General features: G+C 46.5%; 1 protein-coding gene across 1 annotated transcript; it reads left to right on the top strand.

Moving 5' to 3' along the window:
* The first annotated feature begins 46,712 nt into the window (after positions 1-46,712).
* SMARCD3 (SWI/SNF related, matrix associated, actin dependent regulator of chromatin, subfamily d, member 3) lies at positions 46,713-115,497 on the top strand. Its single transcript, XM_059818551.1, has 13 exons — positions 46,713-46,790; positions 58,605-58,822; positions 61,972-62,014; positions 79,439-79,561; positions 91,902-92,024; positions 93,853-93,948; positions 94,439-94,540; positions 96,545-96,706; positions 100,215-100,312; positions 106,515-106,650; positions 108,839-108,961; positions 112,263-112,364; positions 112,443-115,497. Exons 1-13 carry the CDS (start codon positions 46,713-46,715, stop codon positions 112,494-112,496), a joined length of 1,458 nt encoding a protein of 485 aa, XP_059674534.1. The 3' UTR covers positions 112,497-115,497.
* Positions 115,498-143,305: the final 27,808 nt, after the last annotated feature.

Raw genomic sequence — 143,305 nt, 5'->3', positions numbered from 1 at the left:
ATAGGATAACAATGGAGAAGAGTGTGTAGCAGAGTAAGGCTATTCAAATAGGTTTTGTCTTAAAGCAGCCAAGCGCAAACTTACGTGCTTGGGGAAAATGAAGGCGTGTCACTCCTCCAAAGAGGACTGTATTAAAAAAAAAAAGGTAAGTCTGGAAAGAAATTGACTGTATTAATGAGCAAGCAGCTTAATTTGACCAGGACCCACTATTTTAGACACTAAAATACAGAGCTATCCCAGCCCTGTAAAATTTACAATTTAAGATTAAGACATGATACAACAGACCTATACAGGTAGAGAGAAAAAAAAAAAGCATGTACAAGAAGTTCACAAAATTTATCTGAAGATTGGAAGAAATATTTCACAATGAGAGATGCAGGACTCCTGTGGCGGTAAGACAAGGGGTAATGGCTTTAAACTGGTTTTAATGGTTTGAAACTAAAAGAGGGTAGATACAGACTGGATATAAGGGAGAAGTTTTTTACGCTGAGGGTGGTGAAACACTGGCCCAGGTTGCCCAGAGAGGTGGTAGATGCCCCATCCCTGGACACATTCAAGGTCAGGTAGGACGGGGCTCTGAGCAACCTGATCTAGTGGAAGATGTCCCTGCTCATTGGACTAGATGACCTTGAAAGGTCCCTTCCAACCCAAACCATTCCGTGATTCTATAATTCTGTGAACTCTAATTGCTTATCAGGTTGTGAGGTGATCTGATTAGAGTGTACAAGCACATTTACTGAGTAAAAATGCTGGAGAGTGTTTTAATTGTCCAGGGGTAAGGCACAACAACAGCAGCACCAAAACTAACAGCTTTAAACTGCAACAGATAATTCCAACTGAAAATAAGCATATGCTTTTAGTGGTGAAAGTGATTAGCTAGCAAAATTACAGAGTGGTAGCTTTTTCCAGTGTGTTACAATTTACTTGGTTTGTATAACAGAGATGATTGGAGGCCCATGTGAAATTACTTGTCATATGTAAGTGGGCAGAGTTATTGGTCCTTCGTGGCCTTAAGTTTCATGACTGTGAATGTATAGTGGATGAAAGTTGCAAAAGAGAAATCCATCAAAGGCTATTAAACACAAAGCCAACACCTCTGTCACAGCAGGTCTCTGAATCACAAATCACTATGAGCTAGGAGAGCATTCAGGCAGGTATCACTGTATGTCTACCCTATTTTTATGATCTTTTGTCATAAAATCATAGAATCATAGAATGGTCTGGGTTGGAAGAAACCTTAAAGATCATCTAGTTCCAACCCCCCCGCCACAGGCAGGGACACCTTCCGCCAGACCAGGCTGCTCAAAGCCCCGTCCAACCTGGCCTTGAACACTGCCAGGGATGGGGCATCCGCAGCTTCTCTGGGCACCCTGTTCCAGTGTCTCACCACCCTCATAGTGAAGAATTTCTTCCTTGTATCTGATCTAAATCTAGCCTCTTTCAGTTTAAAGCCATTACCCCTTGTCCTATCACTACGTGCCCTTGTAAAAAGTCCCTCTCCAGCTTTCTTGTAGGCCCCTTCAGGTGCTGCAAGGCTGCTAGAAGGTCTCCCCGGAGCCTTCACTTCTCCAGGCTGAACAACCCCAACTCTCTCAGCGTGTCTTCGCAGGAGAGGCGCCCCAGCCCACTGATCATCTTCGCGGCCCTCCTCTGGACTTGCGCGAACAGGTCCATGTCCTTCTTACGTTGGGAGCCCCAGAGCTGAACACAGCACTCCAGGTGGGGTCTCATGAGAGCAGAATAGAGGGGGAGAATCACCTCCCTCAACCTGGTGGTCACGCTTCTTTGGATGCAGCCCAGGATACAGTTGGCTTTCTGGGCTGCAGGCACACATTGCTGGCTCATGTTGAGCTTCTCATCAACCAACACCCCCAAGTCCTTCTCCTCAGGGCTGCTCTCAGTCCATTCTCCGCCCAGCCTGTATTTGTGCTTGGCATTGCCCCGACCCGTGTGCAGGACCTTGCACATGGCCTTGTTGAACTTCATGAGGTTCGCATGGGCCCACCTCTCAAGCCTGTTCAAGGTCCCTCTGGATGGCATCCCGTCCCTCCAGCATGTCGACTGCACCACACAGCTTGGTGTCATCGGCAAACTTGCTGAGAGTGCGCTCAATGGCGCAATCATGGTGTCCATCAATCTTTTCCAAGACTGGAATATAAATGCAACTCTCCCATGCGAGGAGGATGTGCAGCCCACGTCATCTGGGCAACCTGCATGGGGTGGTTTCCCCCTCTCCTCCCTTGGCAGTGCTAAGCAGTTCTGCTGTGTCTGTGCAGTCCCTAGGATGGCTGCACTTCTCTCAGTCACAGCTGAGAGGATGCTGAATTTTCTCACTCCGAAGTGGTTCACAGCCAATTGCTAACACTCTGGAGAGTGCAAGCCATTCACTTGCAGATGATCTAGGTTGTTCCACAGAGAAGTTTTGGAGTTGCTGCTGGTCAGATCGGATGGCCAGATTCAGAGGACGATATAATCTCATCAACAGGTGCACATTTCCCCAGCAAAACCAAGGTATTCTTGCTCAGCAGACTCCTCCATTCTTAACTCCAGCATGAAGAGTTCTTTTCTGAGGAACTTGTTCTCTGCTGTTTGGCCTTGTCACACATCCATCATGAAACAAACTTTACAGTACGGCAAAAGGTGTGCAGGCTGCTAGCTTAGTCTCCTGCCGCGAGTCCGAGCCTGAAGCACTTTTTGAAGTGCTCTCTTGCAACCCTATCTCAGGGCTTGCCCCTCATGAATCACGTACCTCTCTTGCATTCCTCTTTCAGATCGCCTTTCCTGTATGTACCTAGCACCTGCATTATCTCCTCAACATGCTCGCTAAACCATTTCTTCCAGGATGCTGAAAAGGTGGCAGTTTCCAGATTACAGGTAACACAAAACCTCATTTTCCATTTACAATGGTGTTTTTCTAGGGCAAATAGCTGTAGCGAAAAGCTTGAAAATGTGACACGCATGAAAAACGCAGACTGAAAAAGCTGATGGCACATAAATATATAGCCCCCATTTAAAAATACCCAGTGAGACATAAATCCACCTCATAATCTTCACAAGATTTTATTTCAGCTTTTAGACTTAGACCCTTTGTGAACATTTGGAGTTGGCAGAATTGCTCGGCTTCTGCTCATCTGATACTCCTTTCAATCGGAGTTGTTTCCTTTCGCCCCTTTCTCACAGCTCCTGGGAGCATCACTCAAAATCCCTCCCAGCGCTCATCCTGCACACTCTCCCCTCCTCATCCCGCACTGCGTGCAGTGCTTCTGCAGCTCGAGTCAGACTCTCTTCAGCGCTGCTTCAAGTTATTCTTCGAAAGCGTACTTCATAAATACCTGCCACCGGGTATTCACCAAACAGTTCTTTCCCTCTCCGGTTACGGCCGGCACAGTGCAACAGACGCACGGTCCACCGAGCCCCGTGTCCTCATCCTCCCGGGCGTGACGAGCTCCTCAAGAGAAGGGTGTACCAAAAAGTAAGCAGGTGCAGGGTAGTAACTCGTGGTGCGGGCCCGTGCCGGATCTGGAACGCCACACACGCTGCAGAGCTTCCCCCGTTCCCCCCTTCGCGCGGGCTGCTGCCCACCTCACCGCCCAAACTCCCGCCGCGCCCCGGTAAGTCCGTGCCCCCGCGGCGCTCCGCGGCAGCGTGTGCCACCCTCGCTCGGCGCCGGGCTAAGCCGCTCTCCCCATAGGCCCTGGAGCTCCGCCGCCGCCGCCAGCCCCGCCGCCGGTGGGTGCGCGGGGCGGCGGGGCGGGGCGGGCCGCTACCGGCACCGCCGCCAGATGGGCCGGGGCCGCGGCCGCGGGCGGTCGCTGCGGCCCAAGGGCGGCCTGGGCGCGGGCTCTGCGGCGGAGCCCGGCCCGCCTGACGGCCAGGGCTGGGCAGAGCGGGGCCGGCGCCGGGGCCGGCCCTCAGCTGCCGGGGCGGCGGGCGGAGGCGCTGTGGCGCGCGGGGGGCTGTGGGGCGGGTGCGGGGCGCTGTGGCGACAGGGGGCGGTGGTGAGTGCGGGGCGCTGTGGCGGGTGAGGGCCGCGGCGGCGGCGGGGGGCGGGCTTCGGCGGGCGAGGGGCACGCTGGAGGCGGGGGGCTGTGGTAGTGAGGGGTGCTCTGGCGCCGGGTGAGGGGCGCTCGGGTGGCGCGGGGGGCTCTGGCGGTGAGTCGGGGCTCTGCGGCGGCGGTGAGTGAGGGGGCTGTGGCGGTGAGGGGGCTGTGGCGAGTGAGGGGGGCTGTGGCGGTGAGGGGGCTGTGGCGGTGAATGAGGGGGCTGTGGCGGTGAGGGGGCTGTGGCGAGTGAGGGGGGCTGTGGCGGTGAGGGGGCTGTGGCGGTGAATGAGGGGGCTGTGGCGAGTGAGGGGGGCCGTGACAGTGAGGGGGGGCTGTGGCGAGTGAGGGGGCTGTGGCGGTGAGGGGGCTGTGGCGGCGAGTGAGGCGCTCTGGCGGGTGAGGGACGCGGTGGCCCCGGGACTCGGTGGGGGCAGGGAGCCGTGGCGGCGGGAACGGACTGCGGCGGCGACGCTGTGGCGGCGGACCCGCAGCCCGTCCGACCCTCTGCCGAGGCTACCGTGGACGCCGCGGGCGGGCGAGAGAGCGCTGCCCAGAGGGGGCCGGGCCGGAGGCGCTGGCAAGGTGCGGGCGCTGCCCCGGCCCGTCCACGGGAGGAGCTCCGCGCCGCGCCGCCCCCGCAGGGCCGGGAAGCGGGCGCAGGGACCGCGGCTCCTCCTTCCTCCTGTCGCCGAAGCGGCGCTGGAAGGCGGGGGGCCGGAGCGCGACTGGGCCGGAGAAGCGGGCACTCTCGCACCGGGACGCGCTCCCCCGGCGGCGAGAGCGCTGCGGGCACCCCGCTCCGGCGCCGCACTGCCGCTCCTGCGCGGGCGGCGAGCGACGCGCACTTTGCAGACGGTCCCTGCGCCGCTCTCCGCAGCGCCGCGCAGGCGCCCCGCGCCCGGCGCTGGGACGGCGGCCTCGGTGCGAGCGGGAGAGCGGCGCGGCGGGGAGGAGCATGGACGGGACGGTGAGCCTTGCCCCGGGTCCCGCCGCCCCCCCGCCCCGGGCTTCCGTCCGGCTCGACCCCGCGGCGGCGCTTGCCGTGGCTCTGCTCCGGGCGCCCGCGGGCGCTCTGGCTGCGGGACGACTCCCCCCGGGCACTGCCCCCCCCGCCGGCAGCACCCCCCCGGGCCGGGCACGGACCCCGGGCGCCGGCGCTGCTCCCGCCTCGGCGCTGCCCGCGGGGGACTCCCGACCGGGAGACTGGCAGACTCCGGGCAGCGGGCGGTGTGCCGCCCGGCGGTGCCCCCTCCCGCGTTGCGCTCCGCTGCCGCCGCACGGCTCCCCCGCGGAGCTGCGGGCTGGAACACCCCGACGACTGGCGCGCCGCTCTCTCCGTTCTTCCCTTCGGGCTCGGCGTTGCGCCGGTGCAGCCGCCCGCCTGGCCCCCGCCGGTTCTCCCAGCTCGTGCCCCCGCGTCCTCGGCCGAGCTGTGGTGGCTTTGCTGCCTCGTAGGGACCCAGCTGGCTTGGAGAGGCAGGCAGAGAGGGGAAGCCCAGTACTCGTTGACCGCTCCCAAGTGTGGACTGTGAGCCCCTTCGGGAGGCTTTCCCTCAGCAAGCACTGCCTTTCCCGGGGGAGCCACCAGCACTCGTCTGGAATCGCCCAGCCTGCCCTGGCATGGTCCTCTGGAGAGGAGGGTCCTCTTCTTAACACCCTGTCCCTGGAGACACTCCACGCCCCAGTGCTGTTCCACGACTGGCAGCTGTCTCCAGTGCTCCAGGAACAACCAACCTTTATGCAGCAGATTGCACCTTTTGAGAGACAATATTCATCTTGCTGCCTCTAAGATGCCCTTCCGCTCTGTTTTCAGAGGGAGATACATAGTCTCAGATGCTCTCTCAGGACAAACTGATCCCCATCTGTAGGAAGCTAATGCTCTGTATGGCCTTCCAGAAGATCTTCTTGACTTCCCACACAGGCAAACCATCTCACGTTGGCGCCATGAGCTTGCTGCTGGAGATTTCTACTCCTCCCCCCCGCCTCCTGTTCCCTGGGGCCTGAACTCTCCTCTGTTTCCTCTATCAGCATGGCCTGTGGAGGGACCTTGTGTGCAAGTTGCTGCTGGGAGACACTGAGGTAGAAATTAAATGGGCGTCTGAGGAGAAAGCAAGGTCATTCACCAGTTAGCACAATCTGGGGGTGCGTTTGTGCGGTATCCTTGCCTAGTGCTGTCAGCACTGCCCTCCTTGGAGAGACTGGCATCATACTACTGCCCATCCAGGGGAGTCTTGCAGCTTCTGAAAAATAACCAGTTCCTTGGTGCTGCCTCAGGAGCGATCAACAACCTACTGTTTACTGTGGGGATACCACCATGAGAAACCAGCTCTTCTTCCCTGGCAGAATCACCAGCCTGGTCTTGCCCCTAAGGCAGGGTGAGGGTGAGATTCCCAATGTTGTCAGCCTTTGGTTGTCTCCTTTTCTGCAGTGCTGCAGTGATCTTCCTTTCTGTACCTCATGCACTCTCCTGGCCCAGCCCTTCTCACTTGCACTGCCTCCATTGCTGTGTTCTGCCTCAGCTACTGCTTTCCCAGACTCTGTCCTTCCTTGACTTCAGCTCTACTTTAGCACAGTTCATCGTGATCTTCTTTCTGCCCTTTGTTCTTCCCTTGTTTTGACCCTGCTGGACTGAGAGCCTTGTTACTGTCCCTGATGGAGTTGTCTGCTCTTGTGCTGACCAGCACTACCTAGGCTGTCACTGTGATGCTCATATTTCCCTTTCTTGCCTATCCATTCTTTGAGCAGTTGCTTCTAACTGCATGACTAGGTATGAGCTTACACCTGTGAATGCTGTGAGTGCTGGTGTTCACGTCTGTTCTGCTGTAATGCTTCTTTTCTTCATCAGCTACAGTAGAGAGCTGTCAGAAGAAGCAGTGCTTTGTATACACAGGTGCAGCTGGCTCAGCTCTTCCCAAGGAGCAGCTCCCTTTTCCTTCTTACCCTGGCTCATCTTCTCTGGGATCTATCATGGATATGCAGACACTAAAGCTGCCTGACTATACCCTAAATCTGTGGGATCATAAGTTCTCCCAGTCTGCAACACTCACCATCCTACCAGGGCAGCTAACAATGCCTGCTGAAATGCCAGCATATTCTGATAGCCTTTAAGGATTTTATTTTTTTAAGAATGAAAGCAAGCTGACTTGGTTAAAGTTCCTAATCTGGCCTGCTTTCCTAAGGGTTACCAGCAATGTCTAATGGCAGAAACGTAACAGAACATCTATGTAAGAAGATACCCTTGCTTCTTGGTTAGGCCAGGCAAATACCAGGGATCCTTCCAATCTTAACCACCCTATGGTTCTTATTAGAGCATGCCTCAACGTGTTGACAGGTTATAGGCAAGTGTACTTTCTTCATGTTTTCTCCAATCTCCCCAAATACAAGCTGGCTTCCATCTGTAAGTTGAATAGCCTGTAAGGATGGCCTAGTGCCTAGGCAAAAGTACCGTCTTGGCAACATGGACATGCATCTGTGTGCAGTTGTCTGCAGAGAAGTCCCTGATCACTATATCCGTTGCATCTTTTCTTTCTTGCTTTTTCCCTCTTTTTTTTTTTCCCCCAGTTGTGCTACTCATGAAGTGTCCCATGGGTTGATGCTGTTCTAGGATATTTTATTTATATTGTATATTACTTCCCTCTCACTCAGTATGTACTTTCTCTTTTCAGAGCTGGATCCAAATGTATCCTTGGCCTGCTGTCTTAGAGCTGTTCCTGCTTCAGGTCAATGAGAATATCTGCTGCTAATTCATCATGACATAATATCTGGTCTCCTGCCTCATCCTGTTGGATAAGTTTCCTGCTTCCTCTTGGTCTATACACATGTGACTCTGGGTGTTCATCAGCTACCTAGTCTGGTACAGGTAGGTTTTAGCCCTTTGAAAAATGACCTGTTCTAGGTGGGAAGAATGTGACTGTGACTTGTATTGGGACTGGAAAATGTTTGCCTTTGGACATATAGGAAATGTTATTTTGTGAAGTCAGTCCTGAACTGCCTGCTTGCTGCTGTTGACCTAAGCTGGTCCTTTTACTAGCCAACTACTTCTGTGATAGTTTCTGCTAGTGCTGGCAGGGAGGGTGCTGATTAGGCAGAGTAGACTGGCTCAGAGTGAATAACGAGAATGCAGTTGCTAAGAGCAGGCCTAATAGAGGAAAGAATGAAGAGGAGGAGTAGTAGTAGCAGGTATTCTTTGTGGTAATTCATTACTCCATTAGCTACAAGTGAATGTGATTAGTTCTTATCAGATGTTTATTGATTTGTAGAGTTACCATGCTTCTCACAGCAGGTTTAAATTAGCATGGTTAGCTCTTCCCAGCTGGTAGACTTCTCCAGTACGTGCTGTTGTTGGATATGCACCGGTCATCTCCATGATAAGGTACTCAAATCTGCCACTCAGGTCTTTATTTTCTACCATTAGTTCCATTCTTCCTGTTGCTTCCGCTGTTGAATATCCACCTGTATCTGTCTTTTTTCCCAGTCAGTACACGGTATGCCTGTAAGGGACTTTGTTTTTCCCATAACTGCATCAGTGCCTTTTCACCTTTTACAGCCTGCACAGGTCACTTCACTGGTAGCGTAAATTGTCTGGTAGAAAAATGCGGTCTGTTTTGCATTGGAAATAAATAGCCTAGGTTATAACTTTTTTTATTTTCAGACACATTAGGCTTGTTATTTTCATCTGATTTGGACCTTTAACAACCGTATTGCTTAGCCTGCTGCAGCACAGTTACAAACTTTGCCCAGTGCCTGCTACCTCTGGCTCTTCGCTTCTGGCTGAGCTAGGGGAAGTCTGTTACATAGAGATACCAGTACTAGTCTATCAATCATAACTTACATGAATTTAAGAGCTGTGCTGTGCTGAGTTGGACCAAAGTATCCTGTCTCTGACTAGTAATGGATACCTGGAAAAGGAATAGGAAAATGAGGCAAATGCTGCATCTTTTTTTTTTCTTCCACATAGCTTTTAAGTTTTTGCAGTCATTTGATTATGGAGTCAGCAGTTTGGAGTAAACAATGTTAGAAACTCCCCCAAATTCTTAGGTCTGCTGTTTCAATGTTAAGTTTTCTTCATTGGAAGGAGTTGTTCCGGTTTTCTGTGACTGACTTTTCTGTGATTATGTTTTCCATCACTATTCTGTCCTTTTCTGTTCAGTTGAATGTTCTCTTGGATTCTGAGTCCAGGGAGGACTATAGGGCCATTCGCTTTGGCATGTTCCTAAAGGGTAGTGGGTACCTATATGCAGCTCGCAGCTGTTGCTGAGTAAGGGTATGTCTTTTAGAAAGGCAGTTTGGTAGTTCTCCTCATCCGGGTTACAAATGATAGAAGACTGAGGTATGGATGAGAGCTATTTGGCAGAGGGAGAGACCAGGCAAAAAGGGGGTGGCTGCAGATGCTTGGTAAAAGAAGTTGGAAGTAAAAGACAATGAGAATAATAACCTGCTAAGCAGGAAATGCTTTTGTGATATTTTTACTTGTGTTTGCACTTATGGGTGGTGTTGGATTCAAGATGACCACTTGAATGCCAGGCAGAAAATGTGGCAAAAGGCTTTTTCTAGTTGACATTTGGGAAAGTTTCTTTCCTTTTCAGTTCTGACACCCCACTCCATTTCTTTCTGTTCCTCTATCACATGCCATGTTGTCCATGCTGGCTAACTTATTAAGAACCCATTGATGTTAAAGTTAATGCGGCATATACCCGCTAACGTATATTCCTGCAGAGAGTCCACAACCCTTGCTGGAATCAGAAGAGCTTATGTATTAAAACTTCTTTAGCTGCTTGATGAAAGGTAAGGTGTTAACTTTAACCTTAGTACTCTTAATCACCTGGAGCTCACTCCTTTTCCAGTGCGGTATTGCCACAGTGGTTTCCAAACAGAGTGCTTGGGCTAACATCTGGAATTTGCTGGTCTCCCCTTAAATTGAATAGCATTCCAGGAACTTAGCTTTTCCGGAAAGGTGCAGTTGGAGGAATTGAATGGTTCTTAATTTAAAATGTAAAGATTAAGAGTTCTGGTATTATACCATGGGAGTTATCCAGGTTTGTCATTTATACAGAAGTGTCCTCAGTGCACAGAAACAAGCAAATAACTACAACTTGTATGCTTTTTCTTCTAGCTCACAGAGTTATTGCTGTGTTCTCCATAATGCTTTCATAATGTAGACAGTGGCTAGTAGGTCTTGCTCAGGCAGCGCTACTCAGAGGTCATCAAGTGAGGTATGTCTGATTTTCATGAATTGACAGCCTGAGATGCCCTTGTGAAATGTTTCTGATATTCACTCAGTAAACATGAAAGTAGCAATGATGTGGTCATTCTTGTACCTGCATATATTGATAGCACTGGCACCTCAATGCTGGACAAGGGTCCCATGAATTTTATGGAAAGCGGTTTTGAACTTCCTTCCATTTTTTTTAAAAACTCTCTATTCATTGGTTCCAGTGTTTGAGAGACAAACTTCCTGTCCTCTCCTTTATGGCTATAGCCTTTACTGTTTTGTACTCTTGCCATAATGATGATGTCTGTGTTTGTCTATGGTAGTTGTCCAAAGCTCAGGATAGAAGTGTTCCTCTTTGAATTTAACTATCACCATGGCTTAAATGAAGCCCTTAGCTAGACTGAAGAATTTGCCTGCTCCAAGAATGTCAGTTTCAGAGTCTAATCAACATTGTATCTTTTTACTTTATACCCTGAAATTTGGCATGCTTATTCTCTGCCTGTAAATGAATTTTAAAAATACTTTGTTTAAAGGCAGTTCAGTTCCTTTCAAGATCCTAAACTGCAGAGAAGAAAATACAATTTACCAATCATATCTTTTTAAATTTATAGGCACAGCTATTGCACTGAAGTGGGAAATCGTGTAAAGTTAACTTTTGATAACCACGTGGCCTTCGGTTTGCAAATGTGCTTTTGATGATGTGCAAGAAATTGGACTTCATGTAGTGAAATTGCAAGGCCTAACAAGGCATAACATTCAAAATTTATAAATTCATTATTTTTAAAGATTTAAACCAGTCATTTTCCCCTGGCAAAATATGTATGATTCATGGCAACTGCAGAATTTACAGTTAAAAGGTGAGGTCTAGATGGAGAGCAAGAGCTGTGTTTGCAGCTGTTAGGTCAGTGAGGAATGATTTTTAAATGTTACTTGTAGATAATTTTTTAAAGCTTTCTATTTCCATGGTAGAGAAAGGACATACTGCAAGGTTACTGGAGGTTTTTTTTATTCTTGTTTTTTCTTCTTTGAGATCATAGGGATAACCACATAGTAACTGAGCTGGCTGGTATGCTGATCAGAGTCTATGTGGACAGTGGCCAATATGAGAAGTTGCAGGAAAAAGTACAAAACTCATTCAGTGTCTGGTTCATAGAGTGATAGAACGGTTTGGTTTGGAAGGGACCTTCAGAGATCATCTAGTCCTGTTCCAGTGTCTCACCATCCTCATCGTACAACATTTCTTCCTTATGTCCAATCTAAATCTGCCCTCTTTCAGTTTGAAACTGCTGCCCCTTGTCCTGTCACTACAAGCCTTGGTAAAATGTCTCTCTCTATCTTTCTTATGAGTCCCCTTTAAGTACTGAAAGGCCACAATAAGGTGTCCCCAGAGCCTTCTCTTCTCTAGGCTGAACAACCCCAACTCTCTCATGTTTTCTTCATAGGAGAGGTGTTACAGCCCTCTGATAATTTTCGTGGCCCTCCTCCGGACCTGCTCTAACAGGTCCATGTCTGTCTTGCACTGCGAACCACAGAGCTGGATCCAGGTGGGGTCTCAGGAGAGCAGAGTAGAGGGGCAGAATCCCCTCCCTTGACCCGCTGGCCACGCTTCTTTGGATGCAGCCCAGGATACAATTGGCTTTCTGGGCTGCAAGTGCACACTGCCAGCTCATGTCAGCTTTTCATCTACCCATATCCCCAAGGCCTTCTCTGCAGAGCTGCTCTCAATCAATTCATCCCCCAGCCTGTACTGGTGCTGGTGATTGCCCTGACCCAGGTGCAGGACCTTCACTTGGCCTTGTTGAACTTCATGAGGTTCACATGGGCCCACTCCTCCAGGCTGTCAGGGTCCCTCTGGATGGCATCCCTTCCCTCTAGCCTATCAGCTGCGCCACTCGGCTTGATGTCATCTGCAAACATGCTGAGGGGGCACTCGATCCGGCCGTCTATGTCATTAATAAAGATATTGAACAGTACCGGTCCCAAAATGGACCCCTGAGGGACACCACTTGATACTGATCTCCATTTGGACATTGAGCTGGCAGCTATTTAAAGACATTTTTCTTAGAGCACAAGAACTATCGATTCCCATGTTCAAGAAGTCAGGCAAGGAAGGTGGGAAACCAGCATGGCTGAGTAAGGACCTCCTGGTCAAACCAAAACACAATAAAGAAATGCATAGGCAGTGGAAGCAGCCACATGCATCCTGGGAAGAATATAGGGATACTGCCCAGGAGTGTAGGGATGGGATCAGGAAAGCTAAGGCACAGCTGGAGCTATATTTGGCAAGGGATGTGAAGAATAATAAGAAGGGCTCCTATAAGTACGCTAGTCAGACAAGGAAGACAAAAGAAGTTGTAACCCCCCCAAGAAATGAGACAGGGAATCTGGTGACAACCAACATGGACAAGGCTGAAGTACTCAACAACTTTTTTCCCCCCTCAGTTTTCCCTGGCAATTGCTCTTCCCAAATCTCTCAAGTCCCTGAATCTCAAGGCAGGGACTACAGGAATGAAGTCTCACCCATCGTAGGAGAAGATCAGGTTCTAGACCATCTGAGGAACCTGAACATACACAAGTCCATGGGACCTGATGAAATGCAGGCCAGGGCCCTGAGGGAATTGGCTGATGGTGAATCCTATCTCTTCCCAGTAATCTGTATTAATCAAAGAACATCCTGTGATCATAGAAGCCAAAGCCCTGGCATCAACACCAGCCATGAAGCCAGGTGTTGATCTGCAAGATCATGGTTGTTTACAGATTAATGCATCTTATGGCTAAAAGAGACTTCAGGATTGCCTAACACCTGTATTTTACTGAGCACTAATGGAATTCCATTTGTCCTTACTGTGAGCCTTATATTTTCCAGAAAGGCAAGTTGCAGTTTGGTTAGCTATTGTAAATTAAAATTGGAATATACTGCCTGTAGAGCCTCTATCAGTGGAGGGTTTAAGACTTTAGACAAATATCTGTTAAGAAGGGTTTTAGCAGGTCAATACTGACTTGGGGCAAGGAAGGATTTGAACGTCTTCTAATGGCCATGCTAGACCCTCTACTTTGATTCTGTAAATATCTTGTGACGCTAGACTAGCCTGAAGGCAAGGGGTGAAGGTTGTAACAGTGTCAGCGGTGCTTATGTAGGACAGAGTGTCATTGTAACTGTCTGTTAGGAGTGTGATTTTCCCCTCCCTGCCCTGCCATGCTCCTAACTGACATGCACTGTGTGGTAATGATTTGTGGTGTAGTTTGTCTCATGTCAGCTTTTGTCCACTGGCTCTTGTTCTGTCTTTTGTTCTATTTAATTTAAAAGCTTTTTATCACTTGGGATTTTGTGAATGTTTGTGCTTACATTGAAGGTACGTAAACATCATCATCGTGTTCATCTCTCAACTTTATGTTTAGTTTGTTAAACACGTTGCATTATTTAAATCTTTCATGGGCAACATTTTTCAGACTTCTGGATTGTACTTGGCACTACTTTATTCAGTGTTGCAACATGAACTTCTCTAGTGATTGAAGTACATAGAGAAAATCATCCTACTGTCCTTGCTTCCTCCCCTTCATAAATCCAAGTGTTCCTTTGGCTCTCTTTGCCACAGTGTGGCAAGGTATTTCAGTTTGAGTTGTTTTCCCACTGTGGTCCCTACTTCCTTTTCAGATTTTCTGCTTTTCCAGACACGATCTCCTGCTTTAGGGGGATGTTTTTCATTCTTTGTTCTTAGATCGTTCCTTGCATTTACACACACACTTTGAATGGATCCATCTTAATAACATAGTGTGATCCAACAGTTCTGTGCTGCACTCCAGTTCATTGGAGGTGACTTTGTATTAATTTCCATATACTGAATGACACTGTTGAATGTTGTCTGACTAGTTACTAACCCTCCCTGTAAAGGTACCTTCACTTCTAATTACATTTACTGTTCAATTTGTGCCAGCAAATTGGGGACATTATTTATATTTCATAGTGCTTATTTGTAATCAGAAAAAAATAGTCTAATAATACCCAGTCATGTCTCTAGAATGGTCTTTCAAATCCCTCATGGTTAATGCTAGGCAATAAGCTGCCCCTTGAAGAAGGATCCTGTTAGTTCCCAGTAAAGCCTGGTTTTTGTACTGTGGGCTGTGTTCTTTACAAACTTTCTCATTGTTCTCTTAATACTTAACATTACAGTATCGGATATCTTGTATGAATGAAAGTGTCTAGTCCAAGGGTATCTGTATATGGTTTGTAAGTAATTCTGGTGCCATTTTTGTGCTTGGTAGTCCAGATCTATCTTTGTAAGGAAGCAAACCAGCGGGGACTGCCAAGAAAGCCATCACTAGGGTCTCCCTGGGATCCAGTGGTATGCATAGACCAGCTAGGGCCCAAGGCGGTGTGATGGAACATGTGACATTTGCTGTTGTGGGGGGTTGACCCTGGCTAGATGCCAGGTGCCCTCCAAAGCCGCTCTATCACTCCCCTTCCTCAGCTGGACAGGGGAGAGAAAATATAACGAAAAGCTCACGGGTTGAGATAAGGACAGGGAGATCCCTCACCACCACCGTCACGGGCAAAGCAGACTCGACTTGGGGAAATTAGCTTAATTTATTACCAGTCAAAATCAGAGTAGGATAATGAGAAATAACACTAAATCTTAAAAACACCTTCCCCCCACCCCTCCCTTCTTCCTGGGCTCAACTTGACTCTCAATTTTCTCTACCTCCTCCCCCTGAGTGGCACAGGGGGACAGGGAATGGGGGTTGCAGTCAGTTCATCACACGTTGTTTCTGCCAATCCTTCTTCCTCACACTCGTCCTCTGCTCCAGCATGGGGTTCCTCCCACGGGAGACAGTTCTCCATGAACTTCTCCAACATGAGTCTTTCCCACGGGCTACAGTTCTTCACGAACTGCTCCAGTATGGGTCCTTTCCATGGGGTGCAGTCCTTCAGGAACAGACTGCTCCAGCGTGGGTCCCCCGCAGATCACAAGTCCTGCCAGCAAACCTGTTCAGCGTGGGCTCCTCTCCACGGGTCCACAGGTCCTGCCAGGAGCCTGCTCTATCGTGTGCTTCCCACAGGGCCACAGCCTCCTTTGGGCATCCACCTGCTTTGGCGTGGGGTCCTCCATGGGCTGCAGGTGGATATCTGCTCCACCGTGGACCTCCATGGGCTGCAGGGGCACAGCCTGCCTCACCATGGTCCTCACCATGGTCTTCCCCATGGGCTGCAGGGGAGTCTCTGCTCCAGCGCCTGGAGCACCTCCTCCCCCTCCTTCCTCACTGACCTTGGTGTCCGCAGAGTTGTTTCTCTCGCACATTCTCACTCCTCTCTTCTCCAGCTGCCGTTGCGCAGTTGTTTTTCCCCTTTCTTAAATATGTTATCACAGAGGCGCTACTGCTGTCGCTGATGGGCTCAGCCTTGGCCAGCGGCAGGCCTGTCTTGGAGCTGGCTGGCATTGGCTCTATCGGACATAGGGCAAGCTTCTAGCAGTTTCTCACAGAGGCCACCCCTGTAGCCCTCTCACTACCAAAACCTTGCCACGTAAACCCAATACAGCTGTCATAACTTTTCTGTGGACTATCTGGTCCACTATCTGTGGACTTCTCCTCTCTGCTGTCCTCTGAAGTATATGGTGGTATGTGTCTTGTGGCTGTTGGACACGTCAAGATTTTGCTGTGTGGCTTGAGAGGTCAAGGAATCTGGATGCTCCTTACCTAGTCGACGCCTTCCTACATCTTCAATGTCTCTTGGCAAGTCCTATGCCAGGTAGTGACAAGGCTAACTGTTCTGCATGGAAAAGCTTTTGTTGGTTTTGAGTTTATTGCCCTCTGGTTTTGTTGGTGGTCCTCTAGTTCTTCTGTTACAAGATAACATGCTCTTAGTTTTGTCTCAGTGCTAGTCTTAATTATGTACATTTTCCCCCTCCCCTGCAATATATAAAAGCACTCTTTTTCAGTTCCTCTTCATAAAAGAATTATTTTGTACCTAGTCTTTCCATATCTGTATCTTTATTAATTCTGCTGTATACTTTATTTAGAGATGTGACCAGCACTGGCTACAGTATGATAAAAGCAAGAGAGTACTACTAACTGATACCGTGTTCTGTAATATCTTCTGTCAGGCTCTTCATAACTCCTTCAAATTTTATTTTCTGAGTGAATGCTTCTGTCAAGTGCTGCAGCCATCCTCATCTTCATTCAGTCTGCAGAAGAAGAGGCTGAGGGGAGACCTTATCGCTCTCTACAACTACCTGAAAGGGGGTTGTGGTGAGGTGGGTGTTGGTCTCTTCTCCCAAGTGACAAGCGACAGGAGAAGAGGAAATGGCCTCAAGTTGCACCAGGGGAGGTTCAGGCTGGATATTAGGAAAAATTTCTTTACTGAGAGAGTGGTGAAACACTGGAATAAGCTGCCCAGAGAAGCGGTGGAGTCACCATCACTGGAGGTGTTCAAGGAACGTGTGGATGAGGCATTGTGGGACATGGTTTAATGAGCGTGGTGGTGTTGGTTGATGATCTTACAGGTCTTTTCCAACTGTAGTGATTCTGTGATCTGATAGTATTTTTAATAATGTAAATTGCACGTGAAGTTGTAATTAGTGGAGTCCTGTATTTTGTTCAAAGGATTGGTGTATAAGCATGCCATTGCAGAAAAGGAGTCAGCATGTCTTCTGTAGAGGCAAATGGTACCCCATGGGTTCGTTATGTTCCTATTCTATTATCTGTTGTGCCCCTGTTTTATTAGGATTAGAATTCTTTGACGGGTCATGTGAATAAGAGTGGGCCTGTCAGCATATTGTACTTAAGTGTTTTGAAAATGCTCTCAGCAAGGTTTCTAAAGAATGTTAAAGCTAATAAGGGAAGTTTATAGTCAATAAGGAAAATTCCTCATAAGCAGTAAGGAAAAGTAGGAAATCACAGAATGGTTGAGGTTGGAAGGGACGTCTGGAGGTCATCTTGTCCAGCTCCCCTGCGCAAGCAGAGCTGGTTGCCCAGGACCATGTCCAGACAGCCTTTGAGTATCTCCAAGGTGGCAGACTCCACAACCTGTCTGGGCAATCTATTCCAGTGCTCAGTCACCCTCACTGTAAAACAGTGTTTGCTGACATGCCAAGGGAACCTCCTGTGTTTCAGTTTGTGCCCATTGCCTCTGGTCCTGCCCCTGGGCACCACTGAAAAGAGCCTGGCTCCACCCTCTTTGCACTCTCCCTTCAGGTATTGATATACATTAATAAGATCCCTTCTGAGCCGTCTCTTCTCCAGGCTAAACAATCCCAGCAATCTTGGCCTTTCCTCATCGGAGAGATGCTCTAGTCCCTTTGTCATCTTTGTGGCTCTTCATTGGACTCTCCAGTATGTCCATGTCTCTCTTGTACTGGACAAGTGCAGCACTGGACCCAGCACTCCAGCTGTGGTCTCACCAGTGCTGAGTAGAGGGGAAGGATCACCTCCCTTGACCTGCTGGCAATACTTTCCCTCATGTAGGCCAGGATATCATGCGCCTTCTTTGGAGCAAGGGCACACTGCTGGCTTGTGTTCAACTTGGTGTCCACCAGGACCCTCATGTCCTTTTCTGACAAGCTGCCTTCCAGCTGGGTGGCCCCCAGCATATCCTGGTGCCTGAGGTGGTTCCTTCCCAGGTACAGGACTTTGCACTTCCCTTTGTTGAACTTCATGAGGAAATGTAATGGTATGTGGAAGGTGAGAGTACACCTCTTCTTCATTAAGTTTATGCAGCAAGGATGTTTTCAATGCAAAGGGGATAATAAGTAAATGGGGGAAGTGCTAAAGAAAAACACACAGAGTCCCAAACCTGCTAGTCAAGGGATAATGGAGACAAAGACCAAAAGTATACTTTCACTAATTGACAAGCCATGAAGAAACTACAGGCATAGCTTTGGAGAGGACTAACCTGAACTAGTGGAATCCCTGGGCCCCAGAGCTGCTGGAGGTGGTGGCTGCAGAAGGACGGATAAATGTTCAGATTCTGTAACAGGAGGAGTGCCTTTTTGGTTCTCTGTTGGTGTTCAGTGTATGATGAATGATTTCTAAAGAAGTAAATAATGAAGCAATAAAATTATCCAATAATGCAACATTATTCAGTGCAGTAGAACCTAAACCTGTCTCTTAAGATTGGGGAAGAGTGTTTCAAAACTGGATGATAATATGGCAGAATAAATTTAAGGTTGATGAATTCATATGTAAAGCGTATAGAGAAAATAAGCCAACCAATGTAGCCACATTGTTGTCAAAATTATCTCTTTTGGCTCAGGAAAGAAATCTTAGCATCTTTATAGATAGTTCTCTGCAAACATGAGCTTAACAGTAGCAATTAAAGTGGAAAATTCAATGTTAGATATTACAGGAAAAGAACAAAACTGAAGTTATTGTTATAGTATTGCATAAACCCATAGTTCACCTATGTGCTGAAGAATTAATGCAGTTCTATATCCCTAGTGACTAGTAGAACTAGAAGAATTCTGGAAAAAGTGATAAGGATAGTGAGAGGTGGGGAGATTTCCATCAGAGGAGGTATGTGAGAATTCTTTAGAAAACTGATAAACTGTGCTAGAGATCATCAGTCATCACGGAGGAAAGGCAAGTTACTATTTTATAGAACATACGGACTTAGGATTTATGGGACGTAGGGATGTGTGTTGAAATTATCAGGCAACAAGCTTAAAACAAACACAAAGCATTTTGTTGGGTTTTTTCAGCTCATGCCAAATTAGATTGTAGCATTTATTACTGAAAGATGTATCAGCTGTCTACAGTATTAGACGGGTTCAAACACAGGTATTAGACAAGTCCATTGCTGGCTATTAAACATGGTAGTCCAGGCTCAGGTAACTCAGTAAACCATGGCTGTTAGGAAGGGCATACAAGGGCAATATGTATGTCTTGTTTTTTGCAATAATAGTGTTGTGGCTACGATGCTCTACCCATATAGTAAAAAAAGTTTTAATTTACAGGGGTATGTTTATTAGAATACCTGGTATAGTTGTAAAAAAAAAAAACCAAAACAAAAAAACACAAGATCTTCTTTTTTAATTTTCTTTCTTATAGTCTTTCTTTGAGCATCTGGTGCTAACTGTTGGCTAAGTGGACCTTTGGTCTGAGATCTGGTAGTGTCAGAAATGTGAATTTTTCCACAGTCTGTTAAAAGTCTGAGGATCCTAAATGATAAAGGCTTCTTTTATTCCAGATGTCAGTCATTGTTGTTAAGCAACTTTAAAGGAAAAAAAAATATAGAGGTTGAATAGTTTAGCTGAAACTGCCTTTCCCATCTTTGACTTTGTTGTTTCTTTCATGTATTAGCCCTCTGAACTATATAGGCTTCCCATACCTATGCGAGTCTTTCGTATTGATTTAAAATTGAATATAAAAGTGCTTTGTTTCTATTTATAGAGTGTACTTTGGATGGGAAGAAAAGTGAAGATAGGAGAACTTTTTTTGAAAATCAGTTTTCACCAAAAGGAAGTAAAACTTGACAAGCCCAATTATGTTTTTCTTAGTAAGTCATGTAGTGGGTGTTCTGCGGGGTGTGAATAGATGGGGTTCCTGGAAGCAGGTGGTAAGTTTAGGGTTTTCTTTGAATTTCATGCAAGGATGAAGGTGCCTTGGAGAGAAGCAGAACACAGATGTCTCAGATTATACCATCCAGTAGGCCTGGGTGATATGGGATGGGAGAGTTCCCATTCTGGATTTACAGAATTGAGAGAAAAGCTTAACAGGAGAGTTATGCCGCTGTGTAGTGAGTGTTGTGCATAGCAGAGTCCCTTCACATTTAATTTGAAAAACAAACCTAGCAAGTACAAACAAAAACACTACTAAAAAGAGAAAATTAAAATGAAATCCTCTGAAATCTGTTGCTCAATTCAGATGAAAAGAGTGAGAAATTCTCAAATATTTTAGCAAGGATCTATCTGCACTTAATGGTACTCTGACGGCTTGCTTGCTGTTTAGATTGCTCTGTCACATATGACTTGTGTTTTCTCTCCTCTGCTTTCCCTCCTTGAACTGCTCAGTGGAGGCCTATTCCGCACATCACGTTTGGACTCTCCTGTGCTGTTTATACTGCATAGAATTTTGTTCCTGTGCACCACTGCTTCTTGCCATAGCTGAGAGCTAAATACTTGTTTGCATCAGTATAGTAAAGACATCTGAGCACATGTTAAGCACTAGGCTTAAGGAAGAGTCAAAAGACAGAGGAGCAGTGGTGGGCTAGGAAGTAGTGCCTTAAAAATGATAGGAAAATGAGGAAAAAATAAATGATAGAGGAAGGGGTAGGGACCTCTGGTGAATGACCGGAGTTCTGGAGGTGGGCGTGGGGGTTGTTTTCAGATGAAATGCAGATTAGGAAATAAAAACCAGCCAGTTGCAGAGTATGCAAAAAGTGTTGGGGGAAAGAGCTGTAAGTATGGAGAGCTTTCTTTATCCAGGACAAATTAACCTCTTTTGCCTGCCTGCCACCTACTCTTGCTCCTGTTGGGGGGGGGAAGTAGGAAAAAGAAATGGTGGGAAGTGGTTTCAGTTTGTTTGGGGAGAACTTTTTGGCTTCAGGAATGGAGCTGTATGTGATGGCCGGGTGGGAGGAACCTGACTGACCTGAGAACTTGGCTTTTGGAGATACTCACTTTTTTAATTGTCGTGGTACCAGAACTTGTAATTGTGGCGAGAAATACTGTTATGCAAATTAGAACACGCATTAATATTATACATTGTCTTTATGAAAGACATTTAATCCCTCAATAAAAGTATTACAAGTTAAGGTGGGTAATAATCTTACAGATATGGTTATATTATGAAGTACTTGCTTATCTTCTCTGTAAGTGCTTCAGGCCACTTCTTATTAACAGACTTTCAGTCTAGTTCCTTCAAGCACCTGTAGGTTATTGCCGAATTTTCCCAACTTTCCAGGTATGAATAGAATGGATGGAGATTCTCCGGTAAAAACTGGCAGCAGCTACTCGGTTGTGCTGACATAGCTAGGCCTTGAGCAGCATGCTTACGAAGGGACCGTGCCTGGGCTGTACTTCCATCTTGCACTTCTTTCTCCTGCTCAGCCAAACATCTGCAGTGGCTCCTTGTTTGAATGCTGAGCCTGTGTGGACAGCACTCGTGTGGACATGTCTTCCCTGAGTGGCTGTTGCTGCCCCACAGTTTCTCTATTGCATTCTGCCATTCGGCAGGGGAAGAGCTCCTAGGAAGTGCTTGCGTGGTACATGGCAGAGGCCATATGAGAGTCTGACTGCATATCCTTTCACCTCATCTCATATCATTGGTACCATCTAATACAACTTGTCTCTTAACTCTCGGACCTGCAACTGTTTTTCCTTCTCCTTAGTCACTAGCAGTGCTGTCATAGATTTTTTTTTTTTGGTGGGTTTTTTTTTTTTGGTCTTGCCAGATCTGTTCTCCATCTTAACTTCTTTCTTGTCCCAGTAACTTCCTTGCACCTTCTTTGTGGGCCTCTTACATCACTGTCTACCATCACTTTCTAGTAAATGCTTTCCATACATCTTTAAATCCTTCCTTGATCCCTTTTCCTTATCTGGTCTTATCATGCTTTTCTCCCCATCTTCATGTTTTGTACTGACTCTATTTTTTCTAGAGTTTCTGTTGCTATTTCCCTTCCTCCTATTTTTCCCCTTACACCTGTGTTTTGGCTTTGTTCTTCATGGCTGTTTCAGGGTACCAGGATGACCTTGCTGCTGCAGTAGTATGCATCAGCTGCTTGTACCAGGTTGTCCCTGGCTCATGCACCCACTTCAGTTCTTGCTTTGCATGGACAGTCTATATGCATTGTTTCTTCCATGTTTCTGAAGACCTTTTTAGGTTTCTTGCTTCCCAAGAGTGTACATCCCATGCAACATGTGGTCTCTCGGCTCTTTCAGGCTCTCTGAACGCACATTTTTTTATATACATATATATATTTTTTTTTTGTTCCCAGTTCACCAAATGACTTGGATAAGAGTATAAATGACTTGTCCTGTGTCCTTGTGACTTATGCAAGCTTAATTAGTATTCATTTCCATGTCATACTTTCTCCTGAATCGCTGACAAGTATATTATGTGATGTTAAGCAGACAACAGGTCCTGTCTGATGATGATTCTTCATTTAGCTGATATTATTTAGGATTTGCTATCTTTTGACATATATGAAGTATGTGCTGTGTTGATTTTTGTGGAGGGTTGAGTATTTTATTCAAAATATTACAGGGTACAGCAGATATCTCAACAGCGTATACTTGAGTCAGAATCTAGGGTTTCTCTTACCCTGACCAGCATTTAAACTGTTGAAATCCTGAGACTGTCCTGTGGGCTTTCTTGATCTTTTTTTCTCCAAAACCCACTCTTCCTGAAGGGCCAGCACTGAGCCAGCAACACATGGCAATCTTGCTTTTATTCTTTTTCTGATTATACCACACTAATCCAAATTAGTTTGTTTCAAATGCCTCCAAACACAGCTATTTACAAGTGAATTTTATTGTGAATTTTCCTCACCTTTCCTGCTTCCCATTTGTAAAAACGTTTCTAACTGCTCTGCTTCTTTCTTATCCTTGAAAATATTTAAGTCATGGTTTGACATAATTTATTGATAAAGCTGATTTAAGAAGTTCCCACTCTGCCCTGGCTGCTTATTCCTGTTTCTTGTGGTGACTTGTTTCTCTCTTGCACTGTTTTGCTGTAGCAACTTGTGGGACCTGTAAATGAGGTTAACACTGGTTCTTAACCTGAACAGAATTCCTCTGTCACAGTATTCCGCTGTCACTTCTAGCTTGTGAAGAAATTCTTGAAACATAAGGAAAACAAGGACTGTGGCCCAGCTAAAGGCAATGAGACAGTGTTCTTCAGCTGATGCTGCTCTGGGCATAATCATTGTTCCTGGAGTTAGCTCAGCAGTTTTTTATTACAGCAACTAACTGAAGAGTAGCAGTTTACAAACACCAGTCACTTTGCAACTGTACATCTCAGTACTTGTTAAATAGTTGTATTATTCAAAATGTTTTTGCTATACTATTCTGTGATTTCTTGGTTTAAATTCTGGCACCCTGCATTACAAGTGCATCAAGAAGATGGGGTTTATTTGATTAACTGTAGATGTCTACAACTGAACTCATTGTCATAGGTTCCTTTTACAGTGAGTAGAGGGTTTGACTCACCACACTGTAATAAAAAGACTTAAATAGATCATGCTGTAATTTCCTGAAATGTCCCTAAAAGTGTCTGTTTCTCTCCATTGACTGTCAAGGGAGGTCAGCTCATAAATATTGCACACACCAGCACCAGGTTGAGATGAAGTCTACCAAATGTCTGTTGTTACCAACTGGCTGGGTTAGAGCCTCAGGTCTAACCTCAGTTAAACAAACATACTCACATGGTCAACTGTTTTATGGAAGGCTGTATGAACAAATTCGTGGGTTTTTATAAATAGCATTATGAAAATACATCAGCTTAGTTTGACAAGATACATTTTCCATAAAACCATTTTGGTTAGTGTTAACTATAAAACATTCTTTAGTAGTACTAATATTTCCTGAGTATTATGGCAGCAATACTGTTAGACTGTCAGACTTATTGGTCTATAATCAGTCACGTAATCCAGTTCACTATTCTTAATTATCTGATACACTATTAACTTTCTTCCATTCTTATTTAGTGTTTCAAGAATCCTTAAGTCAAGAGTAATGGTCTAAGGATTGCACAAGTTATTTCTCGTAAAGGTGTTGAATGGCAGTATTCAGCTAATAATTTTAAATGGTCTAACTTTAGCACCCTTGTGTAGTAACGGTTGTAGTAATAAGCATTTTATTATTTTGCTACCAGTATAAACTGTGAGCATCTCCTCTGACTTCTTTCTAAATACTTAACAGAATGCTTATTGTCAACAATTTTGTAAATTCTTTTCATAGTGCATCAAACATCAATTATTTCTAGGCCGACAGTTTTGTTCCTGAAATATTACTTAAAAATCCTTTTGTATTGTTTTTGACTTTGTATCATCATGGATTTTGACTCAATTATGTTAAGTTCTCTAATTGAATGTTACAGCAGAGACTGCAACATAGAAGTTTTCAGTATCACTTGTACTATTTATTTTATTGCCTCTTTTTTTATTCTTTTGTTACTCTGCTGTCTAAAGGAGAATCTTTTTAATTATGTTGCTATTGTTTGGGATTATGGTTTTTTGAGTTTCCAATAAAGTGCTCTTTAATGAAGAGCTCCCCCATATTGTTCCCATTTTCTTAAACATAAGTAACTGAAATTCAGAGGTTTTAATACTTACTATTCAGTATTTTCTGTCTGGAGCAATTTGCTCTTTAAGAAAATACTGTACATATGTATTTTTGTGATGATAGTTCATATTTTTTAAGATATATGTGTGCATGAAAGGCATGTTACTTCATGTCAGTGACAAAGTGTATGCACAAGTACTACAACCTATATTCGTATTTATTCTATGGATAAGAAAACTGCTTGGTTTTGGCTAGGCCCTGTTTTTGCAAAAACAAAGCAGTGCTGCTTAGCAGATAGCCCGTGTGTCAGGCTCCTTGTTCCTGCCACCACGCAATGCAAGGGTTTGTCCTGCTGTTGGGTGCATTCTCTTCTTTAAGGCTTTTCCCTGTCATCATCTCCTGATGTCTGCTGCCCCAGAAAAAGTTCCTTCACTTTGAACTCCATAGGAAGAGCAGATAAATAAATAGACACCTGTGCACAATGTAGCTCACATCACACAGACAGTGTGAGTGACGGCACATCCAGGGCTGTGGATTCATTTTGATAAGCACAGTTCCATTGGCCAGGAGCAGACGTCTATCCCTTCACCTTTATTTTTCCTCTTTGCAGTGAAGGTAAATAATATTATCTTCCCCTTGAGAGCAGAGACATGCAGGTGCCCAGGAATGGAGTGATAGTTAATGATTTTATGTTCCATGATTTTTGACTGTAGAAACATTATTCAGAGGCAGTGCAGGTCTGGCATTAGCTTTTGTCTTCCTAGTAAATTCTTTGGGGGTTTTTTCAGATCCAGATCAGGTGAAGTAGAGGTAGTTAAGCCCAACATTTCATTACAGTCTTACGTATAAGTACCACCTAGTGATAGCACCCTTGACAGATTTGCGCTTTGTTTTAGCTTTCAATTATTTTACTACCCACCTCTGTATTATTTTTCTTTCTGTATAAAACCAGTAGCAATGGTAAGATTTCTTAGAATCATAGACTCAGGTACTTCTTCTGGGGCTCAAAGCTCTCTTTGAGGAAGGCTGCTGTTTATGTACAGTCACCAAAGACCTCAAGAGGCCACATAATGCAGAGGTGGCCAGTATGTCTTCCTTCACCAGTTCAAGCTCTTGTGACAGGCTCCATCACTTGGTCAGCAGTGGAGCTGTATCAGATAACAGACTTAGTGCAGTGATGAATAATGGGGAAGGTTTTATATACCAAGCAATTTGGACTGTTTATACAGTTGATTTATATGGTAGGTTCCTTTTAACACCCCCAGTTTTTTTGTGGCGTAATATATAAGGATGATATATTGAGAAACAAACATAGATGAATTTGTATAGAAAGAGTAGTTGTAAATAGTTGTAAAGTTGGGGCTTTGGGATGGTGGTAGTAAAGGAATAAAAACAGGGTCCTAGAATGATGGCATTCTAGGGACATTACTGCATATTACTGTAATATAGGTTCCATTTCAAGTATCTGTACTTCAGTAAGGCTGATGGAATATGAAAAAGTGTTCAGAAGAGATGTATAAAGAGATTAAAGATGTAGTTAATGCTGTTTTATAGCGAGCAACCACAAGGACTCACTGTATTTTGTTCACTCAGGAGAGGTTGACAGAGGGATTTTGTTCTGATCTTAAAGAATCTAAATGGGGAAGATAGTTCGCAAGGCCCATTTTGTATGAAGACATGGATTTGTAGTCTGATATGCATAGCACAGATGAGCATTGCCTCTTGCCCTATGTGAATTTAGGAATTGTTGCTGCTAGTGCCATTAGTTAAAGTATGTGGCCACACACAGCCCAGGAAGTCTTGATAAGGTGGAAAAGGTATGTCTGGGAGCTGTAAGCATTCAAACATGAAGTAAGGCATAGTTTTACAAGGAGGACAATTAAACAGTAGAAGAACAGATGTCAGGACACAGTAGATCCTAGATCGTTGGGATTCTTTAAGTCAGGATTGCATGACTTTCCAGCATCTTTATAGCTTTTTAAGTTAGAGGAAATTCTGTGAAGAATCTGTTGAGTGAGGGATTGTTGGTTGGTGCTGTGAGAGCAGCTCTCCTGAGTCACGTCACGGGTATAAGACAATATTTTGATAGTGGCAGAGAGTAACTTTAAGGAGGAGTACGAAAACAGGGGAGTAATATGATGGTATTTGGACCTGAATACTCTCCTAGGGTGAGCCAGAGGTATAGCATAGAAATGGTGCCGTTGTATGTAAGATAAGGTCCAATTGTTGTAATAGGCCCTCTAGCCTTAGAGTCTATGTAAGCATTTCCTTCAGATAATTAATATCTCTGGGAGTTTCTGAAGTACAAAACTTTAAATGTATGCTTGGAATAATTTATTAGACTTCATGTTTCCCAGGCTGTGTGTGTTTGTGTGCAGGCACTTCAAGTGGTTAAGTCGGTCTATGCCCTGCGTCAAAACCGCTTCCATAAGGAAAAAAAGATGGGTCATTGTCATTGGACACCCTCTTCTGAGGGGAACAGAAGGCCCAAGAGACGAGACCCAATTCTTAGGGAAGTCTGCTGCCTCCCTGGGGCCCGGGTTAAAGTGGTGAAGAGAAAACTTCCTACACTGGTACAGCCCTCGGATTATTATCCATTAGTGATTTTTTCAGGTAGGCAGCAATGAAGTTGCAACAAGAAGTCCAAGGGCAATCAAGAGAGACTTCAGGGCCTTGGGACAACTGGTTAAGGGATCAGGAGCACAAGTAGTCTTCTTTGTCCTTCCAGTTGCAGGCAATGATGAGGGAAGAAACAGGAAGATCCAGCAGATCAATACCTGGGTCCGAGCCTGGTGTCACCAGCAGAATTTTGGGGGTTTTGATCATGGGTTGGTCTACATGGCACCAGGCCTGCTGGCGACAGATGAGGTATGCCTGTCTCAAAGGGTGAAAAGGATATTTGTGCAGGAGTTAGCAGGGCTCGTTGAAAGAGCTTTAAACTAGATTTGAAGGGGGAAAGGGATAAAACCAGGCTTCCTAGAGATAAGTCTGGGGGTGGTACGCCGATGTTTGAGGGATGGTGTGCTAGTGAGGTCCTTTGGTCTGCCATCTCAGTGGAGGCAGGGGGTGGAGATCCATGCGGCAGCAAAGACGCAAGGGTTATTGATGTGTTAGAAACCATGGAAGCGCCTGAGAACAGTCACATAGGAATTAGGGCTTCTCCCCCAAAAAATGTGGTGGGATCAATAGCCCAACTGAAGTGCATCTGCACTAACGCATGCAGCATGGGCACCAAACAGGAGGAGCTGGAAGCCATTGTGCAGCTGGAAAATTATGATATATTTGCTATCATGGAAACATGGTGGGGTGACTCACCCAACTGGAGTGCTGCAATGGATGGCTATAAACTCTTCAGAAAGGATAGGCAAGGAAGGAGAGGCGGTGGGGTAGCCCTGTATGTTAGGGAGTGTTTTGACTGTCTAGAGCTTGAGGATGGTGATGAAAGGGTCAAGTGCTTATGGGTAAGAACCAGGGGAAAGGGCAACAAGGCGGATATCATGTTGGGAGTCTGTTATAGACCACCCAACCAGGATGAAGAGAGAGATGAAATATTCTATAAGCAGCTGGGAGAAGTGTCACGATCGCTGGCCCTTGTTCTCGTGGGGGATTTCAACTTACCAGATGTCTGCTGGAAATACAATACAGCAGGGGGGAAACAGTCTAGGAGGTTCCTGGAGTGTGTGTAAGATACAAATTCCTGACACAGCTGGTGAGGGAGCCAGCTAGGGAAGGCGCCCTACTGGACCTGTTGTGTGTGAACAGAGAAAGACTTGTGGGTGATGTGATGGCTGGAGGCCGTCTTGGGCATGGTGATCATAAAATGATAGTGTTTTTGATTCTTGGAGAAGTAAGGAGGGGGTTCAGCAGAACTGTTCCCTTGGACTTCCAGAGGGCTGACTTTGGCCTCTTTAGGAGCCTGGTGGACAGAGTCCCTTGGGAAGCAGTCCTGAAGGGCAAAGGAGTCCAGGAAGGCTGGATACTCTTCAAGAAGGAAGTCTTAAAGGCGCAGAAGCAGGCTGTCCTTACGTGCTGAAAGATGAGATGGCGGGGAAGACCAGCCTGGCTGAACAGAGAGCTTTGGCTGGAACTCAGGAGGAAAAAAAAAGAGAGTTTATGACCTCTGGAAGAAGGGGCAGGCAACTCAGGACTACAAGGATGTTGTGAGGTTATGCAGGGAGAAAATTAGAAGGGCCAAAGCCCAACTAGAACTTAACCTGGCTACTGCCATAAAAGACAATAAAAAATGTTTCTATAAATACATTAGCAACAAATGGAGGGCTAGGGAGAATCTCCATCCTTTTTTGGATGGGGGAAACATAGTGACAAAGGATGAGGAAAAGGCTGAGGTAATTAATGCCGCCTTTGCATCAGTCTTTAATAGTAAGACCAATTGTTCTCGGGGTGCACAGCCCCCTGTGCTAGAAGACAGGGATGGGGAGCAGAATGAAGCCCCCACAATCCATGGGGAAATGGTTAGTGACCTGCTACACAACTTAGACACCCACAAGTCTATGGGACCAGATGGGATCCACCCAAAGGTACTGAGGGAGCTGGCAGAAGTGCTCACCGAGCCACTTTCCATCATCTACCAGCAGTCCTGGCTAACTGGGGAGGTCCCAGTCGACTGGAAGTTAGCAAATGTGATGTCCAACTACAAGAAGGGCTGGAAGGAGGATCCAGAGAACTACAGGCCTGTCAGCCGGACCTCGGTGCCAGGGAAGGTTATGGAGAGGTTCATCTTGAGTGCCATCATGTGGCACGTACAGGACAACCAGGCGATCAGGCCCAGCCAGCATGGGGTTATGAAAGGCAGGTCCTGCCTGACTAACCTGGTCTCCTTCTGTGACAAGGTCACCCACGTAGTGGATGAGGGGGAGGCTGTGGATGCTGTCTGCCTGGACTTTACTAAAGACTTTGACACCGTTTCCCACAGCATTCTCCTGGAGAAACTGGCTGCTCACGGCTTGGACGGAGGCACTCTTCGCTGGGTGAACAACTGGCTGGGTGGCCGGGCCCAAAGGGCTGTGGTGAATGGAGTGAAATCCAGTTGGCGGCCGGTCACAAGAGGTGTTCCCCAGGGCTCAGTACTGGGGCCGGTCTTGTTTAATATATTTATCGTTGATCTGGGCGAGGTGATCGAAGGCACCCTCAGCAAGTTTGCAGACGACACCAAGCTGGGCGGGAGTGTTGATCTGCTGGAGGGCAGGAAGGCTCTGCAGAGGGATCTGGACAGGCTGGATCGATGGGCCGAGGACAATTGTGTGAGGTTCGACAAGGCCAAGTGCCGGGTCCTGCACTTGGGTCACAACAACCCCACGCAACGCTCCAGGCTTGGGGACGAGTGGCTGGAAAGCTGCCCAGTGGAAAAGGCCCCTGGGGGTGTTGGTCGACAGGCGGCTGAATGTGAGCCAGCAGTGTGCCCAGGTGGCCAAGAAGGCCAACGCCATCCTGGCCTGTATCAGAAATGGTGTGGCCAGCAGGAGCAGGGAGGTGATTGTACCCTTGTTCTCAGCACTGGTGTCGTGGTTTAAGCCCAGCCGGACTAATCACCACACAGCTTCTCACTCACTCCCCTTCCTCAGCTGGACAGGGGAGAGAAAATATGAGGAAAAGGCTCGTAGGTCGAGATAAGGACATAGGGAGATCACTCACCAATTACCATCATGGGCAAAATAGACTTGACTTGGGGAAATTAGTTTAATTTATTACCAATCAAAATCAGAGTAGGATAATGAGAAGTAAAACCAAATCTTAAAAAGCAACACCTTCCCCCCACCCCTCCCTTCTTCCCGGGCTCAACTTCACTCCCGATTTTCTACCTCTCCCCCCGAGCGGCGCAGGGGGACGGGGAATGGGGGTTGCGGTCAGTTCATCACACGTTGTTTCTGCCGCTCCTTCCTCCTCACACTCTTCCCCTGCTCCAGCGTGGGGTCCCTCCCACAGGAGACAGTTCTCCACGAACTTCTCCAACGTGGGTTCTTCCCACGGGCTGCAGTTCTTCAGTAACTGCTCCAGCATGGGTCCGTTCCACGGGGTGCAGTCCTTCAGGAACAGACTGCTCCAGCGTGGGTCCCCCTCGGGATCGCAAGTCCTGCCAGCAAACCTGCTCCAGCGTGGGCTCCTCTCTCCACGGCTCCACAGGTTCTGCCAGGAGCCTGCTCCAGCATGGGCTTCCCACAGGATCACAGCCTCCTTCAGGCATCCACCTGCTCCAGCGTGGGGTCCTCCACGGGCTGCAGGTGGATATCTGCTCCACCGTGGACCTCCATGGGCTGCAGGGGCACAGCCTGCTTCACCATGGTCTTCACCACGGGCTGCAGGGGAATCTCTGCTCCGGCGCCTGGAGCCTCTCCTCCCCCTCCTTCTTCACTGACCTTGGTGTCTGCAGAGTTGTTTCTCTCACATATTCTCACTCCTCTCCTCTCCGGCTGCCTCTTCCTGGTTTTTCAGCCCTTCTTAAATATGTTATCACAGAGGCGCTACCACTGTTGCTGATTAGCTCAGCCTTAGCCAGTGGCAGATCCGTCTTGGAGTCGGCTGGCATTGGCTCTATCAGACATAGGAGAAGCTTCTAGCAGCTTCTCGCAGAAGCCACCCCTGTAGCCCCCCCTGCTACCAAAGCGCTGCCACGCAAACCCAATACAACTGGTGAGGTCGCACCTTGAATGCTGTGTTCAGTTTTAGGCCCCTCACTCCAAGAAAGACAATGAGGTGCTGTTAATTCAGATATAGGGGTGGAGAAGGGGCCCTTCTGCTGGCCAGAAATGCCAAGCTTCCAGGCTCCCCCGTTCCGGGAGACTCCATCCATCTCTCCTTTGAGCATAATCTCTAGCTGTCCCTCCTTCCCCACATCAGGTATACGGGAGCAGTGGGCCCCTGTTTCAGTTGACACTCCCTCCCCAAATTTCAGCTCTCAACTACTGCTGGATTTTTTTCAGAAAGGGTGGCGAAAAAACGGTGTGAGGGCAGAGAGAATGTGAAAAGCGAACCGGTGGCAGCAGCAGTCCTGCTTCCTGCGGCGCAGGGAACCACCTTTGCTCCTCCACAGCAGCTTGAGGAACGTTTCGCTAGGCTGGCAGGGCTGCTGCTGCCCGGTTGCGGTGCGGACCTCGCTGCCACCGAGACCCCGCACTGCAGAACGTCTCCTCGGTGAACTGGTAAAGGCCGCCGCACAGGGGCGGTAAGAAACTGCGCGGGGCGCGGCGGCAGCGCTGACCGCGGCTTCGTGAGCTGCTCCGTCACCGGACAGCAAAGCTCGGCACCGCTGTAGGAGTCCGCCGCCGCCTCCTGTGTGCCTGTGCTGCCGACCAGCGCTGCTGCCGGCCTCGAGTGCACAGAGCCCTTTGATTTTACAAGCACGCTTTCTATTTAAAAATAGCGGGAGCGGGAGAAGATGGAGGAGAGATGGACAGCGGCTTTGCCAACCAGCTTTTCTCTAAGTACAGACCAATACCAGGGGACAACCCTGGAGGGGAAGGAATTAGTTTTACTACAAGTTAGGTCAGTGAATCGGAAAAGTTACAGAACAATAGTAGAAAAGACTTCCAGGCATACGGAGGTGTTTAGGTTGGCAATGTCATTTTAAATGTTGATGTCAAACCTGAATATTAGGAATAATCTGATATTATATCAAAATGCTTAAAACAGGTTCTGAAAAATAGGAATGGGCAGAATGATTGACATGTTTAACTGAGGGGGGAGGTGTTTATGCCTGTGTAAAGCTCCTTATGATCTTAAAGATGCTGAAATGCTTTGGGCACAATGTTCACCAGTCTCAAAAAGCAGTCACTGTCTCCTCGGCAACAAGAAAGGCATGCGTCTGTTCCCATGGAAATGTACTGTGAAGGCTTCACAGGGAAGATTCTGTTCAGAGCTCAACAACGAAGGCTCCAAGCTCTTTGTTGCTCGTACCTGAAGCAGAGGCTGTTGGCATGTTCAGGTGCTCTGATCCTGCAGCTGACAAGGAGGAGTGAGCTGCAAATAGTGTGGTGCTGTTCCTGGCTCCCTGTATAAAACTGATTAATTGAGAACTGTTATTCCCATCTGAGGAGTTCCTTCCTCAGTCACTAATTGCTAACACTGAAGACTTCTTTGCAACTCTTTGTAAGGAAAGCAGCATTCTTGCTAGCCAGAGAGGCATCAGGGAGTTTCTGATACTAATTCTTTCAAAGGAGTGGACAGACAAATCTGAAAAACAGGAAACAAAGTGCATACAGGGAGCCTGCCTCTCAGCAGTCCTTTTGGATGTCTGAAAGGAGGAAAGAATTATGTAGAAGCACTGACAGGTCTACCTGCACTAGATCCACCAAATAAGAAACTGCTAATGCAGTAAACAAATTATATACAATAGGCACCGCTTCTTCTAAACCCATTGTGATGCTCTTCTAAGGGAGCAAATTTAGCAGGGACTACAAGTAGGATCTAAGAATGGTTTGATCTTTTTGTTTTTTTAAATATGAGGTGTGGGATGCAGAAGCACTAGTGGAACAGTGATCATTTCAAAGTGACGGACTGGGAAAATTGTTTTAGAAGTGGCATTTTGTATGCATTTGTATGCATTATATATAGGTATTACTAAGTAGTGTTCTTTTGTTTTAAAGCTTTTTCATCAACAGCCTGCTTTTCATTCCAGTAGCTTCTTCCTAGTCCTGCATTAAGGGATAGTAAATAGAAGTGCATTATTTACCTTCATTAGCCTACTGTTTTGTCCCCTAATACCTACCTTCTAAGGTAAAAAACTCTAGCATTTTCAATCACTACTCCCAAACTGGCCTCTCTACCCACTGATTCTTCTCCCCATCTCTGCACCCCATGATTTTGCCATGCTTGCAAAGAGACAGCAGCTATCTCTGCAGGTATGTTTCCAGGTAAGGGCATTCCAGGTGTTTTGTCATTGCCTTGTTTCTGCTGTCAGACTCCATTCCATGGTTCTTCATGTGAATCTACTGCATGTTTGATGGGGCATGTATTTGAGTTACTTGTAACACTTAAGTCTTTCCTCATTAGAATCATAAAATCATAGAATGGCTGAGGTTGAAAGGGACCTCATGTGGTCCAACCTCCCTCCTCGAAGCTGGGTTAGCTAGAGCAACTTGCTGAGTACCAAGTTCAGTGAAGTTTTGAATAGCTTCAGGGATGGAGTTAAGTTGCTCTTTAGGCAACCTGTTCTAAGTAAAAAACCTGTTCACCTGTTCACAGTAAAAAAGTTTTGTGTGTAAATGAAGTTTCTTCTATTTAATTTTGTGCCAATTGCCTCTGGTACTGCCACTGGGTGCCATTGAGAATAGTCTGGCTCTGTCTTCTTTACACCCTGCCATCAGGTATTTATGCACATTGAAGATACCTCCTGAGTCTTCTCGTCTCCAGACTGAAAAAATCCCAGGTCTCTCAGTCTTGCCTCGTTATGATAGATGCTCCAATCCCTTAACCATCTTTGTGAGCACCTGCTCCAGTATGTCCCTGTATTTCTTGTACTGGGGAGCCCAGAACTGGACACAGCACTCCAGATGTGGTCTTACCAGTATCAAGTAGAGGAGAAGGATCACCTCCCTTGACCTGCTGATAATGTTCTTCCTAATGCAGCTCAGGATGTTGTTGGCCTTCTTTGCTGCAAGGGAACATTGCTGGCTGATCTTCAATTTGTTGTTCACCAGGATCCCCTGGTCTTTTTCTGCAAAACTGACTTCCAGCCAGTCATGCCCCAGCCTGTCCTGGTGCATGAGTACAATTTCTCCTTCACAAATTCATGCTGACTTCTCTCAGTCACCTTCTTGTGCTTCATGTGTTGGAAATGGTTTCCAGGAGGATATGCTTCATTACCCTCCCTAGGATTGAGGTGAGGCTGAACGATCTGTTTTTTCCAAGTTTCTTCTTCTTCTTCTTCTCAAAGACAGAAGTCACATTCGCTTTCTTCCAGTCCTCAAGAACTCTCCCAATCTCCATGAGTTTTCAAAGATAATTGAGAGGTGTCTCACAATGATGTTGGCTAGCTCCCATAGCACTCGTGGGTACCTCCTGTCAGGTCCCATGGACTACTGTACGTCCAGTTTGTTTAAATGTTCCCCAACCTTGTCTTCCTCCCCTGAGGGCAAGTCTTCCTTGCTCCAGAGTTTCTTACTGGTCTCAGGAGCCTGGGATTCCTGACAGTTGATCTTGCTAGTAAAGAAGGAGGCAAAGAAGGCATTCAGTACTTCAACCTTTTCTATGTTCTTTCTCAGCAAGTGCCCTTCCCCATTCAGCAGTAAGCCCACATTTTCCCATGTCTGTCTTTTTGCTTCTGATGTACTTGAAAAAGCCTTTCTGTCCGCCCTTCATGTTCCTTGCCAGATTCAACTTCAGGTGTGCTTTTGTTATCCTAATCACATCCCTTCATGTTCCTGAACTCCTCCATCTCATGGTCCAGCCAGGGCTGCCCCGACTTTCACATTCCTGACCAGTTCTTCCTTGTTTATAAGAATCACGTCCAGCAGAGCACCTCTCCTTGTCTGCTCCTCAGTCGCCTGTGTTAGGAATTACTCTTCAATGTGCCGCAGAAGCCTCCTGGATTGCTTGTGCCCTGCTTTGTTACCCCTTCAGCAGATATTGGGGTGGTTAAAGTCTTCCATGAGGACCAGAGCCTGCGAACATGAGGATTTTTCCTGCTGTCTGAGGTCTCATCTACTTCTTCCTCAGCAGGTGGTGTGCAGCAGACACTCACCACAATGCTACCAGTATTGGTCTGCCTGCTAATTCTGACCCATAAGCTCTCGGCTGATTCACCGTTCCTCCCACGGTGGAGCTCCCTGCACTCCAGCTGCACTCCCCACTAAAGGGCTACTCCCCCTCCTCGCCTCCCCAGCCTGCCCTTCCTAAAGAGCATCCATCCATCCATCGCAGCACTCTAGTCGTGCAAGTTGTCAGCTATCTTAGAATTCAGTGCATGTTTAGGATGGGAAAGGAAACAGAGAGAGCGGCACTAACAGTGTGTAGACGATCATGCAGCTTTCTGTGAGAAGAGAGCGGTGGACTATTAGTCTAGAGGCAGATACTGCACCGTTGCTATAGGAATCGAGAGAATACGTCACATCTGCGTAAGTCTTAAGAGAGTGTCTTCTGTCCTCCAGCCAAAAGCAAATGACTGAAAGAGCATTTGACTGATTCCTGCTCTCTCGCATGCTTTGCTGCAGGAAGGATCCTCACCATTTTTATTTTGGGAGACTGCAACAGGATCAGAAGCTGAAAGACTATTAACTATTTTAGTTATATGCAGTCCATTCTTCACCCACTGCCAGACAGAACAGTCATGTTCTGAAGGTATTTGTCTGGTTAGAATTGTCAGAGAACTGTGTCCCATAAGCATGCAGGAGGATTCACAGAACTGGTCCTTTGATAGATAAATGAAGTTAACATACAAAGGGGGAAATAGGGAAGAACAATGCTAAGCCTCAAAATAAGGCCATAACAAGGAGAGGGGTGTAGCCTTGCAACTGATTCTTGATAAATTATTTCTCATGAGGAATTGTGATTGTTGACTTCTTGTAGCACTGTGGAAGAGACAAGGCATCCTGGAGTTAAGTGGCATGCTAAATGCATGACAAAGCTGTTGTAGGGTGGGGTAAAATCAGCAAATGGGTAAGATGGAGGGATGCAGAAGTGGGCACTTTCTTACTCCTTTATTTGGCATTTTAGACAGTTTCAGAGCAAATTTTTGCCAGCAGCATTCCAAGTGGATTTAATCAGAGTAAAAAAAGTATTTGCCAAGTTCAGAAAAGACAGAATTGCAGTGATGAGATATGCAATGCAGGAGTTTGGATTGACTTGAATAGCAGAAGGAGGTGGAGGAACTTAAAAAAAAAAAAAAAAGGGTAACTGTTAAGACAAAATCAGCTAAATGGAAGAGTTGTTATAGATCAGGTGCAGTAGTAAAGGAATCACTTATGTTACAGACAAAAGAAGTTTTTCTCAAGAGCAGAAATATGACAAGCTTTTTTTTGTGTTGGATTTTTTTTTCCGCAATATTCTGCTCCCCATATTTCTTATGTCTTATGGTTGGAATACTAGGGATTGACCTTCCATTACATAAACTTTTCACTAATTTTTTGAGTTTGTTTTATGCTTGTTTAGGCTAGGTGAATATCCTACTCCAGATTAATATCCAAGATCTTAACTAAAGGAATTTAAAGAAATAATTTTCTAATTTTCTTGGTATCTTGGGCTTATAACTAACAATTTAGAAAGCCTTTCTCTATATGAACTTAGCAAAGATTTATGTCTTATTATTTGGCATCATATTTATAACTAACATTCAGTGTTGCTGTATCATATGTACTAGCTTGGTTGAGCGCTCGGGAATCTCTTTGAAGAGTGACGCATACTTCTTTCCCAAGAGAGAACAGGGTAGTCAAAATCCCCCACAAGTACGTTGTTCCTATGGTTTCAAGTTGCAGGCTGGGTATAAATTGGTCAGAAAAACAGGTGCCAGGGATGGGGTGCACAGAGTAGGAATTTGGTGGCTATTCAAAATAAGCATAGCTAGACAGCTGGTGCGCCAAGTCCACTGCCTGTCAGGATGACTAGTGCGCTCTCTGTTCCATTCACTCTTTCTATTTCCATCTGTTACCTTAATTTGTAAAGGCCAGAGTCTGCATTGTTTTTATCTGTACCTCCTAGTACTCTGAGGCCCTAGAAACAACCGAGTACCAAGAATGGGAAGAATTGTGAAATGCAACAGGTAATACGACATAAGGTACAACACATTAACTCTTCTCCCTCTCACAGTTCACAGCCACACATAAACACACCCCCCTGCTATTTGAGTTTTACCACTGTAAATTCTGTTTATTTTACAAAGCGCTGAATGCCATAATGATTCAACTTCTGTTTCTTCTGCCTGTGTTTCTTCTACATATGTTTTGAAGCCCATTTAACAAGTAACTTGTGCCACCATTTACGTGCCTTGTCATTTAGACATGCTTTTTTTCTGGGAGCATATGCGGTGTGTTCCCGTACACACTTTACAACTTCATGACCCCATTGCCAAGGGCAGTTTGTTGCTCTAAGCTGTAATCTGCCAGCCTGCTGTACCTATGCTACGGTGAGCAAGACGAGGAGACAAACCACCATATTGTGCCAGAGCCAGACGTCTTCCACTTTTGCAACACTCAGTTGCTCAAAAAGAGTCTCAGTTGAAAGCCTATTGTCCAGCTGAAGCCTGAGTACTGTAACCATGTCTCTGTGTCATAAGTTGCTGTGCCTGGCATTTCATGATTCCTGCGATTTCATATATGTATTTATGTACTAGGTGAATGGAATGCTGAAAAGATTAAAAAAACATCTTACCTGCTGTTACAGACATAGCACAGTTCTTTCACCCCAGGATTTATCTTCCATCACCTGCTTGAGTTTTTCCAGCCAAAATCTTCTGTCTAACATTTTAGGCCCATTTGATTTTTTTTATCCTCTGCCCTGGCTGGCTGTGAAACTTCCCCAAAATCTTTTCATTTGAAGATTTAATCTACGTGTCTTTTACTTCCCTCTTTTAGATCTTTGAAGATGGTAAAACAATCTGGATGTAACAACCATCCTTGGTGTCCTTAGTAGCCACTTCCCTTCCACTTGTTTTTATAATTTGTTTATAACCTTTCAGTAATTTTATTTTTTCCTGGCAATTACATACAAATTATGTTGATGTTAAGAATTTCAGGCATATAATGATGTTTTACTACATTGCATTTAAGTTATATTTGCCATCTCCCACTGGCTGCCATTTTCCAAAGTCATTCATGTTTGCTGTAATTATGTACCATTTGAGATTAACTTTGACTTTTTTGGGGGGTAATCTGTTTGTAATTGTTGTAATTATTCTGCCAAATAAAATAATTTTAAAAGACACTTGAGCTTGTCTGGCAATGCAGTTTCTTTATGATCACCAATATTAGTTGTTGCTCTCAGCTCCACTGTGCTCTAATGCTGATATGGTTTTATTCACCTATTAATTGTTCTACTAGTTTAGTTGAAATGGTGGATTTATTAGACAGTCAATGCCAAGATTGTTCTGTTTTCCTTCTTTGGTTATTTGCTTCCTCATCTCCTAGTGCTTTCTAAGACTGTTTCTCAGTTCTTATGTAGCTTTGCATATTAATACATTCAGTCAGTATTTACTTACTGATTTGCTTAAACTATAGATACTTTCCAAATGATTTTCAGTGAGAACAGGGTATAAATCCTAGCATTATTAATATTAATCAAAATGGGCTTTAAAAAAGTATTTTTTCCTGATAAAGAAACAGGAAATCCTGTTGGTTTTCCTATAATACAGAAGGGCAAGAATACTGTAGGCAGTTGCATTAGTCTGATCCTAAGTCCATGCAAGGCTCAGGAATGGTTTTTGAAATAGAAGATAACTGAGCATGAGGAGGATGTAGGTGGTAGATGGGATAAAAAAGCAGCGTTAAGTTTACTAACCTACTATCTTTCTCAGATAGCTAATTTTCCACACAAAGGAAACAGTGTATGTCTTATTTATCTAGACTTCAGTGAAGCCTTTGATACAGTGCTATCTGAAAATTTAGTTGGGACTCAGAAGACAGATGATAGAAGAACTGCAGGGTGGGTAAGGAGCTCAGTAAAGACACCACTAAAGACATTGCAGTTTCTTAAGGATTTGCCTTAGGACTGATATCATTCAATATTTTCAGTAACGCCCACAGCACAAAAATAGGAAGCGTAGTAATTACATTTGTTGATGACGCAAAGCAGACAGGTATCATTGAAGCAGAAAAGAGTAAGTTATATGGAAAGAACTGGATGATTGTGAAGAATACACAAATAGAAGTCAGATGATATCTGATGACAATGTAGTGCATAGTCGTGCACTTAGGGACTTGTAAGAGGAATCACACTGTAAGCTGGAGGCTTATCTAATGGCAGTGATTAAGAAGGAGAAACAGCCCAGTACATTAGTCCACTTGCAGGAGAATGGGGGTTATTGCTGTCATAATATTGTGGAAGGCAGTTGTGAACCTAGCAAAGTTTGGTAGAGAGTTCTGCTGGTGAGAGAAGTGTTAATGCCACGTGAGTACCTGGCCCTCAGGAGACTGTAGATACGGTTCTGTTTGCCCTTGTTCTAGACAGGTTAACTGGGACTGACATGGAAAAGGCTGATGGAATGATGAGAAATGGGCACTCAGTTTTAAGATACCAAATAACAGTTTCACTTGTTTAGTCTGACAAAAGGATGAGTGAGTGTGGTTATTACTGCTATGTACAAACGCTTCAAAGCATAAACATTAGGCACAAAGAACCATTGAGGGCGATGTTGGTAAAAGAATAAATGGGAATAGCCAGATATACTAAAAGAAGATACTCAAGTCATTCAAAGAACTCAGTTTTTTAACAGCTGTCCCATAGGAATATCATGGTTTAAAGTGCTGTGCAATAAAAAGGTTACATATGACGTGGTTGCTATTGATACAACAGTGCACTTGCTGACTCAGCAGTTCCCCATCTGTGTTCCCTCAATTAGTGATAGCCGGTGAATCCTTCATGATGCTCTTGCCAAACACACCCCAAAGCCATTGTTCTAATCACCAAGTGTCATGAAGATACTTACACTTTCTGGACCAGGGGGCAGTAGATTTGGGGGTAGTTGGTGACAGGTCTTTTTCTCTGTTCCCCCAGGATTCCCCACCAAGATTTCCTCTATTTCCTTCACTTTTGAAAACCAAAAATCCCTACTCCCAACACAATCTCCTATCTCCTCTATTCTCCTTTCAGGGCCAAAGTCTTCCTACTAACTCCTCATACTTCGCAGCTCTGCTTTGGCCCTCCACTAGAAAATAAAAGGAGTATTGTGGACTGCTGCCTGTAGCACTCTGCTTCTTTGCTAAGAAGACGTGAGAAGCCATGCACAGACGTCACTGCACGAGCTGTAGAAAGTGGCTTTGGTGAGGATAGAAAAGTGGAGGCAGAGGCATAGTAGGGCGAGACAGCTTACTATGAGGTCACACAGAATTGTGCAGAGTTGGGTAAAATACAAGTATGGTTGATATTGTGGTAATACTGATGACTCGTTATTTTGCATCCTATAGTACTACATACCTTTTTTCCATCTTTTGGCATTCCTGCTGTTGCCTTTGATTGCTTTTAAAGTAATCAGGAGGTACGTTTGTAATTAGCTCTCTACCTCTGCAGAATAATGTTTGGAACCTCTGGAGACAGAGACAAATGCTTTTCCTTGCCTTCATTTATTCTTTTTTGCCTTTATTTCAAGTCTTCTTTCCTTCTTTATGTGTGCTACAAATTGCTTATAGTTATTTCCTCATTGCAGATAGATTTTCAGAACAGTGGCAAGGCCTAACATAAAAAGGTAGGTCTATGAGACAGTGATGCAAGATGGTAGTTGAAGATGCGTGAGTCAAGGAGAGAGCAAAAGCCACGGTATAAAAGCTATATGATACTTGGGAAGTCTCAGAGGGTAACTGGCAGCAATCTGCATATGTGGATTTCTTGTTCTTACATCGTTGTAGCAATCAGATGTGTATTTTTTCCAAAATAAAAAAATTAAGGGACCCTTTTTGATCAGCTTAAACTTGTTTGCATCAGATCTGTGAAATCTGTCAGGGAAAACCACTCTGGATAGAAAAAAGCCTTATCTTTGTCTTATGAAATTCCATACAGTTTCCATAGGGAAGTAAGGCAAAAGGAACCTCTGGCAATCAGCTAGTCCCTTGTCCTGCCCCAAGTCAGAATCTACACTGCCTACATCACTCTGGACAGATGCTTCTCTAACCTATTCTTGAAAGACCTTTGGTGATGGAGATTCCCATCCTTGCTGGACAAACTATCCCAGCACATCTCTACTTTTACTGCTGTACTCTTCCTTAACATAAATCTTCCTGGGAAAAATTTCAATCCATTATTTCTTGTACTGTGTGTATGGGGAGCAGCTCTTCCCTGTATTTGCAGCAGCCTTTTGGATAGCTGAAGACTGTTACCTTCTCTTTTGGGGCTTTACAGTTCTTGTCACGCTTACTGTTCTCCCCTGAACCGTCTTGATTTCTGCCACACATATTTTCTCTGATGCACGGGGCCCCAGGCGGCAAGGGACTATCTGGTTGAGACATTAACAATTCATACCACAACAGAAGGATTACTTTGGAAGGGTTCCTCGGCAATACTGGAAAATTTTAATTTTGCAGCCTCAGGGAGATGTTGAACTGGGACTGCTTGTGCCCTGGGGAGGACAAGGAATGGGGAAGAAGCAGAGACAAAATATGGAGGAGAAAAAGAAGAATCTGGAGTGTCGTCGTCACTGCTTATGCTGCCACCAAGGGGATGAGAGAAGTGGGGCAGCGTTCAGTTACTGCCATCTGGGGTTTTTTTGTCTGCTTATTTTGTGTCAGTGTTAACTCACATTGAGTTTATGATCTATTACATCCCTAAATATTTTTTCTGAAAAAAAAATACTCTTCAGCCAGTTGTTATCTATCTTCTATTTATATAGTTGTTGATTTCTACCTTGATGTGGAACCTCACGCTATTTCTGATTGAATGATGTCCGTTTTTTTCCAAATCGCATCTCCAGCTTCTCAGGATTTTAATTTTAATCATCTCTCCTAGCATACCTCTAACCCCTCCAAACCATATGTTGCCAGGAAATTTAATAAGCGTGTTCTCTAGTTCATTATCCATATTGTAATGAGAATATTTAGTAATTCTGAACTAAGGAACAAGTGGTCATTTCTTTAGACTATGCAGAGCCTCAATCTTGGGATATTTTCTGTCTGTTTTTCAGTACATTTTCTATGCTGTATTGCATCAATTCCAAAACAGTTGAGAATATTTTAAGCTTCAGTGAACAGAGCACTGCTGACTGAAGTGAAATTTGGATGAGAGAAACCATGCCTCTTTAAGGCAACCAGCACCTTCATGCACTTCTTTAATTACCTGCAGATCAAAAAATTGAAAGCGGCTGCAAACGTATCTCCCAAACCCAACAGCTTGGTTCGTATCTTTTCTAACCTGACCATCTTAGTTTAGAAATCTTAAAAGCTTGAATAATAGCACAGAAGTAAAACCAAAACAGACAAACTTGCGGGAGAAAAGGTGGCCTCTCAGAGCCCCAAGAGGTAAGGAGGAAGAACGTCAGCCTTTCCTCAAATACAGTGGGCTCGGAACATAGCATGAAGTGAGCGGTGGAGGCATGAACGCAGGCCCCAGAGCGTGCGCAGCCTCCAAGAAGCAGCGAAGGACCGCAGGCATCATGGAGTGAGTCCCATGCCACTGACATCTTTTAGACCAGAAATGGCTGGGAGCTGCCAGGATACTTGTAGCAGTTGGGGAAGACTTGGGTTGAATCAGGCGCTTTTTTAAAGAGCATGGATGCTTATTTTCGTATTTTTGTGAAAAAACATGTCAGGAAAATAGGAACAATTTAGAATGAAATTATATGATTTTTCTCTTAATTTTGGAGAAGGCGTTCTTGTGCTGTAACCGTCACCCTTTTGTGCAAACGCATTGCGCGCTGGTTTTCCTTGGCAGTGCTGTGGTGAGTTGAAGAATCTGAGGAAACGGGTTTCATTCTCAACGAGGTGATGCTGGGCAAGTCAATTCCATCCACTTGTACCTTACTTTCCATTTGCAAAACACAAAATCTACTTCTACTGCTGTCTCTTCTAAAGTGCTTAGAGAACTACCATCATGCTAAGTAAAAGCTGAGTTTTATTTTTACGTGATTATCTTTTTTTTGGACTTTTACTCATTCAGCCACACTCATACTAAGAAGGAGCCGAGTTTTATTATTACGAGATTTTTTTTTTTTTTTTTGACTTTCACTCAGTCTATGGCTACCGCGAGTCCGCCATTCCTCAATTTTCAAGTGGCTGACCTTGTAATTTTATGTTCTTTATAGGAAATCCCTTTATACAATGCCTGCTAAGAACGTCCACAGCGTACAGTGCGTATTGTACGGTACTGAATAGAAACTCGGCAACACTTCCCAGCGTGTCCTCCTGCTCCAGAAGGCAGTAACGCAGCCAGCTGCTGACGGAGACGGGAGCAACGGCAGCTCATTGCTCTGGAACCGACCGGCGAAGCGAGAACGCCCGAGGCCGGCACCGCGACGCGCACCGCCCCCCGCCCGCGCCGTGCCGGCGGCCGCGGTGCCGAGGACCGCGGACCGAGGGCCGGGCGCGCCCCCCGCTGCCGCCGCCGCATGCGCGGCCCCGCGGGCGCCCGGCCCTCGCGGCGGGGGTTAAGCGCTGGCGGCGCCCTCCGCCGCCTTCCGCGGCTGCCAGCGGCGAGGGGAGTTGCGCGCAGGGGACTCGCAGAACGGCTGCGAAGCGCCCGCTGCGGCTTTGTCTTCCACCTCCGGCCCCGGCGGCGCCTCGCGGGGAGCGTCTCCCGGCGGGGGGCGGCGAGTGCCGCCGAGCCCCGCGGCCCGGCCCGAGCGGCGCCGCCGGCTGCCCCCGCCGCCACACCGGCTCGCCCCCCCGAGCCACGCAGCCCCGCAGCCTCCCCCTGCACGCCGGCCTCCGCCGGGCTGGGACAGTCCCGGTCCCCCAGGCGCCGGCCCGGCCCCGGCCCGGGCGGCTCGGCGGTGGCGGCGCGGAAGGGGTTAAGGCCGCTCCCGCCCGCGCGTCCGGCCGTCCCCGCCCGCGCGTCCCCCGCTAGGCCACGGCTGACCTTCACGGGAGCCGCGCCGGGCATGCGCGCCGCCGCGCTCGGGGCCCGCGGGGACCTGCGGCCGGCCCGCCTCGGCCCGCTTCGGCTCGGCTCGGCCCGGCCCGGCCCGGCCCGGCCCGGGGCGTGCGGCTCGGCCCGCCGCCCGCCAGCGGCGCGCCCGGGACCGCGGCTGGCGCACGCCCTGCCCGTGCCGGGCGCGCCGTTGCCATTCGGTGCCGACGGTGCTGGCGGAGGAGCGCGGGGGGACGCGAGGGGGGACTGCGCGCCGCGCCGCAGCCCGGAGCCGCGCCCCGCCGCCGCCGGCCCTTCCCGCTCCGCGGCGCCGTGTGCGCAGGCAGGGCGGGCGGGGGCCCCCGCCGTGCGCGGGCGCGCAGGGCCCGAGGCTCGGGGCGCTCCGCGGGCCGGGCGGTGCCGGCGGCCGGAGGCCGCTGCGGCTGCGGGCCTGGAGCCTTCTCCGGCCGGGCGCCGTGGGCTCGAGTGCGCCGCGGGCTTCTCGGTTGTGCCGTTCCGTGCGGCGAGGGTGGTCGCACGGTTCCCCGTAAGGAGCAGGGATGGCAACACCTGCCGTGGCCTGTGCCCGTGGCCCCACCGCAGGGAAAGCTGGTGCTTCCCTGGCCGGCGCGGGAGCCAGCAGCCACTGCTGTCGCCAAAGGAAACGGGCGTTGTCTTCCCGGGAGCCGGGGAAAGGGCTCACAGAACTGGAGCCAACGTCTCTGTCTGCTTCTGGGATCTAAACCAAAATGGCAGATGCCGGCCCGATGCCACCGTGCCAGGCGTGCTGACACACAGAATCATAGACCCGTTTGGGTGGGAAAAGACCCTTGAGATCGAGTCCAACCGTTAACACTACCAGAACAGACACGTAGCAGTTTGGTTCCAGATTACACGTGCCTTTAGTTCAAGTCAGCTAGAACCACGGCGATGGTTCGGGCACTGAATAAGGCCACACCGCTTTGCCTGGCATAGTCCTTCTGCGGGACTCAGAGGGAGGAGGGCCTGATAACAACACCCACCCTCCCGAAATTTCTGTGATTCCTATGGCTATTGCCACAGAGTAGCGCTTGGATTGGGGTCACCCTAAAAATCAGCAGAGGTCATTGCCTTCGTTCCCGTGTGCAAAAGGCCGTATGATCTTCGTGGCTTGCTCTTCGCTGCTGGCTAACGTAGCATCTCTTCTGTGCTTGTTTTCATTTGTGGTTGAGGGCAGAAATTTATTTATTTGTTTCAGATCTGATTCTCTTCTGTTCGCAGTCTTGCCAGAAAATTCACAGCCCCTAGACAAGAATTTCAAGCAGAGGAATAGAATAAACCCCTCGCGTAACCTGGCAACATCTCCCCTAGTGCGGTCTTAGGCAGACTGGGAAACATCAGCCCCTTGCAAGCCGCGGACACACAGGGAGCTGTCGGTAAGCAGATCGGCGCCCCAGGCCACCGCTGCCTGCTCTGCCATTACGGAGGAGCCAGCGCTGCTGCTCGCAGAATGGCCGCCGTGCTGCCAGCGTCTGGCGCTGCGCTAGCTGATGTCCGCCGCAGCAGCACGCGGTCGTGGAGGGGGCGGCCTGCCGCTTTCTGCCCCCTTCCCCGGGGCGGCAGGTGGGCTCTGTGTTCCCAGCAGTGTCCTGGGATGACACGCGTTGTCGCACAGGGCTTTGTGTGATAAGCAGCGAGCTGCTGATGTCGCACGGCAGCTGTGGTGTTAATAATTTGTCTGCGTCTGTCAATCACCCGGGGCCTCTAATGGATCCGTCGCAGCGGTACGGAGGCATCCTGCGGGCCGTCACCCCGCGGGAGAGGCTGCGGGCGGCCGGGAGCCTGGAAGCGAGTCGGGCGTTGTGTGGTCGCCATGCTGCCCCCCGCCCCCTTCCTCCTGCAGTTCTCACACTCTTTCTTTCCCCTCGCTCTCACGCGCTCTCCCTCCCTGTTCCCAGCTTTCTGCCTCCTGCTGTGTCTCTCTCTTGTCCAAAGGGGTTAGTTCTCAGTCTCGCATGCTGGAAACGCTGCCAGTGAATGTTTCTGTGTGCTGCCTGCCAGGTCCCCAGGGAAAAGGCCTGGAAATGCAGTGCAGGAGGAGCAGTGGGAGCGAGGGAAAACCATTGTTTCTCACTGCTCGCCTGCTGCATTTTCTAACGGGGAAAAGCTCTCTGGGAGGTACTGAGCTTTGCGTCCCTGCTGAAGTTGCCCCCTCCCCCTTCTCCCTTGCCCCAGAATTTACCATCCCCTGGTGCAGAGGAGGAGAGGTTGCAGCACTGCTGCGAAAAAGCTGAGGCGTGTTTTCAATTTGCCTCCTGCTTATCTCTGCTGTTTGGACAGAGAGGTTTAAAAAGCTGGATTTTCTGTCCCTGCAGAGTAAACACACAGAACCCGGCAGCACAAACTATTTCTGGCTTATCAGTGGAGGAATGCAGCAGCTGAGGCTTAGTGCGAGTGGGCCGTCAGGAAGGCCCTGAAGGGGCCCCCTCCCCACTCCGCGCTATTAGAAGTGTGAGAGCCCAGCAGGACTCAGAGGGGAGAGTTGGAGAAAAAGGCAGAAAAGGGAAAGAAAGAGGAAGAGAGAGAGTGAGAGAGGCTGAGCAGACCCTGATGGCTACAGACGAAGTTACAGGAGGGGCTCGCAAAGCTACGAAAAGCAAACTTTTTGAGTTTCTGGTCCATGGGGTGGTGAGTCGGGAAAGTTAGTGAGCTGGCTGGCTCTAAATAGAGGGATGAGTGGAAACTGGAGGCTCTGTGCTGGGCTGGATCGGCTCCTGCAGTGTGCTCCTGGGGCGCTGGTAGCTGCCTTGCCAGGGGAGCACCGGGGTCTGTAAGGCCCCCAGGATATGCACTGATTCATTGATAATATAGGCTTGTGTCTGGGGGGATGTGTGCTGTGATTTTTGCTTTGATTCTCCATGAATGGTGAATAGCATGCTTTTGAGCCTGATCGTGGTGCAGAATCTGCACTGGATCTGACCCAAATGGGCTTGTTAGGACACTTTGTTCTGTAATCAAACTTGTGTTTTGAAAAACAATTCTGATGAAAGCCTGATGAAGCCTTGTGGTACTGCCTCTGGTTCTTGTTTCCAGTCTTGGCTCTTATGTATCCTCTGGCTACTTAACAGGTGACTTTCAGGGGCTTGACGAGATTAGCTCTGCAGATCTGTAACAGTCTATGGGAACTCACCCACGAGAGAATTTCAGGGTGCCGTGCTTAATGAAAGCAATCATTCAGGTCTTGAAAAATTTTCCAGCTTTTGTTTAAGAATCAGGTCTTCGATCTCCATTTAAGGGGAAATGCTAACCCTGTTTTGCTGCCATTGGAAACGATGTTCTTTAAATGACCCTCTAGTGATTGAGAGCAGTCACCATTTGTAACATTTGGATTTCTTGTATTGATACACGTTTAACAAAAATAAGACTGTTAAAGAGCCCCAAGGAATGCAGATATTGTTTGGATACTGGTAGTCCCGAGTGTTTTCTCTCTTGAGGATCCTGGTGCCTCCTATGACATCTTTTTGAAGACATCAGGTGGGGACTCTTGCGCAAAGATCATAGAAATCTGTGGAGCTCACGGCAGGTTCCTAAGTTGTCTCCGTAATTCAGGCTTACTCCAGATGTGTAGGATCTAGCATGTGTCCTGCAGATCCTGGATATGGTGGGACTTGCAAGGCTAAGGGCTTTCAGGCGGCTTTTGGTGGTTGCGAGAACAGTGCACAAGCGATGCGGTGCCAGTGTACAGGAGCAGCCTGCTGCAAGGTTGGCGGATGTACAGGGGTGACTGAGGAGCAGGTGTGCAGGTCTGTAGCAGTGGTTTTGTTGTGGACGTGCGTGTTCATTAAGGTCGTCTGGCTCAGGATGGCTATAGCTGGGCAGAACCATAGGCAAGTTGGGAGGGGTGGGCATATGGGACGCTTTTGCCTTTTCCGAGGTCCCTGCTGGCATTTGCGCACCAGCGGTCTTCCTTTAGTATCAAGAAGAGCGGCAAAAATAGTTACGTGAAGTTGCTTCTTCCACGTCTAGAGGGACTTCATGTGAAAGCAGCATGCTGGCCTCTTAAGCATGGGAATTTTTAATTTATACCAGAACGAATATAGCAGAACTCATTTCCATTACTTATTCGGGTGCTAGAAGAGTCTGCCTTTTCTGCCCTGGGAGTTTTGCCACTAGCGGCATCTTACTTGAATATCTGCATTTGCCTGGAATATCTGCATTTGTTTGTCATCTTCCTGCTACGTGGTAGTGAGGCTGCGGCTTCTTCTCTGTCACTCTGTTGCCTGAACACCTCATGTGTCACCTTCTCCTTTTCTCCATGATGATCTCCTTTAGTTCTGCTTTTGCTTCCTTGTTTGTTCTTTCCTTTCGTTTCTTCCTCATCTCAGGTTCATCTTGATCAAAACACAGGTTGGGGTAGTCAGTTTTCCATTACTTAAAAAAGACAAAAAAAGTTATTACTTCATTTTATCTCTTCAGGTCCTGTCTCTTACCAAATAAGAGGATGTGCCATCACAGCCATTACCTTGAGTTTACATATTGCTGGCTACTGAGTTTTATTACTATCCACAGTGTGTCAGCACCTGAATTAATTCCTTGAAAAATCAAGTTGCATAGCAAACTTTACTAGAATTCCTTGGAATCCGATTCTGCTTTAATTATGGAGAAAAATCTCCTCTTCAAATATTTGATTTGGTTATTGTAGGCTGCTTTTTTTTTTTTTTTCTTTCACCTCTCCAAAAAAGGGGAGAGGTAAATAGAGGTAGAATGTGGTGAGAAAATTTTTTGCTATGTGAACACTTAAATGAACGGGATAATTTTGCAGTATTTCCTGAGGGCAGTTAGCTTTTGGATTCACTTGATCTTTCTGGAAACGTATGTTCCTTTGCTAAGGTCACTTTGCCCTTTGCTCTTGTGCACTTGATCTTGCCTTTGTTCTTTTCCATATTGCCAGCTTAGAAGATGTCTTCTTCCTTGTTTGTCCCAGTCAAATAGGATACCTCTGAAAGGTGAAGTCTCTTAATGGTTAAAAATCTCAAGTGCAATACTTCATTCTCATCCTGCTGGGGTTCTTGATAGTTTGTTACACCTCTGGTTAGCAGTTCTTCTTTTAGAAAGGTTAGGTTTCTTTCAGTTATTTATTTTTACAATGCGTTTACTCCTGTTCTGTTTCATTGGAGTCTTGCACATTGTTTTTGTGGGAGGAGATTTTTTTCCCCCCCCAAAGGCTTCATCCTTTATTTTGTCCTTTTTTTTTGTTCCTCTCTGCTCTATTTCTAGTACTTTTATGGATAAATATGGCTTTAATCACCACATTTATGTTGATTTATCTCTTTGTTGATGCATTTCTATTGTCCAGTAGTACATTTCAGGCTGTCTTTATGACATCTCCCTCTGGGTGTCCAGCTGTTGCGTTAAATTTTGTTGACCCAAACCAAGTTATTAATCTTCCTGCAGGCCATTCCTTTTCTCAGTTTCTTCTGTCTTCCAGGCCCTGTCACAGGCCTCCCTGCTGGCTGGATCCCTTCTATGGATATTACCTTTGTCTCCCCCTTTTTTTTTTTTCCCCTTCCTTTCCTTTTGTTGTCTTTTTCTTACTCAAACAGGTATCTTCCCCTTCCCCTACAGCCTTGAGAAGGTCCATGGTACAGATCTTGTCAAAGCTCTTGTCCAGACATCTATCCTCTTGTGACTCAATTGCAGCAATCTTCTCCTCTTTGGTGCCTTGTACTGTTGACCTTGCCTGTGTCATCTTCACACAAGAAGCTGCTGAGAGGTTCATTTTCTTGTCCTGTTGTTCTGACCTTTTAAATCTGCTTCTGTGTCCTTTTTCTGTTCCTACTTTATCTTCCTTCCAAAACCAATCTTCTTGCCTTTTATACACACGATACACTTATAAAGGTCTATGTCCTTTTCCTAACTATCAAGTCATATCTGTATTTACAATATACTTGCTGTCAGTTCAAATCACCTTCTTTTTCCCATAGTGATCTTGTTCTTTGTCCTCTGTGCTGTGCTTAGGAAGCTCTTCCTGTTAATATAAGTCCTTATCCATATTTATTTTCTGCTAATATGGCTTTTTTCATAGTTCCTGCTAATCTCTACAGTTTAGTATTAGTTACACATCAAGACTGCTAATTTATACAAACCTATGTATCACTTATGTGACTCCTTTGCTTATCCTCAGTTGTCTTTTTCTCTGGTTATCTACCTCTCAAATCTGGTCATGGAATTTTATGGTAAGTACAGAAACCATGTTCTGTGAAACGGCATTTAGTACGGTGAAAGAAGGGTCTCAAAGCATGCCATCGTGTAAACAAATACTTAACACAGTGATAAATAGCTCATTGCCAATGTTAAAACAGACAAAAAGACAGGTCTGGTGCCCCAAAGATGTGTATGGAGTGTCTAATAGATTTATCAGTGATCTGGAAAAGGGGATGAGCAATGACTTTCATAAACAATTTTTGCATCTCCTCATACATTGCTGGGTTTTAAATGAACTGTAAGCATTTGGGAGGAAGGCTTGCATGTCACTGTGAGCTGCCTAGTGTGTAGCAGCAGCCACTGCTACTAAGAAAGCAAGTAAACTGTTAGCCTGATTAAGAAATGGGGCAGACAATAATACAGAAGCAATTGTCAATCCGTGGCATATACTTAAAAGAATATTTTTCTGATTTTGGTCATCTGCATGACTAACAAGCAAAAAGAGGGGTAACTCAGAGGGCAGTACTAGTGGGAGGCCTGTGAAGACTTCACCAGTAAAAGAATGGGATTTTTTTATTTATTTATAATATCTAAGGGTGGAGACTGATTAGGAAGGTTCTAAAATCTCAGTCACTGGAGGCTTTTAGGCACTGGTGAAAGAAGTAAACGTCTATCAAAGATGATGGAGATGCTGGCGATACTTCTTTGAGACGAGGAAGGACTGGATGACCTCAAGGACTCTCATTTCAGAATATTATAAAAATTGTATTTGTTTTATTAGAATGGAAAGAACTGAAGATATTCTCCCCAAATTGAATGGTGATCTGTTTTAAGTGGATAAAAGTGATTGTTTCTTCCAGGCAGTCATCAGTTTGTAGAGATCACTACTAGAAGTAGCGAGGTAAGGAGAATATTAGGTTTGAAAAAAGTAGAACTTTGCTAATGAAAAAAAAATCTCACTAATTTTTATGTTACCATGGATATAACTACTATCTTGTCAAGAGCATAAATCAGCTAACTGATTTAAGTTAGCTGATTTAATTTAGATTTAAAAGGCTAGAAAAGAGCCTCATGAACTGTTGTTTTTGAGCAGTTTGTTCCACTTCCCTAACGCAGGGCTGTGTGCCTGGTTCTTCATTCTAGGACATTGTCAGGGAACTCGTCCTGGAATGGCATCCCTGGTTTGCTGCATATGTATTCCCTGTTTTGTTAAACAAAGAGATGTTTGGGGTGAGCGTAGGGCAGCCTGGAGAAATCCAGGGACCTTACTGCTGTGGAGAAATTTGACTGGGAAGGTACTTGCAGAAGACTGGTAGAGTGAAAACGTTGTACAGCATTCAACCATGTAAGTAAGCTGCCAGTAGAAACTGAAGGTTTCTCCTTTTCTAGCCTCAGACCAATTGCAGGCTAACGAATACAGAAAAGTTCACACATAATTAAGAAAAGAAAATCATATTAACTCTAGCTAGGGCTTTAATAGAAATCAATGTGATTTTATGCAATATGGGCTTGTTAAACAAATTTGAGTTTGAGAAACCCATTGAGAAAACTTGGGTTTGCTGATGAGTATAGGTGCACAGATGTAATTGACCTGCAAGATGTTTGAATTGCTCTTCTGTTTTTTTGAAAAAGAAATACTGTAGGAATATGAAAACAGTCACACTGGATCATTTAGCCCAGTGTCCCCAGTTGCAGAGAGTGGCAGAAGACTGCGTAGAAGCATAGGAACAAGGCAAAAACCTAGTGATGCTTCATCCAAATACTCTGCGCTTTGTAGCTCTGGAGTTTTCTGACCCAAAGCTGCCCTCTATGTGTAGTACCTCTATAGGGATGTTATTTATGTAGGTTAGTCCGCTGATGTCTTCCTGAACCCATATAAACTTTTAGCATTCACAGTGTTTTGTGTCAGGAATTTTTGCAGCTTATCGTACATAAAGAAGTACCTGATCCTGCTAACTGCTAGCTGTTGTCTAGTTCTCTTAAGGGAAGAGACAGTGAGCTCTTGATCAGCCTCCTCTCTCTCCATGCTCGTCATGGTGTTGCAGAGCTCTGTTGTTACCTCTCCCCTCCCAAAGCCATCCTTCCTACAGAGTGACGAGGCGCATTCTGGTAGTTGTTCACACAAAATCCATTCCGTGCATTATATCACGGTAGTGGGTGTGATCAGATCTATTAAAACAAGCAAGCTGGTGGAACTCAAAGATGGTATATAGTGTCTGTTAGTTTCAATTCCAAAGGCTTTTTTTTTTTTTCTTTTTCTCCTTGGTGGCATCTAAGGGCTTTGTTTTAGGTTTGGTGTCTGATTATTCTGAGCTGTGAATGGACATGCATGAAATAGAAAGGTGGTCACTGAACTTTGTCTCAAGTTCCAGTTCGCAGTTCTGTAGATGTGATGTTGTCTGAGTTAAAGATTTTTGGATTGTCGTGAACGCTATTTAAAAATGGGTGGAACCTGGAACACTTGGACCCTGATTCTAGGATGTGAGAGCTTTCGGGAAATGAAGGAAGGTGAATATGGCAGACAAGCAAGAAGAATTGCAATACTGATGTTTCTGCTTACTAAATCTCTAAAAGATTCGTAGACATTAAAAAACAAGGAGCTTATATGAGGTAACATCTGTAATTACAGAAGAGGAGAGAAGCCGTCTACAACTTCTTTTCTTGGACTTCTAAGGGTCCGTTTTAAAACGGCACATTCAGTTGGGAAACCATTTGTGCAGTCAGAACCCTGTTGCCATCAGACAATATCAGGCTAATCTAAATTTCTTAACTGCTCCAGATACTTCTAGTGATCCATTCTTACTTCCAGACAGCATCTGGCATCTCCTCTAGCTTATGTTTATGCCTTATAGAAATCAGTAGCTACTGTAATGCCTTGACAGGATATGTTGTCTAGCCAAGGTAGCTGCTATTTTTAGTTAAAAAAACACGCTGTTTGTATAGTTGGTAATCGTTGTTCTTCTCAAAATCTGTCACCTCCTCTGCTAACAAGAAGCCCCTGGCTGTTCCCTGCCTGCCATCAGAGTCCTCCTGTATGCTGCCGAGGTGGATGGAGTCTGTGTCTTTCAGAACAGGAAATCGCTGTAGGTGCAGCTCAATGCTATATTGCATTGCAGCGACACCCTGCTCTCCGTTCAGGCCCTTTCTAAGGCTCTTGTAGGTGTTTTTGCTTGCCTTTTCTTGGTGCTTTATTTTCCTTTTACTTATCAGTCCCCCAGGTTATTTTCCTCTATCTGGTACATCCAGACAGGAACCCTCCTTTATTCTGCTTTGGCGTTTTGGCTGCTACGATGTTGATGTCCCTTGAGAAATGACTCTGCGGTAGAAATACATAGAAAAGCACCACTCCAGTGTTGTCTCATTTCTGCCATCAGACAGGAGAAGTTCACCTGAAGAATGACGAAGAGGAAGGAGGCAGTCCTCTGATGTGACAGGGGGTTCAGGTGGGGAAGAAAGTAGAAAAGCCAAATGTGTGGCTTGGGAAACTGGGCAGTGGAAGGTAGTGATAGGGACTTGGCAGCAGTTGTTGGGGAGGTGGTATGCTTGCTGCACTGACAGCGTGCTCAGCTTTGGAAGGGTGTAGCCAGGGCAGTGTTGGACTGTGTACAGGAATGCAGGCCATCGGCAGAATTCTTAGGGGTCAGTATGCATGCATGAAACATTGGTTGTGTGCCGTTCTCTGTGTGCCGTACTGTTTGGCCTTGCCTGGCTGCTCTGCCGGCAGCTCTGCTCCACTCTTTGCTCATCTTCTTGGAGCTGTGAGAGTGGTCCCTTCAGCTGGGGACATGCTGTGGTCTTCCTCATTTCCTATGGCCCACAGGGGTTTGGCCCTCTGTCCAGTCAAGTGTTTGAAGTAGCACAGAGTAATGTATGTAATGGAACCAACGGAGGAAAAAAGGGGATAGGTCTGTGGGTAAGAACAGAGTTGGGTCAGGCAAGGGCATCTAGGGTAGATGATTTCCCAGGAAGGAGGATGTGCCGATGCTGTTTTGCCACTGCAGCCTTCATCATGGATGATACTTGTTCAGGACAGATTCCATCCATCTGAGGAAGAGGGGAGAGACAGATCCTAGCCTGTAGACAGGTGCACCTCCAAGATCTCTTTCAAAAAAAGTAATGGTATTGCCATACTCTTCAGTATCAAGACTTTTTTTTTTTTCTGTCAGTTTTGTGAACAAGTCAGTGTATTGTCTGTCACTGCCTTGTCTTGCACACATGTTTGAGAGCAAAGTAAGCTTCTAGATACTGCCTGTGTGTTCTCCTTTTATAAAAGTTTAGATAGAGAAAGCATTTGTGTATCTTGGGAGTCTGGTGGGCTTGCAGCAGGGAGATGGCAGCTGCATAGCAAGTAATTTTTTATCTATGGGTGATATCGGGGATAGGAACATGAGAAGGGAGGGGAAGGAATGAGGCGGGGCAAGGGGTGAGATTGAATAGACTTTTGCTAGAGCTCTCTCCTTTTACTCACTTTGTCCTTTCTCTACGTTTCTCTATTTTGATGCTTAACGAAGGGAACTGAAGGAGGTTCAAAGATGTCAGACTTAGGTAGAGAGTAGATTTGGCTTGCTGACCTTGGTCTCCAGGCCTTAAGGTGTCTTTTACAGAAGCAGAAGAGTGGGCTTTGCAGTCTGATCCGTGTGGCCAGACAGTCTCCGGGAGAGATGAACGTGAGACGGCTGTGCCCAGGATCTTGTCCCTTCTGAATGGCCGTCACACATCCCTGGCTGATTGGCAGGCAACAGCAGGCCCAACGGTCGGCTCTTTGCTGGAAGAAGGCCACAATGTGTAGACTGACAGACAACAGAGAGATCTTAAATACAGGCTCAAGTGAGAAGCATTTCTTGGGCCATTTGTTTCTGCTGACTCTGCCTGGGTCAGCGGGTGGGGGTGAGCACGTGGGAATGGCGAGCGCTGCTCTCTTCCGGCAGTTTTCATAGCTCCGTGTTTGCTGGAGAAGATGTCTCCAGCTCTGCACAAAGCCTCAGCTTTGCCTGTTGCTGCCTCCTGCGGCTTCTCTGCTCAGGGGCCATACCCACAGTCGGTTTCCTACATGAATACTCACTGCCTTCACCTGCCTGGCTTCCTGTGCTGGTCTCTCTCCCGCCTCGGCCTTCTGTCTCTCTCCGTACCGATTGTAGCCACTGGTTCTTTGCTGGTCATTCATTCCCCTTCTTTCTTTCTCCAGTTTCCTTCATGCATACAGGTGCAAGGAGTATCTAAGACTTGTGATGATCAGGGAGGGCACTGAGCTGGGGCTTTGGGGACTACAGTGGATTTGCGTGGTTAATTTGGAGATGCAGGTCCAAATTGTATTTAGAATTATACAGTACTGTAATAGATATTATAATTATGTATTTAGAAATTATAAAAGGATGAGATAAAGATGAAATAAACTATTTTTAAAATTTTTATTTTATTTATTAACAGTACAAAACCCATTTTCTTCCCAGCCCTCAATGGACTGCCTTGCATACCCTCTGGGTGCACGCGCCTCACTTTGGAGACCACTAGTGTACTTCTCTCAAGTGCTCTCTCCGTCTTTAACCGTTGATAACTCAGAGAAGTTTCAGAGCCAGATATGTTTTCCATGTCGTTAGCACCCCTTTGGAAAGGGGTTCCACAGGCTGACTACCCCCTTTTGGTGGTCTGCGAGCCTGACTCCTAACCTCCTCTGATGGCAGTAGTTTACTATTCTGGAAGGGGCAGTGAACAGTCAATCCCCAGCTGCCCTCTCCAGGCCACTCATGATTTTGCAGAGCTCTAGCAAATGCCCCCTTAGATTACCTTGGATCACCTCTTTCCAGATGGAAAATCATAATATATTTACTTTTACTTACGTGGATGCAGTTCTGTATCTTAATCATTTCCGTGACATTCTCTGTATTTTTCTCAGTTCTGCTCTACCGTTACTGAACTGCAGGAGCCAGAACTGCACACAGCATTCAACACGTGGGCAAACCATGGACAGTGGCACAGTGATGTTTCCTTCCTTGTCGTTTCTTTTGTTTAATGGCTTTTTTTGACCTCTAGTAAGCAGTGAACTCTTTTTTTTTTTTTTCTGGAAATGTCTGTTTAAACTCCAAGATCTTTCTTGTGTTGGGCAGCAGTCAACTCAGAGCCCATTGTTTTGTGTGTGATGATTGAATTTCAATACATCTTGAAGTGAATTACACGGGGAAAAAAAATCCATTTTCATCTTTCTTTTAAGTGTTCATTCTGTCTCATAAAGTCCTTCTGCAGTTCTTTGATGCTGGCCTTCATCCTTGCCAGCTTGAATAACTTAGCGTTACCACCGAACTTTTTCACTTTTTTGCTTTTTCTCTCTCTTTTTTTTTTCTTTTTTTTTTCACCAGGTTGCTTATGAATATGCTGAAAAGCAAGAGTCCCAGCAAAACTCTACATGTGCCTTCCTTCTATTTTCAGAACCAATTACGTTTTCCTCATTTCTAGCCTTTAACCAATTATTTATCCATAATGGATGCCATTGCCTCTTGGTTTCCTTAAAAGACTTTGTAGACGGACTTGACTTTCAAAAGACTTTTGTGTGTGATTCTTCTTATTCACATACTGGTTCAAATGCCTATAGAGTGTGTGTGTGTGTATTTGTCATTTGCCCAGGCCAATTGTGTGAGGTTCAACAAGGCCAAGTGCCGGGTCCTGCACTTGGGTCACAACAACCCCACGCAACGCTCCAGGCTTGGGGACGAGTGGCTGGAAAGCTGCCCCGCAGAAAAGGGCCTGGGGGTGTTGGTCGACAGCCGGCTGAAGATGAGCCAGCAGTGTGCCCAGGTGGCCAAGAAGGCCAACGGCATCCTGGCCTGTATCAGAAATGGTGTGGCCAGCAGGAGCAGGGAGGGGATCGTGCCCCTGTACTTGGTGCTGGTGAGGCCGCACCTCGAATGCTGTGTTCAGTGTTGGGCCCCTCACTCCAAGAAGGACATAGAGGTGCTGGAGTGTGTCCAGAGAAGGGCGACGGAGCTGGTGAGGGGTCTGGAGCACAAGTCTGATGAGGAGCGGCTGAGGGAGCTGGGGTTGTTCAGTCTGGAGAAGAGGAGGCTGAGGGGAGACCTCATCGCTCTCTACAACTGCCTGAAAGGGGGTTGTGGTGAGGTGGGTGTTGGTCTCTTCTCCCAAGGGACAAGTGATAGGACAAGAGGAAATGGCTGCAAGCTGTGTCAGGGGAGGTTTAGGCTGGATATTAGGGGAAAAATTTCTTTACTGAGAGAGTGATCGAGCATTGGAACAGGCTGCCCAGGGAGGTGGTGGAGTCCCCATCACTGGAGGTGTTCAAGGAACATGTAGACATGGCACTGCGGGACATGGTTTAGTGGGCATGGTGGGGTTGGGTTTATGGTTGGACTTGATGATCTTACAGGTCTTTTCCAACCTAAACGATTCTGTGATTCTGTCTGTATTTTCACATACATGTAGACATATAATAAACATCTTGATAATTCTTAGAATGAAACTAAGCTCTTCTCTCTGTTTTAAATTGCATTTTACAGGTGGTAGTTATTTTACTGGTGCTTTTCCTTGATGACTATAAATTTCTAGGATTTAGAATTGAGTTTACTGTGTGTCTTGTACAGCATTAAGCTTGTGATTTGACCCAAAGTGTCTCTCCAGAGCACGCTGGAGTCAACATAAATGTCAAGACTGTAGAACGCCTACAGGGGCTGCTGAAAAACTACCACATTCCTTTTTTTTTTTTTTTATTTTAGAGGCTTGATCAGAGACATGACCTTTTCTTAAAGGATTCTTGTCACTTTATGAACTTACACTGCTTTCCGGCGTAGGTGAAGGAAAGGGCTCTTAATGGAAAATGTTTTATCGTAGTGTTTTCATGGTTCACTTTTGCTTGTTACAGTCTCCCTACTGATCAAAGCAGCCTGCTAGTCAGTGCAAAATCTGAAGGACTGTAGATGTGAACTTGTTTGTAGCTTTGATTAGCATGTGAACTGCACCAATTTGGACTGCGTGTAGCTGCCGTGGAGCTTTTTCTTGGGTCTGAAGGTGGAGCTTTTTCTTGGGTCTGAAGGTAGAGCTTTCTGCTGCAGGCTGGCCTGGATATGTTACTGACCACCAAGTGTTTTCCCAAGCCTGGCATTTTTCATCCCTGTTTCCTGTCTACTTTATCACTGAATTCCCCTTTATGATGTCCAGGAAATACTTAGTGCTTATCAGGATGGTGAAAATGGGGAACTTGCTGGAGCTAGTGTCCGATTCTGTACAAACGTCTTTGCAGCTGAAGAAACAGGGACCAAACTGGCTCTTCTTTCTGTTTCGCTTCTTCTCTAGCGACCTGGGATGCCATCAGGAGCTCGAATGCCCCATCAGGGGGCTCCCATGGGTCCCCCGGGCCCCCCGTATGTCGGAAGCTCCTCAGTGCGACCTGGGATGCCCCAGACCGTGATGGAAACAACAAGAAAACGCACTGCACCACAGCAGGTCCAGCAGCAGCAGGTGCAGCAGCAAGTGCAACAGCAGCAGCAAGCCACTCAGAACCGAACTAGGAGGTGAGTGTTCCGGAAAGAAAACATGGGAGGACAATTTGAGGAAGAAAAACCGGTATCTTTTTAGCAATAGGTAAGACCTTTAGGATCAAATGAGACAGAATAGAAGATTTATATATTGTCAGTTTCTTCAAGCAGGAAAAACACTGGTAAATTTTACTCTTTCTTTGTGAATGGTCTTGAACAAACTGACCTTTACTAATGTCTGGTTTTGCAGTTATAATGCTTTTACCTTGCAGGTTTATCAGGCTATAAATCTGGCCATTTTATTTAGCCTTTAAAGTTAATGAACAGTTCTCTTCTTGTATAGTACAATTATTGTATTATTTGTTATCTGTTCTGTATAGTTTCTCTGCTTTCTGACTGGCTAACAAAATGGTTTGTAAACAAGACAAGTGGAAAAAAAATTTAGTTGGTCATGTGAATACTGGTACTATGGTCACTCAGGAGAGTGGTCATAAAACTTGCAATTGTCACAGGCATTCCTACATATAAAATAAAGAGATATGCATAGGAAATAATTTCATAGAATTAGAGGGATTGTTTTAAAGGAACTTTCTTTTTAGAATATGCCCACTTTGTACAGTGCTGAATGCATTCTCTCTTAAATAACAATTCGCTAATTTCTTTTTGCAACTTATTAGACCCCAGCAGTCTTGAGCTCCAAGTGTGAGCCAGTTCCTGATAAATATGTAGGGTGCAGTCTGCATCTAGGTGGTCTGCCTTTCACAAAATCATTATAGGTGTATCTGTAGATTCAGACAGTGTTCTGGTAGTGTCATCGTATCTAGTTGTAGGTAAAACATGACTCGCTAAGCTCAGTGCTTCAGGAGCCCTGCTCTGTCCAGGTTATATGCCTTGGATCAGCAAGCCAGACTTGGGAACACATGTATCTGGGATGCATCTGGAAAGGACACCAATCCTGAGAGTATTAATACGTTACAATTGAATAAGATGGAATATAGAAGGAATGTGTGTGAGTGCAGCACGTGAGCACAAGAGATGCATGTGCATCATGGAGGCCTTGCCCAGCACTAGCCAAAATGCACATTCCACAGCACCTCCCAGGAGGTACTCTGGGAAACTGCACAAAATAATGCCTAGCCTGCAGATATACAGGGTAGATACAACCTAAAAAATTGCCACTGCTGGATAATTAAGGTAAACTTCAGTCACTAACTAGGTTACAGGGATCATTAAAAAAGAATATTTTCTAAAAGTTGATAGCCTAACTCACAGAGGAAGCAGTTCCTCCTCCCCAGTTCTTAACATCAATGCTTATAGTTTGGAACCCAGCAGCAATCTCTCCTGCAGTGAGTCCAGCTCACAACGGTGCTTCCTAGGTACTCAGGAAAGTTTCTGTTTCTTCTGCCATGCCTTCCCTCCAGATAACGTGTTGAATGTTTTCCCCTCGTTTATTTCCACCTCCCTGTCATTTCCCATTGAAATCGTTCTGTTTTTTCAGGCAGATGTTTCTGGCACCTTGGGTGCAATTCTGGGATTAATTGAGCCCTGTGTTTATGGCACAAACAGGCCAAGAAGGTGTAGTCATCCTTTCTTGGCAGGTTTGGTGGAGACAAAAATCTCATTTCTGTAACAGACTCTTGGAGAACTGGTTGAGACCCAAGTTGTCGGGGGTTTTTGGTTTGTTTGTTACTTGCTTTTTAATTGCAAGCCTTTGGGGTTGTTGGAGGTGCATGCATATCCCATTTCCTTTTGGGAGGATGGAGCCTGCTCAGGCATTGCTTCCAGGTTCTGTGAAGTGTTTCAGTGCAGGTTTGATTTTGTGAGCTGTGGAAGGTGTTGGAGGTTCACACCATGTAACATTCCAGTCCCGTTATTCCTACGCTTTTAAAAAGAGACGTTGTTCCCCTACGAAGTTGGGTGTGACTGTGTGGATGAATTTTCTGCCCCTGAGGAAGGATGTAGTTTGCACCTCCAGGCACGCAGAGTTCCTCAGGCTTGGCTTATATGGGGATGGGGAAGAATCTAAGAATCTGGTATTTCAGGCGAGGCTTATTATTAGCAAACGTAGGAAGGGAGTATGCCACATTGATGTGTGTGGAAACAGCTTTTATGTGGACGTGGCTGATGACAGACTTCCTGTTTGAAAACAGTAAGGAGGGGCATCCTTGTGACATGGCAGAGCGGCAGCAGGCAGTTCACTTTCTCCCATTTGTCTGTCATAGACGGAGTGATTCATCTCCTGCTCAAGATAAAGGCCTCACAAATTATAGAGGTGAAGAATAAGGCCTGAATTCCCTCTTGGCCCTGTTAGAGAAAGCTAGGTGACAGGCTTGGTGGGCACAAACGGTTCTTAGAATCTGACGAATTCAGAAGACAATGTATTTGGCAATCTTCCTGACAGTACCATTTCTTAGGCACATAGACATTTGTGCGTATGTACATGAACACAAGTATGTTTTTTAAAAGCATAGATCTATAAATGTGCTTATGTATGGGTATGGACACATTATGTATATACACTGCAGGCACACATACATCTTCCCACATGCGCATTCGTAAAGATGAACAAATACGGAAACGTAAGCACACTTACCTTTGTATATCACTCATGCAAATGCATTACAGTAGAACAAGTGTATATATGTAGGGAAGGGTGTGTATATATGTGTGTTTTCATACATCATATGAAATACACACATATATATGCATGTGTTTTCATCAGCACTCAATTTTGGGCAGGAATGAATGAATGCATGTCATCTGTTTGAACAAGTTCACATTCTGTTTACAGGCACTCAATCACGTACATGTGCATATGTATATCTATGCACACTTCCACACATGCGCACTGTCCTCCTACATGCTTTTTCTGTATCTATAGACAGCATGTGCACATGCACTTGCATACATTGCCGCCCTGCACCATAGAAGATGCTGTGATCAAAGAACTTGCACACTTCTTTCCAAGATGCATAACAGACAGCCCTGATTTGTTCTTAGCTAACTACCTCCCCAGGCTGCTGAGAGAAGGGGTCCTAGGTCCTGGGCATGGGTGAGACCCTTTTGCTGATGCATGCACAGCTGTGCACCAGCATGTGGAGATGTCAGGATAATTTAGCAGGTGGCCTCGTTACTCCTAGATCTGTCACCATGGTAACGTGTTTTTTTCTTTAAAAAATGTACAGTGCCAAGAGGAGGAAGATGGCTGACAAAATTCTCCCTCAGAGGGTGAGTCGCTTTCATTTCCTATTCCCTTCACAATCAGTTCAGCATCTTAGTGTAATGAGAGGGATTTTAGAAAATACTTTCACTTTTTGTTTAAAAATCTAATTAAAAAGTAAGTAGGCAGTGGGTGAAAGTCTAGAGAGCGAGGCTGGGGCTGGGGCTGGGGGCTGGGAGTGCGGAGTGCCGCCCGGCCTGCGCCGTCCTCGTGCGCTGGGTTAGCCGAGCCGGCACTGCCACTTGCTGGATGGACAGTGGTGCTGGGCTGCGAAGTACGCGGCTTGACGCTGGGGCCCTCTGGATCTGAAGGGTGGTTTTGATCAATTTTTGAGGCTGGCCAGGAGCTGGTTGAGAGCGCAGCTGTGCCTGTTGGAGACGGGCTCGTTCTCAGGTCTCTCCGGGCCAGTGGAGCTGCCAGCTGCTGATTTTTGCAGTTGTGTCCTAGTAGGACTGAAGTGAACCCGTGTAAACAACAGAGCTCAAGGGGCCTGCATTGTCCGGCGAGTTACTAATTTGCTCGTCCCCGGGGATATGTCTAGCTTTTAGTGTCTGCCTGTCCTTGATCCTCAGTGCTTAAATCTCCTACTTACTTTTCAAACATTTGAATTTCTCTCTTCTCCCCTTCTCTTTCATTATTCCCAGACTTTTCCTTTCCTGTGCCCTCTTCAGTACAGTTCCCCCAAAACCTACTTGGTCCCAAAAGGCAAGCTTCCTTAGTCTTCAAAACACACACCCTCGTCACATCCTGGTCCCAGTTTCTTTGGCTTCTGGCGCTTTCTCTGGGCTCAGAACCCCTTTGCCCGGTGCGTAGGTCTCCACATCCTTTTCAAGTCTGCCTCGCTACTGCTAGCATAAACCCAAACTTGCTGGCAGCCTCCAGGTTCTCTTCTGCGCCATTCCGCAGGTACCTAGGGCCAGCCACCCGAGGAGGTGAGCCCGCTTTGGTACTCCTGATGTCATATTATCACTTCTTTTCTTGTAATTCCTGCCACCTTCTGAAAGCACAGCCTCTCATAGGTTAGCCATTAGTTCTCTCGTGCTGCTGTCTTGAAAGGACTAAGCTACCGTTAAATCCAGACCTTTGAACTACTTGCAGCCTCCATGGTGCTTGTGTTAAAGCCTCATTCCTGCTCTGCTTGGAGTCTGTGCTTTCTTAGAATGAAAGCTACGTTTCTTGTGCTGTCAGTTCTGTCTGTCCCACACAAATTGTTTTCACAGACAATTATACATCCTGTATGGTGAGGCTATGGCTTTAAATATATGTCCATTTCAAGGCTTTTTTGGGTTTGTTTTGGGTTTTTTTGTCTGGTGCCTTTATAAGATAAAAATGTCTCAGAACAGAGGTAACCAGACTTTTTTTGGCAACAGAAGACTTGTGCCTCTGTTTATCGAATCCATGATTAATTCTTTAATAGGTAGAGCCTTATTCAAGTATGTCAAAAAGCTGTACAAATGCTAGCACCATTCAGAACCGTGCTGTTACCAAGTCTTCTTACCTTTCAGTATCTTTGTTGCTGTCAGCCAATAATTTTAACTGATGGAATGATAAGGCAACACAAATTGCTGGAGTTCTGTCTGCAATGGAGTTTTCATCAGTGCAGCTGGAGTGCTGGTATCAATGATACGATGTTGTGTCTGGATTAAGGTACTCCATTAGGCTGCAGTCAGCGTCTCGGAACCTCCTTATGCTCACTATTCGTGGGATGGGAAAGTGCTGTGTGCATTGGTGTCCTGTCAAGTGGAAGATTTGCGCTGGTGGCTGTGGAGTGCGCATGAAACACAGGGTAAAAGGTCCAACTTTCCAGAGCTGCTTCTGGAGTATTTTCCAGCCAGTCAGCATCTGTTACCCACAGACGTTTTGCAGACTCTTGCTTGTGTTTTTTGGGAACTGTGAAGGGGAGAGGGGAAGATATTAAATACTTTTTACTCTTGAAAACCGTCTTACGTAACAGTGGAAAAGGAGGTGGGTTCTCAGTGTTACTTGCTGTGATAGCAAGTCAGGCAGTTGGCACAGATAACCTGCTGTTGGACTTCCAGGCTCTCTGATCAAACCTCTGGTATAGTGCTGGAGCGTATTGCTAGTCGTGTAGGGTCGCTCAGCTGCTACAGTTCAGCTGTTTGAGAAGGATTCAATTTTGTATGGATGTAATCGTATGAGAAAGTTCAACCTAGCAAACTATTACGTGTAGGAAGACAGGATTACGGAACTGCATGGGACCTCCTGGCACATCCAGTCTGGTTCCCTCTGTCATGGAAGCCACGACACAATTGCTGCCTCAAGGCTGGTTAGGTTCCTTACTTCTGAGATACTTCAGATCCAGCAGCTTTTTCTTTTCTTTTTGCTGGGCTCGGTAAGGCAAGTAAGAGGGGCTCCCCACAATTCTAATCCTCGCAGTCCTTCTTTATATCTATTCCAGGTTAAATTCACCTCTTTCGAACCTCTTTAAATCTACCTCTCAGGAGACCAGAACTATACATAGAATTACAGACTAACAGTATCACCAGTGCTTGAATGCCACTAATACATTTTTATCTCTACTGGAAATAGCTAGTAATGTGGATTGGGATCACATTTTATTTTTTATGCCCTTACCACATTGATACAGCATATGATCATTCTGTGATTGACTAATACTCACAAGTATTTCTACTTTATGTTGTTTGCAACTGATGAATTCCCATATTAGCACAGGAGTTATGGGTAGAGACTCTGAGGAACATGATCCTGTGCTTTGTAAAGCTATATTTCATCCCATTTCTATTATACAGTTCTCAGCTTCCTTACATTCTCTGTGCTATCCTCTGCCACCCAAATTTGTCATTATTAAGTTTTGTTAGCATATTTCTCCTTTTTGTGCTGGAGCTATTAATGAAAATATCTAAATAAAATCAGTTTCAAAAATGGTCCATGAGGTACTTCCTGCTTAATACTTTTTTCCTATGCCAGCTCTTTACCACATGTTGTTCTTTTCTAATCCTCATTTTTCAGTCTTAAGTAGTGGTTCCTTTTATGACTGTTTGTCAAATGCTTACTTAAATGCAAGTTGATTGGATCTACTGCATTTCTTTTGTCTAAAATGCAGTTTTAATGAAAAGAAAGACTCGGTTAAGCCCAGGCTGACATAGTGTAATGTAACAAGACTTGGCATTTTTTATAGTGTATTCAATATCAACTCCAGTTCTGTGCAGCAGGCTATACCCCACCCCATTTTTCCTTACCTCTGGATCCTTCCCTTGTTCTCAGGTTACTGAAACCCTCATTCAATTTCAGAAAAGTTCATAGGCGTCTTCATTCATAGCTGGGGACCTAGATCTCTGGAGCTGATGTTGCCTTTGTGACCCAAGTCTAGCAGCTGTGCCTCAATTTTGACTTCGGGCCACAAACTGTCTGTAGAGAAACGTGACTGCACGTCAGATTGCACCTCTTCTTTCTCCAGGCCTTGTCTCCTCATTACTTCTGGTTGGTGTCTTATTTTCTCTCAGTTCTGAGTCATTCCATTTTTTTCCCAGGCACTGTGACTGTGATTCACTGTTCTGTTTCTCCAGCTTCCTTGCCTACCCATTGTGATGCAAGAGTCTCAGCTGAAAGTCATTCTGACTCCATAGGTGTGTGTCTCTCTGCTTTTCCCCGTTTAACTTGCTGAGTGGAGTGCAACTTTGAAACAGCAAACTGCTTCTCCTTCAGTGGCATGCTTGTCTCTTAGTATTGCCTGCTGTTCTTCTCACTGGGCCCCAAATTCCTGTGAGGACTTTTTGTCTAGCTGTGCTGACAGGTTTTTGTACAGCTGTCCTCTCCGTTTCATCCTCTCTACTTCATTCTCCTTTACACAAATATTCAGTCAACTCCTGCTGCCATTCGCTGACCACTATATGGGATTCTCTGCACAGATCCCGTGCCATAATAGATGTCCTGTTGTTGTTTGGTCACTGCATGGCTGTTGTCCACCTCTTTCTCCATCTGAGCCAACCAGAGGTGAGGAACACCTGGATCTGCTATTCACTCGTAAGAAAGAAATGGTTAGGGATGTGATAATCAGTGGCAGCCTTGGATGTAGCAACTGTGAAATAATGAAGTTCAAGATCTTGAAGGGAATGAGGAAGGAGAGTAGTGAAGTACAGACCCTGGACTTCAGACAAGCAGAGTTTGTCTTATTCAGGGAAATAGTAGGTGTGATCCCATGGGAAGCAACTCTGAAGGGCAAAGTGGCTCAGGGAAGCTGGCAGGTCTTTAAGGACCCTCCAAGCACAAGAGCAGTCTGTCTTGATATGCAGGAAAATGAGCAGATTTATGAGAAGCCCAGCTTAACTAAGCAGGGAGCTCACAGTAGAGGTCCCAACATCAAAAGGCAGCATACAAGAGGTGAAGCAGGGACGGGCTACAAAGGAGGAATTTAGAAATGTTGCCTGGGCATATAGAGAATGGTATCAGGAAAGTCAAAGCTCAGGTGGAGTTGAGATTTCCATGGGACGTCAAGGGCAACAAGAAAATCTTCTACTGTTACATTAGGAATAAAAGGCTGACCAAGGAAAATGTGTGCCCAATGCTGGGTGGGCTGGGTGATACAGTGACGACAGAGACAGATAAGTCTGAAGTACTCAAAGCCTTCTTTGTCTCAGTCTGCACTAACGATGTCTCTCATACCTCTGTGATCAGTGAACATGTTCAAGAGGAACAGCCAGCAATGGACAGGGATTGAGCCAGGGTTTACTTGAGAAAACTCTCCCCGTACAAGTCCATGGTACCAACAGGCTGCATCCGAGGGTGCTGAGGGAACTGGCCAATGTCCTTGTAAGGCCATTCTCTATCCCCTTTGAAATGTCATGGAAATCGGGGCAGGTTCCCAATGACTAGAAAAAGGCAGTTGTTGCGCCCATCTTCACAAAAGGCCAAAAGAACAATCCAGGGAACTGCAGCCAGTCGACCTCACTTTGGTCCCTGGGAAAATCACGGAGCAAGTGCTCTTTGAAACACATTTCTGGACACATGAAGGAGAAGAAGGTAGTAGGGAACAGTGAGCATGGATTTACCAATGCCTGACCAACCCGATTGCCTCCTCTGATAAAATGACTGGATCTGTGAGCAAGAGATAGCAGTGGATATAATTTACCTCGGCTTTAGCAAAGTTTTGAATACTGTCTCCCATAATAGTCTTGTATCCAAGTTGGGACATTTTGGTCTAGATGGGTGGACGACCATCCGGTTGGATGATTTGGCTTAGAGGGTAGTGGCTAATAGCTTGCAGTCTACCAGGAAGACAGTGACAAGCAGAGTACTGCAGGGATCTATCCTGGCAGCTGTTCAGTTTAGCATCTTTATCAATGACCTGGAGGAGGCAGTGGGGTCCTTGCTTATAAAATCTGCAGCTGACACCAAATCACAGGGCGGGGCGAGGGGAACCAGTCGATATGCTTGTGGACAGGCTGCCATTTCGGCAGAGCTGGACAGGCTGGAGGAATGAGCCGACAGGAACTTTATGGAATTCAACAAGGTGAAATGCAAAGTTCTTCCTTGGGAAAGCGGAGCGCAGTAAGCTCTTGGTGGGGCTGCCTGGCTGGGGAGCAGCACTGCTGGAAAGGCCCTGGTGGACAGTGAGCTGAGCGTGAGCAAGAAGTGTGCCCTGGCAGCAAAGATGACTAACAGCACCCTGCTCCTAATGGGAGCACAGCCAAGAGATTGAGGGACTTGATTACCCCTCTTTGCTCAGTACTCGTTAGCTCACAGCTAGAGCACTGTGTCTGGTTTTGGGACCCCCAATTCAAGAAAGACACTGGCAAACTGGACTGAGTTTGGCAGAGGGTCGTCAGGTTGGTTGGAGGGCTGGATCAGGACGTGAGGAGAGACTGAGAGAACTGGCCTTGTTCAGCCTGGAGGAAGGATGGCTCTGAGGGGACCTAATAGCAGCTTGCCAGCTCCTAAGAGGGTGATCAAGAAGGTGGAGCCAGGCTTTCCAGTGGAGCATGGCAGGAGAATGAGAGCCAGCGAGCATAAGTTGAAAGAGGAGATGAGCCTGCTATATGTACGGAGAAACTTTTTCACAACAGGACAGTCAAGCATTGGAACCCAGAGAGGTTGTAGGATCTCCTCCCTTGGAAGTTTTCAAACCCCAGCAAAACCTCATCATTGACCCTGCTTTGAGCAGGAAGTTGGACTAGAGACCTCCCAACATCCCTTCAAGCTGTGATCCCACTGCTGTTCCATAAAGCATCCCTAGCAGAAGTCTCCAGAAATGTTGCTTTCATATGCCATCTGACTCCCTGCTCTAGAGCTGATGCTTTTCCATGCTGATTGACTTTGTGGTCACCTCTCCCGTTGTTTCTTTGGACTGTATGCCTCAGAGGTTTGGCTGGGTCATAGGTGCTGCCTGGCCACTGAACATAAAGGAGCTACTGAATTGCTTTTATTAGAACTTTGAGAGTCGCTCATAAGGACTTGTCATAATCTTAATTCATAGATGTGATCTGTAGCCTTCTTTTATGTAATTAAACTTTCAAACATAAACAGAGTAGAGCTTAGGCGCTTATAAGTATTGCTTCTATTTGCCCACGTTACTCTGCACTCATAACTGATTACCACGAGTGGCTGGTGAAGGACTTGTTTAACTCTAGCTTGTAGTGCTTCAGGATCTTTGCAGTTTTGAACGGTACCTGCATGGGGCTGTGAAATTCAGAATGCCACAGTCTTTAATTGCTTTTGCCAGGTTACTGGACTGTGTTATGGCCTCTGTGGTAGCCAGTCAGGAATCCTCTCTGAAACACTATCTCTTAGGGATCAAGACTCACAAGATGGCACAGAGCTACAATTTCTAAGGAGTGTCAGCCCTTAGCTGTCCTTCTTTGACCACCTTAGAAGCCTCAGTGGGGATCCCTGGAGGACAAAGGGGCTCAGGGAAGCTGACAGAACTTCAAGGACAACCTCTTCAAAGCAAAGGGGAATGATCAGACCAATGTGCACAAAGCTGAGCAGGCCAGGCAGGAGGCCAGCAGGGTTAAGCAGGGAATTCCCGACTGGCCTCAAATGCAAAGGGGGAGTGCACGGGAGTGTAAGCAGGGGTCGTCTACCCAGCACGTACAGCACAACGGTGCCTGAGCATGCAAGCATGAAATTAGGAAAGTCAAAGCTCAGCTGGAATTGTAACCTAGCAATGGACATGGCAGGCAACAAGAAAGCCGCCTGCAAGTGGATCAGGAGCAGAAGGAAGACTGAGGAAAACCCGGGTCTGGGCTGGTTCTGCCGCTCTTGTCAAAAGCCACGGAAGAGGCCGAGACGCTCAGTGTTGTCTTTGCCTCCCTTTCTCCTGGTAAGTCCCGTCCTCAGGCCTCCCAGATCCCTGAGCCTACGTCAGAGTCAGGGCAGCGTGGCTGTTCAGAGGGACCTCGACAGGCTGCAGAAACAGGACGGCAGTTCAGCGCTGTAAAGTTCAACAAAGGCACGTACGAAGTTCTGCTCCTGGGGTAGAATGATGCCATGCAGTGGTACAGGTGGGCATCAGCTGGGTAGAAAGCAGTTTTGCAGGAGTGGACCTGGGGGTCCTGGTGGACAGCAAGCGGCGAATGAGGCTGTGAGGTAAGCCAGCCGTGACAAAGGCCAACTGCAAAATGGGCTGTATTAGCCTAAGTGTTGCCATCAGGTCAAGGGAAGAGGCTGTTCCTTGCTATGCTACGCTCGTGAAACTGCATCCGGACTTCTGGGCACAAGACCAGAAAGACGTGACATTCTGGGGTGAGGCCCGCAGAGAGCCACCAGGATGCCTGGGGGCTGCAGCACACGCCTGCCGAGAGGAGCTGCAAGAGCTGGGTTTGTCCAGCCTTGAGAAGAGGAGGGGAAAGGGAGATCCTATCAGTGAGTGCAACCGCCATATGGGATGGTGAAGAAAAGACAGAGCCAGCTCCTCTTGGAGGTGCACAACAACAGGATGAGAGGCAACAGACGCTCGCTGCAACATGGGCAATTGACTCAGTATAAGGAACCTTTTTTTTTTTTTTGAAAAAAACCAACAAACCCATGATGGTACCAAAACATTGGAACAGGCTGCCAGAAGATGCTGTGGGATGTCCGTCCTTGGTTGGAGGTATTCAGAACCTGACTGGACAAGGTCCTGAGCAACCTGATGTAATTTGAACCTGTTTTGTGCAACAGTTGGTCTGCATGACTTCCAAAGGTCCTTCTGATCCAAATTATTTTGTGATTACTCAGGCTTAAACAGTTGTCTACCCAAATCATGGTTTTGCCAGGTATTCAGTGAAGCCTTTGTGTGTTTGAGGACTGTTCATCAGCATAAGCCCAGAAGTTCAAATGGATTGTTCCCAGGATGTGGGTGACTTCAGCGTTTGTCTTCTGTTGGAAGTAGTTCTGGTAGGTCCTTCTGATATGCCTTGACTAGCAAAGAAGTATGGAATGCCTCAACACTGAAGGCTTGCAGAGTCAGGGAAGGCTGAGCTGCATATAGACTTTTTTGTAGCCAACATATTCCTATCAGGGCTCCACTTGAAGAGACTCAAGTTCTTTCAGAATTCATTGTCCTACAATGTTAAGTTTATGGCAGAATGGGTTATACTCTGTCAGCAGGAAAGATTTTATACGTACAGTCATGCTGGAGGTCAGTGAGGCTGACAGAGATGTGTCTCCCAGGTTTGCTGGTGTCCACACTTCACCTAGGGATGCTGATGAAAACCCAGACAACCCCCTTTTGAAAACTGCCTGTGCCAGAAATGCATTTCCCAGATCCCGTGTTTTCTGATGGCAGAAGTCACAGAAGTGATCACTACAATCTTTTTTCAAAAGAGAGGAATCAAGAGCTAACCTGTTTGCAATGGGAGAATATTGGAGACCTATGTTTTGTAGTCTGTTTGTGTGGTGTTCTGGCTTTGATGGCTTTCTTCTTTGCAGAAATGGGAAATCTCGCATCTGTTTCTCCTTATGTCTCTGATCTTGGATGTGTCAGTGGCAACGAGTGCAACTTAAGAAAACCTCTATCTCCAGCTTAAGCTCAAGTTTTCCATCACTGACACTGATTTTTTTTCTGTCATTTCCTATCAGTATTCTGTCTGTTCTTTATGGTCTGCATACTTGTATATCAGCTCCTAACAGTTGTATTGAGAGGTCTGTTTAATTTTACTAGAGAGTGGCAAGCCTTCCTACGGAAGACTTTGAAAAGAAAGAGCACATATTTGATCTTCTGGGAGAAGAAAAAAAATACTAGTTTATTTTTAGTTTCATACAACTAGACAATCTGAAGTCTGACCCTATCATGAGAAATTACTGCTACTGTGTTTTGGTTTTGTTTAACTTCTACAAGGCAGGCCTGGGGATTTACTTGTAAGTAAGAGCATATGTATTTAAAATTATTAGTGATGAAATATTCCCTGCAGTCATTGTCGATTTTTTTTCAGTGTTTGGCTACACTCACTCCTAAGAATTTTCACTTTATTTCTAATCTGAACTTAAACAATTTCAAGTTCATCGTGTTGTCACTTTGATAGGCAGAGAAACTTTTTTTTTCTTTTTGTGTAGATAGATACATACTCATAAGCGAAGCTAGATTAATTGGCTTCATGGAACCTTGTATTATAGAGGATGTTTTCCTGTCTGCTAATCATGTCAATAGATTTTCTCAGAATTTTCTTGAGTTTGTCAGTAGATTTCTTCATTTGTGTCTCTGGTGTTCTTTTAGTGATTATGCTATTGCCAAGCATGGCAGTAATTTTAAAATCCTTAGTCTTGCTCCGTGTCTTTCTGCTCTTATATTTAATAACTGTTCTGGCCTGTTAGGCTACAGTGGTGTTCTGGGCTGTTGTTTCCTCCCCTACCATTTCCTAAATCCTTTTAAGATTTCCCTGGGAAGCAGCGAGAGTCCCCATGCTGTAGCTATGTCCTACATTCATTGCTTCTAGGTTTTTTTTATTGTACAAATACCTTTAATGATTTGTGGTGTTTTCTTTCTCCCAGTTCACCACGGTGTGGATCCGTATCCCTGCCCTTTTCTTTATTTCTGATTTCCCCATCCTGTGTCACTTGTAGATTCTGTTCCTTACATTCAGGTTAAATTATAAAACCCCCAGAACCATTCCTCTTCTTTATACCTTGCATCTTTGTCTGTTTGTTGCTGCTCGTGCAGATGACTTCACTAACTTATCCACAGTGAGTTTCAGTCACTTCCATCAGTAGCCATGGTCTCATTAGTACCCACCAGTACAGAAAAATTGCTTGCTTTATTGTGCATTCCATTGTGTTTGTTCAGTATTGCAACTCATCTGCCACCATGCAGCTCAGTCAGCAAATTCAGAAAAAGCCTTTTCTCAAGTGTCCTACAGTCTTTTCAGGTTGTGATTAATTAAATTTTACAGCTTTTAATACATTTGTGTCTCTTTTGTCCTCTTCTGGATCATTTTAATAAAAATGCCAAGTCAAAGTTGTTGAAAGATGTAGGGTTTCATATATCACTTGGCCATGATGAAAACTGAATCTTTGTCCTACTGCTTTTTTCCAGCTTTGCTGGGCAACACATGGCCAGTATTTGCTTTTCATCTATGTGTCACTGTGAATTCCTCAAAAAGTTCTTATGAAGGATCGTATCCTTAAGGACCACTTGAAACTAAAATACCTGTTTTCCTTTATTTTTTTCATTATTTCTGACACGTTTAAGGAATGGATGGGACATAATTTTCTTGCAGAAGTGAGACAGCTAGGTCTCTTGATATTTAGAAGAACAAATTTGGGATTCACATGATGCTTTTTAGTCCTTTTCCAGCCACAGCAGTAATTAGCTTGGAATAGACACATTAGATCAGTTTTGACATAATGTGCATCTTTTGCTATAGCCTTGGAGACTGAAGCAGAGTTGTTTCTTTGGTGTACTGGAGAGAGTTTAGTCTAGATTTAAGTGTCCATGACTCCGTATTTCTACAACTGGGAAATGTTCATGACATTCTGCTTAAAACATGGATAAATTTTTCTCTCATGAAACTCTTTTTCCTTTGCTAATATTTATTTGATAATGAGATAACCAGAATGAAGATGACATCCTAAATAAATTCACAGATGCACCATTCCCCAACACAGTTGCATTATTAGGATGATGATGGTTATGATGGAGTTGGGGCTAAGTGAGAGATAGGACTAGGAGTTAATGGGATGTCAAAGTAAAAAGAGAGGGGAAAAGTTCTTAAAAATCTTACAGTATAAGTGAGCTTACTGGTTACCTTAAATTAAAAAGTCCCTCACTGTCAATTTGGAGACATACCAGTGAATGAGTCATTTCTACTGGGACCAGAAAGAGCAGTTCTTGGCCCAGTGCAGTGTAGCTTTTTTTTTTTCCCCCCAGTGTCATGCATAATATGTGGAATTTGATGGTAAAATTTATGGGTGAGATTAATGGAACAGTAAATAAACACAGGGAGGAAGGACAGTTATTGCTACAAAGTATTATCTGAATTGCCCGATAAGGTGGTCGTAACACAGCAAAATTACTTTTCTGCAAATAAGCGCAGTATGTCTCTAACCCAGGAATATGGCAGTGCAAGGGTCTGGCTTGGAAAGCAGTGATTCAGCCGTGCTTGAAGCAGATGAAGTTGACAGAGCACAAGCAACAGTTCATTCTTAGTTATGCCTCTCTCATACTTTCTTACATAATATTTGTTAAGACGAGGAGGAGCTGGTACATGTCCTGTATAGTTTAGGCCAGACAACTTCAACCTATTACTTTCGTATTGGATTCAGCAGAGGCACAGGCATTACAGTGCTCCTGTTTCCATCTCCTACTAGCAGTGTTCCTCAAGGTTTCTGTTTTACCAGAACAACAAACAGTCATTTCTTTCCTTCGTAATATTACTTAGGCTTCATAGATAGTGACCATCATTTTCTCAAATCATCTAGTAGATAACTAAATTATCGTTCACTCGGAGCAGTTGTTTCCTGTATGTACTTGTTCTGAAGATTGACACTTCTGTTTCACACCATTGTTTAATCATAGAATCGTAGAATCATTTAGGTTGGAAAAGACCTTTAAGATCATCAAGTCCAACCATAAACCTAACACTACCAAGTCCACCACTAAACCCTGTCCCTCAGCGCCTCATCCACACGGCTTTTAAATACCTCCAGGGATGGTGACTCCACCACCTCCCTGGGCAGCCTGTTCCAGTGTCTGACAACCCTTTCAGTGAAGAAGTTTTTCCTAATATCCAGTCTAAACCTCCCCTGGCGCAACTTGAGGCCGTTTCCTCTTGTCCTGTCGCTTGTCACTTGGGAGAAGAGACCAACACCCACCTCACCACAACCCCCTTTCAGGCAGTTGTAGAGAGCAATAAGGTCTCCCCTCACCTCCTCTTCTCCAGACTGAACAACCCCAGCTCCCTCAGCCGCCCCTCATCAGACTTGTGCTCCAGACCCCTCACCAGCTCCGTCGCCCTTCTCTGGACACGCTCCAGCACCTCAATGTCCTTCTTGTAGTGAGGGGCCCAACACTGAACACAGCATTCGAGGTGCGGCCTCACCAGCGCCGAGTACAGGGGCACGATCCCCTCCCTACTCCTGCTGGCCACACCATTTCTGATACAGGCCAGGATGCCGTTGGCCTTCTTGGCCACCTGGGCACACTGCTGGCTCACATTCAGCCGGCTGTCGACCAACACCCCCAGGGGCCTTTTCCACTGGGCAGCTTTCCAGCCACTCGTCCCCAAGCCTGGAGCGTTGCGTGGGGTTGTTGTGACCCAAGTACAGGACCCGGCACTTGGCCTTGTTGAACCTCACACAATTGGCCTCGGCCCATGGATCCAGCCTGTCCAGATCCCTCTGCAGAGCCTTCCTGCCCTCCAGCAGATCAACACTCCCGCCCAGCTTGGTGTCGTCTGCAAACTTGCTGAGGGTGCCCTCGCCCAGATCCCCTCGCCCAGATCATCGATAAAGATATTAAACAAGACCGGCCCCAGTACTGAGCCCTGGGGAACACCTCTTGTGACCGGCCGCCAACTGGATTTCACTCCATTCACCACAGCCCTTTGGGCCCGGCCACCCAGCCAGTTGTTCACCCAGCGAAGAGTGCCTCCGTCCAAGCCGTGAGCAGCCAGTTTCTCCAGGAGAATGCTGTGGGAAACGGTGTCAAAGTCTTTAGTAAAGTCCAGGCAGACAGCATCCACAGCCTCCCCCTCATCCACTACGTGGGTGACCTTGTCACAGAAGGAGACCAGGTTAGTCAGGCAGGACCTGCCTTTCATAACCCCATGCTGGCTGGGCCTGATCGCCTGGTTGTCCTGTACGTGCCACATGATGGCACTCAAGATGAACCTCTCCATAACCTTCCCTGGCACCGAGGTCCGGCTGACAGGCCTGTAGTTCTCTGGATCCTCCTTCCAGCCCTTCTTGTAGTTGGACATCACATTTGCTAACTTCCAGTCGACTGGGACCTCCCCGGTTAGCCAGGACTGCTGGTAGATGATGGAAAGTGGCTCGGTGAGCACTTCGCCAGCTCCCTCAGTACCTTTGGGTGGATCCCATCCGGCCCCATAGACTTGTGGGTGTCTAAGTGGTAATGATAAAATAAATGTTGCTTTTAGCTGCAAATACATGCCCATTACATTTCTGCTTCTGTATCAGATATAGCATTAACTCCCTGTGACAATTCAAATATGTTATCAAGTTTTACTAGTTTGACTTTGTACCACCAGACCTTACACGTGGCTTGAAGTCAGCATACTTTCTACACCAGGTACTCCAGCCATTTTGACAGAAACCTGCAGCTGATCTTGACCGATGTTTTGAGCGTAATCTGCTACTCTCAGGTCTGAAATGGTAGTCTTAAATGTGAAGGAAGGCCGCCTTTTCCAGAATTGTTCTTCTCCAGCCATCCCGTTGGCCAAGCAAAAGATTTCTCTGTCTCTCAACCTCTCCCGTAGCCTTAGATACTTCATCTGTTACAGTACTACTGTTAACCTGTTTTGAATTGAGGTTTTCAGAAGGTGGATTATCCCTGACCTGTTTGTTTGGTAATGACAAATTAGCCATTCCTGGTGGCTAGTGCCAGGTCTGAAGTAAAAGGGAAGGACAAAGATGAACAGTAGATCTTAATTTCTTGTTTTCAGAGGTGTTAAGGTTAGTTAGCCAGTGTTGTGGAAGGGTGAGTGTTATTACTGGACTACATCTGGCTGTATAAAAAAAGTTTGCTTGAGTAGCCCACCTTTATGGAGAGTCCCTGTTGCTGTATGGTTGCTCTGTCCTTGGTTGCTTTCAGTTAATGTTAATGTCCTCCACAGTTTTTGATTTGGAGATATCCTTAAATATACTTAGATGATATTGGATAGACTAGCATTTCTATGGATTCCTTTGGAACTCTCCTGAGGAATTGTAAGCCTTGTTTGCATGTGTGCTCATAATTTAAATATATTACTTGTACATTTCACATTTCACATGCAATACATGAAGTACATATAACGTATATTTGCAGTTGCATAGAATAAAATAAAAATTAACTGTAATTTAGTCTCTATAACATATAGGCTGAAAGTGACCTCTTAGTCCTCAAACACACAAAGCCTTCACTGAATACCTGGCAAAACCATGATTTGAGTGGACAACTGTTTAAGCCTGAGTAATCACAAAATAATTTGGATCAGAAGGACCTTTGGAAGTCATGCAGACCAACTGTTGCACAAAACAGGTTCAAATTACATCAGGTTGCTCAGGACCTTGTCCAGTCAGGTTCTGAATACCTCCAACCAAGGACGGACATCCCACAGCATCTTCTGGCAGCCTGTTCCAATGTTTTGGTACCATCATGGGTTTGTTGGTTTTTTTCAAAAAAAAAAAAGTTCCTTACACTGAGTCAATTGCCCATGTACATGTATCTTTTTGAGCTAAGATATACCAGAAACAAAGAAAATTCTTCATTGTGATGTGATACTGCTGGTGCTCCCCTTTAATTTTCCTCTCACTCTTGAGGGGAAATTGGGAAAGAGTATGAGATTGGAACATTATCATGCCTCCAAAAGATTATTCCAACAGTAGGGTGAGAAAGCAAAAGACTGTAAGAGCAGCCAGAACTGGCCTGAGTGGGCCCTTGATCTAGCCCAGTATCCCGTCTTCACTGTGACCGTGACACATACCTAGAGAAAAGTACAAACACAGGCAAGTACAGTTCTCCAAATACTCTCCCAACCTGCAGCCATTTGCAGTTCAGGGAATTATATTCAGTATTATCTTTGTTGGCTGGTTTTAAAGTGTTCATGCTTTCTTAACATCTTGTAATGTTTAACATCCAGTTTAGTTATAGGAATGGAATAGGAAATACCTTTTCACTTTTATAGGGTTAAGACATGTAAAAGTGTGGAATATAAATATTTATTGAAGATTACTGCCGTTTCTACGGCAGTAGAACTTACTAGAAATTTCATTAGATCATGGGTCCAGTACCCTGTGAACCAGGTGGAAAGGTTGTATCACAGCTGTCGTATGTGCTTTATCTGTAGGCCAGCTCCCTGCTTCAACATGTGCCTAGGAGTTCATGAGCTGACAGTGCTACAACTTGGAGTTAAAAGACTGAAACTATGTCTGGGTCCAGAATTTTTAATTGACTGCAGTGCAGCGTGATTAATTTCCTCTGTGTGGAAGGAACTGAGGAATCTTTTCTTCTGTCTGGGACAGGATAAAAGCATTGGGGTAGTTCGTTGGGTCCCAAGATCTGTATTCGCTGTGGGGAGGAAGTATTGCCTAGCTGTCTTTATTCTGCAAGCTGTCTGGCAACTCCTTGATGTTTCCAGGGCAATGCTTGGGCTTTGTGCTTCGCTCTTAAAAGTGTTCATGTTCTTTTGTTATTCTGCTGATACTAAGACTTTGTGAAAGAATATAGTGGTTCAGCTAAAGTTGAACAGAGCTTTTGGCTCCATGGTTTCTGCTTCTCCAAAGTGTCAGTCCTGCTGTAAATAGAGCAGGTGTTCTAGCATCTCAAAACACACAAACAAATAAATAAGGTTGAAAGAGACGTTTATTTTATAGTCTTGATCGGTCTAAAAACAGAAGGGAGGAATTGTTCCTCTTCAGGCTGGAAAAGAAAGATATTAAGAAAGGGATGACAAAAAACTGTAAAATGTATGAGCAGTATGGAGGAGGTGCATAGGGAATGCCTGCCTACTGCTGCTCCAGCTATGCAAGAAGACAGCATCAAATGAAGCTGACAGATGGCAGGTTCAAAATGAGCAGAAGGAGGTACTTCTTCACACACTGCCTGTTGAGGTTCTGGAACGCCATGCCTCAGGCTGTTGCAGGTACTAAAGGGCAACAACTTTCAAATGCTGTCAGAGACACAGTACTAGGATAGACGGACTGTTGGGATGACCTCGTGCAATAGTTCTTCTGTCCTTGCAGAACACAGTGAAGAGGTGTGTGTATGCCTTGTGGCTCTCACGTAGGTGTTAGCATCTTACACCAAATTAAAACTGTAGACTTCTGATTCTAAAGCAAAACAGGAATACCAACTAGCTTTTAATTCCTGTAGAACAGAAGTATTCTACCAGTTAAATATTTCAGTTGTATAGGTGAAAGCTAGAGTGAATATCGTAGAAATAGACAAGGCAGTCCAGTAGATTTATTATACTTATATAATATATTATATTTATATATAATATATATAAAATATAATATATTTATATTATAATATAAAAATTACTTACAGTTCCTTTCTTTTATGGTTTGCCTGCATGAGTTATTCCCAGTTAAGAACCGACTTTTCCATGTAAGGGTATACTTGCCCATTTCTAAGCTCAGATCCTTAGGCCTTCCTCCTAACCTACTTCATATCGCCTCCTCTGCTAACTTCTCTGGAAAAGGACAAATGAAAAGGGGGTTTGTTAATAGAACTAATGTAGTTTAGCTAATGCATTAAAATACCAAGAAAAGTTGGCAACATCGCGAGTTGACACCTCATAGCTGGTCATGTTGAAACTTTGATGTGGAGGTCGCTTTCACCTCAGCCAAGAAGATGTGTTGACAAAGGTTGACTTCCTAAATGGCAGTTTTTACTTACGATGGGTAACGCTTGTTTTTAAAAAACCAACACGCACCGTTTATTTTTAGTCTAGAGAGACCCAGCACTTTTTTTAGTTTAAGCAGGACAACTTTACTGTACTTTGCATTGCCGAGAGCAGTGGCTCCCAGGCTGCTTGTAGCTAAGCCTCACTTGAAAAAAAGCAGCCGTGATTCAGGCCTTGTGGACCCAGCTGGGGCCTTCCAGAGTTCATGAGCTTTAGTTCTGTGCTCCAGCTTTTCAGTCCTATGCTTGTACCATGCCGCTGAGACCTGCCCCGCTAATTGGGAGCTACTGTCTTAGGGACAACTGCTTCTGAGCGCATCTGTCTGAGGGCTGGGAAGGTGTCAGTATTACTGCTCTGGAACATAGCAGATTCTTGCTTCCAGTGCTTGGATATTCCTTGCTTCCTTCTCAGATCCGGGAGCTGGTTCCTGAGTCCCAGGCCTACATGGATCTGTTGGCTTTTGAACGCAAACTAGACCAGACCATTATGCGGAAGCGTGTGGATATTCAGGAAGCGCTGAAGAGGCCAATGAAGGTATGTCATGAAAAATTTGTAGATTGAGTTAGAGGGGAAAAAAATAATCCTTGTATTAAATGGTGGAATGATCTTTCCAGTAAAAATCCTGTTAACAGAGATATTTTGAAACAGGTCAGACAAAGCTCCTAAGAATTTCAGCTGGGGAGCAGCATGCATGGAAAAGTGGTGGAGAACATTCTGTGGAAATTCCCAGCTCTAGCTTCTGAAAGCCTTTAGTAAGGGGAATAATAGCTTCTGGATAAATAAACAGTGTTTTTGGAACTTTGTATTAGAATGATTAAAAAAAAGAAAATAAGAGATTAGAGGAATGTGCTGAAGACATCTATTAAATTTCCTATTAGAATTCAGTCAAAAGCTAAACTTGTGGAATAACAGAACATATAATGGGAAGAATTACTTACGGAAAAAATGTTAAATATCCTGCAAAAATGTACATTTACATAGTCTGCAAAAGGATGATTCATGTAAGAAAAGAATGGATGACATTTTCTGCAATCTAGTAGATCAAGTCCAGCACTTCACTGTTCATAATATCCTACTGAAACGGTCTTTTCCTAAGTTTTCCGAGTCTATTCAACTGAATCATGGAAGACTTTAGGTAGGAGGAAACTGTGGAAGTCATCTAGTTCAACCTCCTCCTGCTCAAAACAGGGTTGTCAAGGCCTTGTTGGGTTTTGAAAATCTCTAAGGATGGAGGTTTCACAGACTCTTCAGGCAGTCTGTTGCAATGTTTGGCCACTCTCGTCGTGAAGAATTTCTTTCCATGTCTTATTTAAGTTCCCGTGACTGTATTGAATGCTCTTATTCATTCATATAGTAAATCCTGTACTATGAAGAGTTTTGTAGCTGTATGTCTGTTGTGAAGTAAAGCTGTCATTCTTCTCTGTACCACAGTAATGGGTGTCAGCCCAACTAAGATCAAGATTCCATTCTGTCTGTCGCTGTACAGGTATCTGATAAGATGTGGAAGGCTTTTACCTCTGATGTTTTTCCCATTTATATATATGAAACAAACAAAAAAAAAAAGGAAAAAATTAAGTTCCATTAACATACCTACTTTATAGCTAGGAAACCAGAATGTGGATGGTTTAAATCACAAGTTTGTAGTCAAAAAGTGTTGTATATAGTAGATTGGACTCCCAGAAGGAATAATTTGTCTTAGCTTCTTAATGTGGGTAGAACAGCATTATTTTAAATCAACTAGGAACTTGGCCATGTTTAAAAGTAATCGAAGACTTAGACTCGCATTCATAAATCTGCAGGAAGACGTTTATTCTGTGGCAAACTCTTTAACTAGGGAATCGACCAGTACATGAGGTTCCAGCTCCAGGCTGTACAATGGAGATATTCAGGGCCTGTAATGGGGAAGAGTATAGGAGGCACAACACTTTACAGAAACTGTAGATAGAAAATTCTGTTTCCGTCTAGGGCTCAGCAAACACGTTTTAAATATCGGTTACTCAGCTAGTTAACATCTAAAGAATGATCAAACAGATGTTTTTTCAAATTCATGTCTAGACTTAGCATGTAGCAGCTGTGAAATTCAAGACCTGTCAAAATAGAGCTAAGCCTAGATAAAGTTGGGTTGTTCTGATGTTAAGTATTTTCATTTTATTATAGTCGGAATATTGGTAACAGTAATAAAAGTTACCTCTGCATTTCGATCTCTTATCAAAGCTCCTGTAATTTTGAAATATTTGCCTTAAAACAGTGGTTCCCAAACTGGGATTGTAATCCTGGGAGAAATTTAAATTTGTCTGAGGTATGTGATAGTATGTAGGCAATATGCAGGACTGCTCAGAATTATCAGGTGTAATTGCAGTTATCATATCGGTCACAGGGATTAAGTTGTAACTAAAACCAGTCTTTGGGAACCACTGGTTTATGGTCTAGTGTTGCTCAGGCTGGTTTTTTCTGTCTGAAGACTAATTATTCTGGAGAAATTTTAGGAGGGAATGTTTCAAACACTTTTGATTGAGGGCAGTGCATAAAACATGCTGGGCCTGTTGATCCTCCTTGGATCTTCTGTGAACAGCTGCACTGCTGAAACAGATGACAGCTGCGGGCTTGCTCAGAAAGCAAGGAGACCTTGGGGTTGTGAGGTTGGTTGAAGGGGGGGAAACGGCCTTCACCACCTGCCAGCTCACTGTACCGCTGTCAGCAACCCTGCGGCCGTCTGCCAGGTTTTCCAGTCTAAATCCCGCCTTGTCTTTTTTCTGCCTGTGGGTACTAGTGTGTTCTCTCCTCTTCTTCTGTCAGTCCTACGTCTTGGACTACATCTGTGACGAAAGTCTCAGAGTTCCTTGCCTGCAGAGCAGCATTTGCTGCATGCCACTCGTCGCAAGAGTCCTTGCACTGACTTTACGGAAGACCCACCCGCTCACGCACTCAGAATTCCAGAAAGGACTTTTGAGGAGGGAGTCAGGCAGACAGGGCTGTTTGACTGCAGTGTGGCTAGAGGTACAGATATAGCAAGCTCCATGGCCTGAAGGAAACAGAAACCGTATGGCTCAACTCCAGACGAGTAGATGTCATTAAAGAAGAATGCATTACTGAAAATCTGGACAGCTAGGGCCATGGTGGACTTTGGGGGTGGGATTTATTTGGCTAAGTATAGACATCTACATTGTATTTATTTATATGTAAGCTAGTCGCTCTGGGCTCCCTTTATAGTCAAGAGATTTAGCCAGTGGAGTTCAGGACACAGTTCTTTTCATACAGAAGCAGATATTTAAAAGAATATAGATCAATCATGCCCTAAAAAGTGCCTATTTCTCTCCATTGCCTGAGTCTGAGATAACTAGTCTGTTGTGGACGTAAACGTAATTTTAAGACTGAGATGATTTTCATCCCAAGGCTTGAATCAGGGGTCACCTGCCTGAAAGAAGGGCATCTAGTGACCCATCCCACAAGCAAGGCTCCGACTCCAAGCCCTGGCACCACAGACAATAGTTTGGTCTCACCCAAACCAGAGACTGTTTTCCAGGGACTGTCACTCTTTCCCAGTGAACTAGTGTGGGACATTGAGTTTACCAGACCTGTGTGTAGTTGCAGTTCCTCAGACTAAATGATCTCCTCCCAGGTTCTCCATTTTTCGGTTAAAAAAGAGTAGTAGCATTTGAATACAGTCACAATGTCTCTCTCCCTGGTTTTGTAAATTGAGATTCTTTCCCCGCTTTCAGGTTTTAAGATGACTGAGGAATTGCTATGGAACTGTCGGCAGAAGGGATTTTGCATTTTTTCTGAAACACTAAGGTTTCTGCCTGGTCCTCTGCCCTCTCAGGCAAGACTGGGGTGTTTTGCTCAGTGTGCCCTCTGTCTGCAGCACCTCATAGCTGAGCTCTGCAGCTCTGTTGTTCTAAGAGACTCTCATCTTTTCCATGTACTGAGTTCTAAACCTTAAGTGTCCCAGGGATATTCTTAGGGGCAGAAGATAAGTGATTTGTGGAGATTTTTGTGTCATACTCTGAACCCTACTGTCATTGAGCTCCTGGAATTAAACCTGTACTCACTTCAATCAACAAGCGTTGGTATCAAGCAGTAGGTATCATTTACCCCAACTTGAGCAAAGCATTTTATTCATTCTTCATGGGATGTTACGGAGAAAGAGGTGGGGATTACTAAAGAAAATTCAAGGTAACTGAGAGCAGCGGCAGCTCTATCACTTTTTAGCTGTTGTAGATTCCCCTCTACATTTCGAGGTCTGCAGCACATAGGCAGTGTACTTCCTTTTCTGTGGTTGTCCTGTTGATCTTGGTGCTGCCTGAGATTAATTGGAGGAATTTCTGCTACAAAATAGTCACCAATTGATCTGAAACATCATTAAAGGTGAGGTTTATTATTTTGATAATAACAATGTTATACTTAATGTGATATGACTGAGAGAAAAAAATCTTAGGATGGGTCAGTAACTAGAATTCCCTGTAGCAACAGAAATGTTCCAGTGTTGCTGCAGAAGACCCTGGTGACATCATCTGATTGTTAAAGCTGTAATACAGTGTCATTGATGCTCCAAATGAACAGTTCAAACTAGAATGATCATAGGAAAAAAGAGCTTCTGGAACAACCTAGGGAAAGGAAGATAGACCTTGTGAATGTCATTCGGCTTTTATATGCAAGCACAAAAAAAATTGGGAGGGACTGAGAGTGTCTGCCTTTTTGGTAGAGGGGAAGAAAAGTATCGACATTTGGGCTGTAGGACAATGCCAGCACAAGAACAAATGGGGAAAAGGTGACTGAATAAATGTTAGGCTTGAAATTAGAAAGAGGTTGTAATTGTCAGAGAAGCAAAATTCTTCCAATCAAGGAGGGGAAACAAAGATTTCATTTTTTAAATTGTATCTTCATGGGTTCTGAAAAGCATTACATGATACAGACCTGTGACGTGGACTTACTGTTGCTGCCAGCTCAGTGACCCTAGGGCCCACTGGTGTACTCCATCAAGCACTATATTGGTTTTGATAAGGCATTTTAAAGCTCTTCAAGGGAATTGTCTGCACAAGCCATTTAAAGTAGAAATATGTTGAAGGCAAAACAGAATTTATGGCAGTTTCAATTTAAACAAAACAATTTATTGAGGGAATTTTGTTAGGAATTTTATCACCTTTAATCATCAACCATAAAATTTACAAAATGAAAAAAAGCCGAATAGCTTACAGTTTCTCTAGTGTGAGGAGATCAGTCCGGCAAAAGATATATCCTCCCATTAGCATGTGGTTATGCACTGGGAGAGTTGGGTCATGACTTGTGGTTCTCTTACCGTCCTTAGCCTTAACATGATACTGATCTGCAGTCACCCAATCTTTGAGGGTCACCTCGGAGTCAGTGGGCTTTAGGTGAGTCCACCTCCTTTTGGACACCCCTGAACTTGGCCCTAGGAGTTCCCAGGTTGTCTTCTCTAGACTGATCTGGGGGTTCTTCCACATGTTGTTATTGAGAGGACTGAGTTGCCCGTGGGACCACACCAACATGTGTTACTGCATTACTGCTTGGCTTGTTCCCTGGATAGTTACCCACTGTCAGAGACTGTGCCTGCAGCCTTACCATGCTACACTGCTTGTAACTAGTTAGGACTGAATCAAGCCGCTGGGCAAAAAGTTCCTCACCCTCGTACAGGCAAAGTACGTGTGCATTCCTAACCCATCACAAACTAATGTGAGTATTTGATGAGAACGTGGTTAAATACTGCATAATCACCCTCCCTCTCCCACATGCAGTGGCAACAGGAATTATGAGGCTGATGTGGATCAGTGTCCTTACTAATAGTGACCAGTAACAGGATCACAGGTTGGAAGGGACCTCTGGAGGTCGTCTTGTCCAATCCCCCTGCTCAAGCAGGGTCACCTGAGCTGGTTGCCCAGGACCACGTGCAGAGGGCTTTTTAACATCTCCAAGGTGGGAGACTTCACAACCTCTCTGGGTAATGTATTCCACTGCTAAATACTTCATAGGAAGGTACCAGAAACCCTTCCAACTGTAGGTAACAGTTCCACCTAAATTCCAGTAATCAGACATCAGTTTATGTTAAGAAACAGAAAGGTCTGACATCTTTTAAAATTCTCATATATTGAGATGACTGGATATTCCTGGGATCTGTACGTAATATAGCCACTCCAGCTCCTTCCCTGTTTTTTGTAGGTTTTTATGTTTTTAAAGAGCTTTTGGCTTTGGTCCAACAGCTGGTAGTTCAAAAATAGACCAATTGAGACTGATTAATGTGCGTATTTATGACCACTAGAGCAAGATACCAGAGATTTAATAGATTTTTCATTATGTCAAGTCTTTAAGTCAACACTGGGTGTCCTTTAAAAACAGCTGCCCTGTTTGATGAATGATTAGAGCCTGTGTTGCACAGGAAGTTGAACTGGACAATAAAATCTTGTGGCTTAAAAACCTGTGAGTTTTAAACCTATGTTATATGACAGTGAGTTGTACGGGTTAACCATGGTTCATTGTACTTTGTGTAGCACACATGACATAATTCCATTGATCAGGTTTGGATTTATGGTCTTGTGGCATAATTTTATGTGTTCTGCTTTTTGCATTGTGAGATAAGGAAAACACAAACACCTAATCTCCTTCTTTAGATCAGCCCCTATTTTAAATACGCCTGTCAGGTTCTTTAATGTTCTCTTTTCTTAGGTAAAAAATTCAGTCCTCCCAATCACTGCAGAGGAAGAATTTTTCAGTGCACCTAGCTACTCTTATCACCTGTCAGTATTCACCTCCTGATTCTCTTTCTGAGAGTATAGTATACAACTGCCAAATAAGATGCTATAACTGATTTTGTAGACTAGTGTGCATGCTATTCTCCATTTTATTCCTCTATAGCATTTGTTTTTTTGTTGATGAAGTTTTTATAGAACTGTCTACAGGTGTTTTTCATGTGTTGGTGCAATTTTGAACTCAGTAAATATTGGGTAGTTTCTTTTAGTATTCATGATACTTGCATATTCTACCAAGTCACCGCTTTTCCTGCTTTGGGTTGGCCATTTTTAAGGTCTTGATCATCTGTTGCTGTCATGAGTTGTAACTATTTTTGTTTCTTCTACAAATTTTGACATCTCTGTTTGCTGCTGCTCTGGGTGAGCGATAACCTCTATGTTCCAATTCTGATATGGACACTCTCTGTTTCATTTGATTCTTTTATAATGGTCAGACTTGAACACTTGTTGTTAGTGGTTATTGTTCTTTTTGTCTCCTGATTCCTAGCCTCCATGCTACTTTATCTTCCACTGGTTTTTTTTGCTTCCTAAAAAGTTTTTCTGAGACCACGAAAGTTACTCTATATGCAAAGACAGAAACGCAGATTTTAATCTTTCCTGTGCTTTATGCATGAGGTTTTTATGCTGTGTTGAGGTACACAGAAATCCATCCTTAAAATGTGCATAGAGAGGTCTTAACACAATACTCTTCATAGGATCGGCAGCCAGATTTCCTTGATTCAGTGAAGAATAGACTATCTGCTGATAACTTAGTTAATTTGTTTGAAATCCCAAGCACAACTTCCCTGGAAGTGTCCTGAAGGTATTGTGTCCTGCCAGAGAGTTCACTGAAGGAAACTTTTAACTTCAGCAGTCGATGGAGGTTTGTCTTGGGGATGTCACACAGATCATGGTATCTTCAGATGCTTAGTTTCTGATTTGACTTTTTAGGGACTTAATGCTAATGGAAACTGAAAAAAATGTGGCACTATAAACCAGAAGTAGTTTTCTGAAGGATTTGATGGATTTCCAGCATTTCACCCGTTTACTTCAACTTAAAGCCGTATTGACTTGTGTGAAGATGACATTGAAGAACTTAAGAGAAAAAGCTGTAGTTCTGCTGCTCCGGCATTTCTGTCAGCCTCCTGTTTAGATCTGTTTCATTCCACATGAGCTCTCCTGCCATTTGTGTTGCTGTCGTAGCTGAGACCTTTGCAGCAGTTCATCACTGACATGACCAATCCTCTGTCACATATGCTTCTTTTTTCCTTTTCTTTTCTCAAGGAGAAATTGTAAGTGAAATACAGTGCTTTTTGGAGAAGGCTTTTCTTTTTAATATGACTGCTATTTCAAGTTCATTTTGCTGAAGACAAGTCAAAGATACATGTTAAAGATGCGTATCTTAGAGAATAAGTGGATTAAGCATTTACTGATTTTTTGGACAAGAGGTTATTTGGTTCACAATGTTGATCAAGTCTCTGCGAAGTTCCTCCCTGTTGAGCTTTGTCTTTGTGGGTGGTGAAGTTTCAGTGTGTCTGAAGACATGAAATGTGATGCTTTCTTCTTGCCCTAGAGCTAAGCTTTTTCTTTAGTTTTTGCTCCCAACTGCTGAGAATCCTACCAGGAGAATACAAGGCCACAGGTTTTGGCTGGTTGCTTTTCTGTTCTCTGAGAAGCCACCATACAGAGCGGAGAATAGATTTTACATCTGTGCTATAATGTGCATTGCTAAGAAATCTGCAGAATTTGTTGAAGGGCAATGGCTTCTTGTCTAAGTATATTGCACTGTTGTATTTAAGCTGCAAAGTAACCAGGTTCCGTATTTAAGCTGCAAAGTAACCAAGTTCCAACATAACTGATGTATCATTTCCTGCCTGGATGAGTTGGAGTTGCTTAACTGAAGGTGGAAGAATACCTCACTCTCAGAGCCTTCTGGATATGAACTTGACATTATTGTGGAACCCAGGAGTACTGATTAGTGAACTGAGTGCAGTGATTTTGGGTGTGTGTCTTCAGCCAAGGAGACTTTATGGTCCGTATAGTGGCGATAAAACGCCAGCCAGCACCATTTTGGTGTTCTTATTCTTTGAACTCAGTTTTGACTATCTATATCATCTCTGAGCTGGCAGAGATGCCAGTGGTATCCTGGCCTGTATCAGAAATGGTGTGGCCAGCAGGAGTAGGGAGGGGATCGTGCCCCTGTACTCGGCGCTGGTGAGGCCACACCTCAAATGCTGTGTTCAGTTTTGGGCCCCTCACTCCGAGAAGGGCATTGAGGTGCTGGAGCGTGTCCAGAGAAGGGCGACGGAGCTGGTGAGGGGTCTGGAGCACAAGTCTGATGAGGAGCGGCTGAGGGAGCTGGGGTTGTTCAGTCTGGAGAAGAGGAGGCTGAGGGGAGACCTCATCGCTCTCTACAACTGCCTGAAAGGGGGTTGTGGTGAGGTGGGTGTTGGTCTCTTCTCCCAAGGGACAAGCGACAGGACAAGAGGAAATGGCCTTGAGTTGCGCCAGGGGAGGTTTAGACTGGATATTAGGAAAAATTTCTTTACTGAGAGAGTGGTGAGACACTGGAATAAGCTGCCCAGAGAAGCGGTGGAGTCACCATCCCTGGAGGTGTTCAAGGAACGTGAGGATGTGGCATTGTGGGACATGGTTTAGTGGGCATGGTGGGGTTTGTTGGTTGATGGTTGGACTTGATGATCTTACAGGTCTTTTCCAACCTTTGTGATTCTGTGATTCTGTGAATTCTGGGAAAGGCAGAAGGAGGGAAACAATGGAGCAGCATCTCATAAGGGAGCAAACGGGAGGTGGGCATGTTGGCAGCAGCTTCAGAAGGGGACTTGTGGAGGTTGAACGTTTCTGGGTCAGTGCAGTGCTGTACGGAGGAGGACACATTTGGCTGTTCCTGGCCAAATGCCTTTTTCATGGTTTTTTTAGACTGCTTACCAGAACGTCTTTGGCAGATTGGGCTGCGCTCCGCAGGCCAGGCCCTGAGTTACGGGTTACGACAGTGGTGATGGCTGACACCTGTTTGCAGCTGGCTGTGGAGGCTCCTTCTAACAGCTGGTAGCTCAGCTCTAGAAAGGAAGGCGAGCGTTTGTCATGTCCGAAGGTGCTCTTGGCCGGGTAGAGCCCTCGGAGGAGGGGGAAGTTGTGCCAGCTGGAGTGCAGCACAGGGCGGTCAGCAAGGCAAAAAGGGTAGGGGACTGCCTCACTGAGTAAGAAGCCGGAAGAAAAAGCAGGAATTTGGAGTCTCCTGAGAGAAGGCAATAGCACAAACACAGTCGGATCTTAAGGAGTAAAAAGAGAGGATTCTCTGTGTCTCCTCAGAAGTGACCCTACAGAGTTTTCTGCAACCCAGGAAATCACAGAGTTGCTGGAATAAGAGCAAGCCTGAAGAAATGAAACATTTTCAAGGACATGTGAGCAGAGAAAATTTGGTTTACAAAACTTTTTTTTTTTTTTTTTATTAATTCCATTTTACCCGGCAAATGTGAGTTTTCCTTCTTTATGTTCCCTTATACTGATTTGTGTCCTAATAAAGATTTTTGTTAGAGTTAAACCCCATTTGGTGTGGGGGTCCTGTTGCAGCTGTGCAGTTGCCCTGTCTGACTGATTTCCTGGGTATTTGTTATGAGTCAGAAGCAGGGATCTTTCTGTGGTTGCATTTGGGAGATAATCGCTGCCTTAATAGTGTTGCAAATTTGCAATACCTTTTGGGCCAAAATCTGAAGACCACCCTTAGGGTGCAGGTTACACTTTTTGCTTGTTGGGTAGAACGTCTTTGCTTAGCAGAGACTAAAGTCTGAGCATTCCACAGTACCTACAGGTTGTCAGTAGTGTCTGTAACATGTTGGAGTCACAGGCTTAACGGTTTTCAATCTAAAATCAAGATACGTAGAAAGTAGGACAACAGATAACTTTAGAGATAGCCATAACTTAGGAATTTTATTTATAACTATTCTAAGTTCCTTTCTAATGACAATGTGGAAGAAGTGGGCTGATTTATAGGGGTTACAGTGAGGAAAGGATTAAATTGGAGAAAGAGAATTTGTTGTGTAGAAGACAACAGTGTAAACTGAAGAGAGAGATGTGGGACGAACAAAGAAATGATACGCAGACTCTGACTTTGGCAGAGCTGGGAAAGTATAGGGAACCCAGCAGGAGACCAGTTCTGCAATGCAAGCTGCATCTGGCTTGTGCATGACTTGAAAGAAAAATGATAAGGGGTTAGCAAAGGGAAACAGTGGAAAGTATCAAGGAGAGGTATTTTGTATTTCACAGTGGAGCTAGACGTTGTTGCTAACTTGGTTTTAGGTGGACTGCACAAGGAAGCTAGAGCCTGAAAGCTAGGAGAAAGACACACATCTGAAATACTCAGATTTGAATAAGGGTATTATCGCAGGGGATGATCTCAGTGATGAAATGTCAGACTTCGGAGGAAACAGACACAGTTCCTATCTGGGTATGGGGAGATATCAGGAGAGAAGGAGTTTTCCAGGTAAAGGGAAGAATGGAGATCATGTCTTTGGAAATCAGAAGAAGAGGAAATGGAATCAGTGATATAAACCTGAAATATCAGTAGAGTATCCAGGAGGAACTATTAAGGAAAAAGCTGTTTATGTATATAGATACAGTTTTGCAAATAATCCAGGTGGGGATAAAATTTAGGAACAGTGCATAAAATGTGCAAGTTAATTTAAAGAGATGTGAAGTCCTTCACAAGTTCTCCACACCATATCAAGATTCTGGGGCACTAAAAAAAATTTTATATAATGAAAGAGCACTTTAGCAACAGAAATCCTGTGGGAAAGGATGGAGAAAGAATATGGATTTCCAGGAATATTTTTCTACCTATCTGCCGGTTCTTATCTGTGTCAACCTGTCCTTTTCTGGACTCTTGGCACTGTTGAAAATCCTGTTCCCTCTCAGTGCGTACTATTGACACTCCATTTCCATCAAACCTTTCCATCACTGTCTTCTCTAGATTTGGCAAAATGTAGTCATTTTCTTGTTCCTCCTCAGCCATACATCTCTGCCTCCCACATTCCTCTATGCCATATTAGATTTTTAGTTTCCTGACCTGATGTATGTAACTTCCTTCTGTCCTATATGTGTGTGTGCGAGTGTGAGAGCTTTACAAGACTACTCCTTTCTTGTGTTGTATGAAGGTTGTTTTGACTGCATTAACTTGAGAACTGTAGCCTTTTTGTCATTGTATTCTAAACAGATATTTGAGATTAGAGTCCCAAATAAATTTTTGGCAATATCTTTTCTGGAATCCATGCATCAGAGTTAATGGCCAGGTTTTCCACATGGTGCACAGGAGAGAAGGACACTGAGAAATAACATAGCCATGAGCCAGTACAGTGATTGGGAACCGTTAGATAGCCGGTAAAAATGACAACAGGTAGGCATGATTGTATCTCTCACAGACTTGAGCACTGGGGTTAGGAACGAAGCACAGTGCCTTCTTCCACTCAGGTCTCACAGCAAGTTGGAGCTGCAACATGTTTGATTAGGGTGAAAGGCACTTAAAGAGGAAGGTTAGGCAGCGGTGGGGGAGTGTGTGTGTGTATTTGGTGTGTGTCTGTAGGAAGACTATTACCAGGCTCTGCATGATGGTAGAATGAAGATGGGCAGAGATGTGCCAGGCACGTAATTTGCAGCATTAGCTGCGTTTGTGACTGCCATTTACAAATCTGAACTGATGCAACTATGAAAGACATTCATGGGGCTAGAGGTTTGCAGCTGAGTCTTAGCAGTCTAGGTGGGATCTAGACAGGAAGGGCATCCTATCGTGCTTTTCTTACAATGATTTCTCAAATGCCTGCTCAAGAAGTCCAGGATTTATAGCCTCATGGGCTTGGCCCTGCAACCTCCTGTCTTTCTCCACTTAAAGTGGATCTTAGCGTTTTTGTATAGCCAATAGTTTTTGAAAGGAAGTTTCAGATTCAGCTCTTCTGTGCATTTTCTTATACATAACCAAATCTTAAATTCTAGTAAAACCTGATGCAACTGTACTAAACATGCAGATTCTCTACCAAATGTGTAACCATCACCTTTCCTGTGGCTTCCTCAGGTCTTGGACTTAAACTGGACATGTACTTTTCTTTTCTCTATTTGTATAACAGCAAAAGCGGAAACTGAGACTTTACATCTCCAACACATTCAATCCTGCAAAATCTGACGCTGATGACTCTGATGGCAGCATTGCTTCATGGGAGCTGCGAGTGGAGGGGAAGCTCCTGGATGACGTATGACTTACCTGTGCTTCACTGGGGCTGGCAAGGATCTAGAGATTGTCCTGTGGGGTGGTGGACTTTACTGGGGACATCAACTCAGACAAGACATCTCTGAACGGCAGCGTTGGCTTGTTGCTGCTGGGAAGGTGACATGTCCAGCCGGAGTGAGGGATAAGGCCATAATGGGAATGTTGGGGAGGGGCGGGGAGGGCAGCAGGAAATGGAGCAGACTTAAGGACAGGACAGGTAGGAGGAGGTGGAAAGAAGAGGGCTGAGACAATTCCCTGAAAAGATACGGCAGGGTTCAGCTCATGAGAGGTGCGATAAGCCAGGCTTACAGCAGGCATTGCATCTTGTGAAGACTAGGATAACAAGGAGAAGCAAGTAGTTCATATTCCTAGGGAGGTCAAGAGGATGTATGGATGGTTAGAGAAAGGATGAAAGAAAAGTTTTATCATTCTGAAGTCCTCAGAAACCTCAGTGATGGATTTAGCTTTCCTCGGGGAAGGCTGGACTTCCCTAATAAAGGTGTCACCTATTTGAATGGACTTCACAAGCTGAGTATTTGATAGGATAAACAGATGGAGAACATGCATGTACGGAGAGGGCAAGGCATGTCTGTCTGTCTGGAGATAACTGTACGTGAATCAGAATCATAATCTTGCTGTATGATGAAGGGGTGAAAAAGCGCAACATCTGGAAATTGAAGTTAGACAAATTCAGTTTAGAAATTAGAGCATATATTTTAACAAAGAAAGAGGTTCTTTATTGTAACAAAATAGCTCTTTAATTACCGGCAAATTTTAAATTGAAGGAGGATGTATTTCTAAAAGATTTTCTGCATTAAATAAGAAGAAATTAATTTAAAACCTGTGGACTGTATTCTGTGGAAAGTCAGATTATGTGATTATAGACCTCCCCATTTTTAATTTCGACAGTATGAGCTGTGTAGTAAACAGCGAGTACTGATAGTTAAATGGAAAGGCAAAATGTAAAAGGAAATACTTTTACTTAGTGTATGATTAATCTGTAAAATTTACTGTCATCTGATAAATCAGACCAAGAAATTAGCATTCATCAAAAAAAGCAAGCTGTTAAAATAAAAGGTATACATTGGCCTTAGAATCCTAGAATGGTTTGGGTTGGAAGGAACCTTCAAAGATCATCTAGCCCAACCACCCTGCCGTGAGAAGGGACATCTTTCTCTAGACCAGGTTGCTCACAGCCCCGTCCAACCTGACCTTGAACACTTCCATCCACAGCTTCTCTGGGCACCCTGTTCCAGTGTCTCCACCACCCTCATCGTACACATTTCTTCCTTATGTCCAGTCAAAACCTACCCTCTTTCAGTTTAAATCCGCTGCCCCTTGTCCTGTCACTACAGGCCTTGGTAAAACGTCTCTCTCCGTCTTTCTTATAAGCCCCCTTTAAGTACTGAAAGGCCACAATAAGGTGTCCCCAGAGCATTCTCTTCTCCAGGCTGAACAACCCCAACTCTCTCAGCCTGTCCTCACAGGAGAGATGTTCCAGCCCTCATATCAATTTCGTGGCCTCCTCTGGACCTGCTGTCACGGGTGCCGTGTTCACATTGCAAGCCGGTCCTTTCCAATAACATTAAGAGAGTCAGGGAAATCTTCCCTTAAGTGTGCACTCTTCCACCACTGTTGAGATTTTTGCATCTTACCCTGCATTTGTCAGAGGGAAAACTCAATTAGATTGATCACACTTGTGGTCTATATAGGATTTAATGTCCAAGAGAAAGAGAAAGCCTGAGAAGGAAGCATAGAACACAAGCTAATATACGCAGCCTTAAACATTTCTGTTGCTTCTGATTGTACAGCTCAGCAAACAGAAACGGAAGTTTTCGTCTTTTTTTAAGAGTTTGGTGATTGAACTGGACAAAGATCTTTATGGACCTGACAACCATCTTGTGGAGGTAAGAAGGCTGTGCACCCTTTGCATACAAACCTGATACTAGCACAGATAAACAGCTATGTGCCCATTGCCTACCTTATTTAAGTTACCTTGCGTTCATTATCTCATTTAAGGTATTTTCAGAGTTTTCAAAATTCCATTCTTTTTAAGAACGTTTACTAACAGAATCTATATAGTCTAAAAACATAGCTGTAGTAGTGAGGTAGTGCACATCTTAGAACAGAATGTATGAAATGATGAAAAAATTGTGCACATTTTTCCTAACGAGTAAAGCATGCTAACAGCAGAACAGATTGTGCAGTAAAGCTGAATTGTAAGGGCAGAGCAAGAAGTCATTTGGGGGGTTTTGTTGTGGGTTTTTTTTTTAAATTGCAAGATCTTAAGAAGTTTTGTACTTGTCTCATTCTTGCATGGCATACTGTGCAAGATGCACCTTGATGGTCATCAGTGAAAAAAAGACTGACTGTCTTACTTGTTTTTTCCTTTGGCAGTGGCACAGAACTCCCACAACCCAGGAAACGGATGGCTTCCAGGTGAAAAGACCCGGTGATGTCAGTGTGCGGTGCACATTACTCCTCATGTTGGACTACCAGGTCAGTGCGCTGCTTTTGGCATGGAAAATACAGCCATCAGGACATAGTGCAACAGAGCAAATTCATCCTGTCACATATGTCAGAAAACAATATACTTGGACTTAGAATGTCACATCGTCCATTGAGGTTAGAATGATACCAGATCGACAGATTATTTAAAATGTAAAGGGGACACATCAAGTAAGTTTCTATTATAGTCTAGCAAAATACTGTTCTTGGCACTATTTTAATTAGTATTTTTATTATCTGCCTGCAGAAAGAATATGCATTTCCACCTCAGGCTTCTTAGAGAATAGTCAGATAAGTTGCACGTGTTATGTGTGTGGTCCTGTACAGCAATTCAAAGGAGTGGCTTTTGCTAGTGGTACGTGAACTAGCTGTGTAGCTGTGGCATCCTTCTTCTGAGAGCAGACTACAGAGCTTTCCTGGTTTGTTCAGTTTTGGTTACGTTGTCACCCTAATCTGGCATAAGACAACATTGCCCTGCAAGGGTTAGACTTGCCATTACTCCTCGGCCTTGTTAGGCATTCCTGCTTTCTCTCTTTTGTTAGTATTAGTTCTGTTGTACTAGTAGTATTTGTGGGCTGAACACAAGTCAGGGAACTCATCCGTTTGAAAACTAACAAAACTTACTTCCAAATCAGTTCCCTGATCCCAGTCACAGGAAACAAAAAAACCCCAATTGGTAAAATTAGGTTGTTCTGCCTTGGGACAGAATATAAAAGAGGTTCCTGGGCACAGTTTCAAACTGTTTTAAGCTGTTATAAGGCTTAAGCTGCTCCAAAAAACCACTTCCATTTCAGTTGTGGGTGTGCCCCGCCAGTCTCCATTCTCTTGTCAATAACGACGGAGATTTGCAGTTGTGGAGCTCACTAATCTGACTGAAACCATCCCTGAAATAAATGTTGCTGTCTTAAGGAAACTGATAGAAATGCACTGCTGAGAGGAGATGGGATCTCCCTTTTCAATGGCAGTTCAGTCTCAGATACATTTTGGTTGTATAACCTTAAGAACTCATTCTGTGCCATTCTCTTCCCCCTCCATGCAAATAGCATCTATCCAGCATAAAGACAATCCATTTTATGTTAACAGAGAGAAAATGTTATCAATTTTAGGGGGCATATGAGCTAACTGAAATGCTGATATAGCCAGTGAGAATCCTTATTGTTAAGACAATATAATGATGTTTGTTACACTCACCATTATTATAAATTTATGCTTTAAAATAGATGTTCTCTTATCCTTAAGTCTTGATTTGTTATAAAGCTAGCTTTGGGTGACCTAGCGCCCAACAGAGTAATCCTTGCCTAATAATGTGGCAAATACTAAACTTGAGAATGGGTACACACTTGAAGAGGCACCGAATTCCAAGGTATCCAAGGAATGTATATTACTAGACATGCAGAACAGGATAGTTGAAGAGTTGTATCACAGCAGTCAGGAGAAGAAAATATATTCCATTGACTAGTTGTGGTTGGGTAAATTTTCTGGTATGGAGCAGAATGGTGGGAACATGCCTGAAAAACAAAAGTTCCAAGGTACTTTGTTGATGTGAGACAGCTGAGCAGTTATTTGCAACGGTAGAAGCGTCATCCTGACTTCATTCTCTCTATCTGTGGCTAACCTCCAGTAGTTCAGAGGAAGGACTGTTCTTTTTCTTCTCCCACTCCCTAAAGTCAAATTATGCATCAATGTTGAAAAGAAAAATTCTTTCCTGAGTCTTCATGCAAGTTGTTATTATCTAAAGCATGTGATACAGATGGTCTGTGTGCATAGCACATGTAGAGTGTCCCTCTTTCTTTTCAAACCCTAGACATAGTTCTTCCAGAGCACCGACAGTGGTACACGTCTGAGCAACTTGTATTTTTGCAATCCCTGCCACTGAATGGGGTGCTTCTCTTGAGGAACAGAGTCCCTCCAGAATTAAAGCTGAAACTTCATACCTGTATATCTGCCTGTTTGTCTCTCTAGTGCCATCTCCATCTCCTCCTCTTTCTGTTACAGCCTCCACAGTTTAAACTGGACCCACGATTAGCCCGTTTGCTGGGGATACACACACAGACCCGATCAGCCATCATCCAGGCTCTTTGGCAGTACATCAAAACAAATAAGCTGCAAGACTCCCATGATAAGGAATACATTAACTGCGACAAGTACTTCCAGCAGGTAACTCCTCTTTGGACACAGTAGCTCTTTAGATGCAAACTATAATACCCATCTGCAAATTTTGGATGGATGAAAATTACTGATTTTTATCTTCCCTTAATGAACTGCCGTATCTTCAGTACTGAATGGCTTTCAACAGTCAGCACATTAACATTGTCTGAAGTAGCTAAATCTTGCTTTCAGAACTGATGTTAGTACTTAGGAAAGCGAATCTCATTTGTCACGTTAAAGGGCAAGGCTATTTGGCAGAAAATAAACCCCCTTGTGTTCCAGCCTGTCTTCAGATATCAGAGGGGCTGGGGGCAGCTGGGCTTAGATTCTGAGTGATGCCCAATTCTCTGTGTTACAAGTCCAGATGCGTTCAATGTATTGAACTCTCACAATTACGGATACACTCATAACTCCGTACACTTTCAGTCTAGTCTCATTCCATGAACTAGCACGGCCACACTTAAGGGATTTGGTGGCATTCAGTGAGAACTCTCACGGCTAGATTAGTGAATAGTGCAGTTTATTGAGGCAACGTAAGTTCTTTGGATTGCCGGTGATAAAATTACTGCCCACAAAGCATGTGCACATACCAAGAATATGAGTAATATAGCCTGGCTACAAATGCGTTAAGTTATTAAGCAACTCTATAGAGATTTCTAAGTTGCCCGGGGAAGCACTCAGTATAACCAAGTGTTTGAATCTTACCCAAAGGCGTCCCTGTGCGGGGGAAGAGAGGCTCAGCCCATCAACTGATCCCAGGTGTCAGAGGTGATCTGCGATGGTATCTTCCCTGGCATCCCTCCTCTCTTAAGCCATTTTTATATTATTTGTCCTTACAGGTGGAGCTTGAGTGATTCTAGTCATACATACCTCTATTGTAATTGGTGTAAAAGTTTCTCATTCTGCTTTTAAAGGTATAGACTAAGAAAAATCCAGAGCGCAAGCTCAGTGAGGGGTGGTCGCACCTAGGAGGTGGGTATCTTTGGGAGGGAGGTGTGTTTTTTGGTATATTAATGAGATTATAATGAGCAAAGTTCACCCAAAGGATAGTATTTTGTCAAAAAATGACAGGCTGTTGGCTCAGGGTGGTAAATATGCAGCTCAGGGTAGTAAATATGCAGCTTGTCAGTTCCATAGTGCCTTCCAGTTCCCGTATTATCACAGAGCCTGGCCACGGTGTCTTCACTCCGCTCCACCCTCCATGCAGTTTCTCTGAGAGTCAGCACACCAAGCTCCCCTGGTGTTGCCAACATCTAAGGTTACCTAGGGAACTTCTGTGGGATGGATTCCTTGCATATTCACCACACTCCACCCTGAAGATTTCTGCAATGCTGTACCTTTAATATAAATTTAATTTCTAATTATTCCACACCATTAAGTCAAATGAAACATTTCATGATGAGGTTTTTTTGGTTTTCACCCTAATACTCTAAGATTGAGATATGGAGGGTAAAGGAATTGGGTTAGGAATGCCTTCCAGTCTGATGATATTTCTGTAGACTATATAGTTTTAGGCGTGTAACTCCTGGAAAAAATCATGGTCATAGCTGGAAGTGCGCAGATCACTTAGGGGAGCAGTACATAACACATCAGTGTCTCTAGCATTCCCTTTTGGATACCTGTCTTCTCATTTGGTATGTCAGCTTTTCTAAATCCTATGCTGGTGTGCTTGTGGTTATATCTAATGACACAATACAGTGCAGACTAAAAAATTATCACTGAATGAGTTACCTCACACACCAGAATTACTGTAGCCATATAGGCTTTCAGAGCCAGTGGGTTTAAGTTTAGACCATTAACTCCAGTTAAGTAGGAATGTGAGAAGCTGTAGGAAAATTCCATCTAGTCTTAGTTTCCAGTCTCCCACCCCTTCTCTCACTATTGTGTGTCCTTGCTCCCTTTTCCCTTCTTAAAGCTGTTGCCTCGTGGGCATCCACATTAGGAGTTTGACATGAGTGTTGAGCCAGTGGTGACAGCAGATTGGATGGAGCTTGGTATGCAGAGATTTTGAGTGGGAATTCCACAGTCATCTCTATCAAGTGTCAGAATTCAGAACTGAAATAAAGAGTGAGTTGCAGACTCAGTAGATTTGCTTACTTCCTTGCTCTTTAGAAACTAGCTGGCTGAATTCCTGGATGCAGATAAGCCAAACAAATTAGACAGATTTTAGAGCTGATGAAGAAGGATCCTTTTCTGTTTAGAAACACTGTTTACGTCAGCTGGGAGATTTGAAATCCACTGTATTACAAGCAAAAGCAAGAAAAAAGGTCCAAAGGTTTCAAAAGCCAGAGATGGCTTCTAGGTATTTCTGCTACCAAATTCCCTCGCTCCAGAAAATTACGGATTTCAGAAGACACTCTATCTGAGGAACCACAGCATCCTAGTTGAACAGTCTGACGTCGTATGCCCGTTCTACAACCTGATAGTCCGTTCTTTTCAACCCTGCCTGCATCCTTTGTCTCTAGAGCTGCAAGGCATGTTTCTGTTTATAGAGACAGTACTACAAGTAGTATCTCTCTTCTATCAGAAATAGTTTCCCTAAGAGGCATTTGCATTTGCAAAGGCCTCAACATTTTTACAAATTACCTCCACATAATGGCATGTTTTAAGGCAAATGTTAATATATAGATAGTTCAGGGTTTTTTTAAGTCAGTTTAAATGGAATATCTTTAGAGAAAAGCATATTCACCTGTTCAGAGCATTAAAAATCCCAGTAGGAAAAAAAGGCTGTCATATTTCTGAAAACTCCAGGTGTAAGGAGTGCTTCTGGTTTCATTGCAATGCACTGCAATTACTCACAGAAAATTTCAAAAAACTACAGGTTTTGATCCTTTTCAAAAGATTATTTTTTTTTAAATTCAATTCAATTTTTTTTTAATTCAATACATATTTAGCTTCTGGGCCGTAGTAAAGAGAAGGTACCCATGAGATGTTTATTGGAAAGGAGTGGATCCCTTCCAAGAGGCTGTTTAGGTTTTGGTTAAAAATGAGTAAAACAATGTTGACTTTTTTTTCCCTTAATCTTAAAAAAAAAAAAGCAAATTATTTTAAAATCCAAAAATGTTTTCTTGTATTTTTCTTTAGCCCAAAATATTGCGGGAAACATGCCTTGGAAAAAAAAAGCAAACTGTTTTTATATTTCCTGTGGTAAACAAAAAATTGTTTTCTTTACGATATATGCTGCTGCAAACCCTTAGTGAGAGAGGAAGTGTTCACTTCTCTCCCATCATTGATACAGTTGATCCTGATGTCCCATTAAAATGGCCTGTGCCCTTCAGTAGCTAAACCAAAAGTGGGACACCTGAAATTGTTGTCATCTGATGCATCTGTCAGGTAGCCCAGACTGTAAGTACAGCAGCAATTCACAGGGACAGAAGTGACTTAAAATTTATTCTGTGCAAGGAGACAGAATTACAGCTTTCAAAATGACCTTACTTTTGAATTGTTGATTTCTTACTTTCTCATTTAATTGCAAGTTAGGTTTTGGACAAGGTTAAGATGCTTTATTGTATTCCAGATCTTTGACTGTCCACGGCTAAAGTTTTCTGAAATTCCTCAGAGACTCACTAACCTGCTGCTGCCACCAGACCCTATAGTGATAAACCATATCATCAGGTAAGCTGGTCAGTCAGCTCAGCACTGTCATGGGCAAAACACTTACTATATAAAATACAGAAATGGACTAGAATCCAGTTTTTATAACTTCCAGGTGAGTACCTTGGACTTTGTTGTGTCTCTGTATCATTCTGGTCTAAATAATTCTGAATTATTTTCAATAGAATGGCACCAATTCTCTCGGAGTATGCAAAATTTCTTCTTACCATTTTTATCCCTACTAGAATACCATTGAGAGAGTTGGTCAGGTTTCTTTCCTAAGGGGAGAGGAACGAGAGTTTGAATCCACTTAGAGGGGGAAAAAAAAGGAATTGAAGTAAGGTATTGTACATCATGGGCAATCATTCTAGTCACTGAGTTACTCTGTAAAATGTACAACAGTATTACAGTTTCAAATACAGTGGCCAGTCCATGCATGCTTTGTTGGGATTGTGCCAGCTGTTTGGGAGTTAGTCTTACTCTAAGAATGCCAACTTGTCAGAGATCTGACGAGATTTACAATAAAGAATGCCTAGATTCAGAGAAGGCCATTGTGACCAATGAGCTTCTGGCATCCTTGTCAAAACGGATGTATTTCTGGCATAGTAGATGAAATACAACTTTCAGCTACCTAGGGCACTTCCAGCACATTCCATATTTAAGTGACAACTGCGGGGGGGGGGGGGAGGTGAAGAGACTTCTGGGGATTGCAACCTTGCTGTTAAGATATTTCAGCCTTTCCCAAGTTTCTTTGTGGTCTTGGTCAAAACTCTGATTCTGGATATTTAAATATTATTGTTAATGGAGCGTAGTGATTTGATTTCCTACAGAATATCGACAACAGATATTCTGAATATGCTTAAAATTGGTTTCTTTATTTTAAATTTGTAAGGCTATCAAAATAAAATTTGCTTTTCAATTCATTTGAATATATAAAACAGAGTAATCAAAAAGCAGCTGGACTACCATGCAGATTGATAGCTGTGTATGTACTGTCATTGAAGACAGCTTGGTGAGCTGTTTGATGGACCAAAAGAAGCTGAGGTCCTCAGAGATATATAGGCATTGTCTTGGAAAAAAATGACACGGAACTGATGGTTATGTTTCCGGGGCAGAGAGATGGCAAAGAGGTTCTGGAGGCAGTATGTTTTCTGTTAGATACAAGCTAAAGAGCAGGATGTTGTGTATAGCAGCATTCTCTGAGACACTGTGTGCACCACACAGCACCTGACAGCATTACACTGCACTGACATAATGCTGTGGAAAGGGGAAGTATTAACTTCCTGAGAATAGGGAATACTTTTGCAATAGAGTCTTTACAGTCTCAAGCTAAGCTAAAATAAATCTGGAAGTCTGGCACCGAATTTAAAGGAAGTAAGTGGTTTTTAGAGTCATAAAATCACAGAATAACGTACAGTAGAAGGGACCGCTGGTGGTCATCTAGAGTTCCCCCTCCCAACTCAAAGCAGGTTCAAATTATATCGGATGCTTAGGGGCCTAGTCCAGTTGAGCTTTAAACAGACTCTCACAGACCCTGTGCCCTGCATTCAGTTTTTAAGAGTGAGTGTAGTCAACCACTGAAACCATTTGCCACCTGCTTGCTGTGGTTTAACCCCAGCCGGCAGCTAAGGGCCACACAGCCACTCGCTCACTCCGCCCGGCGGGATGGGGGAGAGAATCGGAATCGCAAAAGTGAGAAGACTTGTGGGTTGAGATAAGAACAGTTTAGTAATGGAAATAAAAAATAAAAACAATAACAATAATGATAATAATAGTAATAATAAATTGTAATGAAAAGGAGAAAACCAGAGAGAAATAAAACCCAAGAAAGACAAGTGACGCAAATGAAAACAATTGGTCACCACCAACCGACTGATGTCCAACCAGTCCCGAGCAGCACCCCCCTGCCCCCCAGTTTATTGCTGAATATGACATCATGTGGTCTGGAATATCCCTTTGGTCAGTGGCACCCCCAGCCTGCTCGCTGGCAGAGCGGTATGAGGAGCAGAAAAGGCCTTGACTCTGAGTAAGGTCTGCTCAGCAATGACGAAAACATCCCTGCTTTATCAACACTGTTTCCAGCACAAATCCAAAACACAGCCCCATGCTAGATACTATGAAGAACACTAACTCTAACTCTATCCCAGCCAAAACCAGCATGCTGCTATGGGGAATTTTTTGTCACTAGTGATTTTAAATATATGTGCTCTTAATTCAGATAAATCCTGTCTTTTACAAGAAGGTCAACTAGATCACAATTATTCATTCTAGTTTTAGAGTATGTGCACAGAGACTAAAAAGTGAAGTATTCTAAACTCATTCTAGAAGCAATAGTATTTTAGAACAACTCTTCAGACACCAACCACCCCCCCTTTTTGAAAAAGAAAACAAAAAATGCAATGGGGTTGACGTGGAAATGAAATAGAGATGAACAGAAAGCCTTTAGTCTTGGTAAGTATTTTAAATATTAAGTAGAATCAGAGAGAATGCAGAATGCAATTAAAAAACATAGAGTGTATAATAGTTTCTGATTGCTGCGATACCAAATGCATGAAATTTCAAACTGGTAGGGGTCAAATCTTCTTAGCTGAGCTCAAGCTGGAGCTGGAGCTTTTCTTGAGTTGCACTCCTTATTGCAGCTGACACACCTGCAATCAGAGGTATAAAGAGAAACATCTGTGGGATTTCCCGTTTCTGCAAACAAGCAAGCCATCTCCCACTCTGTTAACATTACGCAAGTAGACTACAAAGCATAGCTCTCCAATATTCTGTTGCAAGTAGGTTAGCTTTTGATTTCCCCCTTTTGACTACCATCGTGATTTAAAAAAAAAAAAAGGTTCCTTATACTGAGTCAATTGCCCATGTCGCAGCGAGCGTCTGTTGCCTCTCATCCTGTTGTTGTGCACCTCCAAGAGGAGCTGGCTCTGTCTTTTCTTCACCATCCCATATGGCGGTTGCACTCACTGATAGGATCTCCCTTTCCCCTCCTCTTCTCAAGGCTGGACAAACCCAGCTCTTGCAGCTCCTCTCGGCAGGCGTGTGCTGCAGCCCCCAGGCATCCTGGTGGCTCTCTGCGGGCCTCACCCCAGAATGTCACGTCTTTCTGGTCCTGTGCCCAGAAGTCCGGATGCAGTTTCACGAGCGTGGCATAGCAAGGAACAGCCTCTTCCCTTGACCTGATGGCAACACTTAGGCTAATACAGCCCATTTTGCAGTTGGCCTTTGTCACGGCTGGCTTACCTCACAGCCTCATTCGCCGCTTGCTGTCCACCAGGACCCCCAGGTCCACTCCTGCAAAACTGCTTTCTACCCAGCTGATGCCCACCTGTACCACTGCATGGCATCATTCTACCCCAGGAGCAGAACTTCGTACGTGCCTTTGTTGAACTTTACAGCGCTGAACTGCCGTCCTGTTTCTGCAGCCTGTCGAGGTCCCTCTGAACAGCCACGCTGCCCTGACTCTGACGTAGGCTCAGGGATCTGGGAGGCCTGAGGACGGGACTTACCAGGAGAAAGGGAGGCAAAGACAACACTGAGCGTCTCGGCCTCTTCCGTGGCTTTTGACAAGAGCGGCAGAACCAGCCCAGACCCGGGTTTTCCTCAGTCTTCCTTCTGCTCCTGATCCACTTGCAGAAGGCCACAGCATCACAGAATCTCAGAACGATTGAGGTTGGAAGAGACCTCTGGAGATCATCTGATCCAATGCCCTCCCCAGCTTTAGCAGAGCCACCTGTAGCCGGCTGGCCAGGACCGTGTCTGGATGGCTTTTGAGTATCTCCAACGTGGGAGACTCCACAACCTCTCTGAGAAACCTGTGCCAGTGCCTGGTCACCCTTACAGTAAAAAAGTGTTTCCTGGTGTTCAGACGGAGCCTCCTGTGTTTCAGTTCGCACCCATTGCCTCTTGTCCTCACTGGGTACCACTGAAAAGATCCTGGCTTCATCATCTTTAAACCTTCCCTTCAGGTACTGATAAGTTCCCTCCCTCTCTCACCCAAGCCTTCTGGTCTCTAGGCTGAACAGTGCCAGATCTCTCAGCTTTCCTCATGAGCGAGGTGTATAATGTCTTAATCATCTTCATGGACCTTCGCAGAACTCTCTCCAGTAGCTCCATATCTCTCTTGTACCGGGAAGCCCAGCACTGAACACAGAACTCCAGGTGTGGCCTCACCCGTGCTGAGTATAGAGAAGGATCACCTCCTTCCACCTGCTTGCAACACTCCTAATGCAAATCCATCCATGGAAATTCTTCTGCTCCCCCAGGTCTACAAGCTCAGTTAGATCCTGAGCCAATTTTTTTGCTACCTACAGCAGATGTACACAACGTAGACATTTCAAAAACGGCGTTGAGAAGCCAGCATTTTTATATTACCAGGGACAATGACTGAAGTCTAATTTACCAACTACTGGGCTGAAAAACTGTTTTCTTGCTAAGAAACTTTAGTCTAAAGATAAAGTAAATGTTAAGTCTAAGCCCCAACAAATTAAATATAAATTTAGGATAGGACAAGCCAAAGAATAATACTGATATTTAGCTTGTTAAAGATTACAGAGAAAATAGTAAGATTGGTTGAAATATATTGGAAGTAGGAAGCTTACTATTGAAACTGAGAAATTAATAAGGTTTAAAAAAGCTGTTCTTGGAAGACAATCAGCTGCTTAAAGTCAGATGAGAATCAAAATTCATTCTTTTAATCAATGTTAACTTTAGAGATTAGGGAAGGTCCCATACCTGTGCAGCATGGGTTTTAGAGGGCAGGTAGAAAGAGTCTATCTGAAAAAGTTTATCACACCAAGGTATCAAATAGAAATAAATTTAACACACACTAAATGACGAGATGTAAATGGTTTTTCATGCAGGATTCTCATGAAATTGCTTAACTACCAACTACTGTCCCTTTGTACTGGGCACTGGTGAGGCCGCACCTCGAATACTGTGTTCAGTTTTGGGCCCCTCGCTACAAGAAGGACATTGAGGTGCTGGAGCGTGTCCAGAGAAGGGCGACGGAGCTGGTGAGGGGTCTGGAGCACAAGTCTGATGAGGAGTGGCTGAGGGAACTGGGGTTGTTTAGCCTGGAGAAGAGGGGGCTGAGGGGAGACCTCATCGCTCTCTACAACTGCCTGAAAGGGGGTTGTGGTGAGGTGGGTGTTGGTCTCTTCTCCCAAGGTACAAGTGATAGGACAAGAGGAAATGGCCTTGAGTTGCGCCAGGGGAGGTTTAGGCTGAATATTAGGAAAAATTTCTTTACTGAAAGAGTGATCAAGCATTGGAACAGGCTGCCCAGGGAGGTGGTAGAGTCCTCATCCCTGGAGGTATTTAAAAGACATGTAGATGTGGTATTTAGGGACATGGTTTAGTGGTGGATTTGGCAGTGTTAGGTTTATGGTTGGACTCGATGATCTTAAGGGTCTTTTCCAACCTAAATGATTCTATGATTCTATACAATGTGTTTACCTGTTACTGAAATCTCTGTCAGTACCAGAGGGGTAGTAAATAGTTAATGTGATGCCAAAAACATACCAGGATAATCCTGGGTATTGGAAGCCAATTGGTACTAACTGTAGCAAAGAATGGAGTTAATAGACGTGATATATTGGGGAAGAGGCAATATAGCTTCTGTAACAGGAAGGCATGACTGGTTATATTCTTTGAAGAATTAACTGGGCAACTTTACAAACAAAGTGGCGGACCCCAAATTCACTGCTACCTCTTAAGAAGTAGCTGGGAATCATTACAATGCTGCAGAGCTGCCAAAATAATTACAGTGCGACGAATTACTAGAGAAGGAACTGAGAACCAAATAAAATGTCGTTATGTGCTCACATCCAGAATGGTAGTGTACAGTTCTGCTTAACCCTACCTCAAAAAAAACGCAGTCGAGCAGAGACCGTACCAGTATGGTATTTACCACTGGGGTTTGCTTTGGAGGCCAGAGTTATAACAGGTCAGGAAGATGTTAAATAGTTTAATGAAGACTATGTCCATTAGTAGCTATTAAAGGTGATGGTCTGGACAAAACCTCCAGCTCAAAAGTCTCTGAATTCTGCCTGATGAAAGATGAGAGGATATACTAGGATATACAAATATATAAAGATACCCTGTTCTTAAAGCCTTCTCACAGCATCTGCAACAGGCTTTATCAAAGAGTGTATTCTGGGCTGGCTGGATATTTATTCTGATTCATTATGGCAGTTCTCATGATCTTCTGTTACACTCTCCATAGTGTTGACCCCAACGATCAGAAGAAGACGGCTTGTTATGACATAGATGTAGAAGTTGAAGACCCATTAAAGGGACAGATGAGTAGTTTTCTTCTCTCGACAGCTAACCAACAGGAGATTACAGCATTGGACAACAAGGTACTAGCCCAGGAATAAAGTATCACATGGCATATATACTCATTGTGTACCTTCATGTGGGTTTGGTTTGGCATGTCAAAGACAGTAATGTTGTGAGACAAGGACTTCTCAGTTGGATGTGCTTTCAAGGGATGAATCAGCCACATGCAATGGGAATACAGAGGGGTGAGTGGCATTCCTGCTTAGGCTTTGATCCGGGGCCTGACACAGTTGTTGAGGTGATAGAAGCAGAGTTTCACAGGTAGTACAGTGAGTCCCCTGGCATTCAAGAATCATCTGAACTCTTTAACTATAACCTTTTATTGCGAGGTCGTGGTATCTTGCTAAATTGCTGTAAGGCAAAGCTAAGAGAATCTCATACTCCACATGTGTTTTGTGCATGCATGGTTGCAGAACAGCTCTCTGCAGTTGGTACAAATATGGAAAATGCATGGCAGAAAAATCACTTAGAGCAGTTTGGCAGACTTTTTCACTGTTACTGAAAGAGAATCACGTGCACTTCAAATAATAGTATCTGTCTTACAGCAGTGGTGAGCTCTGCAGGCTGTATTAGGGGTTCGTGTCATGGGGACTGTTAGCCAGCTTTTGGCATGTGTGTAAATGGCTGATGTGGCTTGGTAAGAGATAAACAAAAGTGGCTTCTCTGAGCAAGGGAAGAAGAAGAGGTGTGACATCGTGGACCAGAGATTATGTGGCATACTATCAGGCCCAGTGTCTGTTTGTTTACCTCTAATACAAACCAATATGTTAAACTCTGGTCTTCATGTGATTTTAAAGGGGGTTTGGACACTAGCAATCCTATGGATTCTGGTAACTGCTGCAGCATCTTTTGTTTTCTGTCTCTTGAGAAAGGTCCTTTTCAGCAGAGCAGCTGCTCAGCCAGTTGGTTCCCAGCCTATACAGGCTTGCATGCAGCATGCATAGGATTATACTGTTTCCAGTCCAGCTCACCTTTTCCCACGTCTGTATCACCTCTTTTTTGAGCATTTGCTACAGCAGAGGGCAAGCTGTGGTTAGTGAAGTTACTGAAGTCACTTCTGGGTAAACAGGCATTGACTGCTGCTTTGTTACCGTCTGTACCATTTATTGCTGTGCTGCCACAGAGTCCTCTAGTGGAAACTCGGTGCATGGCAACAGATTTCTCTCCAGCATGGCTACATCATTTTCCCAAATAAGGAATGATTTTTAGTTGACAGCAGCTCTCTTCTGTTAACATACCATATAGTTGTGCCTGCACTAGTGGCCTCGATGCATAGCCAGATCAGGGGAGGATTATTTTCTCCCTTGTGCCTGGCCACATTAGCTAATTTGGCAAAATAGATGTATGCATGAAATTAAACAAGATAGGCTTACGATCTCAAACTAGAATTTTAGAGGAACAGGGTAGCAAAAGTTTGCTTTTCTGTGTGTGTATGTGCAAATGATTCATTAACTATTCTCCCATTGATCATACTTGATTTTGTTACCCAGGATGATTATAGGACCTTGACTTTTTCTTCCCTGCTGGTTAATAATGCTCATTTCTTTCATAATATTTCTGAAGATATGATTCGTTTTCTATAAATCTTCCATACTCCTGATTTCTTATTGTTCACACTCCTCTTCTTTTTGCAGCCACTGTGACTTTAACAGGATTTCTCATAAGAAAAAGTCTGTAAGTCATGGCTGTTATGTGAGTTCATCTAACATGGACTTGATCAGGCAATCACTAAAAATTTTAAGGATCACAGCAAGGTATTGAAGATAAGATGATGATTAACCAGGGGAATAACTGCTTTCTTGCATTGGGCACTGTTTAAAGACATATTTACATAGCACCTTTCCTGAAAAATCCCAGACTTGGCAGAAAGACTGATCATACACAGGAAATTGCTACACTGTATAGTGACATGACTTCGCTCTTCAGTATTGTATATAGCATGCCATCCAGCAGTTCAATGCAGGAAGTGAAGAAGAATCCTGTACATACTTGTATTGCAGAAGTACAAGTGAAACCAAAATGTAATTGCAATATTGCGGTTAACTCCCTCTTCAAAGAGAAAAAGCCACGGGAAGCTGCACAAGTCTACAGCGTAGAATTGTCACCTTTGTACATTACAAGAAGCACAAAGATGCTGATGGGGCTGACCTCAGAGTCACTAGAGCATGGGAGGAATTAAGTAACATCTGCTTTGTTTTTTTCTGTCAGATTCATGAGACAATCGAATCCATAAATCAGTTAAAAATACAACGTGATTTCATGCTGAGTTTCTCCAAAGATCCCAAAGGATACATCCAAGACCTTCTCCGGTCCCAAAGTAGGGATCTTAAGGTGAGCTAAGGTTTGAAGAAGAATTAGTAGTGGAACCAGAATGTAAGATTTCTATTTAAATGTACTTAGAGTGTATTGCTAAAACGTCCAGGATGGAAAATTGGTGGAAGACAGACAATGAGTGGAATACTGCAATCCCAGCAGACAGTATGCAGGAGAGACAGTTTAGGCTGTATTCCACTTCCAGTGGAACAGTGGGGGTGGTAGGTGGATTTGTGGTCAGACAGTAAGATCGAAGTGCAGGGCTGTGGTGGTATACTCTGTAAAATTAAAGCTATATAAAACTCAGCAGGAGCATCCTGTAGTACAGTAACACAGTTTGGGTGTTTTGTTAGTTCATAATTTAATCTTATTGAAGAAATAGGCAGATTAAATACCAGCTGCCTTTGACCTTAGCTTTGAGATACCCAAGAAATGGTATGTAAAGAAGTTCAGTTGTTTGCCAGCAAAAATGAATAATTTGTTCCTCATGAAGTTTCACATTTTGTGTCTTTAACTCAGATGCCTCAAAACCAGCTGTATTAATGAATCCATGGAATTACTTTAATAAAATCATTGTGTCTTTCAAATATGAATGTCTAGTTTATAGTCAATAGTCTTCCAAAAAATCTACTGTTAAGATTATGATTATTATTATTTATATTGTATTCAAAAGGGGGCAGGCATCTGAAAGAATGTTTAAATAAAGCAGCCTTTAGCTTGAAGAGCTTACAAACTAAGGTGTTGTGGAGCTTCTCTAGCTGCATACATAGAACAGTTGTTCAGTGTTCTCCGTGACTGACAACCAGTCCCATAAGGGCCTTTTCTACAATGTTCTGCCCTGCTGGCATCAGAATTGTGATTGCACAGTACTACTCTGCAAAAGATGCTAATAATTTTATATTTACCCTTGATTCTGTGATGCTGGTGACTTAGTCGTCAGAATTTTATTTTTTTATGGAATCATAGAATCATAGTATGGTTTGGGTTGGAAGGAACCTTCAAAGATCATCTAGCCCAACTCCCCAGCCATGGGCAGGGACATCTTTCACTAGACCAGGCTGCTCACAGCCCCGTCCAACCTGACCTTGAACACTTCCAGGGATGGGGTATCCACAGCTTCTCTGGGCACCCTGTTCCAGTGTCTCACCACCCTCATCGTACAACATTTCTTCCTTATGTCCAGTCAAAACCTACCCTCTTTCAGTTTAAAACCACTGCCCCTTGTCCTGTCACTACAGGCCTTGGTAAAACGTCTCTCTCCGTCTTTCTTATAAGCCCCCTTTAAGTACTGAAAGGCCACAATAAGGTGTCCCCAGAGCCTTCTCTTCTCCAGGCTGAACAACCCCAACTCTCTCAGCCTGTCCTCACAGGAGAGGTGTTCCATTGCTCTGACCATTTTCGTGGCCTCCTCTGGACCCATTCCAGCAGGTCCATGTCTTTCTTGTACTGCGGACCCCAGAGCTGGATGCAGCACTCCAGGTGGGGTCTCAGGAGAGCAGAGTAGAGGGGCAGAATCCCCTCCCTCGACCCGCTGGCCACGCTTCTTTGGATGCAGCCCAGGATACAACTGGCTTTCTGGGCTGCAAGTGCACGTTGCCAACTCATATCTAATTTTTTGTCCACCTGTATCCCCAAATCCTTCTCTGCAGGGCTGCTCTCAATCCATTCATCCTTCTGTCTGTATTGATCCTGAGGATTGCCCCGACCCAAGTGATGACATCAGTTGCTCTTCCCTTATTCACCAATGCAGTCACTCCATCATAGAAGGCCACTAGATTAGTCACGCACAATTTGCCTTTGGTGAAGCCATGTTGGCTGTCTCTAATCACCTCCTGCCTTCCGTATGTTCCGACATGTCTCGCAGGAGGATCTGTTTCATAATCTTCCCAGGCACAGAGGTGAGGCTGACTGGTCAGTAGTTCCCAGGGCCCTCCGTTTTACCCTTTTTAAAAATGGGTGTGATGTTTCTCTTTTTCCAGTCACTGGGGACTTTGCCTGACTGCCATGACTTTTCAAATACGTTGGAGAGTGGCTTAGTGACTACATCAGCCAGTTCCCTCAGGGCCCTGGCATGCATTTCATCAGGTCCCATGGACTTGTGTATGTTCAGGTTCCTCAGATGGTCTCAAACCTGATCTTCTCCTATGATGGGAGGGACTTCTTTCCCCCTTGAGGTTCAGGGGCTTGAGAGATGTGGTTACCATTGAAAACTGAGGCAAAAAAATTTGTTGATTAACTTAGCCTTCTCCACATTGGTTGTCACCCGTTCTCCTGTCTTCTTTACTGGGGGGGTGTAAATTTTCTTTAATCTTCCTTTTCTGTCCAATGTACCTGTAAAAGCCTTTCTTATCATTCTTCGCATCCCTTGCCAAATTCAGCTCCAGCTGTGCCTTAGCTTTCCTGAGCCTGTCCCTACACATCCAGGCAGCATACCTGTATTCTTCCCTAGATACATGTCCCTGGTTCAACTGCCTGTGCATTTCCTTCTTACACTTAAGCTTGACCAGGAGGTCCTTACTGAGCCATGCTGGTCTCCTGCCTTCCTTGCCCAGTTTCTTACACATGGGAATTTAGAGCTCTGTCACTCTAAGAAAAATGTCCTTAAAGAGCTGCCAGCTCTGTTCAGCTCCTTTGTGCCTAAGGGCAGTTTTCCAGGTGGTCCCATCCACTAATTCCTTAAAAAAAGTGTCAGTTTTTCAAATCTTGCTTTCTTGGCAATTGCAGAGACTGAAAAATCAGCTCAGGACTTTGGCCATTTTGGAGTTACTAGGGTTTTCTGTTCCTTGCATTTCAGTAGAGTTATTTTTCCTTAATGCTTTCCCCATCAGAACTTTCCTTGAAATCAAGGTAAGACATGCTTTGAGATAAGGGCAACACTGGTATAGAGTTGTGCTTCAATCTGATGTGAATACCTTAACAATTTCAAGTCGTTACCCTGTGTATGGGTAAGTACTGAGGTTGTTTGGATCCATAGGCTAATAAAATATACAGTGCCGGAGAACTTTTCCTGGGCATTGGAACTAAACTGTCCATGCTGTTAAACTGTTAGAGATCATGGCACTTAGCCTGGGCAGCTACTGCTGTCCAGAATTATTCCATGGCACAGTTGAGGAGCAGAGGTTGGGATCTGTTCACAGTTTGTACGTGACCATCTTGTTTTGGTAGTAAGCACCCATGCCATTCATTGTCCATTTGCCTTGGACTTAGCGAACAGTCCTGAACATTTTTAATGTAGATAAATTTTGTCTCTAGGTAAATCTGAATGTTTCTGTATGTTGTAGAAGAGCTATAGTGAAAAATGTTTTTATTTTTGTCACAGGTGATGACTGATGTAGTTGGAAACCCAGAGGAAGAACGCAGAGCTGAATTTTATCATGAGCCATGGTCTCAAGAGGCTGTGAGCAGATATTTCTACTGCAAGGTATGAAGGAATTATCCACACTTATTGCCACTGAACAATTGAATATGCTGAACTGTACAGTTTCTCTTTTTCTTTCAGATCCAGCAGCGCCGGCAGGAACTGGAACAATCTCTGGGAGTGCGCAACACATAAGTACTGCTCACAAGATCCCATTGGCATCATGACCACCAAACCAGTGGACTTTTCAGTGTTACTTAGCTCACTGTTACACATGGACCTGCTTCCTGACTGGATGAGAATGTACCATCAACACACCAGTCAGAACACCAGCTTTAGAGTGACCCTTGAAAATCTTGCCCATGGAGGGGTGTCTCAAACCATTCCAGGCCAGAGACAGTGCCGTACAAGTGTCAGTGTTAAAGAAGATTAAAGGTTCATTCATCAATGCACATCATTAAGTTTTAGTGGACAGTTCAGACACTACACAGCAAATCCTAATGGGCTATGCATAGAATCATGGGTGGCATCAATGGGGGAGGTTGAGATGGGTGTTACAGGAGACTACAGATTTAGAGAAATAAATGCAGTTCTCATTCTATGTTACCCAAGAGTCTCAAATAGTAACTTCTCTGGAATTAGACAAGATAGTCTTTCTTATAGCTGTGGACTGCTTTATGTTCCTGAATAGAGTTTTTATTCCAGCTGGAGCAGTGCAAGAAGCCATCTCACCATGAGAAAGAACAAACTAGGAGGATTTTTATTCCTGGAATGAAGAGCTGCTCCGGAAAAAAGAAGTATAGTCAGGACATCTCTTCTGCAAACTCTAATACTTTCTCCTTCCCTTGCCCCTGCAGTGAAAGGTAGACTGAATTAGGTAACGCTAGATGGGTACGATCAATGTGCCATACTGAGAGGAAGAGAATTATCCCTGCGATAAGAGCTTCTTAGGCATCCTTAATATCAGTGGTGTTAGCAAAGCTGAGATTGAAGCAAGAAATGAGGCATTCTGAGAAAATGAAAATAACTTAATGGTGCTTTGCTGATACCTGCCTTGAACACAGCAGATACTAACAATAAGCATATATGTAAAATATGAGATTTCTTAAATGTTTCTCTGTGTGCCAGTAGGGATCAGCACTGAAAAGAACTTCCCTAATTGTTAAGTTGGTGCAGAATCCAAGAAGCTTAACTTCATATAACGTGGCAGTTTTCTCTTTACTTCAAGATGTTAACAGAGTCCCTGGATTGGTCTCACATTTTGATCATAGGTGAACTGCCTCTTACTATGATTATTTAGCTCCCCCATACATCATACATACGGATTATATAGGATGCTGTTGAGTTATAAAGCACTATCAGCCTTAAATAGCACAGAGAACGTATCCCTTGGAAACCGTCTTCTTTGTACGACAAATTCAGACTATGGGAATTTATACCATATTTACTTGGAAGCAGGGACGTCTTCATTAAATCCTTCCCCACCTCATTTTTTGTAGTGCATAGACTAGTTTGTAATTAATGGTCCAACATGATTTCTAGTCCAAAAAGCAGCTGCCAAAGTATAACTCTTTGTCCAGATGATGTGGCACTCAAAATCCTCTCCTAGGTTAACTCCTTTTCATCTCCTTTCTTTCCCTTTTTTGGAAGGTGAAGCAAATTCACGTGGTACAAAAGGGAGGCAGCTCTTCTGAATAATGCATTTTGTTGTAGTATTGTCCTTTTCTCTTCTGCTATCTTTGCCAATTTCTTTCTTATTTGAACTTAAAAGTTTCTTCTGTCCAGTCACAAAAGAGAAAGTATTCTCTTCCACCCCTTTATTTAATACCTCTGCTTTCACATTAATAGTGCCATAGCTTTTACTCTGACCATTGTGCTCAGAGACGTCTTGGAAAATTTACATTTGATTGCAGTCATATGATGGCAGTACTGTCATGCAAAACCATTGGTGTAAGAAAAAGCACAGCTGTACCTCTTTGCCTGAGGCCTTTTACCGGGAATGGCTTCGTTTGGAACTTTTTTGTGTTAAAACCTTTTTACAGTAAAAGGTGAAATCCTGCAGTCTTAAACTGAGTATAGTGAGGGGCTGTGAGGCTGCCAGACAGTGAATGACTTGAAATCTTATTTACTTTAGGACTCCACTAATTGGACTACAGGCAAGCATTATGAGGGAAAACAGTGGGGGTCATCTGCTACTGTGCTTCCATATTTATTACGCTGCTGTGTCAGTTGTGTGCATGCTGTCCAGTGTATAAAACTCTTTTCTGTATGTGGTAAACAGAGCAGCTACATTCAGGGGATGCATTCAGTCTCCAGGAATAAGAAATGCAGAGAACGATATGCAAGGATGCGAGAAGGGCGTGGGACTGGGATAGATGCCTGCAGGATGTCTGCCAGGGAATTCTGGTTTTTGAGAACTTTCCCACTGAAGTGGCAAGTATTTGTACAGAGAAATTTCAGTCATGTGCCACAGCTGGCAACATAATGGAGTCCAGCCTGCTTTTAGAATCTCTCTGTAGAATTAACTGGATGGATCTGCTTTCAAGTCTCTTTCAGAGCAAATTAACAAAACTAATGTGGTGTTGCTGCCTAGTGTTCACAACAGCACCACTGGAAGATGAATCTGTGTTAAGCACCAATGCTATACTGAAGTGTGCATGTGCGTGCGTGCACATGCATGAGTCAGCCACTGTAGATGGCACTGAAGATGGCAATCCAAAATCTAAATTCTTATATCCCACTGTCCATGTTCCTACTGTACATAAAAAGACTGGTCACCAACAGTGAGTCTTAGGAGTAGCTGTCAGGTGGCTTTCCTTTGGTTAAACTGGGGTTTGAGATTTTGATGCTTTTTTCCTGTGTTCAGAAGCAGTTCAGGCCTTTTACTGAAGAGACACAGAGAGAAATTTTGTCCTCTGTTCCAGGAGTGCAGCTAGGAGCTTGCTTGTTTGCAAAAAAGAGAAATTATATTTGAAGAGAAATAATGGAGTAATGCTGGGAGGAACTGGGCCAAATGCTGCTTGGGCATACGAAAATGAAAGGCAGTGGTACTGAACAGGCACGTAATTGTGGCAGATTGTGAATGATAAATTCATTTTAGGTTCAGGATGGTTGTCTTTTTGTGTGTATAAAAGATGACAAGAAGATGTTTTGGGGTATTCAGTTGCTGCCACAGTACAATACAAATCTGTGCATACTGAAAAAAAAAAAAAATTCTGTGCATAGTAGTAGTTAATGTATAGATGATAATATAGATTGTTAGAAAATATAGCATCAAACTAGGAAAGGGTTAAAACAGAATTCTGGAGTACCAATAGAAGGGAAATACATCTTGGAGCTGAAGCGTTGACATGGCATGTTTGAAACACTCTTTTTAGTCCTCTGTGCTGTTGGCCATGAGTCAGGATTCAGACCAAGTGTTTCTTAGAAATTAAAGGGAAAACAAATGTTTTGTTATGGAATAGAGAGAAGAATACAGCAGTGGAAAACAAAATAAAAAGATGGAGCAGAACGCCACTGAAGTGCCAGTAAGACACAGCACAGGCTAATGTGCAGAGTACTGTTGGAAGTAGCACAGTCCACGTGAGTCAGTATGTTTTGTGTGCATGTGTGTATGTATACATGTAGAGAGTATGTGGGAGAGCACCAGTCTCAACTTGTATGTAGCCTGGGAAATGGGCGTGCAGGACAGAACCAAATGTTCTGCAAATAACTTTGAGACACATTCTCAAAACATTTTCCATTGTTACCAACAGGGATTCAGTTGTTCGACTTAGCAGGGTTGGTAGTTGTAGTGCAGACATTGTTTCAGCTGGCAGGTTTTTTACACCACATTGTTTAGAATTTATCCTGTGGAAGCTGAGTGAAAATATTAGTGCATATATCAATATTGGTGCATATCCTAGGGCTCCTAATTTTGCCAAAGTTCTAGTGAGGTATTGGGGGGTTTTTGGCCTGTTTTTGTGTTGAGAACCCTTTTATGGCAGTGCAAATAGATGAGGGGGAAAAGAAAGCTCTTTTTTCCTGAAGAAAGAGGTCTCCTTTCTGTAACTGCTCTGTTGTTTAATAGGATGTATCTGTTCTGCCAGATCCTGTATGATAAACACCTTTTCCAATCTGATTGAAGAGAGGAACTCCATTAAAAAATACAACTGTGCGTTTGTGAGAGTGAGCAAATACGTGTATAAAGGAGGGGGGAGAGAAAGAGAGAGAGAGAGGGACTCCCTCTACTCTGTAGCCACCATATCTTCATTGTATGATGCCGAGTGATTCATAGAAAAGCTTTTAACAATAAATACTTTGTTTCTTTGTATTTCTTGCACTAACCTTACGTGTGTTAACAAAGACAGGTACAGTTGATTTCTCTCTACTCCTGATAATGTTCTTGAGTTTCTGGATTTCTGTTCACTTGTGTGCGCACACGCACGCACACACACAGGGGCACACATATACAGGTTTTAATGGGACTTGACAAAAGTGAGAACTGTTGCCCTTTAGATCTTTCTTATGTGAGTTCGCTTCTTCACTGGATTCCATCTTCAGCCATTTCCATACTGAGTGAGTGAGAAATCCCCACCATTGGAGGCTCCTCTCCAGGTCAGGTGCTTGGTCATTTGGAGTGCATTTCTCATTATCACTGTTACTAGTTACAGTCAACAAAAAAGTTGCAGCTGGGGCTAGAGCTTGGATGCTGAGAGGTGGTGTAGGAATTATGGTGGCCGCCACCTAGACTGTGGTAGGAATTATGCGGATGCCAGCTCAACAGGGCTCAACCCTAGGTTCCGCTTTAATAAAAGAATCAGAGTTCCTACTTCTGCTATGCTTAATATGCCATAGTAGTTACAGCTCCAGCTGGGTGCCTCTGAAGAGGGATCCCACCTGTCGGTTGTTACTGGGTTTTATAGTCTCTATAGGTCACTTGATTTCTTGATGGCACTTATGCTCATCCAGTCCTGTTTGCGGAGTCTGGGGTCATCTTCTGATTTTCTCCCGCAGCCTCCAGGCACCCTTTTTGTCTGTGTCTTGAGACACTTCCTTATCTTTTGTTACAGAATATCTTGTAGTTAAAGTTTTACTTACACTTCCTTGTCTACCGGTTACATTTCCATAGATAAAAACAAAGGTTAAAGTACCATTCATGTGGCCTAAGGCTTCATTTACTTTAGTCACTAGTGCTAAGCTCTGGCACAAGTAGTGAGTAGTGAGTAGTCTCTCACTACTGAGGAGCCTGGAGTAGGCTGTGCAAACAGCTAGCAGGCTCCGAACAGAGGTGCTATACAGCCAATAATACCAGAAACCTTTGTCAGGATGAGCAAGCTGCAATTCACCAGCTCGGTGAAGAGGGTTTGGTTTCTGGGTTAAGGTTTCTTAGCCCAACAGAGTGTCAAGAGGGAATGACATAAAGAAGTGGGGTGGGTGAAGAGTAGAAAGAAGGGTGAAAGAGGAAAGGAAGACCTACAATTAGTTCAGCAACACAGTGACAGGGAAAGCAGAAGTAGTAACCGTTATCTGAGAAGAAAGCAAACAGACTTGGGAAAAAATTTCCTAAATGTCTATATAGGTATTTGACCTAGTGTGGGGAAAGTTCTATTTGGAAGGCTGTCTAGGAAATCTCAGCAGCTGAGACTAAAAAAAGTTAATTTTGCCTTAGAAAAAAATGAGTCTCTGCACACTTCCTAATGGAGAAGGAAAAGCAAGTAGCAATAACAGCAATTATCTCGTAGCAACAAGTCCCATACTTTTTATCCCTTTCCTTTTGGAGCAGCAACAGGCAGGCTGTTTTTACAGAATTCTGAGAGAAGGAATGCAGATTTTTTTTTTTTTTTAGTTTCCTTTTGCTTCTTGTTCCTCTTTTGTTCTGACTGCTCCCCATCCCTATCCTGTTCCCCATCTATTTTGCTGACTCTTCGTTTGTCTTTTTAAAAAGTTCCCTGTGCCTTTTCTTTCGCTCCCTCATTCCTCTGCCTGGTGCTACGTCCCATTTTTGAGGCCATGGAAGTGACATCAGGAGTGATACGTTGTCAGAAACAGGTCCTCCAGCTCATCGCTGGTTTTACCTTCCCCATCTCTTTGTCCCAATCTGCATCTTTCTCTGTATTTTCTCTCTCTGTATGTCACACTCCCTGTCCCCATCTTTATCCTTCCTTCTTCCTCTCCTTTTTATCTGTCTGTCCTTTTGTCTTGCTCTCTGACCATATTTGTTCCTCCATCTCACTGTCCTCTTCCCTGTACCTGTCTCTGCTCCTCAGCCCTTCTCCATCATCTTACTTTTCTCTTTATAACCCTCTGTCCTGCTCACCATCCCTCTCTTTCTCCATCCCTCTCTGCCTGTGTCTTTCTCTCCCCCGTCACAGAATCACTAAGGCTGGAAAAGACCTGTAAGATCATCAAGTCCAACCATCAACTAACCCCACCATGCCCACTAAACCATGTCCCACAATGCCACATCCTCACGCTCCTTGAATACCTCCAGGGAGGGTGACTCCACCACCTCCCTGGGCAGCCTGTTCCAGTGCTTCACCATTCTCTCAGTAAAGAAGTTTTTCCTAATATCCAGTCTGAACCTCCCTGGCACAACTTGAGGCCATTTCCTCTAGTCCTGTCACTAGTCACTTGGGAGAAGAGACCAACACCCACCTCACCACAACCCCCTTTCAGGCAGTTGTAGAGAGTGATGAGGTCTCCCCTCAGCCTCCTCTTCTCCAGACTGAACACCCCCAGCTCCCTCAGCCGCTCCTCATCAGACTTGTGCTCCAGACCCCTCACCAGCTCTGTCGCCCTTCTCTGGACACGCTCCAGCACCTCAATGTCCTTCTTGGAGTGAGGGGCCCAAAACTGAACACAGCATTCGAGGTGCGGCCTCACCAGTGCCGAGTACAGGGGCACGATCCCCTCCCTACTCCTGCTGGCCACACTATTTCTGATACAGGCCAGGATGCCGTTGGCCTTCTTGGCCACCTGGGCACACTGCTGGCTCATCTTCAGCCGGCTGTCGACCAACACCCCCAGGCCCTTTTCTGCGGGGCAGCTTTCCAGCCACTCGTCCCCAAGCCTGGAGCGTTGCGTGGGGTTGTTGTGACCCAAGTGCAGGACCCGGCACTTGGCCTTGTTGAACCTCACACAATTGGCCTCGGCCCATCGATCCAGCCTGTCCAGATCCCTCTGCAGAGCCTGCCTGCCCTCCAGCAGATCAACACTCCCGCCCAACTTGGTGTTGTCTGCAAACTTGCTGGGGGTGCACTCGATCCCCTCACCCAGATCAACGATAAATGTATTAAACAAGACCGGCCCCAAAACTGAGCCCTGGGGGACTCCACTTGTGACCGGCCACCAACTGGATTTCGCTCCATTCACCACGACTCTCTGGGCTCGGCCATCCAGCCAGTTTTTTCCCCAGCGAAGAGTGCACCTGTCTAAGCCACAAGTCACCAGCTTCTCCAGGAGAATGCTGTGGGAGACAGTGTCGAAGGCTTTACTAAAGTCCAGGCAGACAACATCCACAGCCGCTCCCTCATCCACTACGCGGGTCACCTTGTCACAGAAGGAGATCAGGTTAGTCAGGCAGGACCTGCCCTTCATGAACCCGTGCTGGCTGGGCCTGATCGCCTGGTTGTCCTGCACGTGCCCTGTGAGCGCCCTCAAGATGAACCTCTCCATAATCTTTCCTGGTACCTCTCTCTCTGTCCTTGTCTCTCTTTGTCTCTCTATCCCTCTGTCCTTGTGTCTGTACCGTTCTGCCCTGTTCGCTGCCCCTTTTTCTCATTCTGTCCCAGCGTCCTGCTCCCCGACCCTCTTTCCCTCTGTTGCTCTGTCCTTCTATCCGTTCTTCCCCCCCGCCTGGTTTCTCTCATACTCCCTCTTCCTTTTTTATTCTCTGTTGCTCTGTCTTGCTCCCTGACTCTATTCTTTGTTTATCCCTCTCTGTCCTACTCCACATCCAAGGCTTTTTTCTTCATCTCCATCCCGCTCCCTGTTTTTCTTTCTCTGTCCTGCTCCCACTGCCTCTTTCTGCCTCTCTTCCTTTGACCCTGCTGCTTCTTTCTCCATCTCTGTCCTGCTGCCTTTTTTTTTTCCCCTCTCGCTGTGCCTGTCATTTTTCTTGTCCCTGTCTTTTCTGGCTTTCTCTCCCGTTCCCTGCCTCATGCTTTCTTCGCCACACCCGCGCTGTCCAGCCAGCTGCCACTGTTCTCCTCTGCTAGCGTCCTGCACTCTGCTCCTCATTTCTGGCGGCCTCCACCTCTGCGCAGCAGCCCATCGCTCCAGGAACCGGTAGACCGACCCACCGTTCCCCACCGAACCGATAAGCGTGGCTCCCAGAATGACAGCTGAGGTGTCCCAGGAGCAGGGGGGGCATCGGGGACCCCAAGCCCCGGAGCCGACTCACTGACGGTATTTGTTAGGTGTGACTGAATAAACGCTTGCCGTCTCCTTTGCACTCCCGGCTGCCTCTGCACTCCCTTTGCACTGGGTGAGGGGCTGTGACAGAGCCCGGGGGAGGAGGTGACACACGGTGAGGGTGGGGCGATGGCCCCTGTTCCTGCTGGGCTCCTTCCAGCTGCGGGGGGGCTGGAGGAGCCCCAGGTGGGGCCAGTGAGGCTGCTGGTGATGGCTCCTCCCTGTAAAGGGGCTGCCACTGGTGCTGCCCTGCCCCGGGTGGCCGTGTCGGTGTGAGCCGCGGGAGGGGCAGAGCGGTCACGGAGCGTGGCCAGGCTGCGGCTGCAGCGCGGGAGAAAAGGTGAGCGGGGCAGGGCGTCCCTTTTGGACCGCGAACGTCCCGGGCGGTGGTGGCCCCGGGGGTGGGGGGGCGCCTCTGCCGAGTACTGGGGGCTCGCTGGGGCCCCTGCGGAGGGAGGGGCACTGGGTCCGGCGGCGGGGCTGCGCAATGAACCGGCGGGTCCCGGGGAAAGCCCCGAGCAAGGTGGCGGGGCCGGCAGGGGCCGTGTCGGATGCATGGGGCGGCGGCGGCGGGGATGCGCCGTGTTGGAGGCGGCGACGGGGACTGCCCGGAGCAGCGCTGGGGGAGCGCGGGGCTGCGCTCGCGTCCCGTGGGGGCTTCCGGGTGCGGCGGAGGGCGGGTACGGTGTCCCTGCAGGGTCAGACAGCAGGGCGGGCTGCCTCCGGCGCATGCCGGGAGCTGCCTGTCGGCGGGGGTGGTTCGCGGAGCATGCCGGGAGGCGTAGTCTTCCGGCAGGGGGCTGCCGGGCGGCCGTGCTGCGTTTGCCAGTGCATGCCGGGAGGTGTAGTGTTTGCGGACTCGGCTGCCGGGCAGCCGCGCTGCTCTCGGGCGCGTGCCGGGAGACGCAGTCCTTGCTACCGGCGCGGCCCCCGCTGCGCGGCGCGAGGTGTCGTTTCTGTTGCCGGGTTCGCGTGGTTTTCTGCGGTGCCCGCTTCCCGACAGGCGGTGCGTGCGTGTCACGGCGGCGCATGCGCGGTGGGGCGCCTCCCGGCGTCCCGCCCCGCAAGTCGCGCGCCGCGCATGCGTGCTGGTGCGGGCCGCCGCGCGCTGCTGTTGCCTGGCGACCGCAGGTCGGTGCCGCGGGTCCGGCGTCGCGCATGCGCGGTGTGGCGCGGCCCGTGCTCACTGGTGCCGCCTGGCGAACACCGCCGGTACTGCAGGCGGGGCGCCGCGGGTGCGCGGCCGCGTGCCGGTGGGGGCGATGGGCTCCCGCGGTGCCTGCGAGGTGCTGCCCCCCGGGAAGGAACCGCCGCTGCCGCCCGACGTGCGCGCTGTCGGCGGGTGCTGGGCGCGGCGCCGGTGCCGGTGCCAGGCAGGCGTGCGGCAGTGCCTATAAAGTGCCCTATAAAGATCTTCAGTCAGTGAGAGAGAACAGAAACAACACTGAGACAACTCACACAGTGCTCATTGTCACTGTGTAATGCATCTTTTCCTCCAAGCAGTATTTTTACAGTAGGAAGATGACGATGCAGGAATATGCAATAGAAGGTGTTCATGAAAACCCAAAACTCATTAAGAAATTCACAGTATGTAAACACTTGTGACTGTGTGGGACCGGTCTTGTTTAATGTCTTCATTGATGATCTGGATGAGGGGATAGAGTGCTCCCTCAGCAAGTTTGCAGACAACACCAAGTTGGGAGGGAGTGTTGATCTGCTTAAGGGTAGGAAGGCTCTGCAGAGGGATCTGGACAGGCTGGATCGATGGGCTGAGACCAACCGGATGAAGTTCAACAAGGCCAAGTGCCGGGTTCTACACTTTGGCCACAACAACCCCAGGCAACGCTACAGGTTTGGGGATGAGTGGCTGGAAAGCTGCCCCGCAGAAAAGGACCTGGGGGTGTTGGTCGACACCCGGCTGAATGTGAGCCAGCAGTGTGCCCAGGTGGCCAAGAAGGCCAACGGCATCCTGGCTTGTATCAGAAATGGTGTGGCCAGCAGGAGCAGGGAGGTAATCATGCCTCTGTACTCGGCGCTGGTGAGGCCGCACCTCGAATACTGTGTTCAGTTTTGGGCCCCTCACTACAAGAAAGACATGGAGGTGCTGGAGCGTGTCCAGAGAAGGGCGACGGAGCTGGTGAGGGGTCTGGAGCACAAGTCTGATGAGGAGCGGCTGAGGGAGCTGGGGGTGTTTAGCCTGGAGAAGAGGAGGCTGAGGGGAGACCTCATCGCTCTCTACAACTGCCTGAAGGGGGGTTGCAGAGAGGTGGGTGTTGGTCTCTTCTCCCAAGTGACTAGTGACAGGACTAGAGGAAATGGCCTCAAGTTGCACCAGGGGAGGTTCAGGCTGGATATTAGGAAAAAGTTTTTTACTGAGAGAGTAGTGAAACATTGGAATAGGCTGCCCAGGGAGGTGGTAGAGTCACCCTCCCTGGAGGTATTCAAGGAGCGTGTGGATGTGGCATTGTGGGATGTAGCTTGATGGACATGGTGCTGTGTGGTGTTGGGTGGGTTGGTTTTTGGTGTGTTGTGCCTTGTTGTTGTTGTGTGGTGGTTGGCTTGCGTGGGTTGTTTGTGTGGGGTTTTTTTTGTTTGTTTGTTTGTTTGTTTGTTTGTTTTTCAGGTTGGACTTGATGATCTTACAGGTCTTTTCCAACCGTAGTGATTCTGTGATTCTGTGTAGGATGTCATGCTCTTTCACATTTCCTAGCTCAGTCTCTGCTTTCAAGGAGGCTTTGTTCAGGTTAAACAGTTGTCAGTGCTAATTCTACCCTTTCTCACTCAGGGAGAACTGACCATGACAAGTGACGTGGAGAACCTGCAGAATGCCCTCTTCTTGGACACGGTGCCCGAGTCCTGGATAAAGAGGGCTCACCCTTCCACAGCCAGCCTGGGCACATGGTTTGCTGACCTCCTCACTCGCGTCAAGGAGCTGGAGGCCTGGACAGGAGACTTTTCCTTACCCTCCTCAGTGTGGCTTGCTGGGTTCTTCAATCCCCAGTCTGTCCTGACAGCCATCATGCAGTCCACAGCCCGAAAGAATGAGTGGCCTTTGGACAAGATGGCTTTGCAGTGCGACGTGACAAAAAAGAACAGAGAAGATTTTGCCACTCCTCCTCGGGAAGGAGCATACGTCCAGGAATGGGACAGATGCGAAAGACGGGCTCTCCTCTGCAGCCTAGAGTGGGTATCCAGGGTGGTCAGATGAATCACCCCGTGGAGTTGTCTGTGTCATGTCCGTGAAGGGAGCTCAGGGTGGCCAACTTGGACTGATGCATCTGGTTTTTACAGGGTGGATCTCAACCTCGGTGTACGTTGACTAAGCTCTGGTCGGTACTCATGGCGTTACTACAGACAGAAGACACGGAGGCCCCTCGGACGGAGCGGGGCCGCCCGGGGCGGGCGGGGCCGTGCCTACCGGCGGGGCTGTGGGCGGCGCGGCGCCCCCGCAGTTTGGGCGGACCGGGCGGGCGGCCCCAGCAAATCAGTGCCGGGCGGCGTCACGCGGGCTCGGCCCCCGGCCCTGCGGCGCGGGGGGGGCTCTGCCTCTGCGGGCCCGGGCCCGCCCCGGCCCCGGGGGGCTCGCCCCATCCCGGGGTGCGGGGGGCAGGCGGGGAAGGAAGCCCCTGGGGCGGGGGGCGAGGGGGGCGCCGCCGCAGCGGCTCTCCAGCCTGGCCCGGCCGGGGCACGCACCGGTGCGGGGGGTCCCGTTCGCCCCCCCCCCCGCCCCGTTCCCGCTGTCTGCAGACTGGAAAGGGCGACAGATCCCCATTGCCATGGGAACACCACATTCTGCAGAAGAGCTGCCAACCCCCCCCCCTCCCCCGGCAACGTGGGAGTTGTTTTGCTGGGAAAGGAGGGTGCTCTGGAAATGGAAGGAAGAGCTTGGCTTGGGCTTTGCTGAGGAAGCGGGGAGGTATTCCCCCTCCCCAAATGAGTAGAGCTCAGGGGCCTGACGAGGCCAGCCTGCACCAAGTCACCAAAGAGCCATGCAACACAGGTCTCCTCCACGGGGGAACTGGTGGTGGGAATGGCAGGAGACACAGCTGAAGCTCTGTCTGTGATGCCACTGGCCACAAGCCTTAAGTTTTAGACCTAGGGCTGGCGGCAGTGAGGATGCAAACAAGGGCTTGCTCCCTGCAGGCTCCTGTAGCTGCATGGTTGGGAAAGGGCTAAGCAGAGCTGCTTCTGCACAGGCAAAATGACCTCGGACCCAGAAAGCAGCCTGGCAAAAGACCTCTTCCGTGCTCTTGGGCAAGGCAGAGATGACAGAGGAGGACGGCAGCATCAGGGAGCTGCTCTCCCTGGGAGTTTGGGTCCCAAGGCACCCTAGGGAGGAGCAGCGGCATGCAGGATGGCCTGCCCTGTCCTCACCTCCTCCTACACCCCCTGGCTGGGCTCTGCAAAAAGGGCTGGCACTGTGAAAGGTGAGATGAAAAGTCATATTGAATGAAGGGTTAAGTCACTGACGGTCCCTGGCTGAGACCCTGCTGTGATACATAAAAGCTTTACTTGCATAGTTTTAGTTATTTGCTGAGCAGAGTTGATAATAGGATGTTTCAAGACGTGTAACCCCCTTCCTGACAAGATCAAATGGGCCTTGAGGTAGCTCATTATGCCTCCTGAGTATATCATTGATAACAGGGACTCGGGATGTTTGTGTCAAGATAAGCGCCAAAGAACTAGTTCAAACTGACCCTTTTGTAACATTCCGAGGCCAAAGGATGGATGAGCCAATTCCATGACCATGTATGGACAAAGGAAGGCCAAAGTTCAACTAGCGGACAGCGTGAGGAAGACTATGAATGACCACCGGAGGGTGAAAAGACCCTAACCCTAATTTTACTGCGCATGCTTGGACTATGCAAATGAATTCCGGGAACTCATCCACGTAAGACCGCCCTTTTTAGAATTCTGATGTATATGTATGATTTTTCGGTATATGAACTGAGGTGCTTTGCTAACCCGTTGGAGCATTCGTGGTGGACAAATCCCCAGCGCTGCCCAGCGCTGTATTAAAGAGTGCCTGCTTAATAACAAACTAGTTGTTACTGAGTTATTCATCTCGGAAAACTGTCCCGATCGCGGGCTCGGTACCGACTTTGTTGTTTCACTTCTGCATATCCCTGCTGCCTCCAAGGGTGCTCAAGGGCTGCGCCTCCCGCATTCCCTCCTCCTGTAGCGCTCTGAGCATCCTGCAGGGCTGGAGGTCTTTGCTCAGCCTGGTCTGCTCACCAGCACGCCCCTTCTGGCCCTAGCATTTTGGTCTAGCAGGAAACAACCAAATAGAGCTCACCAGGCCCAGCCTGGAGCTCAGCAATGTGGCAACTGCAGAGACTGAGGGTCCCCTTGAGCTTCCATACAGCTCAGAGGTTTTCCCAGCGCACAGGGGCTTGAATTTGGCTCCCCTCCTGCCTGTCCCCCAGCCAGGCAACGTCGTCCCCTGGCCAGGCACAACCTGTTTGCCAGCAAATGGCAAAGGAGCCGTGGTTGGCTGGGGTCGCCCAGCTGGAACCAGGGGTTTTCTGGCTGGAATGTTTTTGCCAGTAGCCAGCTCTGACCTGCTCAGTCCCAAAATAGGGAGTCAGGACTCCTGGTTTCCCCGCAAACAATTAAAATGCACCAAATAGGCCAGGGAAGGACTGATGCTGAATGAAAGTCTGCTGGACACTTTCAGAGATTCAGAAGAAAGGCATGAAAAAAGCCCAGAAGGTCAAAGAGTCAACAAGAACCTGCTGGTGATTTTTACTAGACTGTCTGCTCCTTGCAGCAATGTCTCTCTGCAGGTATGCCCAGCACCTAGACCAGGCCAGGGCTACTTGCATTGCCAAGACACACAAGGAATGCAAACACTAGCCCTACTGCTGCAGCCCGTGTGTCCATCAGCTGAGGGTGGGGTCCCTTTAGCCTCTCAACACTGCCCGCCTCCCCACAGCGCAGGAAGGCCTAACACCCCCCGACAAGCCTGAGCTCAGCTCCCCTCCATGACCCTGGCAGGACCGTGTTTCTTGCTGTCCCTCCCCGGAGACACTGACTGCTCTGGCAAGCTCTGTACTCTATTTTTAATAGATTAGCCCTGACCTCCACTTGTGTGGATAAATACAGCATCAACCACGCTGCCAAGCCATTTTTCTCTTGGTTAACACATTAATCCAAGCTGCTCTATTTGTCTTTCCTCCACAGACTCATATTGCTCTGGATTCATTTTGCCAAACAAATTGCACAAGCTGGACTGCCCATTTACCCAGTGCTGCTTGATTATAGGGGTTATTTATGAAACAGCAAGACGTATGGCATTAAGCTTCTTAATAATAATAATAATGAGAGAAGGGAAGGGGGAAAGTGTTTTTTATTACAGACAAAATCTCCTGCCACGGGTGATAAATTCCAGACACTTTTTCCAGTTGCTCTTGTGCTGTTGGCATGATGAATAGCACAGGCACCAGCACGCAGCTCGGCTGCAGGAGCGTGGCCATGGGCTGCAAGGAGAGGAGGGAAATGCCAGAGCATACACACGAGGTGAGGCTGGCTGAGGCGTGCTGGGGCCACTGGCCAGCAGTCACCAGGCAGTTCACTTCCCCGGAGGAGTCACACTGGTTGCGGCGATACAGACCGCCCCCAGCCCTGCCTACCATCAGCACCATGCCTGGAGTCCCTCCATTGCAGGCTCAGAGGGACCTCAGAGGCGGTGGGAGGGCAGGTGACATGGCCTCGCCAGTCCCCTGCCGGCATTGCTCCTCCCAAAGCCCAGCTGCGACAATCAAGTGATTACTGGAGAACCCTGTGTTTGAGGAGCAAATTATCCTCTAACTCTGGGGTTGCAAAGCAGAGCATGAAGAAAGAACATAGCACAGAGAAGAGGAAGCCTCAAGCTACTTACTACTGAGCACTCAAATCTGTAAAAACTGCATCTCCAGCCCAGTGAGAATCTAGGCCAGGTCCTCTCCTTCTCCTACACTGTTCCCATGTTGGATAGCATCCATACATGCAGCTAGTTTTTCTACTGCAACCTGTATAATTTCCGGCCGGTACTCAGACTGCCCAAGATACTTAGTTTCTGCATAACTAAACTGCTTTTGAACCCATTTCCCCCTCTTCTCTCTGAGAAGTTTGGAACCACTCCATTCACCACAAGCAGAGCCCAGTTAGGTCTCTGAACTCATCCCCCTCTAACCTGGCCATCCTGGCTCTAGTGACAGCTTACTGCAATTCAATCAAAACTTCTTTCAAAGGGGGATGCTTGATTAAGGGCCTGGGAGACCTTGACAGTACAGTCATTCCTTCAAGAGGAAGGTAATTAATTTTTTAATCAGTGGGCACTGATCTCAAGGTCAGAGAACAGAGTCAGCAGCAAACTCACTCCCACATGTACATAGCGGAGTCCTGCCACAGTATTGGAGATTTCAGGGAAAGTGTTGGGAACTGGACTTGGTGCACACCAACCTGCAGAGCTGCTGCATCATCTCATCCTTCTCCCTGGTGGGAGCAGTGTGGGCCATTCCCCTGGGGCAGAGGCACCTTGTGCTTCTTCCCCCCTCACCTCTGACGCGAGCAAAGCTCCTGGTCCTGGTCTTCCCTTCTCACCCTGTCCCAAAAAAGGAAAAACCACCAAGCTTGCAATCAGAGGCAGCATCAGACTCCAGAGATGATTCATTCCTTAGCAGCCGAGACTCCCCTCACTGTCTTACAGGGCAGACCCTGGCAATGGGATAAACAAGCTCAAACGCTGAGACTAAAGGCTTTCCCCTGGCAGATGCAAATGGTTCTGCAGTACCAGCCTCAGCTTCTGCTTTCTTGTTCATCAGCTAGCACAGACCTGGGGATGCTGGGCAGGCAGAGTTAATCAGGCCTCTTTTGTGATTACAGTGCACTCCTGCATTTCATGGCCTGCATCCTAAACCTGCTTTCTGATTCCCCAAGGGAGAGGGATTTACACTTTCAATTTTATGTCTAGTTAGTTAATGGTCCATTACTGTCAAAAGGATCAGTAGCTAGAAGTTAAATCCTACAGGATTTACGATAAGGAAGGACCAAAGGCTGCGGAAGAAAACGTGCCAGACAGAGGGCACGGGAAACACAGAGGGGCGTTTGCAGGTCCTCAGCGCTGTGACACTGGTGGCTGGACGCTGGCCCGGTGACGGCTCTAGAACAAGGTCCACCCCATCACACCCTGCTGGCTGCTTCTCCCTTATATACGGTACCAAGTTTCTGCCTCAGGTATCTCCTTGGAGAACATCTACCAGCAGGCTGCCAGGAGCTAGGGAGTTCAAGTAGAGTAAATTCCTCGACTTCCAGCAAGCAGGGATCTGAGTTGCCAGCCACAGAGAAAGGTCCCCACTCTCCGTATTGAGCCAGTTACCAGACCCCCATCCTCCAGCAGGATTCACCACCAAGACCAAGTTCAGCTGGGGCAAACAGGCACCATGCTGGCTCTGCGTATCTCCTCCCTGCACCTATCTAGCAAACTCTAGGCAATCCCAAGTCTGCAGAAGACAGCGTGACCTTACTTGAGCACGGTCTGTCAGGGACTCTACTTCCCTACCGCTACAACTGGAGTAATAGTACTCCAAACCTGCTGGAAACTAGAGGGGCTGAGAAAGGCAATGCCATAGTACACATACAGTACAAAACAGATTTTGATGGGACCTCCAGAGTCCAAGCTACCTCTCAGACAGGATTCTGCTTGTTCCCAACATAGTTCTGCTTTAGTCTCTCTCACGGAAAAATACAGAACTTGAGGATGGCATACTGCAGCCCTCACCTTCCCAAAACGGTTCTCCAGAGCCTCTCGAGGGGGAAGTGAGGTCCTGTTTCCCCCACCCCACAAAAGAGTTTGCTTGGGCTTTTACCCCTACCCAGAGCTGAGCTAACATTGCAGACTCTGTAGGATTTGGCCCGTGAACCACTGGCCAGTATTGCTGAGTGACCTTGAAAGCTACTATACTTCCACACTCGAGCATCACTTAGGTGAAGATAGGCCATGGCATCCCATTAAACTGCATGGGAAATCGGGTGGCCAACACTTTGTTAAGCTCTGGCCTACCTTCCATTAATGCCACTCACAGAAGGATCCCAAGCTCTGCTGTGGGTAGAAAATTATGCAGCTACCTCTGAAGCAGGACACCGTCACTATTCCATAGCACAGAGAAGCAGCCCTTGCTGCAGGCAACCGGAGGCTCAAAGCAAACCAGTAGCTTTGGCAGGAATGGGTTTGCCTTGTTCATGTTGAATTCCTCCCCCCTCCCCACCAAGAGGCGCTGAAAGGTCTCCACTTCCTTAGCAAGATAAAGGCTTCTGTGAAGTATACACAAGCCTGCCAATAGCTGAAAATGTCCGCCTGCTTCTGATCTCATCCCCTGAGATGCACGGTGTTGCTGCTGTCAGAGCAGAGGTATTAAAGCAGCTACGCTGAAAGGTCTGTCAATATTACAGAGCTTGCTGTGCAGGGGTTTATAACCTGCCCATAAAAACCTCACTCCAAGCTGAAGCAGGGCAAACAAGGTCCCCATGCCCCTTGAGTGGGGTAGTGTTATTTTCTTTTTATTTTTGCAAACAAGGAAACAATTTATTCTGCTGCCTGAAGTTTTTCTGAGTTGTAAATGGTGCCAAAGAGACAGAGTTTGGCTAGATGGGGGATAGGAAAATATTTAAGTGATCAAAGAACAGTTACTGACTGTGTTTCACAAGAGGCTGGAAATTATTTTATAGGTCAAGGTAGCTTGAGCTGCAGCCAGGCAGGCAGCACAGTGCAACTCTGAGGTCTACAGCCATCAAGGCAGGTTCAGGGTCCTTCCTCAGCCTGGTCCATACCTGCAAAAGAAGAACACATTAGGTCTGGAAAGACAATCCAGGAGAGCTCCCACTTCTAAGCCCCTCACTCCCTCACCACCAAACACAGATATGCCAGCAGTGTTGCTGGCCCTGGAAAGCCTGGGACAGAGAAGGCAGACTTCAACACTGTTCAGAGACACTACTACCAGTCTGGCTTTCCAGCAATGCTGTAACTCTCTCCCTGCCAGCACTCCCCACTGAAGTCTGCCTTGCCCCTTTGATACAACCATACAGCTTCCTGGAACTCATTACACACATGAGACACATCATTGCCAGCATTCAGAAGTTGTACTGCTATTACTTTTAACCATTTCATCTAGTAAGCTTCTAAGAGATCAGCATTTTTTAACTTCTTCCCACTCCCCCTTCCCGTACAGCTAGGAGCAGTCCTCCCCACTGAAATCTGTGCTTCTCTGCTAAAAGCCTGCTGCAGTAACTTAGACCTACTAGCATAGACACAAAATAGAGCTGTAGGACTCATGACAAGGTGAGTCCATAAAGCTCACTTTCATCCCTCCTATCTACCCTACCAGGGAAGACAAGGCTAAACCCGGAAAACCCAAGGATCATTAAAAAAAAAATCAAAACCCACCCTACCAGTGGACTGCAGTCCATAAACAAAACATAGGACTTTCGGCTTCTACAATGCGTTTCTTTTCACATGTAAGAACAGACCACGGCAGGACCTTAGGATCCAACCTGCTCCACCCCAACAAGCCTCACGATCCTTAGGGAAGACTGCAGCACTACGCTGGTTCTCAGGAGCATACTCCAGCAAAAGGCAATGCTGCCCTCGGGCGCTTCCTAGCAGAATAACCGGTCTGCCCACCAGTCACCAGAGCTAACACAGGGGCTGCAAGCCACGGGTGTTAACATCACGCTGCTTCCCCCCATCCCTCATACAGGCCAGCTTCCCTGTATCATGCAGCTTTGTCATGGAGAGCCATAGCACCCTGGGCTCCCTAAAAGACTACACTGGGAAGAGATAACCGACCACGCTCACTGACCCCCCCCTCACCCCAATAGCACAGACCACCTCTGCCAGGGAAAGCCATCAATTACACGCAGCAAGGTGCAAGGGGCTGTGCTCACTCTCACCCGTGCAGGCTAGGGAGCGGTTTTCTTCCCCTCCCCCTGTTAAAGCTGTTTCTGACTCAGCTGGTGTCAGCGTAAATTCCCTCCTGTATCTCAACAGCAAAAGCACTGAATGTCGTGTTAAGGAGAATGGAGGAAGCAGCTAGCTCTATCCAGTCATTGCTTTGCATGAGGAGGACACGTGGAGACTTCAGGGCAGTTTTTGTTGGCCCTTCACGCTTGATTAATTCATATTTACAAAGTTTGCTTCGTTTGAATACAGCTTTTTGTGGTTTATTTCTAATATATTTTCAGAAGTGTAGCCCTGGCCTGCCAGCGCAGACAGGAATTGCATTAAAATAGGCTGTGGTTTAGTTCCTAGCATTTATTTACTATTCTTGTAGTAAACAGCAGATTACATTGTTTGTGATGCTTCATAAATACCCTTTTTGTTAAGTGTGTGTTTGTATGTAAGTAGAACCTTCCCCTGTGTCTGTATGCATGCATGATTATAGTAGCACTGTTTTCCTCTGACAGTACGTGTTTTTCATCTAATTCTTTCCCTATCTTTTTCATTTTGCCCATCTCTCTGTCCCTGCTGCTGATTTTAATCGACAGAACTTTCCATTTTTCCTTTGGTTGCAAATAACTTGTTCTTTGGGGGGTTTCTGAGTTTCACACTAATGTGTGGCCTCAGAAATACCTATAAGTACTTCCTTCAAGTTAAGAAATAGCAAGAAAGAAAAGGAATCTTACTGAGTAAGATGCTCAGAAACATGCATATTTCCCCCGTGTAACAGCTGCATAAATTCCAATAACATGTATTTTGAGAAATATCTTTTCTTTACTATTGCTAGCCCTAGCCTAGATTGTGGTCATGATCCTAAACATTGCTTTTTTGGAGTATCTTGCCCAACACACTTTTTGACTGAAATCTGAATCTCTTCAAAACAGGAATTCACAACATTAAAAAAAAAATCACAACATTAAAAAAAATCTACCCTGTGTAAAGAGTAAAATGACACATCATGTTAGGACTGACTCATCACAAACACCCTCCACTGCTCCCATAATAAAGAACTATGTAAATAAACACAGTTTATATGTATATAAACATAGTAAATAAAGTATGTAAATAACCATAGTAAATAAAGTCAAATGATTGACTTTATCCTTGCAATAACAAGCTGAGAAACTTACTTGTTCAAAAGGTTTCTAAGCCAGCATATGAACTTAAGCAGCAATTTCTTTTTGTTTTTTTAATAATCTCATGTTTATAAACTTGTTTTATAAGCTTTATAATCTCATGATTTATAATCTTGTTTCAGGACTTTGAATGTCTCAGAGGGCTCAGTTTAGCAAGCTAGGAGAATATTGTGATACTCAGACTGGCCAGTGCTTTGTATCCAGGAATTTCAAGGCAAAGAAAAGTACAAATCCAGTTGCAGGGAGAGGAAGGATGCAGGCTTGAGAAGCAGAGCTAGGAGGAGATAGCATAAATCTTTTTGCCTACATTTTTTTCCTGCCATTGCACAGGAAGGGTGGAGAAGGGGGGCTTCTTGATAAGCTGTTTTTTAAAAGAAACCGAGGAGACCACTGAAAAATAGCAATAATTTCCTGGTCATATACTCTACAGTGACAGTATTTTTGCATGTTAAAGGGCCTAAAATATTTTGTTCAGAATTCAACTCCAGAATTATATAAATGCAAGGATTAATGGATTTGCTCAAGAAATCAGGCTGGGCTGCACCTGTGTGCTATTAATTGTGCCTCAGATGCTGCCAATGAGAGCTTCTGCCTCTGGCACCCCAGGAATGCAGCTGGGATCCCTATAAGTAGCTTCCCAACAGTAGGTGAGGGTTTCTGCTTGTGCTGTGGTCTGGTGTGAGGGAGCTGAGAGGTGCTGGAAGGGTCCTCAATGTGTTCAGGATTAAAGCTTCAGAGAAAAATGGGCTGATACAGGTATTTGGCTGGAGGTTGGGTCTAAGTGTTTTTGGAAACAGAGTTTCTAAAATATTTTTTGGGGTTGTGGACTTCATGAAGGGGCTTACATTTTACTTAAGTGATTACCTAGGGAGGGTAGGGTAGGTAGGGTATTTGTCAAATGTTTTCTAGCTCTGAGTTAAGAACTACAATGCTGAGGGAGGGCCAGTGAGGCTGGGTGGTCCTGTAAGTGTTGCAACGCCAGTGGGAGCTGTGCCTGAGCAGGAAAGTCAGGTAGCTCATGGAAGGGGTACAGAGGGATGGTGCTTCAGGCTTAGCTTAGCCTGGGTGATGTGGTGCCTGCTGTTGAAAAATGGATGGCTTGATGCCTGCCAAAATGTGGGCGCTTTAAAAACGTGGTAGAGGATCACTGTTCAAGAATGGCTTTGAGACCTCTTTGCAGGGTCCTATCTCCTTTGGGAGGTCTTCAGGGGCCTTGGGGGAGGCTAGGGCATTGCTGAAGGGATGCTGGTCTGCCCTGTAATTTAACATAGCAACAGACCATGATGATAAATCTCCCCCTTGCTTGGGAAGATTAGGGGTCAACTGCTCTGAGTTTGTGGGCTATGCTGGTGGCCTGCTCTCCAGACCAGATTTGTCAGGCAATATAAATGGTCCTGGGCGATGCAGAGTCTAATCTGGGGGTGGGGGGAGGCGCTTTGCAGCACTGAGATGCACTTTGGGTGGTAAAGCCTGTGTTAGTAGCTTGCTTTGGCTTTACTTAGGTCAATTACCAGTGTGCTTACTCTGGGATAAACACTCCTGTAGCTTTTCCGAAGTGGTTTGACCCTGGAGGCTTGAGTCGGCATGTGGGGGCTGAGCTGCCCGCCTTCCCGGGTGCTCTCTGCTGGGCGTTGGGGTTGCGCTGCCTGTGCTGCCCCTTCCCCTTCCTAAGCAGCACTGGGGCCATAAGGGGCTCCGAGCACCGGGCAGGAGGCTGGTCCCAGGCTGCCCCAGAGCTCTGGGCTCTGCCCATGCCTCCCCCAGGGCACAGGCCTGGAGCTTTCCAGGCAGCCTGCCTGCCTGGCCAAAGGCCTTGTCAATGGCTGCAGGCATAGGCACCTCTTACGGAGCTCACTGGGCACAAAATAATGCCATGAAAATCCTAGGGGGAAAAAAAACTGGAGAGAGAAGGCTGCTCTGCCAGACCTGGCATTGTGTGTTGCTGCTGGCATCTGCATTATTGTCTGCTATAAAGCTGTCCCCTGCCTTGAGACTGTTCCCTTCCAACAAAATTTCTAGTACCTTTTTAGAGTATAGCTGTAGCAGACTGCTGTTTTGCATTGATTAGTACTGGATCCACATGTTGGTGGATCACCTGGCAACGAAGGTGTTACCTATATCAGTGCACAAACAGGTTTTGTCCCCTTTGCTGGCACATGCAGAGCTGTTTGTGCTGGCTGTGTCAGCTGCAGGAGCAGAGATGATAGCCCATCTGGCATAAACCTGCTGGGACAAATCTTCCTCTGTCAGACAAAATAATACACTGGAACACACCTGACTCAGCAGAGTGAACTTACACTGATGAAGAAGTTCATGTTGGCACAGTAACTCCAAGCTGGTAGCAGACACCCAGGGCCTGGATGTGAGCTTCCAGTTCTGCTAGACGTCAGCTCTTTAGCTCATGAGAGTGCTAAGACTCTCTAGAGAAGATAATTCATGAATCGGCTATGGGGTCCTGCTTTGCCTTGCTCAGGGGTTCTTCTTGAGGCTCTTGAGTATTGGAAACTGAAGTGTCAAGTCCCCTGGAGCCGAGATCCCTAGATAGCTCACCACCTCACCCATGAGGCTACAATATAATCCTGGCCTGCCCGTTGCTATTGCGGTCAGCCTGATCATCAAAGCTGCTGTGCCGAGGTTGCAACAGCCCCATGCAATGCATGGTATCCTGGCTTGTATCAGAAACAGTGTGGCCAGCAGGCCTAGGGAAGTGATGGTACCTTTGTACTTGGCACTGGTGAGGCTGTGCCTTGAGGTCTAGGGCACAACTCTTGGGAGGAGCAGCTGAGGGAGCTGGGGTTGTTCAGTCTGGAGAAGAGGAGGCTGAGGGGAGACCTTATTGCTCTCTACAACTGCCTGAAAGGGGGTTGTGGTGAGGTGGGTGCTGGTCTCTTCTCCCAAGTGACAAGCGACAGGACAAGAAGAAATGGCCTCAAGTTGCACCAGGGGAGGTTCAGATTGGATATTAGGAAAAACTTCTTCACTGAGAGGGTTGTCACACATGGGAATGGGCTGCCCAGGGAGGTGGTTGAGTCGCTATCCCTGGAGGTATTTCAAAGACGTGTGGATGAGATGCTTAGGGACATGGTTTAAGTGGTGGACTTAGCAGTGTTAGGTTAACGGTTGGACGTGATGATCTTAACGGTCTTTTCCAACCGAAACGATTTTATGATGGAGTAGGGGGACTCAAATGTCACCCTGGTATTCAAAGTACACTGGCTCAATGCTCTAAGTTCTCCCTTCTGTACCTGCCTGAGCAAGCTGAAGGGTATGGCCAGCAGCTAGCCCTGTGGCGTTGGAGAGTCCTGAGTAAGTTTTATAGGCAGAGACCACTCAGCCCTGGTGCCTCTGCTGACTTGAGGTTGCTCGCGTTTGTCGCTGGCAGTTTTCCCTGCCCCATGACTACAGCAGTTGCCCAGTCAGGTAGGATCCCTGGGGAATTATCCACAGGGTTGCAGTCTGACCCAGGACCTTGTTTAAAGGAAAATGTACATTTTCCTGCTAACCATGAGAACCTCTGTGCAGGTGGAAAGATCAGAGAGTTCTAGAAAATACATGCTTAAAAATGCATAGGAAACCAGCCTTATTTCCTTAACTTTTATAGCTCTGTCTGACCACGCATTCCAGTGCAAAGACAGCATACTTATTCCCTTTGGAATTATTACTGGCAGAGGAATGATACTGCCAAAGCGTTTGTTATGGGAAAACAGCAGCACAAATGTGGCAAAGATCAAAATGGATGTATTTATGTAAAAATCACCTTAAGTAGGCGCATGTGGTGAGAACTCGGGGGAAATCACATCAGAGCACATAATGCTTATTTGGAGTTTAAAAAAACAATAAAGGAAATGAGAGGGCCTCTTGTGTCAAGCCAAGCTCTGGAGTAGCCTGTGGACTGCCGGGGGCTGGCTGGAGCAAGCCAGAGGACTCGGCCGGGGTCTAGCTAGGCAGGGCAGGTGGAAAGGCGATGAGAGGTGCTGGGGCCAGGATGCAGGTGCGGGAAGAGCTCGCGCAGGGGGGGCGGTGGGGGACAGAGCGGGGACAGGCGGGTGTGCGGGGAGGAGGGGGCAGAGCCGGTGGGCGGGGCCGGCCTCAGGTGAGAAGCGGTGGTGGGCTGCGAGCGGTCTGGGCGGGAGAGCCGATGGGGTGCCCCGCGTGTCGCTGAGGGGGCTGTGAGTGTCCTGAGGGTGACAAAGGGGTGGGGGGTGACCCGTGTGTCGCTGAGGGGGCTGTGAGTGTCCTGAGGGTGACAAAGGGGCGGGGGGTGCCCCGCGTGTCGCTGAGGGGGCTGTGAGTGTCCTGAGGGTCACAAAGGGGCGGGGGGTGCCCGCGTGTCGCTGAGGGGGCTGTGAGTGTCCTGAGGGTCACAAAGGGGCGGGGGGTGCCCGCGTGTCGCTGAGGGGGCTGTGAGTGTCCTGAGGGTGACAAAGGGGCGGGGGGTGCCCCGCGTGTCGCTGAGGGGGCTGTGAGTGTCCTGAGGGTCACAAAGGGGCGGGGGGTGCCCGCGTGTCGCTGAGGGGGCTGTGAGTGTCCTGAGGGTGACAAAGGGGCGGGGGGTGCCCCGTGTGTCGCTGAGGGGGCTGTGAGTGTCCTGAGGGTGACAAAGGGGCGGGAGGTGCCCGCGTGTCGCTGAGGGGGCTGTGAGTGTCCTGAGGGTCACAAAGGGGCGGGGGGTCCCGCGTGTCGCTGAGGGGGCTGTGAGTGTCCTGAGGGTGACAAAGGGGCGGGGGGTGCCCCGCGTGTCGCTGAGGGGGCTGTGAGTGTCCTGAGGGTGACAAAGGGGCGGGAGGTGCCCGCGTGTCGCTGAGGGGGCTGTGAGTGTCCTGAGGGTGACAAAGGGGCGGGGGGTGCCCCGCGTGTCGCTGAGGGGGCTGTGAGTGTCCTGAGGGTGACAAAGGGGCGGGGGGTGCCCCGTGTGTCGCTGAGGGGGCTGAGTGTCCTGAGGGTGACAAAGGGGCGGGAGGTGCCCGCGTGTCGCTGAGGGGGCTGTGAGTGTCCTGAGGGTCACAAAGGGGCGGGGGGTCCCGCGTGTCGCTGAGGGGGCTGTGGGTGTTTTGAGGGTCGCCAAGGGGGGGCGGCGGGTTGCTGCTGTGCCGCCGTGGGCTACGCGGGTGCATCGCTCCCGCGCGTCACAGGGGGGCGCCTCTCGCCCTCAGCCGCGCGCGTGTGCCCTCCCTCAGCGGCGGGGCGGGGCGTGTCGCTTTTGCGCCTCTTGGGGCACGTCAGGCGCCGACGGCGCCGGGTTTGAAACCGCGCTGCCTGACTGCTCCGCCGTTCAGCGAGAGGGACGGCAGCCACGCGGGCTGAAATGCGCGCCTGCGGCTGGGGTGCGCTGTGCAGGGTTTGGTAACGGGTCTTGGAGTGGCCGTGGGGCAGGCTTTGGGCTGTTGCACAGGGAGGGAGTGCTGGGCAGCTGCCTCAGGGGACAGCACGGTGTTTCAGTGCAATTTCTGAGGGAAAAGCTGAGGTATTTTAGAGGGGACAGTGAGCTTTATGGGGGGGGGGGGGGGGGGAAGCTGAAGTAACTTAAAAGGGTCAGAGAGGGGACATCTTGAGGGTAAAATGTGAGATAATCTATAGGGGACAGGATGAACTTATTGGCGGGAAAAGCTGAGGTAAGTTAGAGGGGACAGAGGTGACATTTTTGACAGAAAACCTGAGGTAATTTAGATGAAACAAAATGACCTTTTTTGGAGGGATGAATCTGGGGTGATTTAGAGGGGGAAAAATGAGCATTTCTGAGGGAAAGTGCTGTAACTCAGAGAAGACAAAGGCTGCATTTTCGACAGAAAATCTGGGATAACTTAGAGGGTATAGAGGTGATATTTCAAGCTGAATAGCTGGGGTAATTTAAAGGGGACAAACTAAGTGTTTTTGTAGGAAAATCTGAGGTAATGTAGAGGGGACAGGTGGCATTGGGGAGGGAATAGTTGAGGTAATTTAGAGGGGAACCACCAGACAGTTTTTATGGAAAATCTGAGGCACCTCAAAATGGACGGAGTAAGCATTATCAATGGAAAGCCTTAGGTTTCTTAAGAGGAACAGAAACAGTATTTTTGAGGGGCAAGTTTGAGGTAACTGAGATGATAGGGAAAGTACCAGGAGAGACCTCCATCATGTATCAGAGTAAAATTGAGGATGGTTAGGATGGGGTGAGCATGTTTGAGGGCAGTATATAAGGTACCTTAGGGAAGATATTGGCAGCATTTTTGTGGGAGAAGCCATGGTGTTGCAAGATGCTAAAAGTAGGAGGAAGGATGAAGATGTTAGGAGGTCATGCTACATGATTTGTGTAGTTATTAGGGCTCTAAGGTGCAGGACAGCTGAAAAGAGGGTCATGGAGAGGGATTTTCATTAAAAAAAAAAAGGCATCCGCATAGAAATTGATTCAAAATAACAACTTAACAAAGGTATTTTCTATTATTTAGAGTTCTGAAGCCCAGTTTTAACAGAAATGCATGGACATAATCTGCCTGGAGGAAAGGAGATAAAGGATCAACTGGTACTTAATGGTGAGTTCAGCAAAAGGATTACTTGCAGTGAATGGGCAGGAGGGGTGGAGAGAGAGAACATGGGGCTGCGTAAGAAAGGAGAGGAGGATGCATGAAGCAAAAATTGTAGTTGATAAGGGTTGAAGACAGAACAGGGACTTAAAGTAATGCTGCTCCAGGAGTAAGTCCTTCTCTAGGTTTAGAAGTTAGGAGTTGGCGCTTCTCAGGCCTAAGTGTGTCCTCCTTCCTTGGCAGCAGCTGGCGGAGAAGAAAGAAGAGGCGTCGTGTGGAACGGCGAGGCAAGAGTGAGCGAGAAGAGGAGCGGCGTCGGGCTGAAGAGGGGACACGAGAAAGGCGCTCTGGGCAAAGGGACCTCCCTGTCAGCAGGGCGCGGTCACGTAAGAGCCTCGCGGGCACCTTTGGGGTGCCCTTGGCTGGCGTTGCGCTGGGCGACCGCCCTGTAAGCAGGGCTCGGTCTTTGCTTTTGCTGTTGTTGGCCTTTTGCCACCTTGCTCCTTTGGCTGCCCGGAGAGAGTGGCAACCCTGTAAGGAGGGTGAGAGCCACCGTCTCCGCACCCGAGGGGGAAATGGAGCTCTCTGGACCCCAAGCCCACCCTGTAAGCAGGGGAGGGCCCTTTCCCTGTCCCCCTCCTCTGGCCCTGCGGCTTTCTGCCTGCTGGCGGCCTGGCCCGCGTGACCCCCAGGAGTCGGGGCGTGTCACAGCGTTTGCCCCTTGGCCACCCGTGAAGCCCCTTGGCGTGTTGAGGCCCCCCTGGCCTCCACGCAGCAGCCCGGGGGGCAGGTCTGAGGCTCTCCTCTCCTGCTCGGCGGTAGGGATGGCTCCCCAGCCATTGGCGGCACAGAGCTCGCGCTCCCTTCTGGGAAGTTCTGTCTGTGTGTCCTTGTCCTTGTTGGTGTGAGTGAGCTTGTCCTTTAGGCCCCTGTTAAAGTTGCTGCAGCTTAGCTTAAACTTCCCAGGAGGGAAAGAAAGGCTCTGTGCAGCTACGGGGAGTCCCCTCAGAGCCCGCGAGCGGAGGGAGAGTGCGGGCTTGCCCCTTCTTTCTGAGGACGGAGCGAAGGCGCTTAGTCGTAGCGCGGGCAACGCGACCCGCCTGTAGTCAGGGCCTGGGTCTCTGCCTGCGTGGCTGCCTGTCCTGCTGGCGACCTGCCAGCGTGACCCCCTGGAGTCGGGGCGTGTGTCACGAGCTGTGGAGCCCTCTGTCCCCAGGAGCAGCCCGACCTCCCTGTAAGCAGGGCCGGGGAGGCTCCTTTAGCCAGCCTACAGGAACGAGCCCTCCCTCGCCCTTTAGAGGGTGCAGGTTGAGGAAGTGCTGTGCCGGAGGGCGCAGTCCCGCCTTTGGCGCTGCTTTTGGCTGGGGCGACCTCCCCGCGGTTGGGGTCGAGGTCGCTCCCTGGGCTCCTGAAGATGTGGTGTTGTGCTGCAGCCAGGATGGCCAGCCCGTAACTCGGGCGCGGGTCGGAGCCTCGGGCTCCGTGGGGCTTGTTGGGAGTGCGTGCCGAGCCGAGGGGGACCGCCCTGTAAGCAGGGCTGCGCGTGCCCCCCCGTGCTTGGAGGGACCCCCTGTAAGCAGGCGGGTGCCCCTGGCCCCGGCCTTTCTGAGGCGTGGGGCCAGGATGCGTGGGGCTGGGCGTGTGCCCCCCCTGTTCTCGGGGCTGGGGCCCCGGCCCCCCCGGCCTTTGGCCGTGAAGCTCCACTGCCTGGCTGTTGAGTCTCGTTCCTGTTGCTGCGGGGGAAGGCCGAGCTCTCTGGCTCCCTGGGTGTCGACCCGCCTGTAACTGGGGTCTGGGTCTGGGAGCCTTTGTGCTCAGCTGGCAGCCTGTGTGGGGTGACCGCCCCGTTAGCGGGGTGCGGGTCAGGGTGCCCCTGAATGCGGAGAGAAGGAGCCTCCGTGGGCCTTTGGGACCAGGGCTGCCCTGTAAGTCAGGGCCCGGCCAGTGCCCTGGAGTCCCGGCCGTTTTGCAGTCCAGGCAGCGGCTCGAGCCCCCTGTAAGCAGGGGTGCAGCCTCTTTGGCCGCTGCCTTGCATGCCCAGCTCCATTTGCCCAGGGTGCCCGCCTCCGAGGCCAGCTCCAGCACCAGCTGGGACTCTGCTGTGCGTCGCTTGGGTGAGACAAGCTGAAGTAGGAGGGGTGGTGTGGAGGTGGGGTCTCTGTGGGCGGGCGGGTGGGTGGGTGGCGGCTGGGTTTGTGCCTTGAGGAGCTCCCTCCAGGGGTAGGGGACCCCGTGTCCTTTGGGCGGAGGAGTTGGCGCTTCTCAGGCCTAACTGTGTCCTCCTTCCTTGGCAGCAGCTGGCGGAGAAGAAAGAAGAGGCGTCGTGTGGAACGGCGAGGCAAGAGTGAGCGAGAAGAGGAGCGGCGTCGGGCTGAAGAGGGGGCACGAGAAAGGCGCTCTGGGCAAAGGGACCTCCCTGTCAGCAGGGCGCGGTCACGTAAGAGCCTCGCGGGCACCTTTGGGGTGCCCTTGGCTGGCGTTGCGCTGGGCGACCGCCCTGTAAGCAGGGCTCGGTCTTTGCTTTTGCTGTTGTTGGCCTTTTGCCACCTTGCTCCTTTGGCTGCCCGGAGAGAGTGGCAACCCTGTAAGGAGGGTGAGAGCCACCGTCTCCGCACCCGAGGGGGAAATGGAGCTCTCTGGACCCCAAGCCCACCCTGTAAGCAGGGGAGGGCCCTTTCCCTGTCCCCCTCCTCTGGCCCCGCGGCTTTCCGCCTGCTGGCGGCCTGGCCCGCCTGACCCCCTGGAGTCGGGGCGTGTCACAGCGTTTGCCCCTTGGCCACCCGTGAAGCCCCTTGGCGTGTTGAGGCCCCCCTGGCCTCCACGCAGCAGCCCGGGGGGCAGGTCTGAGGCTCTCCTCTCCTGCTCGGCGGTAGGGATGGCTCCCCAGCCATTGGCGGCACAGAGCTCGCGCTCCCTTCTGGGAAGTTCTGTCTGTGTGTCCTTGTCCTTGTTGGTGTGAGTGAGCTTGTCCTTTAGGCCCCTGTTAAAGTTGCTGCAGCTTAGCTTAAACTTCCAGGAGGGAAAGAAGGGCTCTGTGCAGCTACGGGGAGTCCCCTCAGAGCCCGCGAGCGGAGGGAGAGTGCGGGCTTGCCCCTTCTTTCTGAGGACGGAGCGAAGGCGCTTAGTCGTAGCGCGGGCAACGCGACCCGCCTGTAGTCAGGGCCTGGGTCTCTGCCTGCGTGGCTGCCTGTCCTGCTGGCGACCTGCCAGCGTGACCCCCTGGAGTCGGGGCGTGTGTCACGAGCTGTGGAGCCCTCTGTCCCCAGGAGCAGCCCGACCTCCCTGTAAGCAGGGCCGGGGAGGCTCCTTTAGCCAGCCTACAGGAACGAGCCCTCCCTCGCCCTTTAGAGGGTGCAGGTTGAGGAAGCGCTGTGCCGGAGGGCGCAGTCCCGCCTTTGGCGCTGCTTTTGGCTGGGGCGACCTCCCCGCGGTTGGGGTCGAGGTCGCTCCCTGGGCTCCTGAAGATGTGGTGTTGTGCTGCAGCCAGGATGGCCAGCCCGTAACTCGGGCGCGGGTCGGAGCCTCGGGCTCCGTGGGGCTTGTTGGGAGTGCGTGCCGAGCCGAGGGGGACCGCCCTGTAAGCAGGGCTGCGCGTGCCCCCCCGTGCTTGGAGGGACCCCCTGTAAGCAGGCGGGTGCCCCTGGCCCCGGCCTTTCTGAGGCGTGGGGCCAGGATGCGTGGGGCTGGGCGTGTGCCCCCCCTGTTCTCGGGGCTGGGGCCCCGGCCCCCCCGGCCTTTGGCCGTGAAGCTCCACTGCCTGGCTGTTGAGTCTCGTTCCTGTTGCTGCGGGGGAAGGCCGAGCTCTCTGGCTCCCTGGGTGTCGACCCGCCTGTAACTGGGGTCTGGGTCTGGGAGCCTTTGTGCTCAGCTGGCAGCCTGTGTGGGGTGACCGCCCCGTTAGCGGGGTGCGGGTCAGGGTGCCCCTGAATGCGGAGAGAAGGAGCCTCCGTGGGCCTTTGGGACCAGGGCTGCCCTGTAAGTCAGGGCCCGGCCAGTGCC

Source organism: Gavia stellata, chromosome 6 (genome assembly GCF_030936135.1).
Source record: "Gavia stellata isolate bGavSte3 chromosome 6, bGavSte3.hap2, whole genome shotgun sequence".
Taxonomy (NCBI): Eukaryota; Metazoa; Chordata; class Aves; order Gaviiformes; family Gaviidae; genus Gavia; species Gavia stellata.
The sequence above is the reverse complement of the archived record's forward strand: the minus strand, read 5'-3'. Positions and strand labels throughout refer to the sequence as shown.

Bases quoted from the DNA above. Each gene is read 5' to 3' on its own strand.
- SMARCD3 (XM_059818551.1), top strand. From the start codon at position 46,713: ATGGCTACAGACGAAGTTACAGGAGGGGCTCGCAAAGCTACGAAAAGC. The intron at 79,562-91,901 runs GTATGTCATGAA...TTTGTATAACAG, and splicing joins CGCTGAAGAGGCCAATGAAG to CAAAAGCGGAAACTGAGACT. The intron at 92,025-93,852 runs GTATGACTTACC...CTGATTGTACAG, and splicing joins AGGGGAAGCTCCTGGATGAC to CTCAGCAAACAGAAACGGAA.